The 144,179-nt window shown below is 42.7% G+C and overlaps 6 protein-coding genes across 6 annotated transcripts; 2 read left to right on the top strand and 4 right to left on the bottom strand.

Moving 5' to 3' along the window:
- Window positions 1-32,852: 32,852 nt before the first annotated feature.
- On the bottom strand, window positions 32,853-33,998 carry LOC308110341 (N-acetyllactosaminide beta-1,3-N-acetylglucosaminyltransferase 2-like; the record flags this gene model as incomplete). Its single annotated transcript, XM_080464581.1, has 1 exon — window positions 32,853-33,998. One exon carries the CDS (start codon window positions 33,996-33,998, stop codon window positions 32,853-32,855), a length of 1,146 nt encoding a protein of 381 aa, XP_080320707.1.
- An 18,248-nt stretch (window positions 33,999-52,246) lies between these two features.
- Window positions 52,247-57,004, bottom strand: commd1 (copper metabolism (Murr1) domain containing 1). Its single transcript, XM_080464640.1, has 3 exons — window positions 56,803-57,004; window positions 54,842-55,132; window positions 52,247-53,379 (listed from the first exon to the last, which is right to left on the bottom strand). Exons 1-3 carry the CDS (start codon window positions 56,974-56,976, stop codon window positions 53,272-53,274), a joined length of 573 nt encoding a protein of 190 aa, XP_080320766.1. The 5' UTR covers window positions 56,977-57,004; the 3' UTR covers window positions 52,247-53,271.
- A 1,372-nt stretch (window positions 57,005-58,376) lies between these two features.
- Window positions 58,377-72,870, top strand: LOC308110436 (G protein-coupled receptor 137Ba-like). Its single transcript, XM_080464711.1, has 7 exons — window positions 58,377-58,901; window positions 65,007-65,056; window positions 65,158-65,380; window positions 65,502-65,651; window positions 65,847-65,975; window positions 68,851-68,972; window positions 72,072-72,870. The coding sequence occupies exons 1-7, from the start codon at window positions 58,515-58,517 to the stop codon at window positions 72,184-72,186; spliced, it is 1,176 nt and encodes a 391-aa protein (XP_080320837.1). The 5' UTR covers window positions 58,377-58,514; the 3' UTR covers window positions 72,187-72,870.
- Window positions 72,871-80,751: 7,881 nt separating this feature from the next.
- On the bottom strand, window positions 80,752-90,779 carry LOC308110482 (uncharacterized protein). Its single transcript, XM_080464790.1, has 2 exons — window positions 90,696-90,779; window positions 80,752-82,463 (listed from the first exon to the last, which is right to left on the bottom strand). Exons 1-2 carry the CDS (start codon window positions 90,709-90,711, stop codon window positions 81,577-81,579), a joined length of 903 nt encoding a protein of 300 aa, XP_080320916.1. The 5' UTR covers window positions 90,712-90,779; the 3' UTR covers window positions 80,752-81,576.
- A 35,687-nt stretch (window positions 90,780-126,466) lies between these two features.
- On the top strand, window positions 126,467-129,231 carry LOC308109252 (ladderlectin-like). Its single transcript, XM_080462704.1, has 9 exons — window positions 126,467-126,600; window positions 126,682-126,788; window positions 127,256-127,303; window positions 127,381-127,410; window positions 127,500-127,550; window positions 127,651-127,742; window positions 128,512-128,637; window positions 128,766-128,862; window positions 129,003-129,231. The coding sequence occupies exons 2-9, from the start codon at window positions 126,725-126,727 to the stop codon at window positions 129,071-129,073; spliced, it is 579 nt and encodes a 192-aa protein (XP_080318830.1). The 5' UTR covers window positions 126,467-126,600; window positions 126,682-126,724; the 3' UTR covers window positions 129,074-129,231.
- A 6,607-nt stretch (window positions 129,232-135,838) lies between these two features.
- LOC308110387 (ladderlectin-like) lies at window positions 135,839-138,582 on the bottom strand. Its single transcript, XM_080464641.1, has 8 exons — window positions 138,339-138,582; window positions 138,206-138,232; window positions 138,070-138,114; window positions 137,284-137,316; window positions 137,007-137,098; window positions 136,317-136,442; window positions 136,138-136,231; window positions 135,839-136,051 (listed from the first exon to the last, which is right to left on the bottom strand). Exons 1-8 carry the CDS (start codon window positions 138,385-138,387, stop codon window positions 135,981-135,983), a joined length of 537 nt encoding a protein of 178 aa, XP_080320767.1. The 5' UTR covers window positions 138,388-138,582; the 3' UTR covers window positions 135,839-135,980.
- Window positions 138,583-144,179: the final 5,597 nt, after the last annotated feature.

Raw genomic sequence — 144,179 nt, 5'->3', positions numbered from 1 at the left:
CAATTTAAAATCACTGTCCATTCTAAAACTTAGGTTCAAAACCACTGGCTTCACATGTGGAGCCAGGGGACCCAGGTCAAAAAGAGGGGGTTTACAGGAGCCACTGGGCCCGAACACCATCACCTCAGTTTTGTTGTCATTAAAACTTAAAAAGCTAAAAGCCATCCAGGCTTTAATGTCCTCAAGGCATGACAGGAGAGGAGACAGTGAGGAAGCATCTTTCTTATTAAGTGGAACATAAATCTGGCTGTCGTCCACATAACAGTGAAAAGAGATGTCGTGTCTCCTGAGCACAGAGCCCAGTGGGAGAAGGTACAGGGAAAAAAGCAGGGGCCCTAAAATTGAGCCTTGTGGAACCCCATATGTGAGAGGAGCAGAGGAGGATTCAGAGCCAGCAAGGCTAACACACATGGTTCTGTCTGCCAGATAGGACTTAAACCAGGCCAGAGCACTACCACGGATGCCCACCAGGTGCTGCAGCCGGGACACCAAGATGTTGTGGTCCACGGTGTCAAATGCAGCAGTCAAGTCTAGCAGAACCAGAACCACATGATCACCACGATCATTTGCCTGGAGGATGTCATTAAAAACCCTGAGCAATGCTGACTCTGTGCTGTGAAGGGGTTTAAAACCAGACTGAAAAACTTCTAAAATGTTGTGCTCCTCTAAGTAGTCCTTGAGCTGTGCGTGGACAACCTTCTCTAAAATCTTTGAGATAAAAGGCAGCTTGGAGATGGGCCTACAATGAGCCAAGACAGCCTGGTCAAGGCCTGGTTTCTTAAGAAGGGGCTGCACCACTGCATGTTTAAAAAGCACAGGAACACCAGATGAAAGGCTGCAGTTAACAATAGTGAGGATGAGCTGCCCTATGCTGTGGAAGGTTTCTTTAAAAAGATGAGGAGGGATAGCATCCCGGGGGGAACTAAAAGGTGGCGACTGTCAGTGACGACGTGACGCTTCGGCCCTGAATCATAGAATTCAGATCAAAATTATGATTCGTGGTCAGGAATTGAGATTCTTGCCAAACTTGTCGTCGTTCTGTGTAAACGCACCTTTAACCGCTCCACAACTGTTTTCTTTCTTTTCTCATCGTGACTTAAAACTTCGTCAACCGTATCAATTGTGCTTTTTTTTTTTTTAAATTAACTCAGCATCAGCAAATCTTTTCTTAGCTTTAGCAAGGTTCCATGAAACAAGTGACACGCTGTTGCGCTCACTTATGCCAATGCTAACATATCGCAGACATAGAGGGCTTGTATCACGTTATGTTTTAAATTTCTGTTTTGCGGCTGTGGGATTTTGGGGGTCGTTGGTATTAAAGCTGCTGCATGCAGAACGCTGAAGGCCTGATCCACTTTGCTGACAGCTCCGGTCTGCGTGCAGCTCAAGCAGGGGCCGGTAATATCAAACTAAACTGTTCAGTCCAGTCAGAGTTCAACTGAAGCTTTTCCTGCTCGACTTTTTCACGCTGCAGCTCATGTTGTTTATTTTTTTAAATTTTGACTCACTGTTGGATGACGGGTGGTTTCGCAGGTCGTGAATTTGAAATCCGTGGACGTCCGAGCGGAGCAGCAATGACGTAATTATGTCAGATGGGCTAAAGCCCTGTTTCCACAGTGCCCCTTGGCACCGGTGCCGGTCAGGTGGGGGTTGACTATCCGTAACCAGACCCGTATCAGTGCCGCGTTTCCATTACATGGGGAACAGTTTGAAATGTAGGCGGGGTTATGAACGGTTGCGTAATCATGCAGGATGTGACGCCATAACGGGAGGACATTTTCAAAAAAGTTTCCTGATTGCTGCAGAAGAACTGATTGGAAATGGCTGCTTGCTGGGAGAACAGCGGTTGTCACGGACCAATGAGCAGACGACAGTGTTGAAGCTCCTCCCTCTCATATCCGGCACATTGTGCCTGATACCCCAAGTAGAGAGGTAGCGAGAAATGGTTACCAATGGTACCGGTTGGTAACGGTTCTGAGTCAGTGGAAACGCTCAACAACCGGTTCCGACCTGACCCGTACCGGCACCAAGGGGCACTGTGGAAACGGGGCTTTAGACTCTGGCTTCGACTACGGTGTGGGATGAGGATTAAAAAGGTAGAGCAGCGCATTTTTTACCCACAAATCGCACTTTATTTCACGTTGATGTGCAGCTAATGGGCCGCCGCGGGCCAGGCTCCCGCGGGCCGCCTATTGAGGACCCCTGTCATAGGATCTTTTTTTAAGAGATGTTTGATTTTCACAGACCCCTTGCAATTACACCACGGACCACTAGGGGTCCGCGGACCCCTAATTGAGAATCACTGCTATCGGATGTAAGACGGTTGGAGGTGTGTTGTTTTGACGCAGAGGCTGTGTGAAGGTGGTTTGCAGCAACGTATAGCCTACGCGTATTGTTTGCGGACAGAGTATGAGATAGGCTTAATGGCATTTAATAAGTACTCATATCAGTACTCTGTATCGGGAAGTATCCATTCAGTCAGACTGACAAGTTTAAAAAGATTTTAACCAGAGCTTTTATAAATTTCCCATGATCCTTTGTTTTCTTTATTCAGATGATGAAGAGGCTGAACCAAACAGCTGTGAAGAAAAGGCAGAGAGGTGATGAAGGTTAGAGAGACAAAGTATTTGTGTTTCTTTTTTAATAAAAAATATTTCATTGGGTGATTCCTGAAGTGAATTCAGACATGCAAAAGTTAAATATAAGTAATATGTGTTTTTTTATTTGTCAGAAGAGGTGAACGTTTAAGTGCAGAGGTAAGAAGACAGTAGAAAGAAAAAAGGAAGAGGACAGACTCAATGAGAGAAACGACAGAAGGAGTGGTTTGTAAAAACCAAGAAGACACAGAAAAGTAGCCTGACAGAAAGATAATGGAAGAGAAAATACAACAAAACTCTAGGAGAGCTGGAGGAGAGGGGACCGAAGGAATGCTTTAACAATGAAACATTAACAGATGGAAATAAGTTCTCTCTTCTTAAGCTTAATTTGAGCAGTTCTGACCATAATTACCCCAAATAAAAGTTTGGTGAAAAGCATTTATATTATTACATGAAGTGGAAGGAGAAATATTCCGGCTTAGATCTTCAGCTTCAGAAGATTCTACCTCCGGTTCTATCTGGAGCTCATTTAGCACAAAAACTACAAATGCAGTTTTCATCAATGGAGTTCAAGACTGGAAAAATGCAGTTGGAAACAACTAGGAGTCATTTCAAGTCACAGGAGGATCTCCCTGGTATCTGGAAATAATGGGAATTTTTTTTTTTTTTTAAATTTTGTATGTTTTTCAATGTGTGAACAATCAACATTCATGGAAACTAATTCATGTCGTTTCAGTGAGTCTTCATGGTTGAGCTGTTGTTGTTGCAGATGATGATGTCACTCCATGGATTCTCACACACGTATACATGTCATATACACTTAGAAGTCACCCGTGTTTTAAATAAATGAATCAATTTTAAATTAATTTTGGTCTTTATGTTGTTCTCTACTTTGTAACTAATGTGCATGAGGATGATGCGCAGTGGACCTCAGGATTTCTAAAACTCTGGCTCCGGCCCCCCTGACCACACATCCCAGTTTTTAGTGAGATAATCTGTAATTCCTCGGATCCTTTCATCACTTTGATTTCAGACATCCAGAAACACACTGTGTTCCTTGTTTGCTCTTTTATTTGCTTTCATTGATACGTGTGTGTGTGTGTGTGTGTGTGTGTGTGTGTGTGTGTGTGTGTGTGTGTGTGTGTGTGTGTGTGTGTGTGTGTTCTCATCACTCTGCTTTGATTGTTTTGTGTTTTAATCACAGCTTATTCCTTCGCCTTGTGTTCCTCCTCCTCCTCGTCTCTGAGGGCTTGTTTTCTCTTCGTGCCATGGCTGTTTTCACGTGTCCCTTGCCAGCAGAAATTGCTGCTTAGATACACAAGAGGATAGAGGAAAACAAACAGACAAACAGCAGCGGTGAACAGATGCAGAGTGCCTGGTAAATTCTGTGTGCGACCCTGGAGGAAACAGAGAAAGTGATGGTGCAACACAGTGAAACATCTTCCACAACAAAAGAGACAAAGGGCCTCATGCATCCTGTACATGAGCTTTACGTGCACACGCTGGATTTAAATCCAGCAGGATCATTCCCCTACAGCCCACTACACAGCACAGAAAAAACACTCATTGGCAGTAAGGGTGGCATGTTGCCTTTTGTAAATACTTGTCTCAGACTCCTTGGTATTTGACTCGGACTTGTCTCGTCTTGACCGAGTCCAACTCTGTTTTTAAACCTGGTTAAAGCTTGAATCTTTTTTAAATTATTTTTTAATTGATGCAAATCCACCACCACTGCAAGTCTCCACCTTAACAACAGTCCCAGACTGGGTCCAGTACTCGCCAGCTCGTCCTCCCGTAGGAAGGGGGGCTCAGTGGAACAGACTGAAAGGCAGTATCTTTGCTGCTAAAGCCAGTATAAGTAGCAGCAGCTCCGTTTCACTGGACAGTGTCAGGCAGCCAAACATCATTTGGACGGTCAATCTTCGAAAAAAGACGGCCGAAAAAACAGCGTACACCTTGCTGAAGGCCGTCTAACTTATGGGTACAGCAGAACCTCTTACTAGGAACCCGGTAAGAACAGATAAATAGTCAAGCACAGAGCAGTTCTAACTGTTAACGTACCTTAATGAGCGTCAGCCTCCCACAGCACGGAGCTGCTGTGAAGTTTACTTCAGTCAAACATGAGGCCCGTGGATCAAAACCAGCCGCAAAAAGCTCCAAACCAGAACCCGGGAAACCACCAAGCAAGTCGTTATATAGGATTTCTAGGATTTTTTTTTTTTTTTTACATTTCAGTGTGTTTTGTGCAGAATGTTTGATCAGTGCTTAGATCTTGATAAAAAAAAATTTAAAACTAAGTCCTGACAGAGCAGATATGATTTTTGTTTTTAGAAAATATGTCCACGTGAATAGTTTAATAAATGTTTGTTTTTGAAAATGTTTTTGTTGTTTATCTGCACACACAAGGTTGTTACATTTTCAACACTTTATTCACATTGAGGATCGATGCTATCTAAGGGGGCTTTTCCACTGGAAAGAACCAGGTACTGGTTCTGCTCCAGGCCCAGATTTAGCACCAGTTCTTTGTCTTTCCTCTCATCATATATGACTTTAGAGCAGCGTTCTATCATTCTACGCCTCCATTCCTCCATGTTGAAGCATTTTATTCAGAAACTTCCAGAATAAAGTGAAAGGAGCAGAAATTCAGTATGTAACGCCCAAATGTTGAAAAATAAGCCCCAAGCTCATTCACCCGTTCTTTTTCATATATTTTTTCTCTATGGCCACTGCGGGGCGCCGGACTAAAACAAGACGGACGTGACCTACGTGCGCGTTCAAATGAAAGGGGCGGAGTTTGCAGACCAATCACACACACGGAGAAACTCTGCAGCGCAGTTTCCAGATTACTGAAGGAGCAGTTATTCTCTGAGATTACGAAGAATTCAAACACATCCAGCAGGTTAAAAGCAACACTGCTGCTGCAGCCAAAGCCAGAACATTCCTGGCTTGTTAATGCTGACTTCATGAGATTATACAATATTAAGTCATTATCGATATAAACAGACGGCACAGTGATCACTCAGTTTTACTTTATTACAGCAGAAAGGTGTCGGGCTGAACTTTCTCACTGCTCTTCTTTTAGTTCATATTTTCTTTAGTTGTTTTGAGGCTGAGTTTTTCTTGTGTTTTGTGTTGGAATATTAATTCATCACCACGACGGCACAAGTAGTTCTGCGTTCCATAAATTCGTGTTTCTGCAGTTCTGTCAGGTATGATCATTAAGCTCATTATTCCAGATCAAACCTCGTGGAGAAAAACAGACTTGGAACAAGTCAAGAACAAGAACATCCTTTAAACTTTAAAGATCGCTCTAAACAAATTTCTCATCTCCTCTCTGCTGCAGCTCAGCACTGAACCTGCCCACCAATCACCGTCATTTAAGAATGGGCAGGTCATTTTCCAAGAGATCTGATTGGTCAGGAGGCGGAGCTCTGACCTCTTATTGAGAACATAACCTACTAGCAGGTTAAACAGTCAGTGTAAGTTACCAGGGTGATTTATCCCTGTGAGAAGTGAGCGAGCGTCATAGTACGGAAAACCCAGGGTTAATCTTTTAAGTTATCTCGATAAGAGAAAATCCAGCATCGCAGTACAGTCCTCTGAAGGGCTGTGTACTGAGTTTTCACCATCTACACCCACGCGGGCTCTTTCACAGTCACTTCCTAGCTATACCTCCATCATCAGACTTCTTCAGACACATTCCTCGGTGGCTCTCCAGGGCTTTTTGAATACCTTTAGTAAGCTGGACATACTGAGACAGACACATGCAGTTTACATGACTATATTTGATGGTCAAGGCTGGAAGACCTCAGGAGCCGACTACAGCAAGCACACGGAGAAGAGCTTCAAAATGCATCCGAAATGAAAGAGCTCCAACACCAACATGAACAGCATCAGCAATCTGAACATAAAGTATTTGCACTCCTCTACTCCCAGATGAAGGAAGGTCAACAAGCAGGACAAAGAAACTCTACGAGGACAAGCTCAGGTCAACCTGAAGAAAACACTGGATGATTTGACACCCATTGCACTGGGCAGGCACCTCGGAGGGAAATCGAGCAAAAAGCTGAAAATAAAGCATCATTACCAAAAACAAAGACCTAAAAGGTTCTTTAACGAACACCTTGAGCTCTTCTGACGGATAAAAAACGTCATGGACCTTCTCTGACTCCTCTGTTGTGATTTATTTAGGTTTGTAAAAGAAAACACATTTATTGAATAAAAAATATTTGCATCACACTAAAACTTGGTGAAATTGATTGTTTTAAACTGAAGATATATCGATGTGGTCTAAAATCAGATATATTTCACCATGCTGCATGTACAAGCCACTCTCACTTCAGATTGTGTCATACTTTCGTTTCTCAACATTTGGGAAATGTAGTAATAGCACAGAATTGCACAGGACTGCTCTGAAAATGTAATGGGTACTATTACTCTGCTTCTTCTGGTCTATGTGCAGACTTCAGGGGCCTGTACTACAATGCTGGATTTTCTCTTATCGAGATAACTTCAAGGACTAACCCTGGGTTTTCCATACGAAGACGCTCGTTCACTTCTCACCCTAATAAATCACCCCAGTCCCTTGCTCTGAATGTTCTCGATAAGATCACGGTGAGTGTAATGCTGACCAATCACATCCCTTGGAAAATGACCTGCCCAATTTGGAATGATTGTGATTGGTGCGCAGGTTTGCTTTAGAGAAGCGGAGATGAGAAAGTATTTAGAGCGATCTTTTTGACGTGATATAATAAGTCCTTGTCACTAAGGCTTTGAAGGAAGTTTTCGTTGTTGTTCTTGACTTGTTCCAAGTCTGTTTAGCTCCACAAGGGTTGTTCTGTAATAATGAAGTTAATAATAATGGTCACGTCTGATAGAACTGCAGCAATGTTGCTTTGAGGCCAGTGGAAGTGTTTGAATTCTTCATATTGTCAGAGAATAACTGTTCCTCTACGGTAAAGTCAGCTGCTCTGCAGGGTTTCTCCCTGTCCACCTCTGGGTGGAACCAGCAAGTTCAAAAATCATATGGAATCACAGTTTGTGGTCTAATCAAACCTGTTTTAAAAGATGATATTAATTTGTCAGGTTTATCTTAAAAAGTAACATTACATAGACCACGTATTGCATGAACATTATTGTGTAAATTGTAATACTAATATTGTTACATTCTGTAGTTTGCACCGTGGCAAAATTGCTTTGATCTGTTTCATTCATTTTTAGAAGATTTAGTTTTGTTTTGAAAATCAAATGGAAGTCATTATCTAATGCATAGAAGTGTATTTAGGATCAAAAGTACGCCTGTAGTTTTAGAGCCGTGAAGCAACATCCACTTCCTTCCAGTAAGTTGGTAATAGCGTCCATAGCAATACCATAGCAACCACATAAACACAGCTGAATGAACATACCTCGAAAGACAAACTGTACAGATGGCATACATGAACTGAATGGAAAAATAAAGCACACAATTGTCAAAATGAATCTAAAGCCACAAGCTATCTGTCATGAAACGGAACTGTGGCTCAAGCGCAGACAGCAAAACAGGAGACACAAAATTCCGTTCACCGATTTATTTGAACAAGGAGCGGAGTCAACAAAAACTACCAGAGCCCCTAACGGGATGGGGGGCCAACTAAAGGAGAATAAGCCACTGAGGCATAAACTCTAAGAATAACACTAAGAATTAAACAGAAAACGATCAGGAAACTCCTGACGGAAAAGCGACTTGAAAAGGTAAATACAACGAAGCAGACTCGGGGGGGGGGGGGGGCTAAACTAACTGCGTAAAACATAAGGTACCAACGATCGCAGCAAAAGAGGACGGGCGGAGGAGTCTGGCACAGGAGTGGAGAGAATCGGCTGAAGAGTGGAAAGAGTAGAGGGGATCGTTGTTTCAGGCAGGCAGGAGGCAGACAGTGAAGTAGTTTACGGTTTGGCGTCAGTTCGTGGTCAGCCGGTGTTTATATAGGAGGTGCAGGTGGGGAGGCCACTCCCCGCCGCAGCTGGAAGCAGTTGAGTTGATTGGAGGTGAGAGGTCATGCCCATGAGGCAGGGAGGCCACCAGATGGTGCTAACGGACCAAATTAGGGTTGAGAAGTGGAGGGCATGACACTATCTTGAAATATCGCAATTTAATAGAATAGCATTACACATTTGGAGTGAGACTGGGTTGGCATGTGGGATCCACACAGTGTCCACAACCACTTTTTTGCTTTAATTAAACCGTTTTTCCTTTATGAAATCACCTTCACTCTGTCATTTCAATTCAATCTTATCAGAACTTTTGCAGAATCGACTCCAGAGCCCAGTCCAGTAGAAGGTAGAAGCTCACTGCTCAATGCTATCAGCAGTTTACTGTGAGTGAGAACAACCAAAGGCACCTTGCACGAGGAAGAACCAATATGGCAGTGAAGAAGAGGAAAAATGAGGAAGATTTTAAAATGCAGGACAAAAGAAGAGGAAGAGGCTCATTGGAAGGTCAGGTGTTTATCAGGCCTCCAGGCCCATTATATGGCAGCAGTCTGAGCCAGGTTCAAACAGGAGGTAATTTTCAGGATTCAGGCAGGTGATAACAAGGATAAAAAGCAGCATCTCCGTATCCTGTCACTGCAGAAACACTTGACATTTCTGATGACATTTGAGCCTGTTTGAATCCGCTTGAAACTGCAGCGTTTCATCCCAACGTAATGCTCCACTTTAGAAAAACTATCATTCTTATCTCCAAGATAATGCCACTGCATTATAGGTAGGTGTTATGCAGTGCTCATAATGCATGTAGATGCTTGACAACCGATACTGAAAATGCCTCACGTCACACACAAGCAGGATTTGGCCTTTTACTAAGAGAATACTTCAGTGTATGCAAATGCCCACAAAAGAATTAGGGCTTAACAGATTTAGCTCAGTCAAACAATGGCGTGCCGCTCTTTTCTTAGGATGCAACTGTCCGTCAGCCTGCGGGATTAGTCCTCCAAGTTGTGACAATGTGTTGAATGGAAAAAAGGACAAAGAGACACCTCCTTTATCATAGGGATATGACTATAAGTGCTTCTCCTTTTATTCTGGGTTGATGATTAAATCCTGACGGGAGAGACGGAAGAGGCTAAACACTGCCCCCTGTAGGATAATCCTTATCAGCTCAGGATTGTCTTTTTTTTTATTTGTCTCTGAGTGGTCCTGCTGCTGTAGGTGATGAAGCAAACCACAAAACCACTATCAAAACGGGTTTTATGGATAACTGCATTACAACCAGAAGGGTCTTTCGCCTCTTTCTATTGTTTCTGTGATTTCAGTCACAATTTGAGTTATTTGTGTGATGAATGATTGAGGCTCTGAGACTGTGTGGTGAAAAAGGTCCACAGTTCCTCCTGGGGAGGTGATCAGCAGCAAGACCGCCTGACATCCTTACTACCACTGGCCAGATAACATTGTTAATACAAAGCCGCTGCACGAGAAGAAGCTCAGAGACATTTATTACTAACTCATAGTTTAGACATGCGGATATGGCAGAACAAGGATTAGCAAAAATCGTTCTCAGCAAACCGATGGGTGTCAATAACACTTCAATCAATGCCTCTTCTTGTGACATTGTGGTAAACCCATCACTTCCTGTTTCACCTGATAATCAAATCACTTCCTGTTTCACCTGATAATCACATCACTTCCTGTTTCACCTGATAAACACATCACTTCCTGTTTCACCTGATAATCACAACACTTCCTGTTTCACCTGATAATCACCACACTTCCTGTTTCACCTGATAATCACATCACTTCCTGTTTCACCTGATAATCACATCACTTCCTGTTTCACCTGATAATCAAATCACTTCCTGTTTCACCTGATAATCACATCACTTCCTGTTTCACCTGATAAACACATCACTTCCTGTTTCACCTGATAATCACAACACTTCCTGTTTCACCTGATAATCACCACACTTCCTGTTTCACCTGATAATCACATCACTTCCTGTTTCACCTGATAATCAAATCACTTAATGTTTCACCTGATAATAACATCACTTCCTGTTTCACCTGATAAACACATCACTTCCTGTTTCACCTGATAATCAAATCACTTCCTGTTTCACCTGATAAACACATCACTTCCTGTTTCACCTGATAAACACATCACTTCCTGTTTCACCTGATAATCACATCACTTCCTGTTTCACCTGATAAACACATCACTTCCTGTTTCACCTGATAATCACATCACTTCCTGTTTCACCTGGTAGCAGCTGTGCAGCTGCTCTTTTCACTACTACCACTTCATGTACTGGAAGCTTTGCAGCTAATATTGAACTGTAATTCATAGATTGTTTATGGTAGTTTGTTCGGTACGAGATCCAGCTTCACCTCTGACTCTTTTCACTGTTTGAAAATTAATGTTATATCAGTGTGTGAGTTTGCAAAACCTTTGTTGGGCTCCATCATTTTCTTCAACCCCTTACCCTTACCCCCTACCCATGTTTAGCCGAATGTCCTCATTCAGCTGCTGGTTGTGGAGATGGTGTCTTAAAAACTACATGAGCTGAACAACTGGAGCAGTTTTTGGTTAAAACCTGGCCTGATGAGAAGAGACGGCATCCATCCCACTTTGGATGGTGCATGTGTCACATCGGAGTATGGCGCAGTGGAGCAGTGGTGAGTGGTCTTGCCTCAGTGAGAAGGTGTAGGTTCGAATACCAGTCGGGCCTTGACATTTCTTACTTTTTATTTATTAAATTCGATACTGAATAAATAAAAACATGGTTTTAAACGTATGAATATACAGTAGCTAGAATTCATAAATGTCAACTGGCCATATTCTGACTGCGTGAACTGGACGTAGGTCACTTCTTCTGCAGGAAAAGCTGCATGAGAGAAAAATCTGCTTTAAATATCCAAACAGAAACGTTACAACACACTGGGACCAATAAAAACACAGATCTACTGTTCAGGAGGAGACGCCTTCTCAACATCAACTCTTTTCTCTCGGAGAAATGAAAACAAACTTCAACTGAATATCGATAAAAACACTCTTCCACTTTAGAGCCAACAAAAATTACATAAAATTCAGAAATGACATTTTTTTTTAAATTTGAGTATTTTACGTCTCTACTTCATCCTTTTTCCTGTTAGGAGAGGTAATATAACACTAAAACTCTGTAAACTCTTTGTGTCTTTGCGACGTTGAAGTTTGGGATCTACTTCTCAGCCGATCGGTCGAGATGTTTCTTTGGTTCAACTGGAGTTGATCTAATATTGTTTTGTCTGATACACCCTCCATGTCTTCTCTCCAACCTGAGTCCTTCCTCAGGATTCCTTTTTATCTTAAAATTTTATGAGAGAATAAGCAAATGCAAGTTATAACGATGTAAAGAAGAGGTCTGCAACCTTTTATTCTGAAAGAGACATTTTTGTGACTGTGAATTTTTTTTCTCAAACAGAAAATTAGGTTGCATTCATAAAGTTTGATATGTACAATTTAGATCAGTTCATCCATTTTTGTATATTCTTCCACTCTTTTTTCATGGATTTTCTGCTTCAGTTATTTAATGCATCTTGGCTATTTTACCTGCTTTAGGGATTTAACTATTTATAGCCTCTGTTCTTTTTCCATCCTTCTTTCTTTTTCTTCTCCCCGTCTCCTTTTCCCTTTGCCTATTTTCTTTCTTTCTTTGTTCTTTTCCTGAACAAAACTCTGTACCACAAATTTTAATCCTTTAAGTTTAACTTTTTTCATTGTATTTTTTATTATCGTTGTTTTCTGAGTAGTTTTTACATTTTCAGCAATTTCAGCTGTTTTTAACATGGAGATTTGACCATTTTTGAAAACCATTGTGGAATGCAAATTAAAAAAAAAATGTAAGCAAAATGTTACTTCTTGTTTGCAAGTATTTTTCTGAGAATGTTTGTGCAGAGAGGCTGAAGAGTCACATTTGGCTCCAGAGAAGCAGGCTGCAGACCCTTGATGTAAAGAAATGAGTTGGAATTGTGCAGGAAGGGTACTGGAGCTTCTGCTCATGTCAGAGTTCAGCTCCGTCCTGCAGGCTGATGGACTGTCCACTGCTCTTCCTCATATCTTCTTCCCATCAGAGAGGCAGTGAGAATACCTTATCAGGCCGAGCAGCTCGGACAGCAGCTGGAGGCTCACAGTTCTTTCCCACTTCACATGGCTCGACTAATAGAAAAATAAATGACAGCAGAGGCAATTCCAGCACAGTGAGTTGCAGGAAGGGAAAATGATCCCTCTGATATAATGAAGCCCATAAGACTGAGATCAGTTTACAAACAGTGAGGGATTATTGGAGCTCATCCAGACCGGAGAAGCTGCGGTCAGCACTCTGTTTCAGACTTTATTACTGAGCCTTTACTTCACCTCCTGCTGGAAAACAACACCAGAATGTTTCTGCTGCATCTGAACATGCACAACACAAACACATGGTCACATCGTCAGCTTTTACCTCATTTAAAAATGGCTGCAGTGACATGCAGATGCTTTCTGGTGTCTTTTGTTCAGCAGGGTTTATCTTATGGCTCAAGACAGAATCGAGCCAAGAAACATCAGCGATGACCTCCAGTATTTAACTATGAAAGTGTTCAGTTAAAATCCACTAAATAGTTAAGTAGAATGATAAAGTTGGTTTCTTTTTGGTTTTTCTGCCACCATGATGACTGACAACACAAGTTTAATCATTTTTAGTTTTTGAGTTTTGTTATATCCTTTAGCCTTTTTATCTGGACTCTCAGATTTGAGGCAGTTTGCCTTTTATTCTACTCACATAATTTAAATCGTCTGCCCTTCGTTGGGAACTTTTCATCCGAATCAAAGCAGTGAAAAGTCACAATTACCAAAGAATGGTGGTTTGGAGTTTATTGTGAATATAAGCAGAATGCTGATCTAATGAAGACATATTTAGTTCTCAGTAGGACATAAACAACATATGGGAAGTTGAGTCTGAGCTGTTTCACGATGTCCAGCTGTGTGCAGCGATGAACAGGGACGTCTTCCCATCCTGGAGCTGCTGGTGGATCGGAGGTCTGAGGATGAGGTCCGTGTTTGTCTCCTCCAGTCAGGCCTTGCTGCGATGGAGCTCTGGACGCTGCACACATTAATGATCTGAAGATCATTTCCACTGAGGCTAAAAAGCTGAAATGCTGACATCATGCCCGCTTGTATGACTTTTTAAAAAAAATACTTGGTTACATGTAACAGTAGTGGCGGTGGGCATTCCCAGCTTTATACACTGGATATGGGATCGTTACTGTCTCTTCGTAAAGCTTTATGTTGATGAAGAGTTTTCACAGAAACCTCTCTGACCATCTGAGAGGACGTGACTCTTTGAAGAGCTCCGGAGATTTGTCAGATTGAATTTGCTCCTGTTACAACTTATGTCCACCAAGGATATAATAGAATCATCAGTGTATATCTGTTTGTCTGTCTGTTTCTCTGTTCGCAAGGTTTCACCACAAATAGATATTAGGCCATCGAAGGCTTCATCAAATTTTGGAGGTGATCTGGAAACTTTTTATTTTTTCTGAGTTCAGGTCAACCTTTTGTGGAATTGTTTTCGAGTGGCTCCGAGCACCAAAAGCCAAAACACAACGAAACACTGCGACAACCTAAAGGCCTAAAACCTTCAGCAGTTTGACTGGAAAAGGACCATTATTACTGATTCTTTTTTAAGTGTTAAATGTATCATGATTGTGTGCATTCATATGTGTGTGTGCATGCTTGTGTGTACTTTGTGATTTAACTGAACTTACTAGAGGAAGTAGACTAAAACTTCCACTATTATTTGAGCGACTGGAGGCCACTGGTACTTCTAGATATTTGATCATCTGTGATGTGACTGATTCTAAAGCTGCACCTTTGAAACTCCAACAAATACATCATTATGACCTCAAAATCTTACGTTTTCCTCCATTTCATAAGTTATTTCACAAGTTATTTTAAATCCCCTTTGATGACATAAAGTTCAGTTGCAATTAGTCAGTCAGTCAATTAGTTAGTTTTAAACTTCTATATATTAAAGACAGTTGTTCTGGTTAGAACACTGACCTGGTAGCGAGAAGTTCATGAGTTGGAAACCAGACGGGCCTTCCTGTTTGTGTGCTGAGACTTCCATCCATCCATCCATCCATCCATCCATCCATCTTCTCCTGCTTATCTGTTTCAGGGTGTCAGTCTGAGCACCGTCACCCAGATCACATTGCACTGGAAAGAACCTTTCCTGCAGGTGGTGAGCCCACAGGAAGGTGGCGCCCAGCGTGGGCTCTGCCAACTGAGCTCGCCGGGGCACATGCTGAGACTTGATGATCAAAATTAGACATCCACTTAGTTTAGTGATTAATATCAATAAACCCACTTAGTTTAGTGATTAATATCAATAAACCCACTTAGTTGACCTTGATCCCAAGCAGCAGTTTGTTCAGTCATGAGAGTTGAGTTCAAGAAGCTTTGACTCTGAGGAGATGGTGCCTTCCAGGCGGCAGTGAGCGGTGGGAGGTTTCCTGAGGGATTATGGGTGGAGACTGTTTCCTGGCAGGTGAAACACTGCGCGGCCGGCTGGAGGAGCCCCAGCAGAGCGGCGCCCTCCCTGACCCCTGATTACCAGCAGAGGGCCGAGGCTGAGCGGAGGGTGGGTCCACTATCACCACCACAACCTGCCCGTCCTCCTCCTGCCTGAGGAACGTGACGAGCATTTCAACTCAGATCAGCACAGCGCGGCTGCTTCATGACGGGACGGCGCTGGACAGCAGGAACAATGATAACACTCCATTAATTCTTCTGGAGCATTTTGTCCAGCTCAGGCTCACTGGATAGGATCCCTGATTAAAGCGTGTGAATTCAGGTTCACCTGGACGGGTGAGCGGTCCATCACAGGACACGCACCCACACACACACAGGGTTAGTTAGTATAACTATCAGTTATATTACTGCAAATTTACGAGCACGATACTGTGTATACTGTGGTGAAAGGTTCAATAGTGAATCTGCTATACGAGTATTTATTTTCTATTTTTAAGGTTTTTTTTGGCCACATTGTGTCTATTAATTAGAATACAATATATTTAGGTCACCAGATAAAAGCAAATGTTTATTCTCAGTTCTCCCCTCAGAAGCCCATGAATAGAGGAATGAAGAAACTATAGCTAAAAAGAAAAGAAATGATATGTTTTGAGCAGTGAAGGGCTGAAATAGCAGGAAGCCCATGATAAAGCAAAGCAAGGTCAGCGGACTCCCCGTGTGACAACACATCGCCTCGGATGAGCCGTGCAGGCATGTTAAAGTGGTGTGGAGCACAGTGAACACACACACACACACACACACACACACACACACACACACACACACACACACACACACACACACACACACACACACACACACACACACACACACACACACACACACACACACACACACACACACACACACACACACAGACACAGACACAGACACAGACACACACACACACACACACACACACACACACACACACGTCCTTGAGCAACAGAGGGAGTTCATAACCGCCTGAACCCAAACACTTTAATAAATTCATAGTCCTGAGAAATGATGTGGAAACACTGGAGAACTTGTTGGAGAGCCGATCAGCTGGAACGTCTCATCTGCAGTAATGACTAGTTTTTTTACATTTAAACTGAATGGACAGACATCTTCTGTTATGGAGTTAGACTAAAACTGGATTTCATACATTCTATACAAGCCCTTTACATTTTCCCCACAGCAAGGATCAAAATCAATGGCAGGCTACCAAACCCTGTACTTGTACAACATGGCTGTAGACCAGCATGTCCGACAAGCCCTCACTTACTCAATGTTTCTATAGAACCACTGGCCCAGGCAATCAAGAATCAGCCTCAGATGGCATTTATATCAGTTATTAGATATTGAGGTGTCGCTATACCAAAAAGATTTAAAAGGATTCTACGACAATTTCAAACAAAGCTGCAGGCAGTGATAAACGGGCTCTCACACCCACTGGAACATGGCGTGGTGCACGTCAGTGTCAAAATGTGGGCAACCAGTCGTACATCAAAGTGTAAAAAATGTCAAATTCCTGTGAATGGACATGAGCATATGGATGTTATAAAGGAAGGACTTTGATGAAACGTGTCAAGTTTTAGTCAGATTGCAGCATGTAGATAGTTACACATCACTTCCTGTTTCACTGTTAACACGCCAGACTTCCTGTCAGACCGTCTCCACAGCTGCTACCAGGTGCTCACCTGTTCAGGTCAACCAGACTTTACTGATGCCTGCTGGGACTCCAGAGATTCCAGGTCTAATATAAAGCTTCCTTTCAATTTTGATATGATGCCATACAAGCAATGTTGGTACCCGGCCTCTCACGTTAATTAAATTTCAAACCATTAGATCCTGTGTGTTGCATAAATGCAGTACTGCATCTTAACCGACTTGAAGTAAATTGAAGTGGAATCCAAGAAATCCTTATAAAGTTTTTGACTTGGCCTAAGGATACATCAGCTTCTGACTTCAGTCGATTTTATACATGAAAAAGCAAATGAACACGAAAAAGAAGCAAATGCAGTTTTGTGACTTTAATTAAGCAAGTTCCAGTGGAGAACATCAGTCATTAAGACAAAGAAAAAGTTGAAACAATATCGGTAGTACTACGCTATGGAGTCTGGTCACACCTTCCCCCCCCTGTGTGGATCCATGTAGCCGTCTGGTGGCAGCAGCGGGCTGAAGCGCAGCAGCGGGAGGTCGGCAGCCGGGCGCCGGTCGTTCACCGGGGGCCAGCCCTCCCTGTGCCCCCGAGCCGGGGGCGGGGGTGGCAGGTCGGGGGTGGGGGCGGGGGCGGAGGGGCTGGAGAACCCCTCATTAGGACAGTGGTTGTTATTGGGGTCATGGGGGGAGATGCTGCCACTGCTGTGGCAGCGAACCAGAAACGCCCCCCGGTGGTGACGGTGGTAGAACATGCCGGCAGCAGCGAGCAGCATCAGGATGAGGCAGCTGAGCAGGAAGAAGAGCACGTAGACGCCTTTAGTCTCCGAGGTCATGCCGGAGCTGCAACCTGAGACAGACAGCGCGTCAGCAGCTGATCCACAGCCTTCACCTGGAGCCTGAACACCACGCAGTGGGGGCATGTGTACCTGCAGCCTTCACCTCTATGCAGATGGTTCCACCGGATCCCAGGCGGGACTGGTCCTGAAAGCCTGGCCTGCAGCGGCACGAGTACGAGCCAAACTGATTCACACACTCTGCATTAACGTCACACAGAACTAACTGTGTCCCACATTCATTCACATCTGAAACACAGAATCATGAAGAAGTGGCTGCTGGTCATGATCATTTCCACCTCAAAATGGAAATCCCTCAGTGTGTCGCAAAAACTAAGGAAGCAGTTCAGGAACTTTGTATTTGACACTTTTAGTTACTTGTTTGCTCTTTTCTAAAGTGGCTCAACCTTGTAAGGGAAGCTTGCAGTGGGCACTGATACAAACTTAGCAGTAAAATGTGTCAATGTTTTTCTGTCTATTCTTTTTAAGAAGAACTTGATCTGCAGACTGATTCATATTAAAACAGAAGCTCCAGTCTTTCCTTGTAGTCTGGCTTTCAAATGTTTCACTGCTTCAGGTCTATTTATTGGATATGAATAAATTCATCTTTTATTCTTACGTTAGGTCTGTAATTCCTGATATTTCAAGACTTTGTATTTAACATGTTTACACATTTATCTCCATTTTGACAGCTGCATAAAGGTATATTTCCCTTTCATTAACTTAGTTATATTCATGTATGATTTACTACTGTATCCTACTTTCATTAGTTTAATCTATTTTTATTTCCCACTTGTTTATTCAATCGAATGTGAAGCACTTGAACTGCACGTCGTGTTAAAGGTGCCATGTTATTGTTGATTGATGAAACAAGAGAAGCATCCTGAACCCGGCTGTACCTGCAATCGATACAGACATGACGACGGCGTTCCTGTGGTTCTCCCTGAGGCCGGCTCCTGCAGACACCAGGCCCTGCAGAGCCGAGTGGACGGCACCGTGGACCTGAACGTCTCCGGGCCCCTGTCTGATCTGCAGCCACAGGATGTACAACGCTCCTGCATGTAGTCTGAACACACACACACACACAGATCCTGGCATCGACTTCACCAGCAGGACAGTTCCTCTCGGCTCCTAATGTGCAGGCTTGTCTGCAGGAACAGTCACATCGTACGTCATGTTGTAAGACTCGAGTACGAACCTTTTTATTCTCTTGGATGACAGCGATGGCAGCGTGTGCAGAGCTCCCAGCTGGCTGCTGATCTACAGAGACATGGAGTCGTGAGTGCTGCGGCGTTGGACTTCAGCGACTCATATTTAATAAAAGGTCTTAATGCCACGCCTCATACTGTCGGCTCCACGGTGAAACGGACGTACCAAAGCCTTCACCGACTGGAGCAGTGACTTAGACAGACTGTCCCACGATTTGTTCAAATCCATGATGAAATTCACCTCAACAGTGATTTCAAACAGATGATCTGTCAGAGACAAAAACACGACCAACGTCAATGTGAGAAACATGTTTTACCTACACACTTTAATATCAATCGGACAGAGATTTGTCTTGTATTCAGAATACTCTTGTTTTAGAAAATTCGATTTCTGAAATTCTGAGGATTTTTCAGCAGACAAACTGAAAACGTGGCTCCGATCGTAAAAGGGTTGGATGATGTGAATAAAACATGATGCAAAGATCCAAATACAATCGTGTGTGTATATATATATATAGAGAGAGAGAGAGAATCTAATATCTCACTTTTTGAATAAGGGTTACTAATAATGAAAGGATCTCCTATCTGTATCTGCAGCAGACACACGATTCACTTCATACTCACCACCAGGAGTGTGTGGAGTGGCAGAGTGATTTCTCATGTTCACTAAAACAAAGAAGAACACACAGACAAAAAAAAACTTGAATGAGAAAAATCTCAGGCTGAAGTCATTTTGAATGAAACCTTCAGACTGAAAAAGATTTGAAAAACACTTTGGTTTCTGTAGATCTGTGGTGAGATGAGCACCGATTCCCTCTGTGCAAGTTGATAATGACCCATTAGTTGACAGCATCGTTATGGAGGTCAGTGTTGGACTCACATTTAGGACACTTGACACTCCCTGGATGTTATTAGGAGGCTTTCTGGATTAAATCCCACTGAGCTGCATTTATCTATAACATCCATCACTGATTCAGACAGATGAGATCAAACTGAGCAGCAGTTTGTCATTCTTCCTAAAAACACACTGGAAACAAACCAGCCCTCTAATCACACGGGACTTCATCACGTCAAGCAGGAACCTCGACCTGACTGTGCTCCTGTGACCCCTCATTGACCCCCCAGAGACAAAGTACAGACAGGAGATCCCATCACCCCAAGATTAGCTTCTCTTCAATGCTTTTCTGTAAAACTGAAATCAGAACTTGAAATTCTTCTCTCATAACCGCCATAGGTTACGAGATCCAGAGCTCCAGAGGAGCCGTTAGTCCCACATTACCCAACAGAACACTTGGTTCTCATGCTGCCTACTGGAGGTTCCTGTGTTTTCTGACAGGAGAATGGGAGGCAGAGCCTTCAGCTCTCAGGCTCCTCATGTGGAACCTGCCTCAGTTATGGAGGCTCTTTCAGGAAACATCCTGAATCTTGAAGTCTGGTCTCACCCCGAGTCACATCCGGGCTCTTCTTAAGGTTTAATCTGTTGGAAGACTTTGCAGAGGTTTTTCTTCCGTGTGACATTGCTGCTCGTTCATAAATCTGTGCACCTCTTTTGTAATTTGTGGAATTTTCTGCTGGCGTCACTTCAAGACATTTGATCTGTTTCCTTTCTCATTTTGCAGTCGACAAAACTCAAACCGGTTCAGACAGAAAACCTGCAGGAGCCTAATTCTGCGGCAGGTTTGTGACTCCGATGCAGCGTTGGAAAGAGTAGTAAAATAATCTACTCTACTACTTTTAAAATTACCTCAAGTACAAGTGAAAAGTGGCTCATATAAAATGTACTCGGTTACTTTTTTGACTGTGGGAAATTGGTCTCTTCTAATGAGCGCAAGAAAGACAATGGGATATAAATCTAGAACTTGTTCTTAATGAAAGGAACATCTTTTCAAATTAAATTACAGTGGCAGTGAAACTAAATGTAGAACTCAAAATGTTTGATGGTCACAAGCTGTGACTTTCCCTGAAAGACCCAAAGACGACCAACCTCTAGTGCCAGGTCCCACCACCAGACCAAACTGTTGTGCTGCAATGCAACATGGGAGTTTGGGTTGTTGGGACTTTTTGTCGGTTGCATTTGTCTTGTGGTGTGTTTTTGTGGTTTAGTAATTATAATGTTGCAACCGTGACTGAAGTCTTGTGTATTTAATCTCCTCCTGCCTCAGTGTTCCTGTTTGGGTGCATCAAAATAAAAGCCTCTGTCTTTATCAGCTAGTGTATCAGAGAGATTGTTCTCAAACATCATGCTTCCATATTGCTTGGCACAAACATTTCTGGAGCACAGTACTCTTAATTTAATTAGTTATTGTTAAAATTTGTACTTGGTATGGTTGAAACTAACGCATCACGATTTTATAAAAACATACTTGAGTAAAAGTAAAAGTACTGAGCTTTATAATGACTTAAAAGTACAAAAAAACTACTCAATTACATTAAGGTGAGTAAATGTAATTAGTTACTTTGTGTTACGAGATGAATGTTTTATATCCGACATCCAGCGTAACGTCCTGAACCGCTCAGACATGAAGTCACTGAGGGATCCTACTTTCAATCAACCTCCAGGTCTCTGAGGTCCTCAGAATACTGCTGAAATACCCTCGTCATCCTCTCCGGTCTCTTTCAGTCATGAGAAAGATCAGGTCGACTTCTGAACAGAGACTAATTAATGGAGCGATACCCACTGATCCTGGACTGTGGAACCCAGAACCAGAGGAGCAGTTCTCCGTCTGGTTTGAAGACCACAGATAAGCGTGGGGAGTGACGGTACTCACGGCGCCCTCGGCGGTCCGACAGCGGCTCCACCACGTTGGGGCGAGGGTGGGTGGGTTCTGTGCTCTGGGTGGGTGGAGGCAGCTGGTTGGAGGTCTCGTTGACGTCAGTCGTGTTCTCGGCGCCGTAGGCCTGCTCGGAGGCGTTGACGGGCTGCAGGTCTGTCCAGCTCTGAGCTCGGCTGGGGTTCTCTGCGCGAGTCCAGCCCCCCGGTGCTGCTGTTGGGGTGAGAGTGCTGCTTTTCAGCTCATAAAGTTCACTGTCCTGTGGCTGCTGTGGAGACACAGGATGAACGGATGAGTGAGACTGGCTTGAACGATTGCGAGCGACACCTCCTCCCGATCGAATGATCCTGGACGATCGCACACTGGGTGTGAACGGGTGGACAGGGCGGTCGTTCTCCCAGGAGGAATGGAGGTTTTCACCCACCTGAGAGAGGATAGAGGACGGAAGCACTTCAAAACACTTTCTCACATTCTGCTTGAAATGAAGGATAGTAAAGCAAAATTCCAAAGTTTGAGCTTCAACTGTGTTGCTACAACTTCAGCCCAAGAGAAAAGTCGGATTATTTCACTTTTAACCACTTCATTAGAACCAGTTGTCAGATTGTTCAAAGCCAGAGAGCTCTAAAATCCTTCAGTTTCATCAGTCTGGATGTTCTCCAGTTATTTTGTGTGACGGTTTTTAAAGATCTCTTAAAAAAGGTGGAAGTCGTGTTCTCTGTCCCCTCTGCCAGATTAGTCTCTCCACTGCAACAGAACTTTTCTTAATCTTTGTTTCAGCATGATAAAGGACAGATATGACAGTCTACATGAAAAGTTTATTTGACCGGAGCCGAAAATCTGAAATGAGCACGAGACCAAGCAAATCAAACCTGGATACTGATGATTGAATTAATTTCAATAAGCTGAACAAATACTTGTTTGTGAACATTTCAGCATCTTCGTCTCGTGGTGGTCTTACTGATTGTAGAGATATTCTCCTGCATGTTTTGTTTCAATACATTATGTGATGTTTATTTGAATCTGGATCCGTTTGAAAAGTTTTAAAATTCATCTGAGAAAACAAAAAACAGTTCTAACTTTGTTTTCAAGAAGAATTATAGTTTCCTTCTGGAGATATGAGGTTTTTGTCCATTTTAAAAGTGAACATTTACAAAGTCTGGTAACATGGTGTTGGATATTAGAGAATAGGCAAAAGGAATCTAGTATTCAAACTTATTTTTTTGAGACGACCTTCCCATCAGCTGTGAGTAAAATAATCAGCCAGCAGTTTGTTTCTCTCTCTGTGTGACGTTGGGGTTCTGATGAGAACTGAAGGTTGATCTCTCGTCAGGTGTGTGGAGACGCTTGTTGGACTGAACGAGGATGTTGGAGTTGAGAGTTTGATTCCCGGCTGCATGTCGTGTCCACCCACCTGGCCCTCTGCCTCGGAGGCCTCCTCCAGCTGCCAGGGCAGCTCGGCCGTCAGGGCAAAGTTCTGCTCATAATAATCATACATCCCATCGGAGCGTTCAGGCTCCCCGTCGTCGCTACCGACGTGGTCGTATTCACTCAAGGCGCTCAACGGTTCAGGAGTGGGCTCCGGGTCCGGGCTGGACCCTGTGACACCTTCCCCGGGGGTATAGAGCACCAGCGGGCCGAACGCCTGATAGCGGCCAAAGAAGCCCCTGTATGGGGGCGAGGGCCAGCCCCCGATCAGCAGCACCACGTACAGCGTGTTGGAGGAGGACGTGAACTTGGCCTCTCGCCAGCATTTCTGCAGGACCTTGTGACCCACCACGTGGTCCGCCGGCTCGTCCACGTGGATCTGGTCCTGTTTGAGGTGGCAGGTCTCGTCCGGGGTCAGGTCCTCCAGGTGCAGATGGATCCTCTGCCCCGGATCCGCCCGGATGGTCCAGTTGCACCACAGCGGCGGGTTGGAGCACAAGTAATCTGGAGAGAAAAACTCACCACTGTCCCCATGCAGCAGCTGGTGGCAACTCCGCAGAGCGAAGAACGCACTGCTGTCGCCTCCACGTCCATCTGACACGGAAAACACAACAACGCTGCCGTGGTCACAAGATGGACGCTCAACCTCTCAAGTTGGTGAAGAAAGTTCACTCTGAACGACAGTCTTTTACTATCAAGCTGTTTTTGTCTTGATATCTATGATTGCCTTGAGTTTTCCTAATGACCGTTGTACAAACTCAATAAAAGAATGTATTTAAAAAAGACCTTGCCAGGTCTGTTTGTATGTCAACAACAGTCCATCCGAGTGTCTTCAGCGACCCTGCTGATTCTCCAGGCTGTGCTGAAGTGCAGAACTCTAGTTTTATTTAAAGATACACACAGTACTTTGTGTAAGTTTACTAAGATCGTCAGCGTTACACTACATTTCAATCCACACACTTATTTTAATGAAAGGTTTTAACCATGTGCCTGAAGCTTCTGAAGGTGAAGTACATTATAATTCAACAGAATTACTACTGTGTGAAATCCTGAAGCTTCCCAAATGCTGGAGGTTCAGTGACTCACCTGGAGGCTTGGTGGCTTCTTTTTTCACCTGCGAGGAAAAGCAACAGACAAATGAGGAGGAAACTTCAACAAGCTGGTTTCAGAGCAGCAGTGGTTGTACCTGTGCATCACAGCATCTCCAAAGTATCCCAATTATAAGCAGAGATCTGAGTGATACACGTTTAGAGTTTGAGTTTTTTTGCAGCATTTCACAATTTAACTAGTTTTCTTTAATGTGAAACAAGAAGTCAGTGTGGCGCGCTCAGCTTCAGTTAAACTCCTGTTTCCCTTTCCTGTCTGAGCAGGTGAAGGTCATCAGGCAGCTAATTGAGCTGGAGGTCAGCTGACACACACACACACACACACACACACACACACACACACGCACACACACACGAATGAAGCGGCTTTATACGAGTTATGTATGATTTTAGTGTTTTATTTTTTCTACTATATATCTACTATATTTCTTTTACAGAATTTCATGCAAACATTGACAAACAATAAATAAACAAATAAATAAATGAACAATACACAACCAAATATAACAAAGAAACCAAGCCTGTAGGAAGGAGCTAATAGTGACAGTGAAGTATCATGAACAGTATTTTCTTCATTTCAGTGTGGACACAGATTGAGGGACAATGTCCTCACAGTGTCTTTTGATAAAGTGACCACTTCTGCCATCTCTTTATAAATTAATCTTCCCATAATCCCAACACAAGAATCAATCTGTCTATTGTCTGACCAAACCATTGTTCCTGCGTAGGAGGGTCGGGTTAAACCATTTCCTCGTTCTAGTTTTTCTTGCTGCTGTAAGAAGAGTCTTAACCAGATGTTGGTCTTCATTCAATGTGGACGACAAAACATGGCTAAAGTACAAAACATTGCATCAGAACGGAATGTCAGAACCAAGCACAGCAACCAAGACAGAATGTATATCTCTCCAGAATGATTTCAGTTTTCCACAAGTCCAAACAATGCGTGTGTGTTGTGCTTCTTTACAGCCACATTGTCTCCAACGTGAAGAGGATTTACTGCCGATCTTAGGTGTAATGAGATAACGGAATAACTTCCTCCAATTAAAGATTCTGAGCTGCTGAGAACTTGTAGAAGTATGTTGAGATTCACACATTTCATCCCAGTCTTCTGTTGAGACGTTCACATTCAGTTCATTTTCCTATTTCAGTTTCAGATACAGTATAGTGATGAATTACCTCACATTCTCTAATGTTTTCATACAGCATAGAAATGACCTGAAGGCATTTACTGTTTGACCTACATACACGCATCATAATTCTAATCATAGGGTTTATTTCTTGTGAGTCTTTTATCTTCAATTCATTCCTGTAGTAATCTCTAAACTGAATGTACCGAAACAAATCCCTATTATGGAGGGAAAACTTTTCTTTTAGTGTTAGGAAAGACTGGAGTTCATTATTCTCCGTGACTGTACACACACACTGTACCCTAATACCTTTAGCTGCCCATTGCTTGAACGTGAAGTCATTATCTCCTGGTTTAAACTGAATATCAAAGACTACCCATCGAAGTACACTGTGGTCTCTCATTAATTCAAATTGCTTGACAAATTCAAACCAGATGAAGGAATTTCTTTTTCTCCAATAGCTGACTGTATCGGATAGCCGTCCACATCTATCCCTATTTCCTTCCATCTTGCAAAGTGATTGTTGTTACACCAGGGCTACAAGTGACGGAACTGTGTTGTATACAAATAATATTTAAAACTTGGGAGGGCCGGTCCTCCTTTACGTTTGGCCAGTTGTAGTGTTGCGTTTCTTACTCCTGGCCTCTTTCCATTCCAGATCAATCTTGAAAAAAGTTTATCCCACAATAAAAACTGGTTTTGGGGGGACCTCTACTGGCAGGGCTTGGAATAGGTACAGTACAGCAGTCTTGGGAAAAATCAACCCATCCATTTTCTCCCACTTATTAGTTTCTGGGTTGTGGGGGTGGCAGTCTGAGCACTGATAAAGAACCTTCCTGCGGGTGGTGAGCACAAGGGAAGGTGGCGCCCGGCGTGGGACATGGACCCTCTACCTTGAGATTGGGAGAATGGGAGAATGTTCATCTTAATTACACCAATCCTGCTGTCTATGTCCAGTGTGTAGGTGGCCCATCTTTCAATAGCGTGTTTAATATTTTGAATAATTGGATTATAGCTTGCCTCGTATAATTTACAGAGATTTGATTTGACAAGATTTACCCCCAAATATTTTCTTGATTCCAAATTCTATTGTAGATTATACCTGCATTTCATTGCTTCTGTTGGCTTATAATTAAATGACAGAAGTTGTGTTTTTGCAATATTCACCTTGTAACCAGCGTAATAATTAAAGTCTTCAAGGACTTTCATCAGCATAGGGAGGGAGGTGTCAGACTCAGTTAAGTACAGTCAAATTTAATCAGCATATAAACCAATTAAATGAACCTTATTTCTAAGCGTGAGTCCCTGAATTTGACCATGTTGGTGAATTGCCTGGGCCAGTGGTTCAATAGAGAAAGCAAATAATGTAGGACTAAGGCAGCAGCCCTGTCTAGTCCCTCTTTCCAATCCGATTGCTGGAGATAGTGCGCCGTTGATTTTTATCCTCGCTGTTGGGTTCTGGTAGAGTGTTTTAATAATGGTTATCGATTGTTCATTAAAGCCAAATTTATCTAATGTTTGGTAAAGGAATTGCCAATTGACTCTATGTAAGGCCTTCTCATCCAGGCTGAGGAGTAGTGCAGCGGTACAGTTTCTTTCTATTTGGTCTAACGTAACGTAACGTAACGTAACGTAACGTAATGTAATGTAATGTAATGTAACGTAACGTAATGTAACATAACGTAATGTAATGTAATGTAATGTAATGTAATGTCCTCCTAATATTGTCTTGTGTTTGCCGATTTTTCACCAATCCCGTTTGATCTTCATCAATAAATTCTGGGAGAAGATTTTCAAGTCTCTTTGCGATAACTGCAGTGTAAAGTTTGTAATCTGCATCAAGAATTGAATTGCTCTATAATTATATGCAGTGGCGTTTCTGTATGTAAATACTTGGTGTCCACATTATGACAACCATATAGGCACTGATCCATGAAAAGGCTGTGAACTGGAAACAGCCCATACTATAAACCTGGGTCTGCTATTTCAGAGATGTAAATTCCACCACGAGAGTTACACAACCATGAGATACTTAGAAATTCTTTAACACCATGTCACTCAGTTTACCACCAGTCACCTCCAGTTTCTCCACTAAAGTAAGAGTTTCAAACTTCTATTCCAGTAAATAATCGACCTAATTCATTTTGATTCTTAGCTGATTGTTACTGCTCGCTGCTCACAAGCTGGCATTTGTGACGACTTGCTCAGATTCCATAGGCGGCGCCGAGGGGGGGGGTTGGGGGCTTGGGTGTGCTGCATCCCCGAGGATAGCCAAAGTACCCCCTATAGAATCCTAAAAATTTAGATTTTTTTTTTTATGTGTGAAGATTATAATTTGTTGCCTGGTTGATACATAAATACACCAAAAAACGAGTATTTATGCATTTTTTTAATAATATAGTTAAAATATCTTTTACTGTTTTTTTAAAGCTCCAAAAAAATAACAATAGATGAACAAAATACAATAACAAAATAAACAGCAGGGTTGGGCAGTTATATTTCCATGTATGTGATGGCAGAGAACAAGTGGCAATGTGTACAATAAACAGGAGCAGAAAGAAAGATAAGCTGGTTAATAAAAATGCACTTGCCCTCCCCTCCTCCCACACCAACCTTTCAGAGCTCAACTAAACTAACACACCCAGTGGCGTTTCTAGATGTAAATACTTGGTGGGAAAAGATTTTATTTCAGGTCTAGTGACGCTACTGAATGCCAAAGTAAAGTTTGCCCACAATCTTTTAGCCACAACATTATAACAACCATATAGGCGTTGATCCCGTAAAAATGATGTTCCACAGAGGGCAGCTCAACCACTCGACCACCGGTAAAAATTGAAATGAATGAGATTCTTAAAAAGTCTTCCTCACTCTGTCACAGTTTACAACTACTTACTTTAATTTTCTCTGCTAAACTAAGCGTTTCAAACTCGTACTTGTAAATAATCGACGTAATTAATTTTTTATTCTTAACTCTTTGTTAGGTTTAGCTGCTAACAAGCTGGTATTTGCTCAGGTCCTGTGAAGCTCCGCCTCTATCAGCACCAGCCAATCAGCTTTGAGCATCTAAATGACGTTGTTAGGGGGGCTTCGGGCTTCAAGTCCCACTAGACAATAGACTTATACACTAGACATAGACATATACACTAGACGCCTCACCGACTGGCAGGAACATACTGTACGTCAGTGCGTCCGCCATCTTGGGAGGGGCATTTGTCAGGACTTCAGCAACGATACTGCATCACTGTTCTGCTTTTGGTTGTACAAACAGACAAAATAAGGACAATGGACAGCGTGGGATTACCTTCCACAGGCAGGAAAAACTTATTTATTGTTGTTGTCGTTGTGTTTAGCTCATATAACATTAACTTGGGATATAGATGAGCTGGAGCCGTGGGAAATGCTCCCTGGCTTAAGCTCGCCCTCAAACAACAACAATATCAACGTCCATTTCAAAACATTCAGAACATTACATTTCAAAAGAAATGAGTTGCTCAGAACCAGTCAGTGTTCTGTTCCCCGCCTGTTCCAGCAGGAGAACCTCAGCCTGATCCCAGTAGGAAGTTCTGTCCTGCTGTTCTCAAACAGCTGAGCAACATGTCACACATCACTCCTTTTAGACATACTGACATGGACACAAACATTATTATTATTATATATATTGATTAGGATAGCAGATCAATTGATTGCACGTTGTACAAGCAGTGAATTAATGTGATAACACAGGACTCTGAACATGTAAATCTGTTTCTCACTAGGACCTCTCCTATGCACTGCCCACATGTCCTGATGCTTTGACAGCCAGACTCAGTGAAGCCATGGCCGAGGTGGAGAGTCTGAGAAGAGAGAAGAGGAATGAAAAGATGGAGAACGGAGGGCAAAGAGCACAGTGGGGGGTCTTCTGGAGGAACTGAGAGGGAAACATCTAATAAATGAAGAGCTGGAAGAGAATATGTCATATAATATGGAATAATAGATAAATGTGTCACAATGAATAAATATGTAATAGGTAAATATCTAACAATTATTTTCTATGTAATATTAAAGGTAAATATGTAAAAATAAATGAAAGTATAATAGGTAAATATGTTATTGTGTGTAAATATGTTAAAAAAAATCAAAATTTGTTCCACAAAAAGTTATAACTTGTGCCCTAATGTACATGTTCATTGTACACAAATGTCACATTGTGTGTAAATAAACGCTTTTGCATTATGTTGTCATGGCTCCATCATGTTGCTCTAAAAGGAGAGGACAGCGTCCCAATGTCCCGTCTGCAAACTTCTTCCATTTCCTCTCTATACTTTCTATAAGTATGCTACATTGAATAAATAAATAAATGAAATAATTTTTTATTTAATAAATTAAAAATGAAAGCAATGATTCTTCACAGTCATGTAAATGTATATTTGCCTTGTTTTCTTCAGAAAACACTTCGCTGTCACACAGACTAGTTTAGGCTGACGGGTCAGACTTGCCCCTCACAAGATGGCGGCCGCTCTGACGTATAGGAGCGGTGGGCGGAGACAAGCTGCGCGGAGTCTAGTGTTTATGTCTATGCCACTAGGCATCAAAATCACGTGATCTGAATGAATGGAGCCACAGCCTGAGCATGTCCACTTAAAGTTAACTGCATCCAATACACACTGCATGGTGAAAGTGTACTGTTGTTTATTTATAGACTGTATGAGTATTTATCCCTCTCAACTTTGTCTGCATGTTACTCTGTTCACTTTCATTCATTTAATTAAATGTGTAAGTGAGAATGTTTTTTATGTCTCCTTAGGGTTTTCCTTGGTATCGATCCTGACCGAGGGTCCAAGGCTGAGATGAAGGAAGCAAAACAGGAACACACACACACACACACACACACACACACACACACACACACACACACACACACACACACACACACACACACACACACACTGGAAACAATTGGGAGTCCATTCTTTGTCATGTGTCATTTTTATAAACTATGTTTCGTACAATACGTCTGTGATCACTTCCAGAGAGGAAGTTGTGAAAAATATTTTAGTTAATTTCCAAATGAGACTAAATTGTACACATTTAACAAGATACCTGCTGGTAAGAAAACACCTTGCTGCTTTGGTTGGGATTGAAAAAGTCAATAAAAAGCTTGATGACAGGTTCCTCCAATCCAACTCATGTTACAGATGTTCGTCAGAAAAAAGCATGTGATTGCTCTATGTTTTAATTCTGCTTTGAAATTTTTGTTGAGTAGATATTGTTCTTTATTCAAGGAACAATGACATGATTTGTAAGTCATTTTAAAAAAGAAGTTAGTTCTTGAAGGAAAAAAATTAACATTTGTGTTTATATTATTAGGTGTGCTCAGAATGATTGGCAGACTTCTCTGTGAATTGTACAGAGGAAATGCTGTGAAATGAGTAATAATCTGTTTTAGGATTGATGGAAGTAACTGTAAATTCTACAGAGAATATCCTGTAAATCTACGGAAATATGCATTATAGGGTTGACGGAAATGCCTGTAGAATAACAGACAATGTACTGACAGAATATTACCAGTACATTGTCCGTTATTCAACAGATTTTTTTCTTACAGTGCAGAACTCCTGAAGTGAAACATAAACTACTTTAGGAAAGGTGGAGAACGCCGGGCAACACAAGTGGAGATAGTTTCGGGATCGTTGCGTTACGTTATGGAATGCGCACGGAAGTGAACCCAGAGCGTAGTATGGATGCAATCATGTAGGACCCGTGGCCCGGCACTGTCTGCAGACATGCAACGTGGAAAGCAGCACGGCACCGTGCTGCAGGGAAGCGGCGACTATTCCGATCTCCAAACTAATGTCCTGACACCACAACGTCTGAATATTCCAATAATCAGGTCCAGCCCAAGTATTTTGGCCGTTTTAGTGTCGCTCAGCTTGAAATTTGCCAGGAAAACCTGTCCGTTGTCCTCGTCAGGCAGGTTCTAAGGCGCTCACTAAGGCTCACTAAGGCTCACTAAGGCGTGTTAACAGGTAAATATGTGTCCGTGCTCTTAAGATATTAATTCTTAAAATAACTGCTCCGCTTAAAAACTGTGTGAAAGATACTAACTTCCTATGAGGAAATTTGCTAGCGCATGACTAACAATCCGCTGAGGTCTGCTCTAACGATAAACAACTTTAAATACAGTGATCATGGTTGTGCAATGCTGCCTATAAAATCTGCTTATCTCAGTGTTTGTAGGAAACATAGCGTATGACACAGGAACTTGAGTGGGGAGATCGAAACCGTGACTGCAATCTGATGTAACCCGTTACAACTGGTTCCTCTTGCTGACCTCGCTCAAGTAACCCCGTGACCCCAGGCTGGCTTAGTGACATCCTGTGACCACAGCCAACCCTGCGGTGACCCCGTGACCACGAGACTCACCATCTGGACCGCCCTGCCTGCGAGCAGATGGACGCATAAATACACATTTTACATAGGTAGACACGTCTTTCTTCCCGTGAACTGTGCTCGGTTTAGAGGGGGAACCAGGACCCAGAATTCTGTAAATTGGGATTATTGCTTGCTCACTGCGCTTCAATATAGTCTGAAGATTCATTTTTAAGAAACCTGACTCACGTGTCTTCCTTTAGTTAGACTGGCAACAAAAGGACTTGTGGTGCGAAAAGACGCACGCGAAAGTGCATAGTGACGTGTCCTCCCAGTACAGGGTGTCCGCTCTTACCGGGTCCGCTCCTCATTGGTTCTACTGTACGGCTGAACTCTCTCAAGACATGTTAAATGGATAAAACACACACACACACACACACACACAAACGCACGCACGCACGCACGCACACACGCACGCACACACACACACACACACACAAACGCACGCACGCACGCACACACACACGCACGCACACACACACACACACACGCTGAGAGCAATTTGCATTTGTGTCTTGCTCATGTACGCTTCGACATGGACAGGGGAAGATTTGAATTGGACTTGCAACCTTCCAGGTGACCACAATGGTCCCACAAAGTTTCTGAGTGAAAAGCAAAGAAGAGAAAATTTTACCAAACTGAAAAGACACGACTTTGTTGGTTGGTGAAAACACAGTGTGAATGTAAGTCAGGATCCAAAAACAAACAAACAAACAAACAAACAACCACAAAAGTTTCAGAATTCCTGTGAAAAGAGAAACTCTGGTATAAAGTTTATAAGTCTTTATTAAGTATAAATGTGAACTTTCTCTGACTTGGTTTCAACTCAGCTTCCAGCTTTGAAAATGAAAAAAACTAATAAACACGGCATTGATCCCTGAGGAGACTCACAAACATGCACCTTTTACATGGGTTCTAATAGCACAATTAGGATTCAGCGTTTAGTATTTACTGAAGTGTGGGAGCAGCTTCATCCCATGTAAACAGTTTTTATAACATTTATTAATCAGAAATCTTATATTTTATTAGCAAACAAGCAGCCAATTAAAACCAATGAGTGCGGCTAACGGGAGACACTGATAAATAGTTTATATAACCTGACTGTAAATAAAATAACTTTAATCTGCTAATAATGACACACTACACACGATACACCAACTACTTCCGAGACAGGAGTTTACTGACAGTCCAGCTGTGGTTTGGTGACGTACGGCCAAATCTTCATCATCTCCTGGGGCGTCCGGCTGTGAACCAGCATCAGGTTCCTGTGAACGCAGGGGTTCCACCTGTACTTCTCCTCGATGCCAAAAGTCCTGAAGCCGCTGTGCTTCTCCGGTACCAGTCCCAGTTTCCTCAGACACATTCCCGTATAGACGTCATCGATCGGATACAAGGCCACGAGCTCAGACACGTTGTAAAGCCGTAATGCTAACTGCCCCGAGTACAGGAATCCGCCTCCGCCAGCGTAGGGTGGGTACTGCCCTACAAATACACTCTCAGGGATAAAGTACTTGAGTTTGCGGTCTCTGTGTGGACCTGCGTCACTGATAACATCACCTATGAATAAATCCTGAGTCTCCACCTCCGACAAACCTTTCAGATATTCAATAACCCGCCGGGTGTTGACGAAGACGTCATCATCGCCCTTGAGAACGTACCGAGCTTGAGGACAGTACTTGGTAAACCATTTATGGAACAGGACTTCTTTGAGGGTGAGGTTGAAGAAGGTGTCCCTGTAGTCCCACTGGAGTAGATCTTTGTGAGTCTTGGCCTCATGACCCAGGACTCCCCGCAAGTCTGGGAAGTGATCTGATGACTCGGCGGTTCCCAGGAGAAACACCGTCGCCACGGTTCGGTTACAGACGACGCCTGCTCGGCCCCAGGTCTCACGGATGGCCTGCCGCCGCTCGAAATGTGGGAGGAGTGACTTGACTGCCAGCAGCAGGAAGGGTTTCCCGGCACACGCACGGGGCTGATTCACGAGCAGGGGGTAAGTCCTGCAGCGCATGTGCAACAGAAAGTCTCGAAACTGCTGTGGTAAGGAATTGTAGTCTGCGACCTGTGAGGGGACCCTGTGGTCTGGTTGGCAGAGGTTGGACGGCCCCAGGTCTTCCAGCCAGTGCGACAGCGCTTTGAGGGAGCTGCTGATGAGAGGGTTATTATTGAAGTCGAGACGCTGCTGCTCCTTGTTCCAGAACGAATCACTGAATCTCTGCTTCTGCCAAAACCTCTTGGATGGTAGTCGAATCCTCTGCCGACCCCGGTTGTCACGTCCAAGATTCCAGGAGAAGCTGATCAACAGGCAGATGAAGAGGCTGAGCATCAGTATGTAAAAAACCCTGGTTTTCCTGCGGGTCGTCGGCAGGTCGGCTCCATTCTGCACCGGCACAAAAGACAGAGGAGATTTTAAAATCACACAGAAGGAATCAACTGAAGGTATTTGTTTAGTGGTTTACTCACGACAAAGCCGGGATATAAAGGAACATTTGGGAACATGAAGACGGTGATTTGTGACGGCAGCCTGAAGTTAAGAGGGACTTTCCTTTTGTCCCGGTTGGTTTTCCAGCTCAGATTATCGTCCTGCACAGGACCAACATGTTGTCCTCAAGCACGGCTTCTCTCCACAATGTTCATCATGAAGAATCCTTTTACTCTCCCTTCAGCAGTAACTGACAGGAATCACATGCTTCTTATTCTGGAGAGCACATGACATCAGTTTGCAGCAGAGACGAGTTTCACAACATGACGTCCAACAAAGGAAAGACTTTTCACTCAGAACATTCAGACCTGGATGTCCCACTTGATGTCAACACAATGTCCTCCAAGCGTCAATGAATGTGTTCAATTTTAAATCAAAATTATTGTTTTCAACAACCTTTTGTTTGAATTTTGTTTGATCCAGATAACACATGTGGAGGATAAGAAAGTCAAAAGTGACAATAATCGATTAGATCCAGCAGACAAATGATCCATCATCAGATTCAGATCGGAGGTATGCCGGTTAATCTCTCTTCTCATCTGGGTTGCTACAGATTGTGGTGCTGCTGTATTATTATTAGTGCAGTCAAAAATAACGCGTTAATTTAATTAATTGATTTGAAAGGTTTAACTCGTTAAAACTCATTAAATGTAACGTAATTAACGCAGTTTGGTTTGGTTTACTTCCGTTTTTGTTTTTGTACTCCCTTACCAGAGCCACAGCACTGTGACTACACTGAGCCTTCCCTCTGTCTCTGGCTCGCCTGTGTACTTTGTGTTTGTGTGCGTGTGCCGGTGTGCTGCAGTGTGCTGCAGTGTGCTCTGGGCAGTGGGCTGCAGTGTGCTCTGGGCAGTGGGCCGTCTCTCTCTCTGGGTGTTACTTTCTCTCTCTGTGTCTCTCGTGTGTGGATAACACAGTATATTGCTGCCACTTTCTTCATGTAATGAGTTTACAACTTTGTTTCTCAAAATATTATAATTATCAAGGTGGTGGACCTGCACGCTGACAAAACCCAGACTTATAATAGATGTTAATTTATTCATGCTTTTATTATTTTGCTGATCTTGGAGAGAAACAGTTTCACGCAAAGCTAAAAGGACGTTATAGAGGTAGATATCAGGTAGATATCAGGTAGATGGCAGGTGAGGCAGTGCCTCACCTGCCATCATGGAAAGAAAAAAAATGTAAAAAGAAAAAAAAAAAATTAAATTGTTATATGTATCCAGTGATTATACTATAAAGTTATTTTCCATTTAACTTCACCAGTTTTAGATTATTTTTATTCAAAATCGCTGAATTTTCACATTTACCGTTCAAATACTGAGAAGAGACTTGCGGTGAGGCAGCAGCCAGCTGAGCCTCACCATGGATTGCGCAATGACTCGGCTAACTGCTGGCCTGCTGTGCAGTGAGACCGTATTGCTATTTCTCTGTATGTCGCTATTAAAATGTTCAAACACTTTTGCTATATGAATTATATTATAAATTTCCATAGTTTAGTTAACTGAGGTATATAATGTACAGTGTATTTTGTCAACAACTGTATGTGTGTAACGTGTTTCTTGTGCTGAGCAATCATAAAACGGCTGCGAAGACGCACTGGGTGAGGCACGCAGTTCTCCTGCCTCATGGTAGAGGGCGCTAGTGATCCCAGGGATCCTTCTTGCGACTCCTCGGCTGCAGAATAAGTGACAACAAGCTACAGTTAGCAAGTCAAGTGCAGCGGCAGCGATCGTTTATTTTTTCCTCTCGACTTCATTTATAAGTAAAGGTAAGACCATAATAACGTTTTTTTTTATTAATTGTGCTTTTTTGTGTGCTACAGTTTGTATGTGTAAAGAATGCTGGTATGAGCTTTTAAACAGAACCCGTTAACTGCTGCCAATCAAATGGTGAATAAGATACTCTTTAGGGTTCATATGTTTGTAAATCTGACTGTGATGAAGTCAGTGCCTCACCAGCCATGAACCTCACCGCACGTCACTGGTGCCAACATACGTCCTCGGGATAACACACTCAAACAGGAGCATGACGATAACCACCAAAGACACTGGCACGAACAGAGACTCAGCCTCCATCCCTCCCCTCTCCTGTGTTCCTGTGCCCCAGAGATCCAAGAACAGAGACACAGAGTTTTTTCAAATCTCCACTGTGGTCGGAGTTTTCAGAAATCCTGGTTTGTGGTTACTCAGAGCTTCATTTATGTGTAAATACAATGCCCAAATGCAGAGAAATAGCACCACTTTGTAAATACCAGTGTATGCGTAAACGTGGCTTGGACACCAGCAGTTTGCATGTGAACTTATTGGATTAATAATGAGTGTATATCAGTACTTTTTGAATATTTATTGTGAGGCTTGTATTTATTCAATTTTTTACAGAATTTAACTTATTTATCTGAATTGTGTATATCAGTATTTTTTAGATATTTATTGTGTCCAGGTTCAGCCTGCAGGGTTTAGGGTTCATCGTCAGTGTAATCATGTGGACGGTGTGGACAGTAGAATCATGTGGACGGTGTGGACAGTAGAATCATGTGGACGGTGTGGACAGTAGAATCATGTGGACGGTGTGGACAGTAGAATCATGTGTCCCAGCAGAGGTTGTCCGATCCAGCCTCTCTGCATGTTTCCTCAGTTCTTCCTCATGTGTTCATACGTGGCTGTTAGGTCTTTATTGATGTCAAACATTAAAGGAGACATATCATGCTTTTAAATCCTTCCTTTTTACATATAAATCATACAGTTGTGGTCTATATAAAGCGAAACTGCAATGCTTGGGTCTGAATTCCTCATTAGAGCTCCACAGGTCCCTTTTCAACCCCTTTTCTGATGCGCTTCTGAGAGCAACTCGTTTTGGGGCGGTCTCTTCAAATGCAAATGAGACACTTCATACCCCGCCTCCTCTCCAGGTTGCAGAGGTGACACTCGGTTCAACGCCACCCTGTTCGGCCATCTTTGTAGTTTGATAGAACAGATACAATTATCTAGCGGCGCAGAAACTTTATATTCACACATTATTTACAAAATGTCAACAAGGGAAGATTTGTCCATCCAGCCATACATGTTGGAGCCAGAGTCGGACCCGGCGGAGCGAGATGAAAATGACCATGATGCACCTTCAGAACAACGTCTTCATATGGATGTAACGCAATGGTGTGTTACTATATTTACACTAACTTCTCCATCCATGCCCACTACTACAATACTGCCTGTATTACAACGACTATTTAACACAGAAGTTACATTATAATCTAAAACGAGCACACAGCGCTAACATATGAAGACGGTGCAACTGCTAATGCTAACAAAACAATGACAGGGACGTCTTATCATCACACTTTCTAGCGTTATATACAGCTTACCGAAGTGCTCTGTTCGTCGTCTCCATAGATAGAAGGAACTGACCGCTCAATCAGACCAAGTCTTTCGGCAAATCCTTCTTTATACTGGCGGAGGTTGCTGAAGCAGTCGTCCTTAAAGTGATTCGCGCACACAAAAATGACCTTACCCACAGATGTGGGTACATTTCTGTGAAAAATAAAACTCAACCAGGCACTTCGAAAAGGTTCTGATGCTGGGAGACGGTGTAACGAAGCTTGTGGGTTACTACATCCAACAACCGAACATTTCCACTTATCCTCTCGTAACTTCGGCACCCTTAGGTTGGACTACAAAATCGCAGCGAGAAACAAAAATGGCGGATTGCTCGAAGTGTCGATGTCCTAATTTGGCAGTTCCGCTGCGAATACTGTGACGTCATTGTTCAAAAAACGTAATAGAGAATAGAAAAATCGAAACCGATCGCAAAATATGACCAAAACAGAATATAAAGATATCAACGGAGCACCTGAAGAGACTACTTTGAACTTTTCTGTACTTCTAAACACTCTAAATGTACAACAACATGCATTTAAGGGCTAAAAAAGTGGATTTAGCATGATATGTCCCCTTTAAGAGGTGTGTTGTTAAAGAATTTGGAACCACTAACTTGTAATAGCAGCTGATGTTCAGGACCAGCATGTTATGTATGTAGGGAAGACTTTAACAACTGAACTGTAAATACTTACAGTACTTTGTGACTGGCCTGCAATGCATAAAGTTATCATGTTCGCCTGCTGTTAGTGGGTAATGTTACTGAGTGTGGAGAAGGGGGCGGGTCAGGTGAACGTGCAGACCATAGTGCAGACTGCGTGCGTGAGGAGCGGCTGGTTCAGTTTAATAAAGAAGCGGCTTTACAGACATGAAACTCGTCCTGCAGGACACCACAATAGTAACGCACAGTGACTTGGAGAAGTAACTTTAACCTGGCGACTGGTTTAGAAATAGCAACGCGTTCGATTACTCGTAACTGAAAAAGTAGTCACATGGAAATGACTAATTTACTGAAGAGTTTTAGGGCCACTGCAAAAAAATTCGGAGGCTAAAAAAAACAAAAAACCCTTCATGCGCTTCAGAAAAAGTCAAAAATCAAAATCGAGATTTATTTTTTTCACGGTGGAAAAAAAAGTCTGTCCATCCACATTCCAGCGCGTGTGACTGCTTCCTCAAGAAGGACATCAGGCGGTTTAATGAAGTGATGAAAAGATGCTTCAGGACAGAATTTAGCTCATAAACAACATAAACATAAACTCCACGTGAAAAACAAAAATCTCGACTTTGATTTTTTACTTTTTCTGAAGAACATGAAGCTTCTTTTTTTTTTTCAGCCTCCAAATTTTGTTTTTCTTCAGTGGCCCTAAAACTCTTCCGTACTAATTAAAAGTGTTTGGCATCGCTGTATTATTATGTTTATATTATATTGTTATTGTTAGTATTGTTATATATTACATATTATTATATAACAATGAAATTTTGCAAAGCACAGGTTTGGATCAGGATGTGAGAAGTGCAGAAATGAACATTAAAGCACCAGAAGTGAAAGTTCAGATAAAAGTAAACGAATCACTGAGATATTCCATTTTAATCACAGACCAGGGTTTTCTCATATCAACGTGTTTCAGTTTATTTAAAGTAAACATGTTCAAATTAAAAATATTTTTACACTTTACAAAGATTTGGGATGGCCAGGAACCTCGTTGGGCCAACCACCTGGAAGGCAGCTATGCTTACCACTATACCACCATCACCTGACGGTGAATGCTGCCGCCAATGTGGGTCCAAGACACATGATCAGAGGGAATAGAGACGGGTGTTACATTGATATCGTGAAATAAGTTTATTTTTACCTACTTCAGACCCTCCTTTACGAATCTTCTCTTTATCTTAACAGGGTTTAAAGTCTCAAATCACCACCGTGTTAAACACATTGAAGTTCCATCTCTGTCCAGCAGAGCGAGCTCTCACTGTGTCACGGTGCCAGGACTGAGCATGCGCAGTAGCATCCTCAGGCTGCGAGAGCGCTCAGGCAATTAAACCACGTTTTACAGGAAGAAAACGTTTCACGGCTTAATCTCGAAGATGTAGAATATAGTACCATGCCTATTAGTATTAGATACTCTTGTAAATATTGTATTTGGGAGTCAATTTCTGAAACAAAAACTTCAGGATATGAATTAAAACTGCATCTTATATATAATATATAATATATAATATATAATATATAATATATAATATATAATATATGATATATAATATATAATATAAATATAATAATATAATTATAATAATATAATATAAATATAATAATAAATATAATATAAACATAAAACTGCATCTTATCTAACGTGGGGAAAAGCCTTCTAACGGGGTTGTAAATACATTGTGTTAAATTAACTTCCCAAACATCCACTAGTGTCTACTGCTCGATCTGAGATCTGTAACCTTTATCACCAAAGAAAGCCATTTTTCACTAAATTAAGTTGTGAAAAAACATAGTATAACATTAATGTCATGAGACGGAACTGAGGCTCAAGCGCAGACAGCAAATCAGGAGACACAAAATTCAGTTCACTGATTTATTTGAACAAACAAACTGGAGTCAACAAAAACTACCAGAGCCCCTAGCGGGATGGTGGGCCAACTAACAGTGAAAAGAAGCTACCAAGGCAAAAACTAATACTAAGAAGTAAACAGAAAACGATCAGGAAACTCCTGACGGAAAAGCTACTAGAAAAGGTAAATACAACGAAGTGGACTCAGGGGGGCTAAACTAACTGCGTAAAACATCAGGTACAAACGATCGCAGCCAAAGAGGACGGGCGGAGGAGTCTGGCACAGGAGTGGGGAGAATCGGCTGAAGAGTGGGAAGAGTAGAGGGGATCGTAGTTCTAGGCAGGCAGGAGGCAGACAGGAATCCAGTGACGCAGAGGGTCCGTGTACCTTCCGGCCATTCGATTTTCGTTTTGATGTCGGAGAACGAAAAACCGGAAACCATCCGATTTTCGTTTTTCGATTTGATATCGGGAAACGAAAAACGGGAGACAGCTCGTCTCCCGTTTTTCGTTTTACAATTGAAAATCGAAAAATGGAAATCGGACGGTTTCCCGTTTCCCAATATGCGTTTCTTTAACAAAAATCGGGAAATAAAATACGACCGTAATTCTTTATTTCTAGTTTGATTTGCCGGAAAACCTGGAAGTCGACCCTCTTCTTCGCTTGATGAGAGTAAACAACGGCGCATCGTGTTGCTGCCCTCTTCAGGCTGTCTGTGTGAGCTTCGAACTCGCCCACCAGTTGATTTAGAAGTTTATCTGGCTGCTGCAGTTTAAATTAAAAAATTAATAAAAAATACACACGGTGCAAATAGATTGACTTTAGATGGGCTAGGATTTATTAAGCGTACCCCTACTCCTTTTCACGCACGTTAGCTTTTCTACTACAATCTATGTTTTTTCCCTTTTGTGTTTGAAATTAAACAAAAAATGACTAAATAAAACCTTACTTTTGTTATGTTATTTGAAATAGCATGGAATAAATTTAGCATTATTTCATATCCCAGGTGTTGTTTAAATGTTTTTTTTTAATTTCATTTAATTCATGAACAAACCTTGTCTTAATATTTAATATAAAAAAAAGATTTAAATACAAAATGGAAATCCCACCTTTTCTCAACTAACTTTATTGAAAGAGCAAATTCCCTCATTAAGAATGAATATTTTGTTAAAATCACATGTTGCACTTTTTTCCTTTGCTTTTTCATTCACTGCTGAGCCGGATGAGGAGCTGCAGAGCCTCCAGACGTAGGGTCGGACGTAGGGTCGGCACTCGGTGGCAGTAAGGACTCAAACTGGCTGATGCCAAAGCTGGTGACCTGGCAGGCAAGGCTTGAGACAAAGAACCTGGCAACCCCATCTTGTAGACTGAGGAACTCTTGATCCAGCAAATGAGTCAGGCAGCCCTTTATTTTATAGTTGATATTCATCTACAAAGTTGTCAGGAGAATTTCCTAGTAAAAACCTCAGGGAGACAGAATACACAAAGTTTTAGACCATTTTATTCCATTATTCTTGAAAGAAGAGAATGTCACAGTACAACCTTTCCAATAAACAAATAGGACATGCAAACATGAGAATTACATTTTGTTGGAGCTCAGTTGAATATAATTCCAATTTTAGTTCAACGGACTTAATGGCTCACAGTAAGAAAAACATACAATCCTCCCCCCAACTCCTTTCAATGTGATGGTTCTGAAAGTAAAGAAAAGGGATTTGCATATCACAAATAACCTCTGAGTGCATGTAAACAACAACAAAAGATTTAAATGCATGATAAAGTAAAACATAATTTTATTTAACAAAACCATTCCTGCAAAGCAACATCGGGATTTAATCATCAGAATATTAATTATCAGAGCACGTCAATTTCACAAAGTACCGCTCAGAAAAAGTAGAGCAACAAAGAAAACCTACCGATTTTGATGCCGTCTGCAGAAAATGTGTTTTGTGGTGTTGAATCTCTTGTAAAGCTGCTCCTGTCCTTTCACTGGCACGTCTTCATCCTGTCATCATCTCAACCATCAATTAAAGCAACACATAAATCAGTAAGATGATGAAAATGACACATAACTGCATACAGAGCTGCATCAGGTAGTTAATAGTAATAGTATCAAGAAGAACAACACTAATAATACATTTTTATATTTTATTATTATATTTTAACCAAAATACAAAACGGTATCATTTGTTTTTTAGAATGTGTAAATATTATAGTGTAATTACAAATTAACCCTGCTGAATCTCACATTTATAATCATTATTTAGTTTTTAATTTGGATTTTTCTCTCCTGAGAAATATTTCATTTAATGTGATGACTGAGCTCTGAGGACAATCTGCAAGTGTGCTGCTTCTGACAGTAGGGGGCGCTGTGAGACTGCAGTCAAATCAATGAAAAGACGCGATTTTAATGATGTAATGTATATCATAAATTAATCTCGTACAACGCTGCTCACCTCAGCAGCAGCTGAAGCAGTTTCAGCTTGGAGGTGATGCTCCATCATGTAGGTGGAGAAGCCTGGCTCTGGTGGAGCTCCATGTAGGTGGAGAAGCCTGGCTCTGGAGGAGCTCCATGTAGGTGGAGAAGCCTGGCTCTGGTGGAGATCCATCTTCAAACATTCCTCCCTGAAACTCTCCTTTCACCCGTAGTCATGCCGTTGGGGTCCGTGTCCACTATTACATTGGCGCAACCGTCCAAAGACATTTTTTAAAGTTTTTAATCATTAAATTTATACAAGAATATCACCGAGGGGAAAGCCAGACGAGTCTGGATGGTGAAGCAGCGGCAGCAACAGACGAAGAAGAGGGTCGACTTCCGGGTTTTCCGGCAAATCAAAATAGAAATAAAGAATTACGGTCGTATTTTATTTCCCGATTTTTTTTTAAGAAACGCATATTGGGAAACGGGAAACCATCCGATTTTCGTTTTTCGATTTTCAATTGTAAAACGAAAAATGGGAGTTTTTCGTTTCCCAATATCAAATCGAAAAACGAAAATCGGATGGTTTCCGGTTTTTCGTTCTCCGACATCAAAACGATAATCGAATGGCCGGAAAGTACACGGACCATGGGGGTCAGCACCTGAAGACACCGCTGGACCCCAAAACAGCCTCCATGGTTGTGAGCGTGTGTCAGAGTGTCGGCGAGGGAAGGAGACATTTTGGTGGAGACACAGCAGACCGATGAAGTTCAGTTTTATCAGTTTATTGAATGTATGAATTAAATATTTGAACTTGGACTTGTAAAAAGGCTCAGAAGACTTTGTGTTCTATCCTCAGTCACCAGAGTTGGAGGCGGAGGGTGACGAGGAGGTCGTCTGTGTCCAGCACCGGTGTGCTCCTCACGTCCAGAGTGCCTGGTGTGCCAGTGCATCCACAGTGCAGCTTTACACACGGCTGTCACCGCGCTATTTATGTACTTACTCTGAAAATAGGCTGATTGTTACGCACCTTGTGACAGTTGCAATCAATCAGTTCTATCGACTGCTCTGTAAGATGAAAGTTTGACATATTAACATCGTGATGCAGATTCAGTAGTAATAGCTCACACTGCAGTTTGACTGTTTATGATTACGTGGATCTATAAGTCTAATAACTGAAGACATTAAATGTATGAGATGAATCTGGCTTTAAATCTCCACCTCACCATCAGCGCTACCAGGTTCCCTGTCTCAAAAAGGTGCGTGCGCAAGGTTCAAAGAAAGAAAAAAAAAAGGAAAAAAGAATGAATCGAGGACGACACCGGCCCTCCCCGACAACTAGTGATCTTTCTCTGTTCCGGATGGGGGAGTGGCTTAAATCAGGTATGATGTCACGGGGCATGGCTTAGATCTAATGGCATTGATCCCAAGATGGAAGGTTGAAGTCGTAACAGACCTTTGTGCCTTTGATGTGAAAAGAGAGTGTGTGTGTGTGAGACACAAAGTCTCTCACACACACACAGAGGGAAATAGTGAGCTTATACTACAGCTTCATATCAGCTGAACACGTCGGATCAGCTTTATTCTTTTTGTGTTGAATTTAAAGACAAATATCTCAACTGTTAAACTGCTAGGACGTCGCACCTGCTGAAACAGTAGTAGTAGTTAGTTAATTAGTTAGTAGTTAGTAGCGATCACGTTTATCGTTTTTCTAAAAACAACGTGGAGAAATGGCTCAAAGGTACCTACCCAGAGGAGGATTTTGCCAGGGCACTCACTGTGCTACTCAGCCTAGTGGTCCTCAAGAGGTTATGGCGATGCGCCGTAATATCGATGATCTCATCAAAACCCTTCAGTACCGGGACCAGCATATTTTCTACCTGAACAATGTTTTGAACCACCAGAGACAGGAATTTCTGCAAGTTGAAAGGGACCTGGAGATAAAGATTTTCAAACTGGTGGTGGACCAGAGTAAAGAGGAGGTGGTGCAAAAATTCAAAGAAAGATGCCATAAGGAGGATCTCCAGAGGATGGCTGGACTGTTGGAGGCAGAAAGACAGAAGAAGACCTGGGCCTTCTCAGATGGCCAGGTACCTCAAAGAACAACAAGGGACTGCAAACGAGAAGTGGCTGAGCTGATGGAGCAGCTCAATGTCATAGAACACACATATTCTGAACTCCAGAGGACAAATGAGGGTCTTCTTGCAAGGTTAAATCACACCTCCCAAAACCGGGGTGATTTAAAAAGCTCAGACCTCCAAAAAGAAGAGGACAGGATGGCAGGGCTCAGCGCTCTGGAGGAGAGGCTCCAGCAGGAGGTGGAGGAGAGAAAGAGGCTGATGGCTGAGAAGGACACCCTGCTGGTTCAGAATGAGATCCTCCAGTCTGAGAAGGAGTCCCTCCAGTCTGAGAAGGAGACTCTTTATGCAGAGAAGGAGTCCCTCCAGTCTGAGAAGGACAACCTGCTCGTTCAGAATGAGACCCTCCAGTCGGAGAAGGAGTCCCTTCAGCTAGAGAAGGAGTCCCTCCAGTCTGAGAAGGAGTCCCTCCAATCTGAGAAGGAGACCGTCCAGTCTGAGAATGTGGCCCTCCAGTCTGAGAAGGGGAACCTCCAGTCTGAGAAGGAGTCCCTTCAGCTAGAGAAGGAGACCCTCCAGTCTGAGAAGGAGTCCCTTCAGCTAGAGAAGGGGAACCTCCAGTCCGAGAAGGAGTCCCTTCAGCTAGAGAAGGAGACCCTCCAGTCTGAGAAGGAGTCTCTTCAGCTAGAGAAGGAGACCCTCCAGTCTGAGAAGGAGTCCCTTCAGCTAGAGAAGGGGACCCTTCAGTCTGAGAAGGAGACCCTCCAGTCTGAGAATGACACCGTCCAGTCTGAGAATGTGGCCCTCCAGTCTGAGAAGGGGAACCTCCAGTCTGAGAAGGAGTCCCTTCAGCTAGAGAAGGAGACCCTCCAGTCTGAGAAGGAGTCCCTTCAGCTCGAGAAGGAGACCCTCCAGTCTGAGAAGGAGACCCTCCAGTCTGAGAATGAGACCGTCCAGTCTGAGAATGTGGCCCTCCAGTCTGAGAAGGGGAACCTCCAGTCTGAGAAGGAGTCCCTTCAGCTAGAGAAGGAGACCCTCCAGTCTGAGAAGGAGTCCCTTCAGCTAGAGAAGGGGAACCTCCAGTCTGAGAAGGAGTCCCTTCAGCTAGAGAAGGGGAACCTCCAGTCTGAGAAGGAGTCCCTTCAGCTAGAGAAGGAGACCCTCCAGTCTGAGAAGGAGTCCCTTCAGGCTGAGAAGGAGTCCCTCCAGTCTGAGAAGGAGGCCCTACAGTCTGAGAAGGAGTCCCTCCAATCTGAGAAGGAGACCCTCCAATCTGAGAAGGAGGCCCTACAGTCTGAGAAGGAGACCCTCTATGCTGAAAATAAGTCCCTGTTGGCTGAGGATGAAGCCTACTACACTGAGAACAAGACCCTAATGGCTGAGAAGAAGAAAATTTTCTCCGAGAGGAATGCCCTGCTGGCTGACAACAAGGCCCTGTGGGTTCTGAACAAGACCCTCCAGAATGAGAAGAAGATCATCCTGTCTGAGAAAAACACCCTCCGGTCTGAGAAGGCAACCCTACAGTCTGAGAAGGAGACCCTCCAGTCTGAGAAGAAGACCCTCTATGCTGAAAATAAGACCCTGTTGGCTGAGGAAGAAACCTTCTGCACTGAGAACAAGATCCTAATCACTGAGAAGGAGTCCCTCCAGTGTGAGAAGGAGACCCTCCAGTCTGAGAAGGAGTCCCTCCAGTCTGAGAAGGAGTCCCTCCAATCTGAGAAGATCCTCCAGTCTCAGGAGGAGTCCCTTGAGTCTGAGAAGGAGTCCCTCCAGTCTGAGAAGGAGTCCCTCCAGTCTGAGAAGGAGACCCTCCAGTCTGAGAAGGAGTCCCTCCAGTCTGAGAAGGAGTCCCTCCAATCTGAGGAGATCCTCCAGTCTGAGGAGGAGTCCCTCGAGTCTGAGGAGGAGTCCCGCTACCAGTCTTGGGAGGATCTCCAGGCCAAGGATCCGTCTGTTCGCACCACAAGTCTTTTTTTTGCCATTCTAACTAAACGGAAACACATGCGTCAGGTTTCCAGAAACAAAAGAAACGGAAAGAAGAAGAAGACTAAGTAGACAGCAGAGGAGACCCAGAAAGTTCCAGAGGATGAAGAATTTTTAAGTGTTTTTTGAGTCACATAGTAGCTGCCATCTTGGAATTCAATTGACTCTATTGAGTTCTTCCAGTCAGTATACATTTATATTGATGTTTGGATTGTTAAAACATTTCTGGTCATTAAAGTTCTACTTCAAAAACCTTTTTTTGCGTTTAACGAGGCAGCCATCTTGAAAACTGGTGGCCATCTTGTATTTAACAGCTGGAGAACATACTTTTGTCAAATAGCATATCCTGGACATCATTTGTGCCAAATTTGGCACTTGTATCACCAAGTGAAAGATTCTGATAGAATATTGGCTTAACTTGCACCACTAATCAATCAAATCAATTTCAATGACTCATATAGGTTGATGCAAATGTCTTTTTAAAAGAACTCAACTCATTCGTTGTAGATTCAAACTCGGTCCAGGTTGTAATTGTTGTGAAAGACTTTTTTGAAAACTTTAACTCAATCAGAACTACTGACATAATGTACCATGGTTTTATATGTTTAAATAAACGATAATGTCCAGTAAAACTGACAGAATGTCATTTCGGTATCGTTTACTAAGTAAACCTGAACGTTAAAGAGACTAAAAGCTATTCTCTCAAGAATGTCCAGGATCATTCTTCTTTAACGAGTCCTCTTAAAATGTGTGAAGATACCAAACTGCACATTTCTAATTATCTTCTTATTCTAAAAGAAGGGCTCTATTAGGATGGGACAAAGTGTAGAAATATACAGCAAGACTTAATCCATTTTAGGACATCTTATGGATAATAGTTGAATTTGAATGTCACTGCGGTTGAAAATGAGAGTTTTGAGGTAAATCATCAATTTGATCAAAAAAGAACAACACACAAATCCAAGAAAGAAAGTAACATTATATTTAGGGACCAAGCCCAAAAGTCCCAGAGGCAAGGACCCTATTGTTTTTGTAATGTTTCTTCTTTGTAATTATGAATCCGCCATGTCATTAGACCCAAATTTGATCCACTCAACATGCTCAAAAACTCACCAAATTTTGTATGCACATCCCAGCCACATGAACATCATCATCCATGCAGGCTTCTTCAACATACTGCAGAGCAAGACTGGTTCTGAGGTCCTGGAAAATTACTTTTCAGTACTAATGGATACTCTGAAGGAGTTCGAGCCCCAACATGTTTTCATTTCAGGCCCCATTCCAACCCTGGGAAGAGGAATTGAATCTTTCTCTGGCCTCTTTGCCTTGAATACGTGACTGACTTCAACATGCTTCTCCAATGGGATAAAGTTCATTGACAACTTCAACCTGTTCTGGAACCGTAAGGACCGCTTCAAACCGGACGATGTTCTTCTGAATATCATTGGATCCAGACTGCTCGGCGCCAACCAGTGACTTTCAGTCAGGGGACACTTTTGCTATATGAATTATATTATAAATTTCCATAGTTTAGTTAACTGAGGTATATGATGTACAGTGTGTTTTGTCAACAACTGTATGTGTGTAAGGTGTTTCTTGTGCTGAGCAATCATAAAACGGCTGCGAAGACGCACTGGGTGAGGCACGCAGTTCTCCTGCCTCATGGTAGAGGGCACTAGTGATCCCAGGGATCCTTCTTGCGACTCCTCGGCTGCAGAATAAGTGACAACAAGCTACAGTTAGCAAGTCAAGTGCAGCGGCAGCGATCGTTTATTTTTTCCTCTCGACTTCATTTATAAGTAAAGGTAAGACCATAATAACGTTTTTTTTTATTAAATGTGCTTTTTTGTGTGCTACAGTTTGTATGTGTAAAGAATGCTGGTATGAGCTTTTAAAGAGAACCCGTTAACTTCTGCCAATCAAATGGTGAATAAGATACTCTTTAGGGTTCATATGTTTGTAAATCTGACTGTGATGAAGTCAGTGCCTCACCAGCCATGAACCTCACCGCACGTCACTGGTTTATATGTTAGTCAAACTGATTCACTGGGTTTCATTTTTAATTTTTTTTATTTGCCACAAAATCCTGGTGAAGTTGTTTAAGTTAACATAAATAAGAGAAACAAAACTGCAGAGTGTAACTGGGTTTTTGTTGTTATGACTGAATAAAGTTTAAATAAGTTCTTAAGTCATTCTGAGAAGAATTTTGATTCAATAAGTGAGTTTTACAATAATTTCTAGCTAAACAAAGCTTCTGCCAATAGTGCTTTTAGCTTCAGAAATCTTAGTTGCTCCTAAAATACACTATTGAGTATATTTGCAATAACAATGTAAGTATCGGATCGGGAAAGTATCGGTATCGGCCGATACTCAATTCTGAAAAATCGGATCGGTATCGAGGGCCAAAAAGTGTGATCGGGACATCCCTGAGAAACAGTCTTTGAATTTAAATTCAGTCTCTGTGTGTTGAGTCGACATTAATTCAGTGGTTTCCCCTGAATAAATATCCATTACAAGCTTCGGTCTTCAGTAGAAAAACAATGTGATTAATCACAATTAATTACTGAAAATTGTGCAATTAATTTGTTAATTTTTTTTTATCGATTGACAGCACTAATTATAATTGTTCTCTTATGTTACTGTGTACAATCAGGATGTGAAACTAGCAATCTGACCAAACTGAAGTAAAGAGAAAAGTCTCTGCTGGTCGACTGAGCAATCAGCAAATCATTTGCTCAAAATGGTGAATGGACGGTGAATGGATTTCCCCCTTTATGGCACTTTTCCACTGCTTGAGCAGTTCCCAAAGCACTGTACACTTTTAATCTCATTCACTCATTCACACACACTCACACTCACACACCAGTGAAGGCGGCTGCCATGCAAAGGGCTCATCCAATGGGAGCAGTTTGTGATTCAGCGTCTTGCTCAAAGACATTTGGACTTATGGACAGGTGGTGATGAGGAATTGAACCTCTCGACTGAGAGACGGCGCTTTGGCACTTTAACTTGCAAGACAGAGGATGAACAGAGCGCAAGGCTTCTGTGGGTCTAGTGAAGACCCTCGTGAACCAGAGTACTTATAGCTGCAGATTCACTGCACCGCTGTGTGCGATGATGGCTCTGGAGATTTTGTCTAAAAACATGTAAAACAGAATCTGTTCAGTCATTTTCAGTTCAGTCATCTGGTGGTTTGGAGACATGGCAGGGCACTGAGGACTAAGGTGAGGAAAGGGCCACATTTGGGGGCCGTCCATACTGAGAATGGCACAGCCTCTAACTGCCCCACAGATACCCCCAGCCCGGTCAGACTGGCAAATCCCACAGCATACGTAGGGGACCAACCAGGTGCCCGGGGCAGGGAAACCCAAAAGACCGCCCAGCCAGCAGGGGGACCAGGCCACCACCAGTGTAGCCCTGAGACCCCTGAGAGGAACCACTGGAGATAAAAGATTCAGCTAAGAACTTAATAAATGTAAATAAATAAATAGTAAATAGATAAGAATACACAGATCTGTGTGTTTATATATATATATATATATATATATATCCACACACACACACACACACACACACACACACACACACACACACACACACACACACACACACACACACACACACACACACACACACACACACACACACACACACACACACACACACATATAACAATCAGTTAAAAGCCTGATTAAAAAGGTGAGTTTTAAACCTTTTTTTAAACACCTCAACGGTCTCTGCAGCCCTGAGGCTCCCCGGCAGGCTGTTCCACAAACGGGGGCCATAGGAGTTGAATGCAGCCCCCCCCATAGTTCTTGGTCCTGGCATAATTAAAAGGCTGGTGCTGGAGGACCTCAGGGCCCGTGAGGGCTGATATGGTAAAAGCATATCAGATAAGTAAGAGGGTGCAAAACCGTTAAGACACTTAAAAAAACGAATAAAAGAACCTTAAAATCGATCCTGAAGCGAACGGGGAGCCAATGCGGCGATTTTAAAACAGGCGTGAAGTGGGCCCGCCCTCTGGTCGTCCTCAGCACTCATGCAGCAGAGTTTTGTATTAGTTTGAGAGTTGACAAGGTTTTTTTGGGAGACCAGAGAGCAGGGCGTTACAATAGTCTAGCTGACAGGAGATAAAAGCATTATGTATGCGGACTCTTCAGTTGATGAAAAGTCTTTGTGACATTTTTGATGTGTGAGATCAAATTAAGCTCAGAGTCAAAACTCAGGTTTTTTACAGATGGAAAGGGGTTAAAATCCAGCAGTTTGGGTAAAAGATTTTCTCTCTGGCATTCAGGACCCATAACTAAAACCTGTGTTTTGTCCTGGTTGAGCTGAAGGAAGTTTGCTGCCATCCATGACTCAATATCCAAAATGCAGTTAAAAATGGCGTTAATTGGCCTTGTGTCCTCAGGACACAATAGGACCGTTTTAACCATTGATGTATTTATAAAGCATCCTGGAGGTTCTTCCTCTTCAGACAGCAGCGCCAGCTCTTCTTCCTCTTCTCTCAGCATCTGTATGAGCACCTGGACAGGAGGACAGACCCGGAGGACAAGGACATGGTGAAGGCTGATGATACCAACAATGCTTCTGTAACGCCACTCAGTTCATCCTGGGTCTTCAGCCAGATCCGGATCTCGTCTCACCGAACAGAGCCCTGCACTGGTTCCTGAGGTGTCTGGTGCTGTTCTGGTACGAACACACTGTTTCTCCTTCTGACCCATTCAGTTCTGCCATGATGTAACTGACACCACAGCTATTATTAATAAACTCCTGCAAACATTCCTCTTCTTCTTTTGAGGGATGAAATCTACTCAGTTCATGTCAATCAGAGAACGCCCTTCGCCATCACAGTTGGCCGAGAAGGTTTCGTTTTCGTCTGCTTGTATTGATTTGGTTGTATGTATGTATTTGACCAACTTTTGGCAAAATCTACTCAGCAGAATTGCATGAAATTTCCAGGGATAATTTCTCATCACCCATGGACCAATTGATTAGATGTTGGGACGCTGACGGCTAACCGTTTCAGAATAAATCCCAACAAACTGCGAAACAATGTCCCACACAAAGAGGATGGGAGAGGCACCTCGTGGAGGAGATCAGCGTCTGTTGCCATGGAGACGCTCCCTGCTCAGTGTTTCACAGTGATGCATCTACCTGACCTAGCTAGTTAGCATCAATATGAGCTAACGGCTATCATGCTAGCCATGCTAACTCGGTTGCGCAAACAAATGTGGTGTTGGCGAAGATCAGCGCTCTACCGAGTGCCTGAATTAGTTTTTGTTCTTGTTTTAAAGGAACAGATGTATATTTCTGGTAAACACCTCATTATGTAGCCTGAACTGATGCTAAGTTGTAACAAACATTACGTCTGGTTCTTTTCAGGATTAACATGAATGTTGATGTGTTTGTCTGAAGTCTTTATTTTTCCTTCACTGAATCTGATCCCCACCAGTCCCAGCAGACGTGTCACTGCTACAGGATTAAACCATGGCTACGTCCGAATCGTCCCTCCCATCTGCTTTCCTATCCACTTTTCCTGAACCCCGGGAGTGTTTAAGTGGCGGCCATGATAAGCAATGTTCGAATGCTCAATAGGCGAAGGAAGGGAGGCTGAAGGCTTCCTTTAGAACCTCCTCTAGCCTCGGAAACACTAATCCACCCTTTGCCAAAGGAGATGAGATCATGCTGCCCCACAATTCCTTGCAGCGACAACATTTATTGGGACCCGAGCGTTCTGCTGGTCCAGGTCAAAGGTCAAACTGAGTGGTCATTTCCTGGTTTAGTCACAGCCAGTTTGACTCGGTGTGGATCTACAACACAAACATCGTGGTCTGGGTCTTGGGCGACAGAAAGAAATGTGTCTACAGCGTATTGAATATTCCAGTAACACAGGAAGTCAGTGCTTTTCTCACCTACTCTCAATGTGAAATGAGGTTTTGAGCCTTTCTCAATGTCTGACGATGTACGGTTCCTTCCTTCTTGTTTTTCTTTGTGTGCATTTGGCTGATTGCTCGAGTTCACAATTACATTGTGCCTCTTCAGACAATGTGCTTCATGGGATTTTCAGAGATATCCAAGAACACAGAAGAGAGACTGTGGACGAGAATAAATGAGGCAGATGAAGTGAGGCAGCCGTTTAGTCAGGGTGACTTTAACCTCCGCGCAGTGGAGATGAATTGCGAGTGTTTGTTGGAGAGGAAACAAAAGCCCTTCCAGAACTTACTGCTGATGATGGAGTTTTTTTGTTGCTTGGCTGCTCAAGATACTTTTGAGAAGTTATCAAACTCCTATATCAAAATAAAAGTGCATATGATGTGTGACCACCAGAGGTCTCTGTATGACCACAGAAAACCCCCCAACACTGCTGGGCAAGAGAAAAACGTCTCCAAATAGAAAAATCTACAACAAAGATTTTTAAAGAAATGAAGCTTAGAGAAGATCAGATACAGAGAAACTAAAATAACAATAATTAGAAAAAGGAGGAACAGGAATTTCAGTCATGACATTGTCCACTAGGTCAACATAAACAGTCTTTTAGTTCCATGTGTTGAACAGCGACACTTCGTTTTTCCTGGAGAGCAGGCCGACCCCAGGGCGGGGGGGGGGGGGGGGGGGGGGGGGGGGGGGGTCGGGGGGGGCAGTCACAGGACAGCTGCCATCCGTCTCTTAGTGAGAACCTGTTCTGGTTCTTCTGCAGGAGTTCAGCTGAGTTGAACTATCCTGTCGATGCTCTCCTGGATGTCGGCCATCTTGGTCAGCACCTGGTTGACTTTGGCTTCGTCGAACTCCAGACACAGAAACTCGGAGTCCTGCAGGTGAACGACACACTGATCTCAACACAAACTCACACTCCTGGATTCACTGCAGAGCTCCGAGCTCCAAGGTCAGAAAGATCTGAAGATCTGCTGAACGTTCGTCTGAAGGTGGCGCCTTCTCAACAAACACCGAAGAGATCGTTGGCCTTCATCCCAGACCTCCAGTCCTCGCCTTCCTCTCCTCATGTTCAACATCACTGAGCCTGCAGGAGAGTCCACCGATCTCTGGTGGACGTCAGGAAGCTCCTCTCCTCACCTCACCACTTTCCTCTCACCGCTCTCCTCACCTCACAGCTCTTCTCAACGCTCTCCTCTCCTCACCGCTCTCACCTCACCACTCTCCTCACCGCTCTCCTCTCCACTCTCCTCACCGCTCTCACCTCACCACTTTCCTCACCTCACAGCTCTTCTCAACGCTCTCCTCTCCACTCTCCTCTCCTCACCGCTCTCACCTCACCACTCTCCTCACCGCTCTCCTCACCGCTCTCACCTCACCGCTCTCCCCTCACCGCTCTCCCCTCACCGCTCTCCCCTCACCGCTCTCCCCTCACCTCCTCACCGCACCACTCTCCTCACCTCACCGCTCTCCCCACCTTACAGCTCTTCTCACCGCTCTCCTCACCTCACTGCTCTACTCTCCGCTCTCCTCACCGCTTTCCTCTCACCGCTCTCCTCACCTTACAGTTCTTCTCACCGCTCTCTTCTCCACTCTCCTCTCCTCACCGCTCTCCTCACCTCACCACTCTCCTCACCTCACCACTCTCCTCTCATCGCTCTCCTCTCCTCACCTCACCACTCTCCTCACCTCACCACTCTCCTCTCATCGCTCTCCTCTCCTCACCTCACCTCTCCTCTCCTCACCCCTCTCCTCACCGCTCTCTCCTCTCACCCCTCTCCTCTCCTCACCGCTCTCCTCTCACAGGAATAGAACGTATTACTATTTCCAAACCAGTAATCAGATTAAAGTTCCTCACCTCAGTCCCTGAGTTACTATTGCAGCGTCCGGCGGGATGAGTTTCTTGTTTCATTATATTACTGAACAGAACAGACAGATTAACTGGGCTGCTCCTCCAGTCCTTCTCCTCCAACCCGTGCGTGCACCTGACACGCCCCCCTTCTCCACTCTCAGCCAATCACAGGCCACCTCAGTCTGACGGTGCATTCAAGTACCATAAAATCATAGGAACCAACAGAACATCATCATAACAAAACACAACTGCAGAGATGTTACACTGTTTTTGTAATTCGTAAAGATATACGGGCAGGATATCTTTACGAATTAAAGACTAACTACCCCCCCCAACCCCACCACCCCCACCTCTCCCACCTGCTGCTAGTGGATGTTACGAAGAAACAAAACCCAGTGGAGACATTTATTTAATTTACTGTAACTGATGAACTGATTCCTTGAAGAAGAGAACCATCTGGAATCTGTGTGGTTGGACGCTGGTCTCACCTGTCCGGCTCCACCCAGCTCCAGCTCCATCAAGGTGACGGGGCCGCCGTGAGGGGCTGCTCCGCTGCGGGCCGCGGTCTGGACGTCCACCCTCCAGGAGAGGCCCCTGAGGCCCGGCTCGCAGCAGCTCTGAGCCAGCAGGCTCTCCCTCACTCTCAACCGCTGGCTCTTCCAGAACCGAGACAGGGCCGCGGCCTGGTCAGCGCTCAGCCCGCCACCACCCTGCTTCCTGGTCTGCGCCGTGAGGAAGGCCTCCAGCTGGGCATGGTCCATGTCGGCCGAGGCCATAGACTGTCACACACAAGAGTCAGGGAAAAGGTCAGGGTCAGCATAATTCTAAGTATACGGTGGTGATCTGCTGGCCACTCTCAGCGCCACAATAACCCACAATGTGCCAACAATTATGACTGAAGTCTTTTTAAAAAGAAGAGAATCATGATGCATTGTTGATGTTAAATTCAGCCATACCTGATGTTTTAAAGAACTAAGCTATTGATTCATAAATGTGAAGGATAAAATAAGTTTATCCTACGTCCTACTCCTTTTTGTCATGTTAGCGTTTAATCATGGATCAAAGATATATTATATCATGTTTTCCACATTTGTATTATTTATTTGTTTTATTTGAAATAAATAACGATCGACTCATGATGTAATAACTACCATCAATATCGTAATCCATAAATAGACTGCACATCTTGGGGGAAAAAAGCCTCATCGTCATCACTGACGGGCAGTCACGTGTTACTGTAAACTTTTTTCAAGTAACGAGTAAGTAAGGGATTACTTTTGCATAAACAGTAACTAAATTACCGTTACTTTACTGCAAGCAGGCCGTGTTGCAGCGCAACAATAACGTATCAGCGGCGCCACGTCGGTGTAAAAACGCGTGGTGAACAACAGGACCTTCAGCAGTTCATCACTTTTAGTTTAGTTTAGTTTGACTCAGCAAAAAGTCACAAAAACACTGGCGATCGCTGTGCATTCTGCACGGGGAGAAAACTTTTAACTACGGGGGAAGAATTCCACCTTAAATGTGAACAAGCAGCACAGGAAAGTGAAACTCAGTGAAACCTATGTCAGGAGAGATTTTCATTTCAATTAGTTTACTGCTGAATTTATTTCCTTCATTTGTCTATTGGAATGCAGGAGTTCACACACAAAACGTTTTTTTTATTTTACATGCTGGAATATGGAAGAAAAAAACACAAGTTAAGTTTTAATTAAAATATGGTGCAAAAAAAAGGTTTAAATGTTCAATGATTTCCTTCAAGTCAAAAACTGTTGCATTTAATGTAACTTCTGCTTTAGGCAAAGTGCATAAAGTTAAAAGATTAAAATGAACAAAACAGGTTTATAAAAAAAGACTGGATTGTTCTGGAATCTGCAGAACAAATAGAATGAGGCTGAAAGGTCTATTGCTTTATATTAAAAGTAACTCAAGTAAAGTAACTAATTACTTTCGAAAATAAATCAGTTATGCAACTAGATTAGTTTTTCTGGGAAGTAATCAGTAACTAATTACCACTTCCACGTAACTTGACCAACACTAATCATCATATTCATTCATTGCAACACTCGTCAATCAAGTTCCACTATTATATCACCAGAATTGAGTTATGGAATTTATTACATTAAAAAGGAGTGAAATAAATACGCTATGAGATGTCACATTCCTTGTTTTAAAAACAAATCACATTTTGGTCACAATAAGAGACAATAGTTGAGTTTTCTCTGTTGAAATGGACCTGAGTCCAAGTGGTTGGTTCAGGCTGTCTGAAGCTCAGTGCTGCCCCCTGCTGACCACACACCGGGAAACACCACACTTTATTCATCCCACAGGAGTTAAATTCAGTTTTCACAGCATCTGATTGAGAGTGACTGAACAAGATGAAACTTGTGATGTAGATTTCAGCTCAGGGAGAATTTCTAACACGGATGAACTTGCAAATAGTCCCTACCTTCAGGATGCCCTTCATTTTCCCGTACAGAGCCGTGAACTCGTCCTGCGACATGTCGGGATAAAGTTCCTCCTTCAGCAGCTGCTCCGTCACCTGCTGCTTGTTGGAGAAACTCCTCTGGGAAATCCCGAAGAGCAAAGCACCCAGAGACTTACTGCTGTCCAGCTCCGCCATGGCTGCCGCTGTCACGTGCCTCCCCACGTCACGTGGCGTGGTTTCCCCCTGTCATGTGATGAGGAAGCGCCGTGTGCAACCCTGCGCTGCGGTGCATTGTGGGAGTTGCAGTCTTACGTGGCATAAAAGAAAAAACACTTTTACATTTGATTCCTCACTTGGAGTTTGACTCCGTGTCACGTGTCGAACATTTCAGTCACTGCGCTTATGAATGTGACTGAATTAATGTGACTTTATGAAGACAAACAACAAACAATAGAGAGAGAGAGAGAGAAAGAGAGAGAGAGAGAGAGAGAGAGAGAGAGCTTGTGACTAGCTACATCTTTTACATGGACTCTGAATCATTTGTACACATAAACAGTTTGGGCACATGGTAATTCTTTCGCCTTCCTTGGACGTTGAGTTTAAAAAAAGAAGACAACATTTTTCAAAAATATAATTAAAAGAAGACATACTAAATGATGTGAAAAATAAATACATAAGAAAAAGAAGACTGAATGCTGCAGCTGAGGTGTGAACATCCTTCATTTGTCTATAAATATATTCATATATAGATAGATAGATAGATAGATAGATAGATAGATAGATAGATAGATAGATAGACAGATAGATAGATAGATAGATAGATAGATAGATAGATAGATAGATAGATAGATAGATAGATAGATAGATAGATAGATAGATAGATAGATAGATAGATAGATAGATAGATAGATAGATAGATAGATTGTTCATTATTAACAGTGTTGAAAAGACTTTAAGAATTAAAATAATGTAACAGCTGAGTGTGTCAGTCCATTCACAGTCCATTGGCAGTGTGCGCTTCAGTGGAGTCTAAAGTTAAGTCACTGTAAGTCATTTCATTGTTTTGTGTTGAACCCTATTGGCCAAAAGGTGCTGCTATTGTATTTGAGATTATATTTAACTTTATAATTTTGAACCTTCTGACACTGCGAGGCTCCAAACCCTTTGTAGCAGCAGAGCCAACTTATATTACTGCTCAGCTCAGTCAAATGTTCATTCAGACATTTGCTTATTCTTTCATTTTACTTTCAATAATGTTTTAATGATCATTCATTTCATACATATGTCCAGTGTGTATATAGAAAAAAATGACACACAGCATCTGTGTGTGTGTGTGTGTGTGTGTGTGTGTGTGTGTGTGTGTGTGTGTGTATGTAGTCTGGATCCAGTTCCATATCTTCACCTTCATCTTTATTCTGCAGCAGCCTTCATCCTGTGCAGCCAATCACTGCAGAGAAGCAGCATCATGTGACCAGAAGGCACCAATCACAGTCAACCAGGCACCGGCGAAAAGAGGGGAGTTGTCTCTCCTCCTCTCCTCCTCCTCCTCCTCCTCTTCCTCTTCCTCTCCTCCTCCCACTGTGAGTCACACTGTGTCTGGGGGATGTGATGGATACGACCGTCCAGCAAGCGGAGACGCGCTGCCTGTCCTTCTCCAGCTGAGGATCTCCTGCTGCTTCGTCCTCTCCGCCTCTCATCCCTCGACTGGGGAACGAGTGGGGAGTGGGGAGGGGATGGAGGGGCACCCGGCACAGGAGCAGCAGCATGCTGCCAACGGCTCCAGCATGCCTCCGCCTCCCACCATCATGCCGGCCATTCCCCCCTACGTGAAGCTGGGTCTGACCATCGCCTACACCATCTTCTACTCGCTGCTCTTCACCTTCGTCTACGTCCAGCTGTGGCTGGTTCTGCGCTACCGGCACAAGCGCTTCAGCTACCAGACAGCCTTCCTGTTCCTGTGTCTGCTGTGGGCCGCCCTGAGGGCCCTGCTCTTCTCCTTCTACTTCAGGGACTGTGTGGTGGCCAATGCTCTGGGACCGTTCTCCTTCTGGCTGCTCTACTGCTTCCCCGTCTGCCTGCAGTTCTTCACTCTCAGCCTCATGAACCTCTACTGTGCACAGGTGAGCCGGACCGTCCAGGTACCTGGGGGGAGCTGAGAGGAGCAGGTCAGCATCGGTCTGCACTGAGCCTCCAGCACGACATGACCCTGTGTCACTGGACACGTCAATCATCCAATCACACCTTTCTCAATTTCTTATCAGCTACATGCTGTTAATGACATGTTAACTTCAGTTTGCTCAGGTCAAAGCTCTCCATGAGAGAGAAAATCCATCTGGAGCCACAAAACACGTTGAAGCCTTAAAATGAAGATAACATTGATCATAGCATTTTGTCTCTCCTTTATCTTTGCAAGGATGTTCAGCCACGTTATCTATTTCTTTTATTAATTAGTTTCATCAGCTTTCAAGCTGTTTGAGTCATTTTGGCAGTTTTGTTCAATTTCATGGGTTTTATTTCATTTCAGTCATTTAACTTGTTTGTGCTGTTTCAACAGTTGAGTCCTTCAGAACGAATGAATTATATAGGGTTATACTATTTAAAGCTTTTGGTTTTAGCAATGAACTTATACAAATCAAACTGTTTATTTCCATCAAACTTTCAGGGAGCTGCTGCTCGGAGCTGAGGAGCCTCAGTGAAAGTTAAAGCTCTGGTTAAGGGGCTTTTCACATTCAGATAGTCCACAATTTTCACACCTTCATTTGGTTCGGTGGCGTTCACATTCGGTTTTGAGAACGGACCAAACCATCTGTCAAATGCCACACAATTACACCAGCTGCCAGTTTGGGGGCGCTGTCACCTAAAACAAACACTGACCAGAGAGGAAGTAAAGAAGAAATATGGCTCATTGATTGGTCCGCACCGAAATCGGAAGTACCGCCACTTTAGCCCGTGGTGGCTAGGCTAGTTAGCCCGTGGCAAATGGGTGGCGATATAAACCCTTCAGACCAGATATCAATAAGCACCTTTTTCAAATACTTCTTCTTCCTCACTACTTCACATCTGCCCACGACATATTTTCCATCTTTTTCTTTCTGCGTCTGTTTCTTCTGATTTAACGAGGTTAGCTGTTTGTTTACTACCCAGAATGCATTGCACACGTCACGTCCTCCTGGTCCTCTCACCCCACCCGCTAGAAAGATCGCTTGCAAAGGAACCACTTCCTTACTACTCCACGTCTGTGCACAAACTATTTTCCAGGAGAAAACAAATGCGACAGGACTCCGGCTTTCTTTTCCACATCTTTTTCAGATTCGCACACCCAAAATGAATTGCGCTCCGTCCCCTCAACCCTCACCCCACCCACTCAAAAGTCCGTTTCGAAGAGGACCGAGCTGGCATGTTGAAGGGGACCAGATTCCGCTTGAAAAATCCGGAACCGAGTCTGGGGTGCGTTCATATTTCCCCAAACGTAACGGACTTTCCAAAAAAGTCCCTTAAGAGAACTCTGGTCTACATCAAACAGGGGAATGTGAGCGCACCCTTAGGTTGAGGGTAGCCCTGTGAGAACAGCTTTGTGTCTGTACCTGAAGATCTACCTGCTGCTGACCGCCAGTTTAAAGGCCCATATTATGTAGAATTCACTTTCTCCTTGCTTTCTAACAGTAATCTGTGTTCCCGTAGCCTGTGTATGAGGCACCAGAAGTAAAGAAAGTCTGACATCTTCGTCACTTGCTTGCTCTACTTTTTATTGAGAGTGTGCTCATACAGGAGAATCAGAGATTTTCCCTTCATAACATCACGTTGGGGAAATAACCACTCCCTCTGGTAGTAGATACTCACTTTAGAGCTACATTAGTTCTGGTTTCTAAAATAGAAGCAGGCACCATTATTTTTCGCTTTGCAAATGCTACTGGAAAACAGACATGGAGTGGTTGTGGACAGACACAGCTCATTGTACAAACACAGAACAGCCTGTTTTCAGTAGAGCCACTTGAGGGACTTTTAGACTGGATGAGATTCAGGACCCAGGCTGTATTTTTGGGAAATACACTTTGAACACAATGTTGTTGGACCTCTGACTTCTCTGAGAAATTCTTGAAGAACTGTATAATCTGGGACCTTTAACTTCGGAGGGTTTTCAGCAGTTTATAGCAGAACATGCTCACAACAGCAGTTGATTGAAAGCATTTCAGTAAATTCAGTGTGTACCAATAGCTATAAATGCAGTCCATGTTTAGAGGCATGATGTCCATGATTACTTCCAATCCATCATCACTCTGTAGTATTCAACCTCGTTACTATAACCTCTAAACTGCTCCTGACTGATTCATGGATCCTCAACGTCTCGGACCGATTAGGGCCATTAAAAAAAGAGGTAAGGAGATTTTCTAATCCCAGCACCTCTATGTTTTTATTCTAACAACTGTATTAATCCACTTGGGGCGATTTTGATATGATGACTCATCAGAAGCAGCCACACAGAGCAGCGCTCAGCGGGGAGCTGGTGCGGACCGAGGGTCTCTCTCAGGGACCCAGTGTGCATGTTTTTGGGAATTATATATGCATAGAATAACCAATAAATACCCAATAAGCCCTTTTCTTCAGTTTTAGGTAAAAAATAATGCTTCACATTAAACACTTACCAATCTGTTCCGAATGACATCAAACCTCCAGAAGAAAAGAAAGTATAGCACCTGAAATCCTTTCCCCAGAGTTTCTCCCCGGGGGAATTTTTCATGTAATGTCTTAAAACTCTGAGTTTCTAACTCTTCCCATGTTTCCCTGAGCTGTGCTGCCAATGCTTTTTGGTTGGTTATTACCTAAGTAAGGTGTTCATCCGCTCCGACAAGCTTCTGCTTCCTCTGTCCTCGGGCTGGACTGAACCCGGCTGTGGTCCAGTTATGGCCGCAGGGCCCATGTTTCAAGCCCTGCTCCAGATTCCCACTGAGCAAGCAACATCCACAGACGTCCGAGACACGTCTGTCCGTCCAGGCCGTAATCTTGACGCCTATTTGACAGCCAGAACTAGTTGACAAATGACACATAAAAATAAAAATGATGGATATCTAAGACACAGAGAATCAGTTGAAAGGTCACAAGCTGTCTGTCAAGTCCAACTGCCTGTATAATGAATGATTTGTCATTAAAATCTTGAGGAAGTAGATCATGACAGGCAAGAGGAGACAGCATGTGAAGTTTAATGCACAATGTCTGCGTTATGACCATCTTTTGGTTTGGTCGCAAGGCATTGAACTTTTGAAGCCTTCAAGGAGAAACTATTTCATCTTGTGAGTACAAATATGTACATGAGTAAATGTTTGGTCAGCACTGTCAATTGTCATCATCACTTGTCTCATTGGTGCACTGGTTAGCGCTCTCCCTTAACAGATAGAAGGTTGGGTGTTCGAATCCAGCTTGAGGTCTTTTTGGTATTTACTTGTGTTACCTCCATCATTCCAAACAAATACATGTAATTGGTAACGCTAAACTCACTGTCTGTGTAAGACCTGTCCCTTTTCTTTTGAAATGTATTTTCATTGACGTCCATATGACGTGACAAGATGTGAATACAACGTCCAAGAAAGACGTCTAAAAAACGTTCCTTTCTTGCCCCTCTGAGGGCGTCTTCTGGATGTACCGAGATGACATCTTTTAGAGGTGTTTGGGACACTTTTTGCTCAGTGGGTTGTCGGAGCATCTTTAAAATGAAACAAAGGTGATGCACGAGAGGATCATACACCCAAATTGATAATATGACAGCGATGAGCATTTTCTTTCTTTTTAATTGGCCTTTAATGTTATTCCCGTCTTCCACACGGTTAGAGTTTGTTGAGGCTTCCTTTCTTCCCCAGAGATGGCCTCGGTAAATCTTTGTTTCTCCAGTGTCAGATTTCCTGAGGAAGCTCCATTCAGGATGAAATCGATTGCTAGCTAACAGTCCACACTCACACAAAGCGTCCGTGCTCTTGAAGAGAGCTCCGGCACACTGACGTTCACCTGAATCCTTTTACCAACACTTTCCCCTGAAGCAAAGAGGAAACACTCAGGACGAAGAGCCATCCAACCACACACATGACACCAGTGTTGGGAAAGTTCAGTTTCTACATGAACTAGTTCAAAGTTCAGTTCACAAATTTTAAAATGAACTACATCATAGTTCTTTTTTTTATTTTCAATATGTTGCTGCGAGCTATTACCCTCAGAATACTGGCATTTCCCCATTGTTGCCACCTATTCAGTCCACACTAGGAGCAGCTGCAGCTCCCCACCCCGACAGTTTATTCTCAAAAACATGAGGGAAAACTTGCTGCTTGAATGGTCTTTATGAATGAGGAATTATTAGAACAAAAAAAAAAACGTACAGTAGTCCTTAAGGTGCAAAGGGAAAAATACCAGGCAGGTTCTACAAACAAATTCAAACTTAAGATAGTAAATCTCTCAAGGAGACCATTCTGAACTGCAGTATACTGTATACAACAGAGTCCAGAAGATGTGTCAACATAAGTCTTGTACTAACACAAACACAATCTGAGGAAGTCACAATGAACACAGCTCAAAATTATGTAGTACATATGCCAGGCCTTTAGCTGGCGCTGTAACTCTGCCACAAAAATACACCAAAAAAACATAGAAGAGAATACTCCTGCTCATTCTATTTGAGGAAAACCAACATCAGGCCTTGTTGAACCAAATATCATCAGTAGCTTCAGCAGCTCGATCTGGAGCAGGCCGTCTGCCGTTATGACCCGGCCGGGCCTCCACTCTTCCTGGTCTGAGACGTGGCGGCTGGGGTCTGCTCTGCTCTGTGGAGTGGGGGGGCGGTCGGGCCTGACTCTTGGGGCTCTGTGCTCCGTCTGGTCTCGGCCAGGAGAGTTCTCTGTGCTCTGTGTGGTTCTCGCTGGGGCCTTCTCAGGTCTGGGCGGTGGTGTGTGGGCCTGCCACATCCAGTGGGCAAACCACACACACACACACACACACACACACACACACACACACACACACACACACACACACACACACACACACACACACACACACACACACACACACACACACACACACACACACACACACACACACACACACACACTTTACCCATCATAAAGGAGATGTGCTTCTCCTTATGTCAAGATCATTAATGTATTTTTATTTATTTAGGTATGTGTTCTTTTGCTTTTTCGGTATTTGTTTGTCATATAATCAGTTTATGCTTATAACTGAAAAGTACTGCTCTGGCTTGTTTGGTTCCACATCGGCTTCTTGTTGGAAGGTGTTTTGGTCGGTATGGTAATTGTAAAAGTTACATCCTTATGTCATGACATAACACAAGGGTGGTGTCTGGATCCGTCACAGTTTGTTTCTGGTTTGAACTTGTACTCCTGATGGTTTTCATGGTGTTGAAAAAAATTCTTCTCAATAGGCTGGACTTTAGTAAATAAATCCATCCGAAAGCTGCAGACAGTCCAGATTACACCAGCGCTTCAGCCACTTCCTCTGATTACAGACTACAGACTTTAACAGGTTTACACTCGTCTATAAAACATTAACTGGTTTACAGCTGAACTACTAAATACATATTAACTTGTTCATCGTGAAGCGCCAAACTCCTCAGGTTATCTGAGCCTTCACCAAAGCAGATTATTGAAATTAAACAATCTACTTCGCGGGATTAACTGCACAGCAGAGACATCTGAAGGAAACCTATCAGCTCCAGAATTTAATAGCCAGACAGAAAACTAAGAAAATAAACCCACTTCATAGTTTTTGCTTTTTGTTTCTAGAATCCCCGATGCAAACATATCATATATAAATCTGCATGAACAATAATTTCACTTTCACTGAAAAAGACATAAAACAATTTACACAGAATGTATTTCAATAACCTTTCTGGATTATAGAAAGAATACAGTTTAAACCTGCTATAAAACTAACAGATATATGAATATACAAATTAAATATACAAATAAACCATCATTATATTTAGTACTGTACACAGTTTAAACACACTAAAACCACTCAATGTATACAAAGAGTAGAAGAAGAAATAAGGATAGATCATTTAAAATACAACAGTCACCGCAAGAAAATAGTACTTTTCTCTCAGTGTGCAGACGTACAATAGATTAGTTCAGTAGAGTAAAGATGGTAGTAACTATTCAGAAATCAGTAATCTGAGTAAAGTAAACACCGTTCTGTCTGCTCATCTGTGGTTTTTCTTTCTGCAGGTTTATTATAAAGCAAAATGTAAGTACACGCCTTCCCTGCTGAAGTACAGGTGAGTCCCATTTAGTTGAAGTAGCAGTACTAAGACAAGTGTAAGTTATTGTGTCGGTTTGTTTTGAAGATTGTGTCTTCTTCCTGTCCCGTCTCGCCCAGACTCCCGCTGTATCTGGTCTTCTTCTGCGTCAGCCTCGTCTTCCTGGTGGTTAATCTGGTCTGCGCCCTGCTGGTGAAGATGAGCGCTGCTGACGTGAAGACCGTCGTCCTGGTGAGGGTGACCATCAACGACAGCCTCTTCGTCCTGTGTGCCGTCTCTCTGTCCATCTGCCTCTATAAAGTTGCTAAGATGTCTCTGGCCAACATCTATCTGGAGTCCAAGGTACAGAGTGATGTCTGAAGGATGACACTAAGCTTTTAGGCATCTTAGGGCTGTGATGCTATTTGACAGAAGGAGTGAAAATAAAAGTGCAGGATAATAATGAGTGAATCTGGATGTGCAGGGGACGTCAGTGTGTCAGGTGACTCTGATCGGCTTCACCGTGGTCTTATTGTACGCATCTCGAGCCTGTTACAACCTGGTGGTTCTGGCACTGACCGACATCGAGACCATCAACTCCTTCGACTACGACTGGTACAATGTTTCTGACCAGGTGAGGAACGGCACGACTCCAGTCTGTCAGTAGAGGACTCACTCTGAACCTCTGTGTGTGTGTGTGTGTGTGTGTGTGTGTGTGTGTGTGTGTGTGTGTGTGTGTGTGTGTGTGTGTGTGTGTGTGTGTGTGTGTGTGTGTGTGTGTGTGTGTGTGTGTGTGTGTGTGTGTGTGTGTGTGTGTGTGTGTGTCCAGGCAGACCTGAGGTCTTCGCTGGGTGACGCCGGCTACATCGTGTTCGGAGTGATTCTGTTTGTGTGGGAGTTGCTGCCGACCTCTCTGGTTGTGTTCTTCTTCAGGGTCAGACGGCCGCCTCAGGACCGGGTTAGTCCTCCCTGTTCTTCTTCTGTGGTTGTAAATTCTGCCCTAACTTGATGGCTAGCAACATTTGTGATGACACGGAAAGATTGAAACACTCAAGCTCACACATTTTGAGAACATGACAGAAACATTTAATCATTATTTTAATTAACAGTTAATGACAACAAACTTTTGAAGAAAATATTGCAAACTCAAGAAGACCACGGCTTACTAAATCCTAAAATCGTCCCAAATGAATCCAGAGGAACATTAGTGGATAACAATAAAATGTTGATAAGTTAATTGGCATCTTTGAATACAATCGTTCCGTTCAGTCCATCACTGCTGCTGTTCACATAATTAAAAATTGTAAAAAAAAAAAAATCGAACAAGAAAATGTGGAAAGCTTCTCACAGTCTGTATTTTCACAGCTCTCAGAAGACACAAAGAAACAGCTCCATGTTTCTATTTGACTTTCCACTTCCATGAATGTGACCAGCGAGCCTCATTGACCTTCACTGACTCTGCTCCAGTGGTGAAGTCTGCTTCACACTCAGAGCAAAGCTGTAGATTAAGGACCTTCCAATGGAAAACCAACTTCAGAACTAAACTGAATAAGTCTGATAAATGAAGAATGACAGAATTGAATCACCTGGATTGTCAGCTTTCATCGCTCCTTGATAAAAATATGTATATATTTGGAATGGTAATTGTAAAGAAGATTATTCTAAAACTCTGGAAGTCAGTTACTGAAACTTAATTTTAGAACTGGTTGAGTGAGCTCGTTGGTATATTGATTACGGAAAACATCCAATATGCCATGATGGACAATCTTTGTAAATTTGGGGATATTTGGGAGTCATTTCTGGCTCACCTTGAAAACTACACAAAACTTCACCAACAAAGGATCTCAAAACTGCCATTTACCATCACTGTGTAATACTTTATTTTGGTTTTGCAGCAGTGATGCAGCCGTATGCAACAATTATTGCTTTTGAAATGTGCCCTGCTTTTTGTTTTGTTTTTCTGTTCTGTTTGTTCGCTTTCTTTTAATGTTCTGTTTGCATTTTCAAATTTATTTTCTGTGTTTGTTTATTGTATAACTTGCACAACATTCTAATAAAGATATATCTAAAAAAATATATACGTATATATTTATAGTTTCAATTAATCAATCAATCAATCAACCAATCAATCAATCAATCAATCAATCAATCAATCAATCAATCAATCAATCAATCAATCAATCAATCAATCAACTTAATTGTCATTGCAACAAGTACAACGACATTTCTTTGAACCTTGGGGAAAAGAGAGACGACGAGAGGTGAGGAGAGGAGAAATAAAAAGCTGATTCCAAACTGCTCTATAAAGGAGCACAGTGTGTAATTAGGAATAAAAACACCTCAGAACATTTAAAGCATCAACACAGATTACAACATATGTCCAAGACAAAGCACATGTGGGCATAGTAGGGGGGGTTAGGTTGCAGCCAGCCACTGGGGGGGGGGTTGGTGGAGCTCACAGCATCTCGTAGGCGTGCAGCTCACCTCCTCCAGCTGCCTCTGTGTGGGAGAAGGGGAGAGGAGGAGGGGAGGAGGGGAGGGGAGGGGAGGGGCCAACCGAGGCGGTGAAACAGAGCTGTTGCTTCTCTCTGCAGTGTCAGTCCGGCGTCTGGTGTCGTGAGACGGCCTTGGATAGTCCTGGTCAGAGACAAGTTCCCAGTGGGACGGGTGTCTGTTAGAACATCCACATCCAGGAGAAATAGAAAAACTATCCAGGCTTCGGCGTCTGGACGTCTGAGGGAATCTGAATGTGGATAAGATTTGTTTTCTATCAGGACGACTTCGACTTTCTCTCGTCCTCGAGTGTCTCTGGTCTCCATGCTGCTCCAAAACGGTGGACATTTTTTTCAGCGTTCCAGCAGAGCTCTGCAATTCTCCATGTTGGTTTCCATTCCGCGTAAACGTTCAAAGGTCGTGTCTTGCTTACTCTTGAGTTCATTTATCACATGAGTCTGAGCGTTCTACGCCCTGCACAGTCCTTCAATAATGATTGGCAGCCTTCCCAATACAGCTGCCAGCGTCTTCTCCACTTTGCGATAGATCAGAAAGCCACCAGCTCCAATCAGCAGACCTGTTATCATAAATCCAATTATGTAGAGGTCTTCCACGTCCTCAATGGATAGAATTGACAGACACACGATCCTCCAGCTGTCCCAGGAGTCCAACGTGTATCCGGCAGCAAACGTTCCGTCAGGGCATGAGGGCTCTCCCTTGCCCGATCGTCTTGTCGTAAAAATTTGGTCGATTGCATCAAGAGACCAGCTGATCAATTCCATGGTTTCGGTTCTGATTTGGATGTAAAGAGAGGCTCTTGTTAGATTCTGACACGAGACCGTACAAGACAAGGAGCAGCAAGCCGAGAAGATAAGGGAGGAGAGGAGAGAAGAGAAAAGCGACTGCCTTCGTTGAGAGCAGGAAGAAGATGGAGTAATAGCAAAGTCATTTATGAAATGAAGAATTTTATTTATTTATTTGTTTTTGTAAATAACCTCTCGTGGCCCACCTACAATACCTGCATCAACCACACTTTGTGTCTCACTGCTCTGCTGTAATAAATCCTCAGACATTTAAATTATGACTTCAATAGTTTCAGAATACTGAACACACCACCGTTTATTCCACATCAGTCAGAAGCACACACACACACACACACACACACACACACACACACACACACACACACACACACACACACACACACACACACACACACACACACACACACACACACACACACACACACACACACACACATCTGTCTGTCGGAGCTGTGCTCAGGTCATCATCTCACCTGACAACATCAATCAGTGACTGTGCTGACTTTCTCTCTGCAGAGCACCGCAGGAATACCCAACCATGTCCTCTCCTCCAGAGGATACTTCTTTGACAACCCTCGTCGATATGACAGTGATGATGACCTGGCATGGAGCCTTCCTCCCCAGAACACATTCGCAAGGTCTGAACGTCGTCATTGAGGGACCTTTCTGTCTGCATCATCATTGTTGAGTTCGTCCTGGAGCCATAAATCAACAGGAGGCCACAGTTCCAGTTGAACTTTGGGTGATTTGGGATTGGAACATGTTAGTTACAGATTTTAGATGCCATTGTTCTAAAGGAGACATGTTATTCATTTAAAAGATGCATTTAGATCCTTTACATGATCAACATGAAGTGCAAGAAAGAAATAACATTTACAAATGTGCTCAAAGTGAAGTACGTCTTTAATAAACAGTAAAGAAATATTAAGTTCCAGTGATTAAAGTCACATGGCAAACTACTCAGTTAATCAAGATGGACGCTGGGAGTCAGAGGGAGGAAGTCATTTCCACACCTCTACTTGTAGAGGAGGAAATGGTTGGAGCCGCCACATTCGGTCACATCCCACTGCCTGAGGTGGAAAATGTGTAGTCTTTCAGAGCTGCACTAGATTTGTCCAACAAATTCTTTCATGAAGTTTCTTCTTTTTATCTAGGAAGCTAAGTTCCTTTTGACACAAGGCGCAGAACACACATGTATTCCCTGCTTTTGCCCTGCTTTGCCCTTGGTAGAACGAATACCCCCATCCTTCCTAGGTCTCAGTTATCCTTCTAATAAGCCATGATGGTCAAAGATGCCGGGGGGGGCAACCATTACTACAACTTGACCGGAATCCAAGTTCTCCTTGTCACTGTTCCATTTCAGCCTGGTTTGAAAGTTAGAAGGTAAAAGTGAATGAAGGATGCAAAAAATTCATCCATAACTGTGATGCCATTTTCTCCGACCAAAGACTTCATTCACAGTAGATTGCCTGAGGAAATAAGGAATCAGGCCCCCCAAAGCAACAGGTTGGTGTAACGGGTCTGGATCGACATGATCAGAGGAGCTGTATCCCGGAGGTTTTGAATTCAGGATTATAAAGACTGGATCGGCCTTCCATTGTTATTGATGCCACCTGATGGCTTGGTAACGACTCACAATCCAGAATCTGCGTCTCACTTTAGCCAGAACACGCTCTGGGCCTGGGTGGAGAAATATCTAATGCTCGACATGAAGTTTGGTTCTGGGATGTTTTGGATCCAGAACCATAGGATGAATGTTTATGTATTTAAGGGCCTCTGCTGTACTCAGTCAACCTAAATTCATCAGACAAGCACTCCGATTAGGCTCCAATGTTGAAGATGCTTCTCTGCTTTGCACTCAGTGAGCCTGAAAGCGTATGTGATGTCCATTTAATCAGATCATTGTAGTTCCTCAACAGGTCCTTGTTTGGCATTTATTCATGAGATGGTGGGCCAGGAACTGGTGTCCTTTGTGAGGAAAGAAGAGCTTTGATTTCATCTGTTTTGCAGAGAGTGGGCAAAATAGCTTTCTTTGGAGCTTTAAGGGGAGGGATATCCGGAGCTGTGATCAGTGATCAGTGGAACAAAGATCAATCTTTTCATTGGGAAATGTGTCAATCTGAGTCTTTTTCTAAGAAATCCCTTTACCTTAGAAGCAGGTGCAACTGTAGTTGAGAGCAGCTTTACTCAAGCTGGTTGAGCCCATTCCAACTTGGTATTCTATGCCATTGGGCCACCAGCATGGTTTGAGGCAGTCAGTCGTGACTGCTGGACGGTCAATTTTCGGGAAAGACGGCCACAAAAATACCAGACGTGTTGCTCAAAGCCTCTAAAATATGTGTATAATGTCCATCACTACTTGTCACTGTCTCATTTTGCTTAAATACATCTTTTTTTCGCCAAAATATAGCGAATTATCGGCTCGAGTAAATAACTCGCAACTAACTTCCATTTTGTATTATGCCCAGTAACGATAAACGTGATTGGTCAATTGATACCATGTGGTCTATAACTTTTGAAAGGGGGCCTCTGATTGATTCGTGATTCTCTGAGTCATCCTGATGTGTTCAATTGCTGAAGCAGAGGAGGAATTATATCTGCAGAATCCAGGTGGGACTAATTCTATGGACCTATGATCGGTCTAATTTTTCATTTCCAAAATGTTGACACAAGTTTGGATAACTGCACATCATTCATCCTTTTCATTGAAGAATAAAAAAATGATTTGCTGTGAAAATGTTGATTTTGATATAAGTATTGACAATCATGCTTGTCCCATCACCAATTTATGTGTGACTTTGACATACTAAGGTCTTGGGACGGAGCTTGGAGTGAGGTGAGTGAGGTAGAGGTAGAGGTAGAGGTAGAGGTAGAGGTACAGGTGAAAACCATCACCAATGAAAAGAAGCTATTACCTTAAAAGATAAAAGACAACTTTTTAACCGAGCAACAAAGTATATTAAATGCGTGAGCCTATTTAGTAGTCTAGAATGCATAAGAATGCAATCGATCTTTTTCTTTTTTTAATAGCGACAACCCCCCACGCCCTGGTCGCCGATCCCCAAACTTTTGGACACCCAGCTTTTTGGGATGGACACCCTAAACACAGATTTCTGCCTAAAACCATGGCCACCAGGATGCTCCATAAGAAAAGGCTCAGTGGCCATGATAAGATGACTATAGTCTGAACCAATCAGGACAAGTGGTCGATCATGTCCGTTTGGCTTCAGTGGAATGCCATTCAGAAAGTGACGTTGCTCTTGTAGCTGATGGACAGGACACAGAAGGTCCACTGGGTGTCGCCACAGCCCATCATTCTGTTGGCAGTGAGATGGTTTCAGTCTGAGGTTCTACATTGTTCAAACATTGAAAAGTTTGGGGTCCTCCAGGGTCTATCCATCCATCCATTTGGTCATTCCAAGTCATTTGAGGTCATTCAGGGTCCTTCGAGGTGATTAGGGGTCCTTCAGGGTCATTCGCGGTCATTCAGGGTCATTTGAGGTCATTCGAGGTATTCAGGGTCCTGGGTCTGATCCCAGCCAACAGTGTGGTTGCAGGTTAACCTGGACAGGTGAGCAGTCCGTCAGAAAAGACACAGAGACAGGTTTTTATCCTGTTAGAGGAAACATTCACAGGGAGAAGATGTAAACTCCATCACTGTGCAGCCGTGGCTCGGTACGTTGTTTCAGTGCATGCTGGGAAATCACAGTGACAGTGACAGTTTCTCTGCTCTCCAGTCTCTCCTCAGAATGCTATGACTGGGGAAGTCGCCACAGCAGCTTCACTGTCCACACCGACAGCGTCGAGCAACGCCTTACCAGCGCCGCCGGAGAGCTGCACCATTACCCCTGAACACCCCCACCCCATATCGCTCACTGTAAATCAAATCTATTCACACTTCTCATGACTTTCTGTTCTTCACTTTAAACCACATATTACATGTAGTGAAATTTATACCTGTTTTCCCTGAACATCCGCCTTTCTTATAAAAGTCTGAGAAAGAGATCAGGGACCAAAAAAAGATGTAAAATGTTTTCGTTGTGGTTTTTTCTCTCAATTTGGACTTTTTCTTTGAATTATGACGTTAAAGTCTGAATTCGGGGCTATTCAGAGTTATTCATGATACAGGAATCTGAGATTGTAACAAGAATCTGGGTGAAAAAGTCTGAATTCTGATTTTATGTGAGTCACGTATGTTAAGCGTCTTTTGTGCATCTTTCCAGGAAAAGATGAGTGTAAAGGACCAATGATGTTTGACTGACCGTTTGTTTCTTTGGGTACAAAGAAAAGTGAAGCTTAATAAATCATTTTCTATTTGTGAAACATCAACAAGACTTAAAATGACTTCAAGTGAAACTTTACTCTTAAGAGATCTCCTTCATCGGGTTTTGCTTTACTTTGTAATTCAGTGGTGAGTTGAAGTTTTAGCAAAAAAGTTATTTCCACTCAATCATGTACAGTATTTATCTCCATGATGACTTGTAACAACATCTGCACACATTTCAACAGAAAATAAAAAGTGAAAAACTGACGGTTATGTGTTGCTTTTATTTTGATGTGCATTCTTTCAGTTTTCCCAACAAACCTAGGTTATTTCTGGTTGCTCTGGTGTTGCTCTGGCGTTGCTATGGCAATGTTGCAGACGTTACTAATGACGAACTGGAAGAAAGTTGATGTCGCGTCACAGCTCTTAAAACTATAGTAGTATATTTGACCACAAACACGGTCCTCCGCATTAAATGACTCCTGTTTGATTTTCAAAACATAACTAAATCACTTTTAAAATTAATGAAATAGATCAAACCATTAGATAAAATAAATAATACAAAAAATGTAACAATATTTATCATTATTAGCTCATTATTAATGATACAATTCATCTCCTTACAATCTTTGAAAGGATGTTTGACATTGTTGTTGGTCTGCACTAACCAGTCAATACTACTACTGGTACTACACAGCGGCGATTCTATTTCTGTGGATCTACACTGAACAGTGGATCTATTGCAGGGAATCTATTACTGGCGATCTATTGCTGTGGACTTATTTGTGAGTCTATTATTGTAGATCTACACTGTAATGTGGATCTATTGCTATGAATCCTTCAAAGCGGATCTATTACTGTGCATCTATTGCATTGAACCTACACTGTGTTTGGATCTTTTACTGTGGATCTATTGCTGTGGACTTCTTATTGTGGATCTATTATTGTTGATCCAGCACTGTACAGTTAATCTCTTGCTATGAATCTATTACTATGGCTCTATAACTATAGATCTACATGTGCTCTGGATCCATTACTGGGCAGCTATTGCTGCTACCACATTTCTTTGAGAACACAGAAACATGTGGTCACCACTGGAAACATTCGTCATTGGTCACGTGACCCCCACTAGGGGGCCCCGGCGCAGCCCTCCTTGGAAGCTGCATATCTGCAGCTCACCACCAGGGGGATCCACCAACTCCGTCACACTCATGGTCTAGAAACCTGAGACCAGCCCAAGGAGGTTGACTGAGAGGCAGCCACAGCGGGAGTCGGACGATGACTTCGTACGGAAAAACAAGGAGCCGACCGGGCTGGAACCTTTCCAACTCACAGGACAAGCTGGAAAAGCCGTGGGAACGTATTTTTTGGTCTGTTTCTCTTTTGTCTGTTTTTCTTCCACGGGGAGCCACACAGCTGCAAGCCAACTTCGTTCCCCTCCAGCCGTGCAGCTCCCCGTGCCTGCCAACCTGAAGCTGGCTTCTGCACCCACGCAAGAAGCGCTAAGGCACTCACAGTCCGTTTTGCGGACCCCCCCCCCCCCGTGTTCCACGCCGCAAAACGCAACTCAGGTCTTCCTTTCCCCGGGACACAAAAGACCTGCCCGCGGCCGCAAATCATTAGGATTTCCCCCGACCATTTTAAAGCTGTAACGAGTTTGCTGCTTCGATGCGGCTTTTTCTTTAGTTGTTGTTGTAAACTGGGGGTACACCCACACAACGAAAAAACAATCTTTTTTCCTCCCTGGCTTTCTCCCAAAAAACATCGGTCCACACCTCACTATGAACACAGCTCAACACGAGGCTTCAGGGCATGTAGTACACATGCCAGGCCTTTAGGGGCGCTGTGACTCACCAAACACAACAAAAATGCAGAAGAAAACATTTAGAAGTAGATTTCTGCACATAAACACATAAACCACTATATTTAACTCTAGTTTTATAGGTCTATGGCCTATGACCTGCTTCTAGCTTCTGCAGCTCCACCGGAGCTTCTAGTCCCTGATTGTTGTGGTTATTAGGGGACGTTGTGGACCGAGTTGTGTTTTTTTTTTTTTTTGTTCGGCGGGGTGATCGGCTGGATTTGCCGATCCCCGATCACTCACAAATCACTAATATCGGCCCCGATCCGATATCTACCGATCTGATCGGGCCATCCCTAGTATTTATTTTGTATACCTCTTTGTATATATTATATTCATGTATATATCTTTATATCGGTTCAGTTATATGCTTTTAAATAAGTATGTTTCTTCAGTAACATATCATTCGTTTTATTCGTTCAATATAAACTAGTCCTACAGTCACGTCACAATGTAGTAATTAGTAGTACACAATGCATTAATGCATTAGAATGCACCATTTAACTGCTGAGTCTCCTCCTCTTCTGTTCCTGAGAGGAGTGCCTTGTTGAAAGACGTGTTGTGTCGTGCGCCAACGTTTCATTAAACCCAGTTGGCAAAACAAACAGTGTGCAAAGCGTTGTATGTAAACAACAACGGAGGGTTTACGGTCGATGAAATATTGAAATATAATGTGCAAGTCAAGATTGGCGATCTTCACTACCAATCAGCAGACGGCTGCGTTGTTCCTCCTCACAGACGTTCCTCGGTGCTCGGTACCTCAACCAAGAGGTGGCGGAAAATCGTAGCCGGTGGTCGCGGGTTCTTTCCCTATCATCCACAACTTTTTCAGTCAGAACACCCAAAAACCCGTCCCGCCCCACTACGTTCCAGCACAGAAAGTGCGGTGGAACCGCGGCTCAAGAGAACAGCAGAGAGGTTCCAGTTCCTCCCCAACATCCAGGCTGTGGTTCCTTTGTCCTCAGCATCCAGCTCATAGTGTGTTTGTTGAGGGAATTCCTTCTTCCATGAAGAAGAAGCGGACTGATGTGAGGAACAAACGTTCTGCTGAATTAATTAGAAGTGAGCTCGTTGTCAGTCTAAATGATGAAATGTCTTGATCAGTTTTACTCTGTAACACTAAAAGACAAACAACTCCTGACTGCAGTAAGAGCTCAACAGAAATACTAACAAATATTCTGTCTTTACATGATGGAGCGTTGAGCTTTTGAGTTCATGAGTTCAATCTTTGTTTGTTTTTACTTCAACTGCAGCCTGCTGTCGTTCACTTGGGGGTACAAATATTTGATGTTTAGAACTTTTCCACAGACTTTCTGATTGCACTTTTCTTATTGTACTAAATGTGCATTATTACAGGAATGTTGTGCTTTCTATTGTTTTCTATTAATTTATACAATTTTAAGTTAATTTGTATTTATTCTGTTGTCAATTAAGCCAGACAAAGTTCTGTCAAGAAACATGTATTTTTATTCTATGAAGGATTCTATTTAAGAAAAATACAGATTTTATTCAGTTAATGTTAGTATTTCACAATAAAAAGAAATTGTTGAATAATTTGCTTTCAGTGTTTTCATATCACAAATAATATGCGTCTACTAAAATTCAGGTTCAAGTCAGACAGTAAAAAAAGTGTTTAATACACAGAAAAAAAAAGAACAAAAAAATGTCGTCATGCCAGGAACGGTGAACACAAACGAGCCGGCCGGCCCTGCCAGTGAAGTGTCACGGTTTGTTTTTCCAGGGAGTTCGTAACCCCTTTGGAGGAACCAGGGTTCAGAACCAAACCTCGCCAGAAAACCTTCTCTCCTTCTCTGTCTCCCGTCTGCCTCCACCTGGTGGACATTCAGGGTCATTACACCCATTCCACTCATCACTCCAGACAACACACACACACACACACACACACACACACACACACACACACACACACACACACACACACACACACACACACACACACACACACACACACACACACTCTTTGTACATAGTGTTGCTGTTTAATAGATTAGATCTCCGTGTTAGATGTCGTTTGCTACTTGAATGTGTTGATTTATGAGATGATTTATGAATTATTTATGAATTAATACATTTTATTAATAAACGCCTGTTAGCTGAATTTAACGATTCTTGGTGATTATTGTGTATTTATTGTTGACAATTCACTGTTTTTTAAAAGTCTGTGCTTGGATCTCACACCTTCTATTTTTTTTAAGATTGTTATATTTTTACACAGAGATATTTATCAGGGTTGTGCAGGGTGGACCCAAACGCAGACTCAGCCAGTTCCTTAAAAAACAGGTTTATTGCAACAAAAGGGAAGGCTCTTTTCTGTCTTCCTTTCCCTAACAACCAATCACAGCTTTAATCAGACTGCATCGTACATGGCAACGGGGTCAACCTCTCCTCCTCACTAAGATTAAAGTTGCTGTCAACTCCTTGCTAAGAGTTACTCTTAGAAACTTCCTGAATCACTTTTAAGCTAAGATTCCTTGCTGGGAACTTTTAGGCTAAGATAGGAGCTCCCTGAGAGGACTCTGAGACGCTTGGTGAATACGGGCAGTAATGAATGGAAAGTAAAATTAACCGATGAAATATCTTGTGCTGTATTAAAAATGTGTAATCATGAAAATAATTTGATGTCTATTTTATGAAACTCAAAAAGCTTAATTTGTACACAGCTCAGAAATGATTGAACTGACCTGATTCACATGCTGATTATGATATTGATTTGATTATTGTTCTCTTTTCTGTCCACGGTGGTTCTTTTTTCCACTTAATGTATTTGATCTTAATGGTGTATTACTGCGATTGGTGGAGCTCTTATAAAAAGAGATGAGACTTGGCAGAATGATGAAAACAACAAACGGAACAAACCGGAGTGGAAACCAAAAACAAAATTAGAAAGCCCAACTGGACGGAAGAGCAGTGCTGCTGTGAGCCCAGCTCATGGAGGGAAATAAACCATATTAAGAGGCAAACTGGGTCCCGGGGTCACTGCCCAAGGGAAGAGGCAGACCTGGGAGCACTTTGCCCAGCAACTCAATGCGTCGTTCTCTCTCCTTGTAGCACAAGTGACAAGTGTGAGAAGCGCTGGTGCTGCTGCAGTGGAAAGCCAGATTGGAGTTTGCAGCATTCAAAGGAAGTTCTTCTCAAACAGGTGAGTGTTGTAGTATATACCATTGAAGCCCTGACTGCTGACATCACTTCCTTTGATATTAATTTGTATGAATGTTTGTGAATTTTCTATGCCCATTTCCTGAACTATATATATATATATATATACATGTCCCAGCTGGCAGACACTGTGTTTAGTGTGTTGGGAAGGTGTGACACCAGCATCAGTGGCCTGGAGGAGAGCTTTGGTCGCTCATTGATTCAGCTGGCAGAACTGATCAAAGGAAGGACAAATTGATTTTCACCAGAGACGATAAAGAGAAAAACATTTATTACAGTCAGATGCATTGTCTATTTTCAGGTGGATTTGTTGGGTTTTCTCTGAAGAATTCAATATATTGTGATGAGCGCTGTGACATGACTTATTGTTGTAATTGGTGTAATATAAATAAAATGGGAATCAATTATATTTTGAAGGTATTGTGTAGCCATGTGGAATGCAGGAAAAGGAATAAAAAACAGTAATAATGACAACCAAGGCTGAATATCGTCTCTTCTCTGCAACTCTGAACCGTCAGAGGAACCCGGGCCTTCCTCATCACAGGACCACGTTCAGCCTGAGATGCCGCCTCCTCCTCTTCCTCCTCTTCCTCCTGCTTCCTCGCCAGCATCCCTGCAGGAGAAGTTGGAAGCAGAGCTGGATCTTCTTAAACAGCACAAAAAGGTCCTTCTTCTACAGGAGGAGTATTACAGGCTCAACATTGAGCATTCGAAAAATAAATTGGCTGACAAATAAATGATGCATCTCGTTATTTACTTGAACACGATTCACTGTCTGTTGGTTCAATGGAATCACTGATTGGAAATGACCTAAAGTGCCACTGTGTAAATTGAGCTCTGTACGGATTCCCTGTCAGAGCGAAACATTTTCATCACCATCCTCTTCATCACTGCTGTCCTGCTCTTCCTCGGGAGGTTCGGGGAGGTGCCTGGCCTTGCAGATATTGTGAAGTACTGCACAGGGGATTAGTATTTGACAGACCTTTCCTGGCGACAGCCTCACTTCCCCGTGCAACACATGGAATCTCCGTTTCAACTGTCCAATACCCCGCTCAACCAACGCTGGGGTTTCCTTATGGGCCCTATGCACAAACAAAACAAAAAATAAAGCCGTTGCAAACAAGAGCTGGAAATTGTAAATAATGGTAGATGACTGTAAATTGTTTTAGGGAGACATTTAAAGTTATAAGATAATCCAACTGCTCCTTAATGTCAATGCATTAAAGGCTATAATTGAACATTATTTACCTGTTGTAATTCAGTTGTGGTCCTGCGTCTGGACGAAGGTTTGGAGTGAGAAGCCAAGGTGTGCAGGGTAACCACTGTCCCCCAGCAGGTGGTGTCCAGCTGGCAGGTAGCGTCCTTCAAACAGCCGTCTCAGACGCTCTCAGACAGCATCCGGGAGTCGTGCGCTGAGCCTGGCCATTTTGCCCCGACGGCCACAATCATACAGTTTGCATCAAAAACAATCTGTGTGTTGATGCTATGGCAGCGTTTTCTGTTGACCTAAACAGCCTGGTCTTGTGACGGTGCCGTTATGCGGATGTGACACCATCAACGACACCAACAACACCAGGGAAACCCGTTATGTCCATGAATGCCTGTTTGTTTGCCTGCAACGAGTGAGCATCCAACAGAAAGTGAATAAACTGTGCAGCAGTGGGGGGCTGTGAAAGCGCTGCAGTGGTCTGACTGACACTCTGCTGACGGAGGCTTGACCCAGTCATCACCGCTGCACCTTCCCTGTAGCGAGGTATCGCAATGTTATCACCTTCATCTCAGGCGTTATTGCGTTGCTTCGTTGTGTCGGTGAAGTGAGCTCATCCCTGACGAGGTCGACAACAAGCATTATTCCTGCGCGATCGAGCCGGTGGCGTGTCATTAAATCGTTAAACAAACGGAGAACGTCTTTCCTTCTTTCCGCCATCTTGTCTGTTTAGGAAACTCTTATGAAGGTTCTTAAACGTCCTCATCACTACTTTTAGCGGTGTTTCACCTTCGGAGCACTCTTAGGGCTTAAGATGCTTCCTTATCTTAGTAAGCAGAAAAATTCTAAGAACAATCTTAAATTTCGAGGAATTCTAAAAGTGACGTCACTCAGAGCGACCTTTAGCCCCGGGATGCTTTGTGAATACAAAACAAAAGGCCATGGAACACGAGGAGACACAGGGGACACAAGGGCCATGACAGGCGGCGCGACGCGATGACGAGGAGACGATGCATGTTGACGAGACAATCCGACCAGGACCACAGCGGGAGAGGAGTTTAAATACCCAAGGAAGGGGTGGACACCAGTGGAAACACGAGGTGAGACACACAGAGACAGACACAGAGACCTGACAGTATTAACTTATTTAAATAAACCTTTTTTCCAAACAAGACCGACATTCTGGTAATTAGCTATTTCCAGTGTATCTGGTGGTGCCCATTATTAACAGACAGATGAGAAATTTATTCAAATTATTAATTTTTCATTAATAAATTATTTTGATAATTTCTTAACTTTTAAGTAATTACTCAATTACTTTAGGAGTTGTTAATGAGTAAATGACCGTTTACTTCCATTAATAATTAAAATTTTTCATAAATTACTTCCAGTGATTTATCACTTTCAGTAATCTCTTACTTTATTACTTTAGAAATTTAAAGCTAATAACCAACCATAAATCCTTACACTGTAAAGAAAATAAGATAAAAGGAAAGGCAGAAAATAAAAAACAAAGTTTGAGCAATTCCTTCATGACAAACTGTGAGAAATATTCAATATATCAGTGGTTTTAAGTGAAGAATGAGCCCGTTGGCTGCAAACCAGCAGAGCTGAACAGACGATCCAGGATACTGGAGGGATTTCTACGACTCTTCTGGGTCATTTTTCCCGTATTTAATTTTTCACTCAGCAACGGGATCAAATGTAAATTACTTGAGTCCAAATGTACTTGAGAAAAAGTTAGATTATTTATTTCAAAAACAACTTCAAATATTACGTATTACTGAAAAAGTAAAAACCTACTCAATTCCAGTAACGCGAGCAAATGTAATTTGTTACTTTCCACCTCTATTACTGTGGATCTAAACTGTACTGTGGTTGGTTTATTACATGACACAAGACAGATATACTTTCATTGGTTTATTGGTACAATCAATCAATCAATCAATCACACATTTCATCCTACAGATATTAGAAAACATGGTCAGTTGTTTGGACATTAAGAAGTGCTGGGTTGGGCCGTCTTGGTTGATTAGTCCTCATGAAGGGCTTCGCTGTGTGTGTGTGTGTGTGTGTGTGTGTGTGTGTGTGTGTGTGTGTGTGTGTGTGTGTGTGTGTGTGTGTGTGTGTGTGTGTTTGTGTGTGTGTGTGTGTGTTTGTGTGTGTGTGTGTGTGTGTGTGTGTGTGTGTGTGTGTGTGTGTTTGTTGTTTTTGCTTTTTTCGACAGAAAATTACATTAAAATTCACGTTTGTTTTGGAATGAAAGTTCACAAAAATTGTTAAGTTAATTCCTCACATGTGCTGGCTGTGTGTTCCCCTGAGGTACCCCACCAGAGGGATCAGTAACGTTTTATTTAACTATATAAACAGCTGTTAAAGTTATATACAACACACAGGTTGAAACATCAGATGTGGAATTTACGTAGCAATGTGATCAAATCCTTCACTGTTGTGTCCTTCAGAGGGGATTTAATAAAGTTGGTCAACTTTATGCCAGTTTAGTTACCTTTAAAATAACTAATGTTGATTTTCACATAAAAATGATGAGTCTCTCCAGTAATTCATAAGTCTCATAAACCAACATTTTTTCTAACAAAATTAATGTTTCGAGCCGTAATGAAAACCTTTGATATTTGGTGAAACAAAATGTTCGATCATTTCTCTATTCTAATCATTCTTCTGATGCGCTGCCAGTGTTACCGTCCTGGCCTCGTGGTCGGCACCCTGGCTTCACTAGAGGGCAGTAACACTGAATAAATCAGGGTTTTCCTGGCCTTCCTTTGAGGAGTCACCATGTGGCTCCTCCTCTGAGCCTCCCTTTGAGTCTCTACTGGTCTCTCCTCCTGCAGCACTTTGACCTCCACTGGTATTCTGCTTGTTCTGGTTCTGGTTCTGGTTTCTCTCTTCGCTCTGTGGGCTCAGCGCCGTCTCCCTGGGGTCGTCCTCTATGATGGAGTTGTCCTCCGATGATGTTTCGCTGTCTTCCTCCTGCTGTTCCTCCTTCTCTTTGCCATTCGTCAGTGGACCTTCGTCAGAGCTGCCTTCCTCCTTGTCACTTCTGGCCTCCTCCACGTCCTCCTCCTCATCCTCCCCCGCAGACTTCTCCTCGGGCCACAGTTGGACGCCCAGGCGGTCCTCCAAGTTGCCGATCCCGGACCTCAGCCTCTCCCTCATATCCAGCAGGAGCCTGGGGGTGGAGCCATCTCCGTTGGCCCGCCGCTGCTTCAGACAGTGCACGCAGCCCACAAACACCGCCAGAGCAACAATGACCAGCAGAATTACCACTAGCAAGGTTTTTTGTGAATGAGCCGTGGGGTTTGGGGTTGTAGCCAATGCGAGGGTGGTAAGTGGAGTGGTTTTGGATACGTGTGTTGTCACATTGACTGATGGGGACGTTGGAGATGATGAGGTGGTGCTTGTGACCTTCGGCTTGCTTGACATTTCCATTGCTGGCTTGGTGCCAGATGGAGTTTCAGAGCTGTTAGTGGATGTTTCCATGTTGATTGGGGGAGAGGAGTTTGTGGGAGTTGAAGTTATTGGATTCGCATAAGAAGTCGTCAGGAGAATCAGCATTGATAAGGACAGAAGTGGGATTGCTTTAGTCTTCATGGTGAGGGTCACTGAAAAGATAAAACATAACCGTGAACAAACAAGAAAAAAGACCCGAGACACAGTGATGGCAAAAACTACACATCTGGCTGAGGATCTTATGTGATTAACGGTGTAAAGTGCTTTGGGACCATTCAAGCAGTGGAAAAGCCCTATATGATAACTTTATTTATATAGCACTTTTAAGAACAGTTGTTGCACAAACTGCTTTACAGTAAAAACACAAACAAACAAAAAAAACATTAAAAAAAAAGGCAAGACAAGCAATCATTAAACAGACGGAAATGATTGGCGACAAAACACCACAGGCCTAAGCGGCTAAAAAGTGTCAGGGAATTGCAGGTGGTACAAAAATGGAGTTTATTTAAGAAATAAAAGTCCAGGGAAACAGACAGGTTGATGGAACGAACTGACCCAGAGAACGGGAGACTTAAATACACCGTGAAAGGGTGGACACAGGTGGAACTCAACGATGGGTTGACTCAGCGGGAGAAGGTCATTGGTTAATTAGAAACGTGAGGCGAGACACACAGGGGCAGACACAGAGACCTGACAAAAAGAAAGAGCATATAAAAGATAATAAAAGGGGCATCATTTTGAGTAAAAATAGATCATTGGAATAAAAACAAGTAAATGCAAGCTTTAATCAAAAATCCAGTCAATAGAAATGGGTTTTTAGAAGAGATTTAAAAGAAGTCACTGCAATATAATGGGGCATTTCCACGAGCAGCTTCTCGGCTCGCTCTGACTCAACTTGCCCTGGTTGACAGGCTTTTCCGTTACGACCTGGTATCAGGCTTTCTAGTACCCACTGGACCGCGCTTTCAAGCGAGCAGAACTGAACCGAAGATGTGACGTCGGCAGATGGCGGGCCGCTGATTGCCCGAGGTGTGACGTCACTAGATGAGTGACAACTCGTTGATAAGAGTTAACCCCGCCAAGTCACAACATGACAGACAGAACAGAGATGGAAGCAGAGAATTCAACCTCATTGACCTTTCTGAAGGCCTCTTCATACTCCATAAGAACAAGACAAAAGTTCGGCACTGCAGGTCCTGCCGAACAAAATGACGTCATTTCCTTCGGCCAGCTCCTTCTGGTCGAAGAAATTTGTTTCGACTGTGCCAACCGCCCTGGCCGAACTATGTGGCTGCCGCACTGCCGAAACTTCTGCTCTGCGCATGCGTGTTCCAGTTCGCTCATGACTATCAGTCATATTTTAATCATATTTAGCTTGTAACCTCGCTACTGTACGAGCGCCGCAGCTCGTTAAAATGTCAAGGCTTTTACATGACGCACCTGAACGCATCACGAACAGCTGTCAGCTCCTGTAGTTAATACCGGACCAACATGGCGCTCGGACAAAAACTCTCTTTTATTACTGAAAAAGTTCAGAGAAATGTATTTCTGAAAACACTGGAGGCCAGAAATAAACTGCAGTTGAAAAGTTTAAACGCCGCATCACAGACGTGTGGTTGCTGCGAGGGGGTGTAGCTGCTGCGAGGGGGCGTGGCCTGCGAGTTCGGCAGCTTCTTATCGGAGTATGAACAGTCCTGCCGAAAAAGCTTTTTTTTCAGCAGCTGGCTGACGTCACTGCCGAATTTTCTTCTTGTTCTTACGGGTTAAAAAAGGGAGAATGCAGGGGCCTTCAGTCTGGTGTTTGACGCGAGCTAACCACCTTGATCTGTCCACCCACACTCTGCTGGCACCACACTGTAATGGAAAACAACCTAAACTGAGTCTCGGTGAGTCGAGATGTGCTGGAACTGTGGAGCTGAAGAGCTGCAGAAGTTAATTCCATTTTCCATTTACGTTTCCCGACAGGCCCCTCAGGCGGCTTCTAAGGCCCAGTTGACAAGGCAGCGATGTACTGAAACCAGTCTGTCGACTTTTCGCATTTTTGTTCGGGAAATATTCTGTTTTCAAAACTTGCTGTCCACACAAAAATACAGAGAAAGCTGCCGTTTGCATTTCAGACCACAAGAACCACCGACACTCTGGATTCCTCTCGTCTTATTTTATATCTATTTGCACATGTGCAGAAGTATTTAATACAATCGCTGGTTGTCAGAGAAATCTTCTTTTGTCTCATAAAGAATGATGAGTAATTTTGCAGTCTGTGTCCAAGGATGGCCTGTGTCAGCACTGTCGCACGAGGATCTTCCTCGAAACAATTCAGCCTTTAAGAAGGACAAACTCCTGGACAATCATGCAAAGGTTGCACTGTGACAATTTCTCTTCTTGCAAGAATAATGTAATAAAATTGTCCTAAACCTTTTCAGATTGCTCTCAGTCTGATTCCTGTGCATTCTGTCTCCGAGGATTTCGAGCTGGAGTACGGATCATCTGCCACACCATTAGTGAACCACTCTTGAAAACACACACAAACAGGCACACACGTTAATGTGTGAACGGTCAGAAATAAAGCACCAAATCCTCGTCCACACGAGCCAAAACGATCTTTTTACTCCCTGTCACTATGAACACGATGCCTGGAGGCATGTAGTACATACGCCAGGCCTTTAGGGGCGCTGTAACTCAGTAGCTTCTGATGGTTGACCTGGAGCATGTAGTCCGCCATTGTTGTTCTTTTTTTCCCCACTGTGAAATAAATAAATAAATAAATTAACAGAAGAGAAATACATAAGCAGAACCTGACCATCCGAACTATGTTTAACAAACACAGGAAGAAGACAAAAAAAACTAAAAAACAACAAATTTTCATATATTTTGGGATTGTCCCTATATTATAACATATTGCCATGACTTAAAGGGAAATATGGAGAAGATTTTGAAAGCCAAACTCTCATTTTCATTTTAGGATATTTACCTTGGAAAAGTGAGCCAGGAAATAACAAGTATGGGTGAGAAGTATTTATGTAGAATAATACTGGTGGGAGGAAAGAAAGCCATCACGAAGAAGTGGCTAAAAAACGAGGCACCTACAAAGGAGGATTGTTTAGAGGTTTATGCAAACCATCAATAGTATGGAGATGCTGACTGTCTCACGTCGACTTGAATCAGAAAAATGTAAAGAAAAGTGGAAAAACTGATTGACCACATATCAGCATGAGAGAAATCTTTACCCACTAAGGACAAGGACATATAAGGAAACCCTCCCCCCTCCCCCTCCCCGCGATATATGCTGCAAGTACATTTTTGGTTTACATATGTACATGTGTAGGTATGTATAGATAAAGGTTTTTGTGTGTACATGTGTATGTATGTGTGTATACTGTGTGTGTGTGTGTGTGTGTGTGTGTGTGTGTGTGTGTGTGCGTGTGTGTGTGTGTGTGTGTGTGTGTGTGTGTGTGTGCGTGTACATAGCTTCTGTCCTTTTGTGTATATTTTTATTGTTGGGGTCTTTAGGTGACATAGCGGACCGTGGTGGGGAGGAGAGGCGGGGCAATTTCGTCATCTTTTTTCCACAGATCGTCTTTTCCGTCCACACCTCAAAGCTGAGTCGTTGTTTTGGAATTTCCCCCCTCTGGGACCCGTGTTAAAAATAAAACTGTCTCATGTGGGTGATCGGCCAAAACCGGCGCGTTCACATGAAGCTGCGTTCTCGTGTGGACGGCCCCTTAGATGTGCAAAACTAACTTTGGAAAGCACAGAGCAGACAAATCCCCCAGCCGGCCTGATGCCCCAGATGGAGTCCTGGACCTCGGACCGGGAATCTGAGGGTATCAGTGCCCACAGTCTCAAAACAACCGTTTGAACCACTACACACAGAAACGAGTCACGTTTCCTGTCTTTAACCCAGTCTGTCCTCATTCCAGTCTGTCTAAAATCCAGTCGGTCCTCAATCCAGTCGGTCCTCAATCCAGTCTGTCTTTAACCCAGTCTGTCCTCAATCCAGTCTGTCTAAAATCCAGTCGGTCCTCAATCCAGTCGGTCCTGAATCCAGTCTGTCTTTAACCCAGTCTGTCCTCAATCCAGTCTGTCTAAAATCCAGTCTGTCTAAAATCCAGTCTGTCTTTAATGCAGTCTATACTTAATCCAGTCTGTAGTTAATCCAGCCTGTCTTTAATCCAGTCTATCTATAATCCAGACTGTACTTATCAAGTCTGCACTTAATCCAGTCTGTCTTTAATCCAGTCTGCACTTAATCCAGTCTGTCTTTAATCCAGTCTGCACTTAATCCCGTCTGTCTTTAATCCAGTTTGTTTTTAATCCAGTATGTCCTGAATCCAGTCTGTTTTTATTCCAGTCTGTCCTTAATTCAGTCTGTCTTTACTCCAGTCTGTCTATCCAGACTGTACTTAATCCAGTCGGTCTTTAATCCAGTCGGAACTTAATCTAGTCTGTCTATAATCCAGTCTGTCCTTAGTCGAGTCTGTCTTTACTCCAGTCTATCGTTAATCCAGTCTGTCCTCAATCCAGTCTGTATTTATTCCAGTCTGTACTTAATCCAGTCTGTCTTTAATCCAGTCTGTATCTAATCCAGTCCACACTTAATCCAATCTGTACTTAATCCAGTCAGAACCACAAGACCTTGAGATTATAGTAGTTTTCATTGACATTGTCATTCACATTTTAACAAAACCTTTTGAAACTAGTGAACCATTTCTTAAATTAAATGTCACTTGTCACCTTGAGTGATGTAAATGTTTCTGAGTGAAAGCTTGGCAGAGCCACACCAGAGAGCAGCTGCAGAGCTACACCTTCCTGACACAGACACGTCGTACGTCATTTCAGAAGTGAAGAATCAGGAGCTCATTAAGGTTGTTCACCTTCAGATCAGAGATGTGAGACACATTAGGACACATTTTGAGGTCAGGCGTAGGTGTAAGATGAGAACATTTTAAAAGTGAAGCGAGAAAGTGAGTCATGCTGTGTGGGTGGCAACAATACCAGCCTGATGCACCAAACACCAATAATGTTTGAACAACTATTAACAAAGTTCAGCCAAAGAAAGGTAATGTTCCCTCCTTTTTAAAGATAAAGGTTGACGTCGGAACACAATCAGGCTTTTTTATTCGGGTGGAAGAGACTTTGCTCTCACGGCATTGGGAGGTCAGGATGTGGTCATTCTTGTGTGCTTTGCACCTGCAACTCTCTCAGGAAATAACAGGAAGTCAACTTTTGCAGCGACTTCAAGCAACTGCCAGCTTCACCTCTAACTGGCATATCTGGCCCGCTCTGGTTCTTGACATGGAAACCACAAGGTGAAAACCCTCTGGTAACACGCATCACTCCCTCTGCCCCAACGGTTAAATTATCGTCAGTCAATGCAGGAACAACACTTAATCACACGCTTTGACCTTTTCAGTATCAAGTGAGTGAGACGTCACAGCAACACCACTGATCAGTCACACATATTAGTGTGTATTGATAGAACCAGTTCATCATTGATTATCAGGAGTCTCTTCTGGTCATCTGAAAGTTGACGAGTCCACATAGCAAGAACATAGACACCAATGCACCATGATAATATCATGTTATTATTTTTGATCAGAAGAAGCTGAGTGTTTATTCTCCCGTTAAGCCTGAAAGTTCTTATTTACAAGTATTTTGATTTTGGACCAGGGGACACTTTAATGCTCCAATTCATTCCACAGTGAAGAAGCTTGTGAAGCGAGCAGGGATTTATATGTGCACCCATTCATTTCTGCATGTTATTAGAAGGTCCAGGCTAAACTGTGTTGACAGACAATGGTTTGTTCAAGTGCTCCTGAAGCTTCTTCATTATAAAACTATCTTTTCACTAAAGTACAGCTTGTATTCCAACAGATCAATATTTTGGCAAGAGAACTGCAATTCTTCCTTCTAATAATAGTATTTCTTTGTAATTCTATTAATTTGGTTTTTGCATAATTTTCACCTATGGAAGACTTCTTTTTTTTTTTAGAAACGATAACCGATTACAAAACGGCTAAACATGATCTTTTTTTAAATCCCTGCTTTTTAACGTACTGATTATTTACTGATCATATGAAATGTTTAGATGCGTTTTTAAAAAACACATTTTTCGAATATTTTAATAAGAAATATACCATTTAATAAATTTTACTTACATTTTAGACCACATCTGAGATACATAGCTGTATTATATCTGTACTATTTGTGTGTGATCTTTGGCCAGGATTTTGGATTAGAGTGGTTAAAAAAAACATGCTTGTCTAATTATCTGGTTTCATCTTCCCAAGAAAATGTTCACATTCATCAGAGAAACTGAAGTCCAGACAATGAAATCTCAGCTCACTACTTCACCAACAGTGCTCTACACTCAATCTGTCTAAACCTTAAGAAAACCTCCCAAAACTGAGGCTTGGACCTTTTTTTTTTTCTTAAATCTATTTTTAATGGCACAGTACGGAAGAGTTTTAGGGCCACTGAAGAAAAAAAAATAAATTCGGAGGTTAAAAAAAAAAAAAACCTTTGTGGCTTCAGAAAAAGTCGAAAATCAAAGTCGAGATTTCTTTTTTTTTCACAGAGAGACGTCTGTCCATCCCTCATCATTTGCCCGTAGATGTGAATTCACATTAAATCACTTAATTCTGACTATATCGGGTTGCTTACTGCTTATGGACGTGTGATTTTACACAGGATTTCCTTGAACAATAACAACACATTTAAATAAGCAGCCGGGATCCGTGTCTTTGTCCTTCGTACTCGACAAACTTCCTCTACAGAACCAGGCAGCAGGCTGCTCTGTGTCTTCTGGTCCTGATACTGATGATAACTGTGTTCCTCTACAGAACCAGGCAGCAGGCTGCTCTGTCTCTTCTGGTCCTGATACTGATGATAACTGTTCCTCTACAGAACCAGGCAGCAGGCTGCTCTGTCTCTTCTGGTCCTGATTCTGATGATAACTGTTCCTCTACAGAACCAGGCAGCAGGCTGCTCTGTGTCTTCTGGTCCTGATACTGATGATAACTGTGTTCCTCTACAGAACCAGGCAGCAGGCTGTTCTGTCTCTTCTGGTCCTGATATTGATGGTAACTGACCGTGTTTATGAGCTCCATTCTGTCCTGAAGCATCTTTTCATCACTTCATTAAACCGCCTGATATGCATTATGAGGAAACAGTCACACCGCTGGCATGTGGAGGGACCGACTGTTTTTTCCACCGTGAAAAAAAAAAAATCTCGAATTTGATTTTCGACTTTTTCTGGAGCCACGAAGGTTGTTTTTTTAGCCTCCGAATTTTTTTTTTCTTCAGTGGCCCTAAAACTCTTCCGTAGCACAGTGATACACTGACTGGTATTTTCATTGATCATGAGAAGAAGGTTAAAGAGCCTTGATCTTTTAAACAATTTAAAAAATTATTTTAAAGTCAAGATGGAGATATCACTGTCAGTTCAGTAGTGTCAGAATATGTGCCTACATGCTGTGTTTTTCTACATGCGGGTATATGTGTATTCACATGTCGATGCATGTACATTGTATATATGTATATTTAAAGTAATATGGTCAAACATCACAAGTTGATAGACCAAATATAGAATTACTTTCTCTATTGTGATAGAAGGAATTTCTGTATTTATTTGTCATGTTTTGAATAATATCCTTCCTTAATCATGATCATACTTTACTACATATTACATTTCATTATATTATTGAAAAATATATGTGAGTTATTTCTATATTTTCAGGATATATATATATATATATATATATATATATATATATATATATATATATATATATATATGTATCTCCCCACTCCTTTTGATGATGCTACCTGGTTCTTGTTTTCTGCTGTTGCTCATTTACTGTTTGATTGGTGAAATATTTTTTAATGATTTGTTGGTTTTGGTTTCGTTGATTTTGACATTTGAGTTTGAGCATGTTCCAAATAAAGAGGAGGCTCCTGTACTATAGGTGAATAATATATGTGAAAGCAGAAGCGTTCCTTCTTACTGTTCTGACTCCATCCAACAATAATGTGACCTTCTAGTGTTGCAAACCTTGTGGTCTTTTTATGAACACAAACTCAAGAGCCTGGCCTGGAGGAGACGTTGATTATGAGTCTATGGAGCTTAGAAACACATGTTACAAAACATTTGTTCAAATGAAAGAGTGAATAATGAAATAATTACACATATTCAAACTAAGAAATTGACAGTCAGATGACTGAACGGACGTGAGGATTATATCTCAATGTTCACGAGATGTAAACCAGACTGGCAAACAAAGCAGCTGGGTTATGTCTTCAGGTTTCTCTCAGTTTGCTTGTAAGTGTGTAAGAATCAACAACTCTAAATATAAAAGTATAAAATAATAAAAGTGCTGACTTACTTGCTGCAAGAATCATCCAGTGAGGTGAAGAGTAGAAGATGGAGGAAGGTAAGAAGGAAGGACTGTGGGCCAGGATGTGAGCAAAATAGTAAATGAAGTATGTGAGAGGAAACGGGGGGGGGGGGGGGGGGGGGGGGTTCACAGTCAACTGCTTCAGAAAACCAGGTTACCACAGTCTGACTGTGCAAACAGGCCTCAGAAGTGAAAAAAGGATCTGTAGATCTGCTCACATTGAACATTTCTTTGTATTGTTGCTTAGGCCTTATACTCACTCATTCACCCCCAAGTTCCTTACTCACTTATTCACAAGCTTTTTATTTGTGTCCTGTTCCTCATTTTCCCCTAACCCATCATTTCATCAACCATTGGTAACATTTGGTAACTTTCCTGTTTTTTCCGGGTGTACTTGAGTCCACTTCATCTAATTAATTACATTTAAGGTACTTCTTTGCTACTCAAAGGTGTTTGAAAGGTGGCAACATTTCATTTATCCAGGAGAAACATATTTAATTCATAGACATCTTGGTGCCTTGATCACAGATATTAGAATAACTCTACCAGAAAGAATCTTTAAAACATACTTCCCATAAAAGGGATCACTTCTACACAGAGAATAAACCAACACACAAAAACAAGACTATCATCAGTCATTTCCACTTATTGACAACCCGCAGTTGCCTATCAGACCAACGCTCATCATAGGCGAGATAAGTACACTCTGCCACTCTCTCTCTCCCTCTTCTATTCCTCTCTCTCCCTGTCCTATCCCATGTACTTCTCCCACCAACCGGTCAAGGCAGATGGCCGCCCTTCCAGAGTCTAGGGTCCGCCCCACGCTTTCTTCCTGAAGAGGGAGTTCTTATGAACTTTTCTTCCCACGAGGGAGTTTTACCTGGCCAATGTTGCTTGTTACATCTGCTGCTTTGGAAGGGTTTAGTTGGGTTCTGTTGTACTCTATCATTGTAAGAGCGCTTTGAGATGTTTGTTGATGTGATTTAGCGCTTTACAAATACAATTGAATTGAATTAAATCGATCACACCAAAGTTGATATGTTTACAAACAAGCTGCAATGTCAACATTTGACCGATTCAGCCTGAAAACAAGCCAGACTTTCTCAAAGAAAGCGTCTTCAAGCCACGAGAATAGTCTTAAATGTTGTGAAACTGACCGCACGATGGTTTTTTTTCCAGTAGCAAATGAAGATCTCATGAGATCGAGTGTACAAACTGGATCTTATGACACAATGCTTTGGGATAGTTCCGGAGTTTCGATGGGCACCATGATGTCAACACACCCGGGGATGTTCCACAAAATTTAAATGATGGAAGTAAGTGTTTGTATGAGTGTAATGACGAATTTCTTTCAGAAAGGTATTGACAATGTATTAGAGATGCATCAACTAAAACTGGCTCCTAAATTTTCAAATTTTTCATGTGTGGATTCTGGTATAGTAACTTTAAAGGTAAAACAGTACTAATCGTCCCCATACCTGGAATGACGTCCCAGAAGTGAAGACAGTCTGTCCTCTCTCTCCCTGGCTTATTTAGTTTAGTTTAGTTTAGTTTAGTATTTAAAAAGTGTGTTGCTCCAACCAGCCAATCAGAAATCAAACCATCATCGGGGGTTTAGCCAATCTCAGTCAATGTAGGCCCTCCCTTTGACCCTCCCACAATTTGGCACAATTTTGTGCTCTGGCACATGGCACAACCAGAGGAAGAATTTCCTCTTCTTCCCAAGAAGGGCATGTGTGGGCGGAGCCAGTCCAGCTCACACAGACACAGCAGATTCTGAACGCAGCTCCTATGATCCAATATTCAAATGGAGGAAAATCAGGGTAAAGCTGGATTTGGGGCAATAAACTTTGAATACAATGATTTGGACCAACGAAACCCGTGTGAAAGTGTTGAAAAGCTGGATAACATGACTCCTTTAAATGTTCCATAGTGTGATTTTGCTCAATTTATGAGATTGTTCCAGCTCAAGAACCCAAAAAAAGATTTGAAGGTGGATTCAACAGTTTATGACTGAAACCCCAGGATTGCAGGTCCATGCCATTGTAATGATTATTTTAATCCATTTAATAGAATATTTAGATAGGACATGATTAAATGATATAATACTTTTTTTTCACCATCCTGACTCACCTTTGTCAAGTCACTGGAGAGGATTGACAGGTGACCAGTGTGATCACCTGTTAATCCTCACCTTATCTCTCAAAATTCATATAATAGTCCGTCAAAGCTTGATCCTTTCTCTTAGGGAAGACCAACAAGTCCAAACAGTCTGTTTTAAATCAAGGTTTTCTACTGTTTTTTATTGTGTCACGTTCATTCAAACACCTTTGAGTCAAATGTGTCGCTGCTGTTGCGAACACTGGTGTCGCAACGGGATACCATAATGTTGGGAATTAACTATATGGGCAGTTTGATCATTATTAAACATTATCGATAGCCAAAGGTAGTTATTAGATATGCGTCGGGTAACTTTGGGGGACCACCTTTTGAATCTTTACAATCTTCATTTGTGCCTGAGCATCTCACAGCAGGGGGTTATTATTATTTTAACTATAAATTCAAATTCTTAATTGTTTAGTATATCTTATGAGACTGAATTGGCTATCATTTCCTGTTAAACAGGTGGTGCTCCCAAGGTATCTGATACAGATAAGATTGAAATGTCAATAACATAATTAATAACTAATAATATTATAAGATAATTATTAATCATTCTCGATAGCCAAACTGCCAAAACCCAACATAAATGGTATGACGGGATCCTTATGAGATAAGAAATCCCTACATAATTTTCCACAAGGAGTAACTCCTCTCCCTGTCACTTTCCTGTGGCAGATCCGGAACTAGATGCTTGCTTAATTAAAATACTCATCAATGTGTTGATGGAAGTGATCTGGATCAAATATTGTCATGTCTTCTGCTAAAAATGTCAACTCTTTAAAATGAAGGCAGTCTAGTTTCCTCTCTGAGACTCCGTTTAAATGACAACGAATGCGAGTGTATCCACAAAACTTTCTTCACTTTTGGGGGGCCCGTTGACACCGGTGTGGGGATCCACTGTATCCACAATGTTTTTAATCCAGCTCTCAAGGTGAAAAGATTCTTTCACGGCCGTGATTTCCTCCTGCAGAGACTGCTGGAGGCTGTGGAGCCTCTTTGTTTTCCGCAAATGTCTTTGCTTGTCCGCGCTTCAAAGTCGAGCCGGCATTTTAAAAATGTCCCACTCTGGAACCCGAGCTTGAAAAAGATATATTATCAAGCTCCTACAATGTTGTGCTGTGTTGATGATTGGCCAAAAATGAAGCCTTTACCTGAAACTGCGTTATAGCATGAACAGGCTCTGAAGCCTCCACAAACAGCGCGATTTTCAGCCGTCTGAAACAAATAATCTAATCGAAGATAGAATCGTTCTTAAAATCTGCAGTCGTGGCTCAGCTTGGGCTTTGTGTGTACTCTTGTACAACGGCTGAGGTATCAGTCAGAAGGCTGCCACCACCACTGGTCTGTCTGATATTTGAGGAGTCATAGAGGCCGCTGTTGCTGCAACCTGCAGCCTGTTTGTTTGGTTTAACAGTAGATGCTAACGTACAATGCTAGTAGATGCTAACAGACACTAACAAGATTCCTTTCAAGCTCCTGTTGCAACATTACCCTCCAGGTTGTCCTCTCCCTCTCTGAGCCACCACCACGTCCATATTCTCCTCCTTCTCTGTTTTTGGGATTTCTTTCCAAACACATAAATACCACAAGACAGAGTTCGTGTGTGTTTTGGTACACACGTGATTGCGCAACCCCCAGAGTGTGAAAGGTCAGACTCAGTATCTCAACAACGACCCATGGATAGGAGCAGGATGTTTTTACCTTGCTGACCCGTTTTCGGTTGCATCGACAAAATGAACGTAATATAACAATGAACCATGGGATGCAGTTTGTGCATTACCCTCGCAACTGATTGGAGGATTTATCTCTTCATTGCATTCAGCTGGACTCAATCTGCTAATTGGTTAGTTCAGTAAAACCAAGTTTCAGGCTTTGTGCAATGGAAATTATAAGCTGGTCAAAATTAGTGAGTACCTTTGCCAATCAACATTGTGGTGAATGTCATGGACACATGTGCCCAGTCCACATGGGCTTATATGACACTATATACATTAATAGGAAGAACACAGTCCTGGTACATCTTCAATGTAACACAAATATTTAAACGGAGTCAACAGTCTGGAGACAAAGTTTTCAGTCTCATTACCCAGGCTTTTTACACATATACATACACACACTCAGCATATCACCTTCTGCCAACCAAGAGACCAGGATTATTGCATTCAATTTTTCCCCAAAACATAATTCTTAAATCACTAAACAGTGGACAATAGAACATGAAATTAAATTCATCCTCCACCAAACATAAGTCACAAATATTGTATAGCCTGTTCTCTTCAGAGACCCCTTTGTAATGACCCACCTCCACCTCTAGGGGCAGCATTCCTGCTCTGAGCTGAGCACACACAGACCTCAGTCCTCTCTCTAAATTACAATTAACACAAAGTTCTGTGGAAAAAATATTTTTAAACTGAACGTAACTTCTCAATTTAGGTTTATTTAACAGGTCAAGCTTCCAGTGCTCTTTGTAATTATGAAATATTTGTCTGTGGTTTGTTATTTGACACCGTAAACTATTTAAAAACAATGATTATGAATACATTTTTGTAAATATTTGAAGGACCTCATGAGACCAAGGGTATTTATGGGCTTTATCCCAGTTAAAGACTTTCCTGGTGAGTCTACCCTCTGGTAAGTGCATCATTTCAGCCCACTGCTCCACCACACAGGATTCCCAGCCCATGTCTCCCTCTATGGCTGCCTTAGAGGTGAACTTACAAAACCCCAAACCCCTGCATCATAGAACAACACAGAAGCTACCATTGAGTCGTACTGCTGAGTGAATGTAGTGAAACTCAAATCAGGACATAACTTCATGTTAAGCCCCGTTTCCACCACACAAAAAGTGTAGGGATGGAACGGAGCGGTAGGGCAAAGTGTAAACAGAGCCAAATCTGGTTTGCGTTTCCTCTGTAGAAAGTACAGTTAAAATATAGGCAGGGTTGAAAGCTCTGGAGATATGTGGCATTGCAACAGTAATCTCAGCCAGGGCGGCAGATCTGGACCTTATGAATCCTCTATTGTTGTTGCTTACAAACTCCGCTTTGCACTAGTTGTTTTGTTAACTTTTTTTGCAGCCACAGACCCGCAGCTGCAACTTCCGTGTTGGTTCCGAGAGAGCGAATGTCGGCCTGGCAAAGGCGCTCGGCGCCAGTGTCGCGCAGCTGGATGTGACAGCTGCAACGTCCGCGTTGAGGCAGGGATCGTGGACGTAATGCGACTCGGTAGCGCATCGGTTACGACTGTAGCATCTGCTCCCGAGTCCCGGTCTCCATCCCTGTCTCGCGTCTGCTCTTTTGGGACCAACATGAAACTTGCGCAGCAAAGAAAAAGAAACAAAATAAACTCAACCAGTGCAATGCTGAATATGTTAACAACAGAGGAATAATTCAGCCGACACATTAAAATATTGAGGGTGTGTAGTAAATCTCTGACCAATCAGCAAACGGCTCTTCAAAATCGGACCTGTTCTATCGTCCTGAGTACCCCAACGGAAGGGTGATCAAAAAGCGTGAACCTTTGGAACAGTTATTTCCGTAAAATCCGCAATTCTTGCGGTGGAAACCCAAACTGTACTGGATCATCCCATTCCATCCCTGGAATGTACTCAGTCATACGGCCTTTGGCCTGCTGTGATAAATTCAAGTTAGACTAATGACAATAGAATCCACACACTCTGAATTGAACTAAATATGTGACTGTTACAAGTTTCAACAGGGGAGGTAAACTTGAAATGCCAGCAGGAGCAACAGTGTGACACTATGGGGGCTTAAAATTTAATCACCACTGTTACCTTGAAAAAGTAATCCAATGACTGACTACGAGTTACTCATTTAGAAATCAACTTAGCTACTTTACTGATTGCTTGCTTTAAAAAATAACTATGTTTGATTACAGTTACTTGTTTAGTTACTTTCAGCAGCTGCCAACAACCACCCAAACCCCCTTCACTATCTCAACATCAACTCTACCACACTTACTGGTTTTGCACCAAAGTCCAGCTTTTGTTTGGGTGGTGGTGGTGGACTTTTTACTAAGGTAAGGAAAATTACAAAAATAGTATTACATCTCTTGTATTAATTGTTGCAATGTTGAGGTTCATCTGTTTGTTGATATTCTTTTTGTGTTACATGAACGCACCATGAGAGTGAGTTGGCCTGAGATTGGCTGAGAGTGGAGAAGGGGGCGGGGTCAGATGCGCATGAGGTGTGTGTGTGTGTGTGTGTGTGTGTGTGTGTGTGTGTGTGTGTGTGTGTGTGTGTGTGTGTGTGTGTGTGTGTGTGTGTGTGTGTGTGTGTGCGTGTGTGTGTGTGTGTGTGTGTGTGCCTTGTTGGAGGAGAAGGAATAAAGGAGCAGCCGGTTAATCTTCGCGTGTTCTGTTCAGTAATAAAGCGGCTTTGCAGACAAGAAACTCGTCCTGTGGGATACACAGTGACTTGGATAAGTAATTTTAATATGATTACTGGCTTAAAAACTGTAATGCGTTAGAGTACTAGTTACTGAACGAAGTGGTCATATGAGAGTAACGAGTTCCTAAGAAACATGTTACTGGCATCACTGTTAATCACACACTGTCTGCCAATTGGCCTTAGATTTGTAAATAAAATAATTCTCATCACAATGTACTTTTGTAAGTACAACTGAATGTTGTACCAGAAAGACACTGGTGGATGTGAAGACTTCAGGCAGTCTCACCTCGCAATCAAAGAATTTTTGGTTTGTCAAAAAAAATGTATGCTGATATTAATATTTCACAAATATAAATCAAGGTCAACTCTGTCTACCTCACACGGGGCACCATCATATGAACATTGGTATGCATTAGGATATGTAGGAATAATTCTATGGACAGTTTGATCATCGATAATGATGAATAATTATCAAAGATAGTTATTAAATATTAACAAAAACAATGGAATCTTGTATGCATCAAAAAACCTCTGAGGCACCACCTGTTTAACAGGAAATGATAGACAATTTGTTTCTATCAGTCTCAAAAAATATGGATTCCCAAATTTGGAATTTGAAATAATAATTAAATTAATAACAATTGCCTCAATAAATAGTAAAGCCAGGCTAAAGTGGTGAATTAATTTCAGAGTTCTTTATACAGAAGAAGTCGACATTTCGTTCACCTTTGCACACATTAATAAGGCAGAAAGTATGATTTCAAAAATTATATTTATTCACAATGAAACCAACTCAACATAGATTCTAACTAACTATATACAGCTTGGTCTGTGTATATGTGTTTGTGTTGGCGTGTGTGTGTGTGTGTGTGTGTGTGTGTGTGTGTGAGTGTGTGTGTGTGTGTGTGGGAGATCGAACAAAAGCCATGTCTTTCTGAGTTGGGAATTCCTACTTATAAAACACAAGATGGCTAAAGTGTGAAATTGGCTAAAACTGAAGCTCATTTGTAAATTTTACCTTTATGCATCTGCCTCCCAACAATTTTCCAGGTAGGTATACCCTTGTTGATCTTTATTTGAACTCAAAAATACTTAAAAAATATGGATGTATCCTGATTTATTGGCCCAAAGTATGTCCCCAATGGGAAATTGGAAAAAAAAAAATTCAAACACAGGTTTCTTCAACAATGTGAGGAAACTAAAATGCATTAAAAAAAATTTATAAAAATGAACAAAACAATAAAACAAAACAAAGTTTTAACATTAGAAACAGTTTTCTTTTTCAGCCTTGAGGTGGAGCTGCTTGTTAGAAATGACTGACTAGAAGAGTGTGTGCAGATGATCAGCTGCACACATCATACTAGTAACACTTTCACACAGACAGCATGGGGCATCGGAGCAAGAGAAGATATTACTCAATACTATTCACTGCAGGTAAGATAATTTCTATTATAAAACTTTAAAAGTAGCCCACAATGTCTTAGAACATTCAGAGAAATAAATAAAAGAGAAATTACATAGCAAGGAAGTCATGAACTTAATTTCTCAACCAGATCAAATAAGAACTCAATTTCAACCACAGGTAATCAGTCTGTATGAAAGTCATAAAACTGAAAACAAAAAGGATTAAAAGGCTTTAAAATAACAAACTCCAGAACTACTGGCTTAATTTACAAAGCTCTTTTGTGAGGTTGTTAAGGCGCATGCTCCTGCAAATTAACTGCACTTTCTTTTAGAATTTTCCCTCTTGTATCCAGAATGTATTTTGAAAGTGGATTGATCCACAAGAATCTGGCTTCCCTGTAAGGTTTTGACAAATCAGAAATCGGAGAAGGGGTTCAATGCTTTCTCAGAGAAACTAACGAACTTCAAGGAAAAGGGAGTGGAGCCACTGTTTCGGTGTCAACTGGGAACAATTAATTATATAATTTGAAGCCGATTTCACAAATACAAATTGGTTCTTAGTGAGCTAAAGTAAATTAAATTTCCAAATCCTTGTTTAAAATGTAACAAAAAAAAAAAGTGGAAATATGGTGGCCAGAAAGAGAAAAGTAGATGAAAAAGAGAATCGGGCCCAATAGCATACCTTGGGGTGCCCCACAGAGCACATATACAACACCTGATCTAGAATCATTCCTTCATGAACATACATGTATCAAGAAAGAAACAATTATTTTAGCAAATATATGATCTGGAAGGTCTTGTTTGTTTATTGCCCATGGTGATTAATGGGGGGATTGCCAGTGTGTACCTGTACTGCACAAAGACTTAAACAGAATTCTATCTGCAGTTGCCAGACACCAAACTTCCTGTGCTGAGATGACCTGTTGTGGTTCACAGGGTTTTTCACATGCAGCAGAGGTGTGTTTATTTGTCTGTATGTTTGAATTGCGATTGTGGCAGGAAACCATCGAGTGCCCAACCAAGGTGTAAATGAATGTAAAAGGCAGTGGCTGAATTTACACGGATTTATAACTGATGAACTGAAATTTGTTCTGTGGTCACATGTCTGGAGTCATTTAGAGGAACAGAAACAGCTTCACTTTGGGATTCTGTTGGATTTCTACGCTAAATGACTTTACATCCACAGCCTCTTCTCTTCATGTGGGTGAACGTTTCACAAAGCCTGACCTGATGCAACATGTGTTGAAGACGCTTTGTGCTCATAACTCACTTGTAACCCAGGTCTGAATTAGTACTATATTAAATATAATATATTTTTATATATGTATAAATAATATATATTAATATCTAAAATTGTCTGTATATAATATATTGGTTTTCTTTACGTCTGAGCGTCACCCTGTCATGTGACAATTTTATATATATATATATATATATATACTATATACATCACGTGTATTCTGCAGCCAATCACGTTGCTCGTTGAGTCTCTGCCGCTAGTTAGAAGCCTTCCAGCGTGCCTTCTCTTGAGTAGCGTGTTGGGGAAGCACACTGGAGAGCTGCCACAGTCCTCATCCACCGCGGCAGTAGAAGTCGGTTGGTTGCTTGGTATGTCGGGATTGTCAAGGGAATGGCCAGGTCCCCATGGTTCTAGTTGGGGACAAAAAAAAACGGATGGCAAGCTAAATTAACCCGGAGCTGAAGAACCCTGGTTGCACCTTCCACTGGTACTGGTAGGAGGTTGTAGCAGCCTTAGTCCACCTCAACGTCCACACACATACTCAAGCGTACACCTGAAGCTATTGGACATTGATGACCCGTTGGATACTCATAAACTCTTGAGACCGTGTCCGGCCTAACGATCTGAATGAACCATATCGGTGCGCTAACCGAGAACGGGGTGTGTGGAGGTTAGGACCAACCTGGTACCTATTCAGCGGGAATTCCCATGACTGTTTCTTTCTTTTGATTTTCTTTTTCTGTAAATATTTAACTCTAGTTCACTGAAATTCTGCAGATTGTACATATTTTGGGTACTTCTCATGTTATGTTTTGTTTTCCAACTTGCACTGTAAAATACAAAGTACCAACCAAACTCCCACCTTCTTTCTTTTATTATGGCACTATCACCTCCGAGAGCTGAACCAGGTCTTCTGATCCAGCTCAAATTATTGTTATACCAGCTACATTACAGTAAGCATTTTCCTGTGTACATGTGTACATTGTGTGTAGACACAGGCTGCTCAAGGCTTCATCACCTACTGCTGATATAAAAGTTCTGCAGTAGGACTGTTCAATTACAGAGAAGACTGACCAGCACGTATTACATTTGAGCGTTACTGTAAAAAAACACACAGAAATATTGCAGAAATACCTGGAAGGTACCTGGAACAGCAGGATGTGTTATTGCTTGGCCAGTTCAACCAATCAGCCATCCCACTGGCTCTGATGGCTCATGTTTAAAAAAACGTCTTAATTCTTTTTCTTTTTGTATATTGGGCATGTTGTAAAGTAACAGTAGTGTTTTTGTATTTTTTAATATTAAATACAATTTCTTTTGAATAGGAAGATTGCTGAGCCTAAGTCTCAACATCTGTCTTGATGATTTGGAATTAGATTGAATCAAAGGGGTTTGTGACGATCATCGGTACAGAGTCTGAACCAGCAGCTGGGAATCAGACGTCCAACTATCAGGCTGGTAGATAACTCACTTTAACATACTTTAGCTCACTTTAATTCACTATATGCCCAGTTTCAATAGGTTTGCTGAGAGCGGCCACATTAATATGTATTTTCTACTCTTTTTGCTGAATTAGGACTAAATGTTTTGACAGCAGAATGCGGCAATGGCAGTACATGCAAACACATTTTGATAATCCACTTCCTGCCTATTCTGGACAGTTATTGATGCAGAGTCACAGCATTTTTGCTCTTAGTTTTGTCTTTAGGAGACAACCTCTATTGTCTGAAAGCGGAGCGCAGAGCGAAGACTTTCAACTCATTTTAGTTTTATGTGTCACACAAGATTCAAACTCATGTGGGTTGGAGAAAACGCACATACAAAAATGGCACAACACTTTTTTTCTCCTTTTGTTTTAGTGCAAACCTGAACAACCTTAATTTTATTAGACATATAAGAGCGATTTCAAGATGTTATGTTGAAAATATGTTTTTTAAAACACCTCTGGTGCAAGAAACTGCAAAATGTGAAAACATCATATCCCACATGCAACCAGGGTACACTGCATCTGGTTGGACACATTCAATGAGGAAATATGGGACGTCAGACATTGTCCAGCTAAACTGAATGTGATTTGTAAAGGTACCGTGAGCAGTCGTTATCGTTCTGTAGCTGCGCTGTACGAGGGAAAGTAACATCATGATAACAAGCAGCAACTTTAGCGACATACTGAATATAATGTTGCAGCCAGCCAGCGGTGGAGTGGAGGGATTATGTCACCTAATATTCTGTCTATGAACTATATCGGCCGCCCAGCTATCAGACAAAAAAGCCACTGAAATAATTATTTCCAGTTATCTTCTAGCAGCTTCCGTTTAACTTCCTACACCTGATAACAGCTTCTGGATATTACGGAAGAGTTTTAGGGCCACTGAAAAAAAAAATAATAATTTGGAGGCTAAAAAAAAAAAAAAAACCTTCGTGGCTTCAGAAAAAGTCAAAAAATCAAAGTCGAGATTTTTTTTCTTTCACAGAGAGACGTCTGTCCATCCCTCATTATTTGCCCGTAGATGTGAATTCACATTAAATCCCTTAATTCTGACTATATCAGGTTGCTTACTGCTTATGGACGTGTGATTTTACACAGGATTTCCTTGATTAATAAGAACATTTAAATAAGCAGCCGGGATCCGTGTCTTTGTCCTTCGTACTCGACAAACTTCCTCTACAGAACCAGGCAGCAGCTGCTCTGTCTCTTCTGGTCCTGATACTGATAACTGTGTTCCTCTACAGAACCAGGCAGCAGGCTGTTCTGTCTCTTCTGGTCCTGATACTGATGATAACTGTGTTCCTCTACAGAACCAGGCAGCAGGCTGCTCTGTCTCTTCTGGTCCTGATACTGATGATAACTGTGTTCCTCTACAGAACCAGGCAGCAGGCTGCTCTGTCTCTTCTGGTCCTGGTTCTGATGATAACTGTGTTCCTCTACAGAACCAGGCAGCAGGCTGTTCTGTCTCTTCTGGTCCTGATATTGATGGTAACTGTGTTCCTCTACAGAACCAGGCAGCAGGCTGCTCTGTCTCTTCTGGTCCTGATACTGATGATAACTGTGTTCCTCTACAGAACCAGGCAGCAGGCTGCTCTGTCTCTTCTGGTCCTGGTTCTGATGATAACTGTGTTCCTCTACAGAACCAGGCAGCAGGCTGCTCTGTCTCTTCTGGTCCTGATACTGATGGTAACTGACCGTGTTTATGAGCTCCATTCTGTCCTGAAGCATCTTTTCATCACTTCATTAAACCGCCTGATATACATTTTGAGGAAACAGTCACACCGCTGGCATGTGGAGGGACCGACTGTTTTTTCCACCATGAAAAAAAAAAAAATCTCGACTATGATTTTCGACTTTTTTTTCCACAAAGGTTTTTTTTTTTTTTAGCCTCCGAATTATTTTTTTTCTTCAGTGGCCCTAAAACTCTTCCGTAGGATATTGACTCTTACTACTCCGATGATTTTATTAACGATCTACCAAACTCATTCCTGAGATCTCCAGAGCACCGCCATCTACGAGCTCCTCCAGGAATGGCTCGCAGGCGGCGTCTTCTCTTTCTCAGCATCTCTTTTATTGCTGCATATACAGTATGTCCTCTTCTCTCGACCTCCTCTCCACCAAAAGCTGGGTGTAGTCAGGGTGTAGCTCAGTCACATCTGTAGACTCATCAATGCCTGAAGATCTGCATGGTGCACTCTGAACAGCTGCATCAAGCTGTGCCAGTACACCCTCAGCTAATATTTCTGATTCTCTGCTTGTGGTTGAAGCTGACATCGGGATTTGATAGATTTTTCCACACATCTCGTCTTTTTCGTTTCCTTCAAAAAATGTCTCAGCGACAGTGTTTAAACAGTCCGTTACAACTGTCCCATCATTAAAAGTTGACCCAAATCCACGATACTTTTAATGAACATCCGTTTGCAGGTTGCTGTGCTGTAGATGTGTGCGTGATGAGTCGGGTAGATCTCTCATACTGGCCTCGCAGTTCGGTTATTCTCAGCTCGGACTTCGGAGGATAAGTTTGCTGAAAAGAGCCGTGCTTTGTTTCATAGTGTCGCTGCACTTTGCCACTTTTAATTAAAGCCCGTTTCCAGTGCATATGAGATGCTCTGGTTTGGAACTGCCTGCTGGAAGAATGTGTTGCGTTGTTGAGTCATGTGAGTCCGGCCGTACGTTCAACATGGTCATTTCTTTTATTAGCCCCCGGGCATAGCCACAACACCATTCTAACCTGCGTCCACCTGGTGGTGTCATCACGTCATCGCTCTCAGTACAAATATTCTATTACGAGATTACACCCCTCCTCCCCTTTCTAGAATCAATGGGGTAGACCACTGATCGACTTAGACCTCAGAGGATTATTCTGCCTCTTTTGCTGGAAGGTCTGCTCCCTGTTTGAACTTTTTTTTTTTTTATAAATTGCACTCTGAAAATATAAAAGTAAATATTACACAAAGTATCGTGGCTCACATAACTACTAAATATTCAACTGCTGTATGTAAACATTTGACCTTCACAGTCTCAAATATCAGTAACAAAACTACCAAACAATCGTTTGAATATTTTTCTTTTTCAAACATTGTCCCCCCACAATCTAATATGTCCAACCTTGTGGGTGTCACCAATTGCACCATTGGCTTTTCAATTGTTGCTTTTTTCCCCCTCAAAGACCAGAAATGTTCGGAGGACTCCTGCAAACAAAAGAAAAGGAAACTATTGGATTTATGTTTTTCAAGAGTTACTGAAATTCACAACCCGTGCTGGGACATAAATAAATACATGTATTTGTATAAGTTACATGTTAAAAATCCCAAATATAACTATTTAGTTACAATTACATATGTACTTAAATGGGTGAGATTCAGAATACACTTACATTGATTAATTGAAATGATCACTTTTTTAATACATTATAACATGAATTTGTGGGCTTTGGAAATAAAATTCTAAATATTCATGTCAGTAGGATGTACATGGACAAAACCTTTTTCTTGTAGATTTTTTGGCACAATGGAAATATTTTATTATCACTCTTCTCTACGAAGCAGGGTCAAGGGTTTTATGAACAGAGCAGCTTGCTTCCAACTTTCTCCAGAGTTGTAGGTTGATGATGTTGCTTTTGCTGGGGAGGAACAAAAAGAGGTAACTGTACAGGAAGCAGGGGGTTGGTCTTACCGAGGCAGCCAGCGGAACAAGGGCTCAACCTAAAACATCACGTGACACACCAAACCCAGGACACCAAACGTGAGTGGCACTGCAAAGAAAAGCGAAACACCGCCACTAGGGGGTCTGGCTGCCACACCGAGGGCCTGCAGCTCGTGTCAGGCACATAACAATAACTGTAAATACACCCAGCAATAGGAAAATAAAAAAAGACTCAAATAAAATATAAACTTATACCGAGAAAACAGGGACAAAAATCAAGAAACTAATGATCCAATTAACTAGACAAAATTAACACTAAACTATAAGCAACCACATACAGTGAAGGCACACAGACAATGACAAAGTAAAACTTAGCCTGCTGCACACTGGATGGAACAGCGCCGCCTGGTGACGAGGTGATGTGGGCTGATCACTGGACAGACTGACAGTGAAGGCAACAGGGCATAAAACAAGACAAACACAAAACAAAACATAACATTAATAAAACGGAGCCAAAGTGGATTAAAACCGCCGTAAAACAGAAGTGGATTAAATAGATTAAAAAGAGGAGAAAAGAAAACCGTAGAGGTAGAGTTTTAGAACCGCAGCAGCACAGAACACGGCAAAACAAAGCAGCAGGTCTGAGTGTGAGTGGCAGTCGGCCTTAAAGGGCTGCACACCGTGGCTTTGAGCTGACGGTGAGCTGGAGTGGGAGGAGCCAGGAGCCGCCATGAAAGTGGCTCAGAGAGACAATGACAACCTCGTACGAAGCCGGACAGGAGCAGAGAGCCCGCAGCACCATCTGTCCAAGCAAACTAAAGATGTGAATTTAGAGCATGTTTTTAAAACACAAAAAATATTTAAAAGGTTACTGTCAAGTTTTATCTACCACATTTTTTTCTCTATACATGTCTTCTTATGGTTTTAGGTTGAACAAAGCAATCTCATGGTCACACCTTTGTCTTTCAGCTCTGCTGTGGTCTGTTTGTGCAAATGAAGAAATAGAAAATGTGAAAGCAAGCGAAGGTTCAACTGTCACCTTACAAGGAGGAAAAATCCCAAACAACACCCAGATCTTATGGTTTTATGGAGTGCATGATGCAGACATGCAAATTGCAACAGTGAAGACGGCTGGAGTGAGAAGTGACTATCAGAAGCGTTTCAGAGGTAGACTGAAGCTGGACGGCCTGACAGGAGCTCTGACCATCACACACCTCAGAGTCAACGACTCCGGTCTTTACTTGTGGCAGTCCATCAATCATCGGATGTCAGAAAGGTTCTTCAAGCTGAGGGTCTATAGTAAGTACAAATCAAACAGAAATAAAACACAACGTGTAATCCAATCCAAATAGTGCTGCCATTAACCCAGCATTTAAATATCAAATGTCCAAACTATATTTCCTCCTGCCATAGTCTTTTCATAACACTTATTTGTGTTAGTGCTATTATATCAATAGTATTGGGATTTATGGTTGGTTATTAGCATTAGATTACTGTAAGTAATAGATTACTGAAAGAAAGAAATCCCTGGAAGTAATTTTATGAAAATGTTATAATTATTAAAGAAGGTAAACTGTCATTTACTCATTAAGAACTCCTAAAATAATTAATTACTTACGTAAAGGTAATAAATTATCTAAAATTATTTATTACTGAAAAATTATTATTTTGAATACATTTGTTATTTATTCATTAATAATAAAAAGGGGGCACAACCAGAGAATCTGGAATGAGCTTATACCAAAATATCAGTCTCGTTTGGAAAAAAGGTTTATGTAAGATAGTTAATCTGTGTAAAATATAACAATCTTAAATAAAAGGGAAGGTGTGAGATCTGAGCTGTTACAAACCAGTGAATGTCAACAATAAATACACAATAATCACTAGGAATCGTTCAATTCAGAAAACAGGCTTTTTTTTTTTAACAAAAATTTATTAATTCAGAAATAATTCAGAAATCATTTTATAAATCAACACATCAAGGTATCAAACGTCATCTAACGTGGAGATTTTATTTACTGAACAGCAAACACTATGTACAGTGTGTGTGTGTGTGTGTGTATATGTTTGGGGTGTACCATGAGGCAGAGTGTGTTAACAAGAGTACTGTATTTAGTTGTTTTTTCTTTTTTTGGGGGGGGTACAAGTGCTCGGGAAACCTTCACCAAGTTTAAGATATCCTAGTAAAACATTTACTTGTGTGCAAAATTCTACAAAACTGGGTTCTGACTGAGTTTCACTCATCAGGATGTACAGAAAGGAATAGAGACTCTGACTTTTTTGAGAAAATGCTTCAATCCATCACCTGTATGGTCAACAATCACCTTTAGTAGATTATAGTGATGAGTGACATGACATTACACCAGTCACATGTCACTTTTTCCTCCACTAGGTTCTTTCTCCTCTCCATCCATTACAGTCAACCCATCATTCAGCAATACAACCTTCAGCTCCGTCAGAGTGGAGTGCTCAGTGATCAACAGCCAAGAACTAACCCTGTCCTGGTACAAAGGGGAAGGATTATTGAACAAGACCAGTAGTCCTGTTGTGCCTTCCCGACTGTCTCTCACCCTGGAGATAGAATCCCACCATCAAGAAAACTACAGTTGTGTTGCTGAAAACCCTGTTCAAAAAGAAATGATCCAACTGAAGAAAGAGGACAAACATGTGAAGAATGAAGGTATGACTGAAACCTGAACAGTCACACTCACCAGAAATTCCAAAATGTCCCTTTTTGCAGAATAACGCAATCAGAGTGTCTCAAACAATCTCAGTTATAAATCTTTCTTTTCTTTTCAGAGACTAGCGGCTGGTGTCAGACTGAAACTCTAGTGCGACTGGTTATCTCTGCAGCAATCAGCTTGGTCTTGACTGTTCTTGTTATTGACCACATCAGACTCAAAAGATGAATCCTGTGCTGGTTGTTTTCCTTGTTTCCAGCTGGTTCAGATCCTGAGCTTCTTTTGTTGATGTTGTCATAACTAGAACGGAAACCTGCAAGAAGAAGGCTGAAAGCCTAAAACAAGTAATCAAGAGCTATACAGATTTTCATGCATGTACAAACACGTAATACAGAATATAATAAAGTATATAAATTCTACATGGATCTAGTGTGACAGAGTAATGGACCGCTGTTAATTCTGTTGCACAACATTCAAACAAATTTCCATAAAATCTTTTGGAAATTCAACATTCCATCCATCCAACCATTAGTTGCTGGCTTCGTTCATCCCCCCACCACCCCCCCAACCCGGCAGGGCAGGGAAGGCCCCATCCGCCGCGCCCCGGACCAGATCTTGATAAGCACAAACCACACACACACACACACACACACACACACACACACACACACACACACACACACTTGGGGGGAGTGTAAAGCCTCCTGCGCCCCCACCAGGCCACTGTGGCCATTGGCGGTGCCAATAATCCAACCGCGAATGGGGAGGGAGGACCGCACCCCCCCCCCCCCCCCCCCCGCGAGTGCAATGCCTGAGTGAGCACGCCCCTCGAATTCCAGCCATACTCGCCCCGGACCGGGGTGGGACCACAACGAGAGGTGGTGAGGGGAACCCCATCTCCCGCCCTCGCCCATGCGCGCTCGACGGACGTCTTGTTTATCTGGCCGCTAAGCAACTGTCGCGTTCCCCGAAAGAGCGAGTCAAACGCCTCTAGTGGTCGTGTGGGTCATGGCAATCCCTCTTGACGTCCACCCGGTGGACGCATCAAGCCATTGCGCTCTCCCTCTGCACGCTGCCGCACGCCCGAAGTGGTCATCAAGGTCACCACACTGACCCGCCAATGTATGCCTCCACCTGGTGGACGTTCGAGGTCATTACACCCACTCACACTCATCACTCCTTGATAGGCACAAACCACACGCACGCACGCACACAAACACACACACCGACGCACACACACACACTCTTTGTACATAGTGTTTGCTGTTTAATAGATTAGATCTCCGTGTTAGATGACGTTTGATACTTAAGTGTGTTGATTTATAAGATGATTTCAGAATTATTTATGAATTAATACATTTTATTAATAAACGCCTGTTAGCTGAATTGTACGCTTCTTGGTGATTATTGTGTTTAACTAACTTAAATAAACGTTTTACAAACGAGACTGATATTTTGGTATTAGCTATTTCCAGTTTATCTGGCGGTGCCCCAATTTGTTATTAATACATAAATAACAAATGTATGCAATTTTTTTATTAATAAATTATTTTTTGATAATTTATTAATTTTTAAGTAATTACTCAATTACCTTAGGAGTTGTTAATGAGTAAATGACCGTTTACTCCCATTATTAATTTTAATTTTTCATAAATTACTTCCAGTGATTTATTACTTTCAGTAATCTATTACTTACAGTAATTTAATGCTAATAACCAACCATAAATCCCAACAGGTCCCCCCGTCGTTAGTACCTTGGCCCAGCTGGACCCCCCCACGCTGCCCAGTACGAGCCCGGCTGGAAGCCAGCGGTTACACCCACACACACACACACACACACACACACACACACACACACACACACACACACACACACACACACACACACACCCCGGGAGCGAGGCAGACCCGGAGCGCAGCAGCAGGCGCCAGCCTCCCTATGAGCTGCAGTCGACCACAAATACAGGTCAGACATTTCTAAATTTGTCAATTGTTTCAGGGGTTTCACTACCAATAAAGCCACATTAAAAGATTTTGTTTACTGTTCTAGGAAACAAAATTGGACTGCTCCTTTATAAAAGATTACACCTGAACTGTTTTTTGTAGTGTTCAGTAAGGTGACCAGCAGTTGGGCAGAAACTGTTTTTGAATCTGTTTGTTGTTGCTTTTATTGCCCTGTAGCGTTTGCCTGATGACAGCAGTTCAAACAAAGTGTCCAGGGTCTGAATTGTCCGTCACAATGTTGTTGTTTTTTTTTTTTTGAGTGAATGAATTGAATGAATTAGATATCTGTTGTGCAACAACCATGATTTATTTAAAAGAATATATTGAAAACATGCATGTTTTTGATATGGCTTAGCTTTACAGCTCATGATTTTGATTTAAACATGCCCTTTATTTCTTTTTGAACTGTTTTACTGATTTACTTAGATATGGATTTTTCTGCTGTGATTTATAGCATTTATTTATGGCTGTTTATTTACTTCACAATGACCAATTGTTTGATGGTGCTAAGGTTATTTTTAGGGATGTCCCGATCAGATGGGTAAATATCGGAAACAGATAAGATATCGGAAAAAAAATAAAGATTTTCACATCAGCTGCCGTAAAGCGAGCCCCGTTTGCGACCTGCCGTAAACTGACATTAGCAGCCTAAAGCCATTGAGTGGATAAAATGTCAGCAGTCTGGAGGTATTTTAAGGTTGATAACCAAACCAGTCCAGCGGCCAGTTGTACTATTTGCTTCGCCAGAGTCCCGAGAGGCAGAGCACCAGAGCTTCATTTAACACAACTAATTTGATAAGACATCTAAAAAGTAAACATGCGTCGGAGTACGCCCAGGGGCCGTCCACACCAGGAAACCGGTTAACGTAAACGAGATGTTTTTGGCCTATCATCCACATGAGGCGGTGTTTAGGAGCCCGAAGACGGGTTTTTTGAACACGGGTCCCAGAGTGGGTAAATTCTAAAACCCCGGCTCATGCCGTCCAACTTCCCGGGGTGTGGACGGCAAAGTCGGCAAAGATGATCATCAGTGGAAAAAAGATGACGTAATCGCCCCCCTCCTCCCCCCACCGTGGTCCGCTACGTCACCTAATAACCACAACAATCAGGGACTACAAGCTCCGGTCGAGCTGCAGAAGCTAGAAGCAGGCGGAGCGGGGCCATAGACCTATAAAACTAGAGTTATATATAGTGATTTCAATCAGCACTCGTTTCCGTATGCCTGCATTTGGGTTAGTCAATAATCCCATAATAATATATCCCCTGGAATTTAAATAACAATGGTATCAGTTACCATACCATCATTGAAAAAAATTTGAATCTGGGAAGGTTTTTTTTTTTTAGGGCCTAATATATGATTTAAATTAAATACAATTTCTTTCATGCCTACAAAATGTGTTTGCCCAGCACTTATGTATGTGTGGTTGAGTTCACAATTTAATTCTATTAAAACTATTAGCAGGCTAAACGTGTGTCTTTTAACTGTGGTCTCAGGAGATGACAGTTGTTAGAGTCTTTGAATGTGACATGGTCATGTGACAGCTCAGACGTGAAACTGAAGAGGAGACGTCGAAGCCACTCACAGAGCCCGTTAGTCTCAAAAAAGACATTGGATGCCCAGAATGAGCTGCCTGGATGGAAATTCCAAATTTATATAATAAAGTTAGAAACAGCTACTCCGTCATGTCTGATATGTGGTCGACACTTAACAATACACCATTTAAGTTGGTGACAGATCACATCATTACAGCAGAGTGGAAACTTGAATCTAAACTTATTTTCCTGAAAACTGTAGAGCAGACAATCTTGCTGCTGTACTTAAGGCCCCGGCATACTCCCATAGCAACCCATTGGAACAAGAGGAAAGTTTGGCTGTAATGTCGATGTTGGTTCGGTTTTAACTGCAGGAGCTGACAGCTTTGAGTGATGTGTTCAGGTGCATCACTTCACCCCGACCGCTCTACCTGCTACATGATAAGGTTCTTCGGGATTCACAGTAGCGAGGTGACATGCTAGACATGATTAAAATATGACTGATACAGACATTAGCGAGCTGGAGCGTGCGTGTGCAGCACACAACAGTGGCAAAGTGGGAAAGGGAAACTGAAAAAAATTGAATGAAGCTCTTTTTTTTTTTCTTCTTTTTTTTCTAAATCTAACACAGGCTTCTTCAACAATGTGAGAAATTAATATAGGCCACAGTAAAAAAAACGTTTTCAGCCTCAAGGTGGAGCCGCTTGTTAGAAAAGACAGACCAGAAGTGTGTGTGCAGATGAGCAGCTCCACACATCCCATCACACTTTCACACAAACAGCATGGAGCATCAGCTCAAGAGAAGATATTTGTCATTATTATTCACTGCAGGTAAGCTCATTTTTATAATAGTACTTTAAAAGTAGCACACAAGTTGTTATGCCATTCAGAGCAATTAATAAAAGAGAAATTACATAGAAAGGAAGTCACTTTTAAAGCGTTTCTCAGCATTATCAAATAGAAATCCTTGTTCGCTTTGGTTTTTCACAATTTCCTTTACACCAGAAGTGATTAGTCTATCAGTAAGTCATGAAATGACCCAAAAAGTTATTGATAATATTACATTAGAAACCAACAATGAGGTATTCTGACATTAACGGACATTTGTCCCTGATTTAGTTCTATTTGTCATATTTTATAAAGGTTATCATTTGGAAGAAAAAAATTCCTCTAATCAACAAAACTTAAAAAACATTTTTAATACCGGCCACAATACTTTTCAAGATTAATTCATTAAATATTGAAGTTAGACAAAGTATGAAGCTTGAGTGGTTTGCACATATATTTTAATTCCTTACACTTTGGACAACCACTTTACAGCCATAACTACAGGTTCAGAAATATTGTGTTTTATTCAAATATAGGACAAACTTACTGCTACTGTAGTAGAAAATGTGATAGTCAGGTTTTATTATTCTGTGTGACAATCCACTGGGCCGTTCATATGCATGTGATCTGTGGACGCTGGGCTGAGCCAATCAAATGTTCAGTGGGAACAATAAATGGTGATTTGTTCACACCAGGGAATAACAAACCAGCTGGTGCTGCAAGTTGCTGTTGAGAGGCTTTAAGATAACAAACTACAGGCTTAATTTGCAAAGATCTTGTATGAGGTTGTGAACTTGCATGCTCCTGCATTCTGTTTGAATGTTCCCTCTTGTATCTAGCATGTATTCTGAAAGTGGGCTTATCCAGAAGAATCTGGCTTCAGAAAGAGAAACGTAGATGAAAAAGAGAATCGGGCCCAATAGCATACCTTGGGGTGCCCCACAGAGCACATATACAACACGTGATCTAGAATCATTCCTTCATGAACATACATGTATCAAGAAAGAAACAATTATTTTAGCAAATATATGATCTGGAAGGTCTTGTTTGTTTATTGCCCATGGTGATTAATGGGGGGATTGCCAGTGTGTACCTGTACTGCACAAAGACTTAAACAGAATTCTATCTGCAGTTGCCAGACACCAAACTTCCTGTGCTGAGATGACCTGTTGTGGTTCACAGGGTTTTTCACATGCAGCAGAGGTGTGTTTATTTGTCTGTATGTTTGAATTGCGATTGTGGCAGGAAACCATCGAGTGCCCAACCAAGGTGTAAATGAATGTAAAAGGCAGTGGCTGAATTTACACTGATTTATAACTGATGAACTGAAATTTGTTCTGTGGTCACTTGTCTGGAGTCATTTAGAGGAACAGAAACAGCTTCACTTTGGGATTTTGTTTGATTTTTACGCTAAATGACTTTACATCCACAGCCTCTTCTCTTCATGTGGGTGAACGTTTCACAAAGCCTGACCTGATGCAACATGTGTTGAAGATGCTTTGTGCTCGTAACTCACAGGCTGCTCAAGGCTTCATCACCTACTGCTTATATAAAAGTTCTGCAGTAGGACTGTTCAACAGACAAGACTGACCAGCACGTATTACATTTAAGCAATTCCTGGATGTTTTCATGCAATGAAAACTGTTATTGATTTATGAACTGAAGATGTGAATTTAGAGCATGTTTTTAAAACACAAAAAATATTTAAAAGGTTACTGTCAAGTTTTATCTACCACATTTTTTTCTCTATACATGTCTTCTTATGGTTTTAGGTTGAACAAAGCAATCTCATGGTCACACCTTTGTCTTTCAGCTCTGCTGTGTTCTGTTTGTGCAAATGAAGAAATAGAAATTGTGAAAGCAAGCGAAGGTTCAACTGTCACCTTACAAGGAGGAAAAATCCCAAACAACACCCAGATCTTATGGTTTTATGGAGTGCATTGGCCAAGAATGCAAATTGCAACAGTGAAGACGGCTGGAGTGAGAAGTGACTATCAGAAGCGTTTCAGAGGTAGACTGAAGCTGGACGGCCTGACAGGAGCTCTGACCATCACACACCTCAGAGTCAACGACTCCGGTATTTACTTGTGGCAGTCCATCAATCATCAGACGTCAGAAAGGTTCTTCAAGCTGAGGGTCTACAGTAAGTACAAACAAAACCACGGGGGGGGGGGGGTCTAATGCATTGTGGACTACTAAATACTACATTGTGACCAGTTGATATTGAATGAACCAAATACGTTATGGAAAAAAAACATACTTATTTAAAAGCACATAACTGGGCCATTATAAAGATGTATACAATATAGATACATATGTACTAGGCATGTGAATCTCCATCACTGACAACGATTCAATACGCATCTCGATCCACTACCAGCGATACGATGCATTAGTGATTAATTGAATCCCTTGGCGATACGATGCGATACGATGCGATACGATACACCCTTGTTCCCAATTTGATACCATTTCATGGTGAGTCAATTCTACACAATGCAATACAATGGGATTTGGCGCAATAACATACGATTCAACGTGATACAAAGAAATACCAAAAATTTTAATAAAAAATAAGAAGCTGCAATTCCGTATGGTACTAGAGGCAGAGGATTTATTCTTTATTCCAATCCTCATAAGCAGCAAATTTAACAAAAAGTTCACATTTTACTTATAATCTCCTAGAACTATGCATCACTTCATGCATCTTCTTTTTGGCCTCTTAAAAAGCACAACACAAAAAACAGGCCTTTTCACAGCGTTGGGATTTGGAACCAGATTCAACATAAGGAACAGGAATCGGTTCCTCACATTTGGAACTAGTTTTATCACACTGTTACAACTTAAACAGTAAACAGTAAGACAACAATAACAATCACTATCAATGTGTAACTTAAAGTGACACTTTCAATAGTGCAATGTCCGTATTCGGGTCAGTGTGGTGACCGTGACAACCACGAGGGGCGTGCGGCGGTGCGCAGAGGGAGAGCGCAATGACTTGATGCGTCCACCAGGTGGACGTCAAGAGGGATTGCGATGACCCACGCGACCACTAGAGGCGTTTGACTCGCTCTTTCTGGGGACGCGGCAGTTGCTTAGCGGCCAGATAAACAAGACATCCGTTGCGTGAGCGCATGCACGAGGGCGGTCTCAGAGCAAAACGGTCTCACTTACTGTAAATTAACGGGAGGTTTCGTTGGCCCGGTTCTGAGCGCTGGAGTTCTAAGTGGATGTCGGGACATGCAGTTAGAACTCTGGTTATCGAGGCAGAGGTGGTTTTAGCAGCACCAGATAACAGTTGGTTGCTAACTGTGGCTGTGTGTGTAAGCTTATCTTGATCAGATAACACGAGTGCAGGGGAAGCGCCGGCTCGGGTTAGTGAAAGAGGGGGAGATGAGAGAGGGGGGAGACAAGAGAAAGACAGAGAATTCTGGCGAAGTTCGGTTCTGAACCCTGGTTCCTCCACACAGAGTTCCCAGTGGGCCTGGAGCTCACTTGATTCTCTGGTTCTGAGGTGGAAAACCTGAGTCCCGGATTTGGTTGGTGTGCGTGAGCGCGCGTACACAAACATATGGGTCGCTGTGGCTTTATCAGCGGCACATTGAAACACATTGCATGTTAGCTTCACGCTAATCTAACAACTTCTGCCCAGACAAAAGCTCTTACTGTCCGGTGGTGCTGTGCAGTTCTGTGAGGCTGCAGTAACTGGTTGTTACCGGGTCTGAAAAAAATAAAAAAAAACTCCTATGAATCCTATTCAAACACTTTGCTTGGTGGTTTTTGAGGCCGGATTGGAACCGTTAGCGTCCAGTTTTGGCCGACGGGCCTTATGTTTGATTAAAGTGAAGTTCACAGTGCAGCACCGTGCTGCACGAGAGGCTGTCCGCTCATTAAGGTGCGTTAACAGTTAAAACCTCTCCATGCATGGCGATTTTTCCACCCTTACCGGGTCCCCTGTACAGGTTTGACCATACACATATTTTAGAGGCTTTGAGCAAGCTGGGTGCTATGTTTTCGGCCGTCTATTTCCAAAATTGACCATCCAAATGACGACTGGACGGCTCTCCATACATATGCCATACTTTCCGTATTGTGTGTCCGCAGACTATGCGTGGAATGCGGGTGCTCCACAATTGCATCCATACTACACTCTGAGCTCACTTCCGTGTGCATTCCATAACTTAGTGTGGCGAGATAGATATATTGTTGTACTTGCACTTCCGACAACGCCACCTGGGGAATTGCACCCCAGGAAATACTAACTACAGTTTATAATATTAGGGTCACACAGGTTCAATGATACTGTGGGGGCGAGACGGTCCCAATTAAAACAAATGAAACCAAAAACCAATGAATCAACCAAAGTAATTAAATCGTCCGTGATATCCAGCAGCTCAGAAGAACCAAAACAGCAGCAGGGCTCCAGGAGCAACGGCAGTGGAAGGATTAACGCCACCTGACCCACTACAGAACACAAACATCACGTTAAGAAAAAAACTAAACTCAATGACTGTACAAAACTAAATACATACCGTACGCAGTGATCCCTCAGCCACTGGAGGATGTTATCCTCAGTGTGCAGCTCAACCACACACCCAGAAGCAACGCTCACGTTTACCAGCTGGAACTGGGCTACAGTGGGGAGACAGCGTGCAGAAACTGCACAAGAGCAAGCAGCAGTAACGCACCTCGGGACTTTACGAGATCGCGCCTCTTCCCCGGCCCAGCAAACGGCTGTGCCGAAAGGGTAGAGAACGCATCACCAAACGTGCTCGTTACCACGCTGAAACGGAAAAAAGACAGCAGAACATCGCAAGGCTCATCTGCAGACTGTGCGCAGGTCGCGGCTGCGCACATGATTGTGTTCATGCTCCACTTCTGGGTTTACTTCCTTAACGTTCCATAACGGAACGTAACGATCACAAAAATATCTCCACTTCTGCTGTCCGGCGTTCTCCACCTTTCCTCAAGTAGTTTATGTTTCACTTCAGGAGTTCTGAGCCTCTGGCTCTTTATTTGCGTTCAGACGGGGAGACGGAGAATCTCCTCACACAAGCTTCCAGTAGGATAGGACGCATGCGCAGTCGGCAGCACACAGGCCGTGCGGTCACAAAATATGGGCTGTGCGTATTCGACTGCAGAGGGGCTGCAGTGGACCCTGCGCAAAGGGGCGGATGACGATTTTGACGTCACTGCGCACTGCAGAGAGCATGTGAAGGCCTTTACCCTATGGAGGGGAGAGTGTGCGCCTTGACGACAATCCAATACCAGGCAGAAGCTGCTCGTTGTGCACGGCGGCTATCAGCGCATGAGAGCTGTGGCAGAGACGTGTGTGCCACTGGTGCATATCATATTTTAAAGGGCACTGGGCACCGCCCAACAACCCCGGCACCCACCCTGCTGGAGCAGCACCCATAGTGGCCTGGAGGAATGTATCCTCTGGCTACATCAGCATAACGATCCCGAAAATAACTCCACTTCTCGCCATGGCAAGATGTACATCAACAACTAAAACTGGTTCCGAAATGTTTAGATATTTTCTGTGTAGATTCTGGTAGAGTAACTTTTTTTTTTTTTCCCTTGTCCTGTTCGGCAGCTTGGGCAAACAATATGATGTGATTGAGAGCCTTCGCAGTCAGAACAGTTTTTGCTCTTGGAACAGGGAGAGACCTGGAGTCTCCTCCTGTTGCTGCCTTTATTAGAAGTTGGCATGGCTGCTGTACACGACCAGGGGGGGAACGCTCAGAGAGAGAGAGAAGAGATTGAGGGGGAGGGGAGGGGATAACATACAATACCCTTGTTTGTGCTACATATATTATTTGCAGGTATCACACTGATCAAAATACTTTCCAACTGTTATTAGATTAAACCAGCCTGAGCAGCTCTATCTAGACAGGAACATGATTTTCTAGATTAACCAGCCCGAGCAGCTCTATCTAGACAGTAACATGAAGCAGGAACATGAATTAACAAAGAGGCAACAACAAAAGAGGAACATGATTTTGAGAGTTTGAACAAATGATGACAGAAAACAAGCAACTTCAGCAACACATCTCATGAGGAGTGTAAATGTGTGTGTGTGTGTGTGTGTGTGTGTGTGTGTGTGTGTGTGTGTGTGTGTGTGTGTGTGTGTGTGTGTGTGTGTGTGTGTGTGTGTGTGTGTGTGTGTGTGTGTGTGTGTGTGTGTGTGTGTGTGTAGAAGTCACTTGACCTAAAGTCTGAAAAGAATAAGCAGATTAAATGTACCAGTGTTACATTTTCAGAGCTGTTTTGTGCAATTTTGTGAAATGACCAAGTATTGAGTTGTGGATGAATGAAGATATTACACAATTTGGAGTGACACTGGGTTGTCCTGCCTCATTACTCTTTACAATGTTACTTCGACACTGAACATGCTGTATACTTTTTGTATACAGCATGTTTACCATTGATGCTGTTCCTGAACATCAATGGGATCTTTTCACATGCTGCTTTTATCTGCCAAGAGCCATTTGCTCTGGAAACCACTTCACCAAGTTTAAGATATCCTAGTAAAACATTTACTTGTGTGCAAAATTCTACAAAACTGGGTTCTGACTGAGTTTCACTCATCAGGATGTACAGAAAGCAATGGAGACACTGACTTTTTTGAGAAAATGCTTCAATCCATCACCTGTATGGTCAACAATCACCTTTAGTAGATTATAGTGATGAGTGACATGACATTACATCAGTCACATGTCACTTTTTCCTCCACTAGGTTCTTTCTCCTCTCCATCCATTACAGTCAACCCATCATTCAGCAATACAACCTTCAGCTCCGTCAGAGTGGAGTGCTCAGTGATCAACAGCCAAGAACTAACCCTGTCCTGGTACAAAGGGGAAGGATTATTGAACAAGACCAGTAGTCCTGTTGTGCCTTCCCGACTGTCTCTCACCCTGGAGATAGAATCCCACCATCAAGAAAACTACAGTTGTGTTGCTGAAAACCCTGTTCAAAAAGAAATGATCCAACTGAAGAAAGAGGACAAACATGTGAAGAATGAAGGTATGACTGAAACCTGAACAATCACACTCACCAGAAATTCCAAAATGTCCCTTTTTGCAGAATAACGCAATCAGAGTGTCTCAAACAATCTCAGTTATAAATCTTTCTTTTCTTTTCAGAGACTAGCGGCTGGTGTCAGACTGAAACTCTAGTGCGACTGGTTATCTCTGCAGCAATCAGCTTGGTCTTGACTGTTCTTGTTATTGACCACATCAGACTCACAAGATGAATCCTGTGCTGGTTGTTTTCCTTGTTTCCAGCTGGTTCAGATCCTGAGCTTCTTTTGTTGATGTTGTCATAACTAGAACGGAAACCTGCAAGAAGAAGGCTGAAAGCCTAAAACAAGTAATCAAGAGCTATACAGATTTTCATGCATGTACAAACACGTAATACAGAATATAATAAAGTATATAAATTCTACATGGATCTAGTGTGACAGAGTAATGGACCGCTGTTAATTCTGTTGCACAACATTCAAACAAATTTCCATAAAATCTTTTTGGAAATTCAACATTCCATCCATCCAACCATTAGTTGCTGGCTTCGTTCATCCTCGGGTTGCAGTCCACAGGAACAGATCGCTGCTTATAGAGATTAAAGTTAATCTCACAGGCTACTTTGGGGACTTTCACGTTGGGATAGTCTGGGACTCGGTTCACTTTGGGAGGGAGAGGCCGAGAATTTTCACACCTTCATTTGGTTCAGGTGGCGTTCACATTCACTTTTGAGACCGGACCAAACCACCTGGAATATGTCATACAATTACAACGGCTGCTGATATAGTCTTCAGACCAGATATCAATAAGCGCCCTTTTCACTAATTCTTTCTCACTATTCCGCGTCTGGCCGCCAGATATTTTCCAACTTTTTCTTTCTGCGTCTGCGTCTTCTGATTTATGCGGTTAGTTTTGTTTAATCTCTTGTTAGCTCCGGTTCAGAGTGTGTGGGCGTGTTCTCGTGGCCCAAACCAAACATTTTTTGCCTGAAGAGAACTGCAGTCCGAACAGGGGAATGTGAACTCAAACACTAAATGGAACTATTAGAGGATAATATTTCAGGCAGTCATGTTGAAAATGAAGAAGAGGACGACAGTGAACGAAGCACAAGTGCTGGCGGCTCCAGAGGCGCCAGTAATTGTCCACCACACCCACTAACACCAAACGACAAATGACAGTTATCTTTAAAGGGGTCATATTATCCAGTTTTTCAACACCTTGACATGGTTTTGTTGGTCCAAAAACATTGTATTCCAAATTTCTTATTCGGTAGGTTTCTTACACCTTCAGTGAAAATGAAACTTGTCTCTTCTTAATATCTTTTACAGGTATTGCTTCATAGGCAAATTTTTAAAAGAAATTATCTTTGTAATTGGACTTTCCTCATGGAGGGTATTTTGAGCATTCTCAATGTTCTTTACATGACATGTTACATTAACCCACACAGAAAAGAAACACATGATGCTTGAAGAAATATTGGGAGCCACTGGTGGTGTGTCTTGCCTAAGGACATGATGACCGGGCATAATCGGGTATCGAACCTTTAACTCTGGAACTGGAAGACAATCCACTCTACTAACTAAGTGATATCCACCCGATCTGCTTTTCTTTCTTCCTGATGTGATCTTGCTTTTCAAACATCTTGTCCTTTACTGGAACAGATTCAGTTGTTCCACTTTTCTGTGGTGAGCTGGGTTTCCCCTCGCGTGACTTTGTGACAGATGTTGGTCGCAGAGCTGTGGCTGTGATGCGTTTATAGGACATAGGAGATTTTAGCGCCACAAAATATAACCATTCATTTTCTAGATAAAGTTGCATGCTGAACAAGCAGCGACTTCATTCCAGACACAGATTTCAGAATCACTTTTTAATTATATGAAAAAAAAGAAAAATCATTTTTGACAGGGCGAGCCTGCTGCCCCTGACTACACACCACTGCACTCAGGTTATAACTTATAACCTAAAATGACAGTAAACTTTTTAAAAAAAAGCATTGTGTTCGCACTACAACTAAAATATGTGTATTTAGGTTTGTGGGGTAGAATTGTGGAACAGGTTAGATGAGGAGTTGAAGGGAAGCAGGACTGCAGAGCACCTTTAAAAGAAGTATAGGAAGATCATTTTAAGAAGATATGCGGATGAGGAGGGGCTAAATTGAGGGCTCACGTTGTTCATTTATTTTTGATGAGCTCATAATTATGGATTTTTTATATAGGCACTGGGTGGAGATAAGGATTAGGTAAAAGGGTGAAGTTTTTTCGTCAATATACAGTATATGTGTATTGTAACAAGGACGTAGGGGTTTGTAAATATTTACTTCTTCCTACTTCTTTTAAAGCATTGTTTTTTGTTTTGTTTAACATAGATTTTAGTCATTGTTTGTTTTATTATGGATCAACAACTAACTAAACATGACCAAACAAAAGAATTATTATACATCTTAAAACAAATGGAAATCAAATGATTATAAAAACAATTATCAGCAAAAATGCAATTACTTGGATATAAATATATGCTTTATATCGATCCGATCTGATCGGTAGATATCGGATCGGTGATTTGTAAGTGATCGGGAATCGGCAAATCCATCCGATTACCTCGCCAACCTAAAAAAAACAAAAAAACAAAACAAAAACTTTTTCACGTCAGCTGCCGTAAAGCGAGCCCCGTTTGCGACCTGCCGTAAACTGAGGTTAGCAGCCTAAAGCCATTGAGAGGATAAAATGTCAGCAGTCTGGAGGGATTTTAAGGTTGATAACCAAACCAGTCCAGCGGCCAGTTGTACTATTTGCTTCGCCACAGTCCCGAGAGGCGGAGCACCAGAGCTTCACCACAGTCCCGAGAGGTGGAACTAATTTGATAAGACATCTAAAAAGTAAACATGCGGCGGGGTACGCTCAGCAAAGACCATCATCCGTGGAAAAAAGATGACGTAATCTCCCCCCTCCTCCCCCCACCGCTGTCCGCTACGTCATCTAATAACTACAACAATCAGGGACTACAAGCTCCGGTCGAGCTGCAGAAGCTAGAAGCAGGCGGAGCGGGGCCATAGATCTATAAAACTAGAGTTATACATAGTGGTTTATGTGCAGAAGTCTACTTCTAAATTTCTATGTAGTCTGTCTTCTGCGTTTTTGTTGTGTTTGCTGAGTCACAGCGCCCCTACAGGCAATTGGGAATTGGGTTCTTCTGATTGCTTTTACTGAATACTGTTTATGTTGTAGTGTTTTATAGTTTATATGTTAGTCAAACTGATTCACTGGGTTTCATTTTTAAATTTTTTTTATTTGCTACAAAATCCAGGTGAAGTTGTCATGACCTCCCCTCTGGCTCTGCCTCGTGCCAGCGTTTTCCCCTCCCCCTCCCTCCTTTCCTTTTTCTTAGGTGGGCGTGTGCTGCATGCTGGTTAGGTGTGGAGTGCAGCTGATTACCTGATCACCCTGAGGCAGGGTGTGGCTACAACAATCAATTCACCTCTTTCCCCATAAAGCTGGCTTCAGATCAAGGCTCGGTGCCGGACTGTAAACTATTGACTGTTAGTTGTGCCCTGCTCTGCTCTGCTCTGCTCTGCCCTGCTCTGCTCTGCTCTGCTCTGCTCTGCTCTCATCCTGTCTTCCCCCCGCTGCAGCTTTGGACCAACCAGGCCGCACCAGGCCCCTGCTTATGGCTCCATTCAGTGACACAGCTCAACGGAAGGCTCCCTGTTCACCCTCCATCGGACTGCAGCACCTGCCCTCCGTCCTGCTTCCTCATCGCTGACCAAGCCCTCCTACAACTCCCCGCTTCGTACCAGGCAGTGTGCTCCCCGCAGTCTCTAGCTGGGCCTGAATACTACTTTTGAGCATTACCTTTAGTAGTGGTATAATTCCTGTGTTGTACTTTGGTTCAGATTTTTTCCCTCTTGGAGTATTTTGTTTAGTTTGGCAGTTTCTTAGTTTGTGAGTGCCGAGTAGTTCAGTCACCCCTTCCCCTCCTTTTGTTCTCCGTCTTCTTTCTTGTCCTTTTGTAACAGCTCACCTATCTTGTTTATTTGGGTTGAGTCCCTTGCCACGTTTATTATTTAAAATACTCTTGAGAGAACTCGTGGTTCCGTTTCTCTGTCCACGCCTGACTCTCTGAGTGTGAATCGTGACAGAAGTTGTTTAGGTTAACATAAATAAGAGAAACAAGACTGCAGAGTGTAATTGTCTTTTCTTTGTTATGACTGAATAAAGTTTAAATAAGTTCTTAAGTCATTCTGAGAAGAATTGATTCAATAAGTGAGTTTTACAATAATTTCTAGCTAAACAAAGCTTCTGCCAATAGTGCTTTTAGCTTCAGACGTCTTAGTTGCTCCAAAAATAGAGTATTGAGTATCTCTGCTATAGAAATGTGATACTCATTTCTGAAAAATCGGATCGATGTCAGTCGCCAAAAAGTGTGATCGGGACTTCTCTACTTTTTACTGCTCAATAAAAATGCGACACAATAACTTTAGTGATGAATGTATGCAGTAAATGAAGTTATATTGCTGTAGATTGTAAAGGTTTCTTGTAAGTTGTGAAGATAAGAAGCGGGAGGAATGTGTGATGTTTCATTTATGACGTCTGGGATTCAAGACTTATCAGGTTTTATCATGGCGTTTCACAATAATCATTCAGGTCTGAAGGGTTGGGTTTTCGCTATTAAAGTGCCCTGTGCTTGGATATAAAATAAAGAACAATGACATGATTTATGAAGGTTATATTCTTTTAAAGTTGTCAGAGGTATTTGTTGAAGGTTCGTCATGTACATTTACTCCTTTCCTGCTGAAGAAACTAGTTATTCTCCAGTCTTGTCGTTTGTTTTGCTTAATGCAGCCACACATTGCCACTGGATGAATGAAGGAGGCAGATCAGTTTAGTAGCTGACCTCTGACCCCGATGCTTCACTGGGGGCTTTTCCACCAGAAAGAACCAGGTGCTCGTTCGGAGCCAGGGCCAGCCTTACCACCAGTTCTTTGTCTTTCCACTGCCAAAGCCCCGGCCCCACTTCGTTGCTGAGCCAGAGAGGAGCCAGACTGGGGCCCGACGCGTCATCAGCTGGGGGCGGAGGTATCGCTACCTAAAAGGCGGAAGCGAGGTTGTACCGGCTTTCTGAAATCTACAGCGAACACGGAGCCCCAGAGTGGTTATAGAGAAAAAAATAAAAATAACGCGTCGGAACAATATCATAAGTCGCTCCCTGAAGTTAACAATACGAGGGAACGGGATTATTTAATCCGCGTTCGTGGAGCCGCGGCTCTCGAGATGCTGCAGAGCTCCTCCTGTCATTCAGCTACGTCAGATATAATATAGAAGCAGTTTTCCATTGTCGTTTTCTTTCACACTTTTCATGGTAACATTATTCTAACTAACATCACATCCAGGTCTTGTGTCGCGTTCTGACCGCCGGCTGAGGAGCTGCAGTGTGCGGCTGCATTGCGCTCTGCTCTGAGACGCTCCAATATTATTTTCTAACCCACAGAACTTCTTAATAATGAATACTTTTTGTCCATCAGCAACTAAAAAACAAACTACATACTACTGTAAATGAAAGCTTGGATTTTATGAGCACAAAATTAGCCTTTTAACGGCGCTTCATGTGAAATGACATGGCCCACCAACAATTTGGGATATAAAATGACACTGGTGCAGTGATGTGGAATGTAAATGTAATGCAGAATTTAGAATAGAAGAGGGTGGAGTTAGATGTGACACTTCTTATTTTGTCCTGAAGGTAAGGAAACATGACAAATGGAATAATTCCTTTCCAGTCGTACATTATTGCCTCAAATAGCCACATTTTAATTTATTTGCAGAAATGTTTGTAGTGATTCCATCTGAGCCTGGAGATCAGTCAGAGGCTGTTTTTATGATGATACTTCAATTTTCAAATCCTCCTCACAAACATTTCTAAAGGTTTCATCATTTACAGTAATAAATGATTTAAAGTAATTCAGCATTTTGTTTAGAATAAGAAGAATCATACAGTATCTAAAGAAATTCAAGATCTCCTTCACTATACTTTTTGGTTCTAAGTATTCTTCCCCATTCATCATGAGAGTGAATCTTTTTTTTCTAGGATGTTTTTATAAATTGAATGGGGAATATGATGGGGGGGGGTTCTCCTTCCTCAATCCACTTGGCTCTGGACCTTATAAATACTCTCTGAGCTTTATTCAGCTAAAATCTTCTTGGATGTACCTTCCAGTGTACTTGTGCTTCCTAGAACTGAACATGACCCATGAAGCCACGACGTAACTTTAGCCACTGACGTCATTCTGCCTTTTAAATATGGCGGTGACCACAAACAAGTATGGCGGCGCCCATACGTCGCCATTATTTGATACCGCACTGGCAGGGTTTAAATTTTGAGAATAGTACGGCGCTGACCGTGAGCAATTATGGCGGCGACCACGCACAAGTATGTCAGCGCCGGCAAACAAGTATGTCAGCGCCCGTAAGCCACCATCTTGATACCGCACTGGCGGGGTTTCAATTCTGGAGAAGCAAGGTCGCACTGCGGATCAAGTACTCCTGCCTCCCACCGACAGTGGCGCTGTGATTGTGCTTCGGAACAAAATGGCGGCGACCTGCAGGAAGCGGCCATATTTCATGTACTACCGCCTCCCACCGAGAGTGGCGCTGTGGTGGTGATTCGGAACAAAATGGCAGAACAATGTGGCGGCGATCACAGGGAAGCAGCCATGTTGTCGGCCATCTTGGATTCCCCACTGGCAGCCCCTTGGGAGGAGAGATATGGGGAATGATTAGAAAGATGGGGGGAGATAGGAGGGAGTGGAACTATCCGGTGCTGAGTGATGGAGAAGAAGTTGCAGTAACTGAAAAGGAAAAAGCTGAGGTAATGGTCAAAACATTTGTCTCAATACATAGTTCAGATAAATTGTCTGAGGAGGTGAGAAGAGGTAGGGAGGAGACCAAGGCAGAATCCTGAGGCCCCGTTTACACGACAACGGATACGAGTGTATCCGCAAAACTTTCAGAGCCGACATCAAAGGATCGAAAAAGCGACATTGCTGTGGAGACACTTTATATTAAATATTTGGATTAAATGAGCTTAAATAATTTGTAATAATTTGTGTGATGCTGAAATCTGCATCCAGCTTGTTCAGCAGAGTAGGATTTAAAATGTTTCTCTCGGTCAAATAAAACCCATAAAACGCAATAATTTTATTGAGTTGGTGGAAAACTTTCTCCTCCTCGTGTCACGTGACAGTGAGAAATGTCATCTGAACTCTTCCTCAGGAGAGAAACCTGATTCCAAGACAGGTTTATCAGCAGTATCAGTGCTATCAGCTTTATTCTGGTCAACATGTCCTCATTGTGAGTGAGATCAGACACATGTTCAGTCCAAAGTACTTTCACTGCTGTGGCACTTCCTGCTGCTCTGTATGTATATAAAGAATAGAGCAGCCTCCTCTTCATCACTGCTTCGCCTCGCCTTCACCTCACAGGTAAGACACACTCTGTCTCCTTCATTGACATTTGACTTTGCGCTTGGTCTGACCGTGTCCACTCGCTCTCACTGCCCGCAGCTGTTGTGTCACTTTGTTCCTCTTCGTCCTCGTCATCATCATCATGAAGACTCTCCTCATCCTCTCAGTGTTGCTCAGTGGTGTTCTTGCTGCCACGGCAGCCGCAGGTCAGAACATTTCTCTCTGACATGTTGTTGGCTTTCTGTGTGACAACACGAGGATTTCAGGAGGAAACACAATTTGTGATTTTTACAGAAATTCACTTTTATCCACTTTTAGTCATTTTTATTAAACTTTGGTTTCTTATTCAGTCATTTGAATGCTGTTTTCTTTGTTTCACAAATCTTTTTAAATCGTTTTAAATCTTCCATGCTTGTAAATAAAACCTGTCAGGGTCCAAGAAAAGTCAGGCTGCCCTCTAGTGGTGAGTAGTGATTATGACAGGAACAATGCAGAATCTCCAGAGGATAGAAGAGTAAAAGGTCTGCACTGCAGAGCTGCTTAGTTTAAAGAAATAAAGAAATAGTGCAATAATGTTACACACATAATACTAATAGTTGTTTCTGGTAGATGAGCTCAAGATATAACAATACATAATAAATATACCTACTAATCACACTGATGCTGTTTCCAGTTGGAGCTGCTGAAGCTGCACCAAAGGAGCAGCCTAAGAACATCCAGGGTGAGCTGCTTCCACACAGACACTTCAGACTTTAACTGTTTGGACAGACTGGAACTAAACTCCTATTTTCTTTTTAGTCCCAGTGGTGAAAGAAGAAGTCCTTGCAGGTAGAAAGCTGGAAGGTTCATTCATCTTCTGTCCTCGTGAACAGACTGAGATCATGATGGGACTTTCTTCTTCTTGTACTTCTTCTCAGGTGAAGGGCCTGAGGTGATCTCTCCTGAAGAGGAGGTCTCATCACCTGAAGGTTTGCTGTCTTCTATGAAACACTGACTGTGTCACTTCAGTCTGATCACTACAATGTGTCTCTGTCCCAGCAATGATCTGATCTCCTGTCTGCTCCACAGGTCGATTCTTCTTCTGTCCCTCTGGTTGGCACAAATTCAAGGACAGCTGCTTCCTCTATGTTCGCTCTGGCTATACATGGAACAGTGCTGCGGTAAGCTGAAATCTTTGCTAAGAGTTTTCACATTGTACAATCTGCTGGGATGGAAGTCTCACTCTCTGGGTTTGTTTTGGTCGATTGATGTAATATCGTCAAGAAGAAACTACAGGGCTGTTGGGAAGTAGTGATTAATAACTTGTGAATTCAATTTCTAGAATATGAGTCAGTTTTACAGGTTGTCAGCTGGTTTACTTTTACAAATGTAAATAACCACCAGAGCTTGTTCCCAACAGTTCAGACACAATAAAGTAGGAGTCTATGCTGTCGGAGGGAGGCATCGCTGCCACTAACTTCTACAGAAAAACAAGTTCTGAGTTATAATCAGTTCCAAGCTGTAACTCACAGCCTCAAGTCATACACGTTATTTTCATCACCACAAAGTTTCAGCCTGCAGCCTCAGTTTTGATTGAGCAATAACTCTTTGTGTTTACTTACTTTTTTCCATCATTCAGTCAAACCCATCCAGCCTTTAACTGACATTTTACTTTAAATCACCATGAACTGGTCTTTCTTTACACCAACACCACGGGAAGCATTTATCCTAGTGGCTATTCTCAGGTTTCTATGCATTTATATCACGGCTCTGGACCAGATCAGAAGCTTTATGTGACCCTGAACTAAAATGAGTTTGACACTCCTGAAATAGAGAAAAGCAGCTGAGTGCTTCCTCACAGTGATGCTTCCAGTCAAGATAGTGTCACGTAGAGTCACTGTGATCAGACTGGGATTCCTATTTCATGACGGTTTGTATGTCTTCCTCCAGGCTCACTGTCTCAATAACGGAGGCTCCTTGGCTTCTGCTCATGATGTATTCGATTACACTTTCCTACAAGAATTAACCAAGAGAGAAGGAGGCTCCACCGCCTGGATAGGAGGATTCTACTTCCAGGTTATTAGAGCACCACACACACTCTCCACCACCTCCACACACCCATCAGTCAGACTGTTTGTATGAAACCATCCAGCAGCATCAGTGACAGTCTGCTGTGTGTTCTGCTTGATGTCTCCTGTCTGCAGACCTGGAGGTGGGTGGACCAGAGCCCCTTCAGCTACTCCAACTGGCTTTCAGTCCAGTCTAGCACTGCCAACCCATGTGTCTACCTGAACGCCAGAGGTGAACCTTAACATTTACTGTATATCTGCAAGCTGACACTGTCTGTTGCACCATAAATATATGTACTGAAAGAAAAAATATAACAGTCAATGCTATGTTGTTTCTCCACGAAACTGACGGATGAACCTTGTTTCTTACAGCTGGTTGGTCCAATGCTTCCTGTGGAGGTGGACGGCCGTTTATCTGTACCAGGAAAATTAGTCCCTGCTGAACCTGATGCCATAATGTGCTTTCATTGTGAAAAACTGTTTATTTTAATGTTGCGTCAAATCACAATTGCAAAGAGGCCAAAGTCCCAGTGGTGATTTAATGTTTTACTGTGGAATACATGGAACAAATAAAACTGTTGTATGGACTGTGGTGATTTTGAATTGTGGTGTTTTTTTTGTTTGTTTTTTGGATTACATTGTTTGAAGCTTTAATGTATAAAAGCAAAGCAAGTTTATTTATACAGCACATTTCAACAAGGTGATTCAAAGTGCTTCACAAATACATTAAATCTGCAGATAAAAACACATTTTTAAAATCATAAAAGAAGTCATTAAAATTTAAGAATAAACAAGATTAAAAGGATTAAAAACAGACAAGTTACAGTGCAGAGTTTGAGTTAAAATAAGACTTAAAGTAATTCATAAAATAATTTAGTCAAAGGCAGCTGAGAACAAGTGAGTCTTCAACCTTGATTTAAATGTTCTGAGAGTTCCAGCTGATCTAGAGTTTTCTGGGAGTTTGTTCCAGATATGTGGAGCATAGAAGCTGAATGCACCTTCTCCATGTTTGATTCTGACTTTGGAAACTGATCGAAGACCTGATCCAGATGACCTGAGTGGTCTAGTTGCTTCATACCGAGTTAGGAGGTCACTGATGTATTTTGGTCCAAAACCATTCAAAGCTTTGAAGACCAACAGCAGGATTTTAAAATCTATCATCTGACAAATAGCCAGTGCAAAGACCGCAGAACTGGAGTGATGTGATCTATTTTCTTATTCTTAGTGAGGACTCCAGCAGCAGAGTTCTGAATCATCTGCAATTGTCTGATTGTTTTTTTTGGTAGACCTGTGAAGATGCTGTTACAGTAATCGAGCCTAGTGAAGATAAATGCATGGACAAGCTTTTCCAGGTCCTGCTGAGATATCAGTCCTATACTCCTGGAGATATTTTTCTAGTGATAGTAGGCTGACTTTGTAATTGCTTTGATGTGTTTTACAAAATTGAGGTCTGAGTCCATCACTACACCTAGATCTCTGGCCTGGTCTGTGGTTTTTAGCTGTAACGACAGAAGCTCTGAGCTCACTTTTAGTCGCCCCTCCTTGGCTCCAAAAACCATTCCTTCAGTTTTGTCTTTATTTAACTGAATTAAGTTCTGGCACATCCACTCATTTATCTGCTCAGTGCATTTACCCAGTGCCTGTATTGGGCCAGGGTCTCCTGGGGACATTGTAATGTAGATCTGTGTGTCATCTGCATAGCTATGATAACTTACGTTGTTGTTTTCAATAATTTGAGCTAGTGGGAGCATGTAGATGTTAAAAAGAAGAGGCCCCAGGATGGAGCTTTGGGGAACACCACATGTAATTTTCTGCTCAGATGTAAAGTCACCTATAGACACAAAGTAATTTCTGTTCTCTAAGTAAGATCTGAACCAGTTGAGTACTGTGCTGGAAAGTCCCACCCAGTTCTCCAGTCGGTAGACTAATATGTGGTGGTCGGCTGTATCAAACGCAGCACTGAGATCTAGCAGCATGAGGACTGAGATCCTGCCACTGTCTGTATTTAAGCGAGTTCATTAAACACTTTAATGAGAGCCGTCTCAGTGCTGTGGTGCTGTCGAAAATCTGACTGGAAGGCACTGAAGTGGTTACTTTTTATTAGGTAATGACTTAATTGTTGAAAAACAGCCTTTTCAACGATCTTACTTAAAAATGGGAGATTAGAGATCGGCCTGTAGCTGTTCATTTGAGACTTGTCTAGGTTGCACTTGTGTAGAAGGAGGTTAATCACAGCAGTTTTTAACACCTGTGGAAAGACACCTGACGTAAGAGACAAGTTCACAAACTGCAAAAGATCTGTCATCAGTACATGGGAGACTTTTTTGAGAAATCCTATTGGCAAAATATCCAGGCAGCAGGAAGAGGAGTTTAGTTGAAGTATAATGTCCTCCAGGTTTTTGTGGTTATTGGGACAGAATTGTGCCATGGTGTTTAAATTGGTTTTAAGTTGACACAGCTCATGTCCTGAACCTGCTGTGGGGGTGCTGACTGCTTGTCTAATGGTCTGGCTTTTTTCTGTAAATAATGATGTAAGTCATTGCAGGCCCTGGTAGAATGAAACTCAGGGGCTACTGACACAGGAGCGTTTGTCAGCCTGTCCATGGTAGCAAATAAGGTGCGTGCATTGTGACTGTTTTTGGTGATTATATAAGCGAAATAGGACTGTCTTGCATTCTTCAACAGTAAATTGTAAGTGTACAGTTTGTTTTTATAAATGTCACAATGAATCTGGAGTTTTGATTTTCGCCACCTGCGTTCAGTTTTCCGACACTCTCTTTTGTTATTTCTGACCAGAGTGGCATTTCTCCATGGAGATGTTTTCTTACCAGATATAACCTTCACCTCAGTGGGAGCAATGGCATCTATAACATTTACAATTTTAGCATTAAAGCTACCTATCAGCTCATCGAGTGAACCCCAGGACAGAGCAGGTGTTGAAGAGAAAACCTGGTTAAATATTTCAATGGTATTTTCAGTAAAACACTGTTTAGTGATAACCTTTGTAGAAATATTTGTGTGCACTGACACAGTGCTCTCAAAGAAGACACAGGAATGATCAGACAGGCCAACATCAGACACTGTAACCTTGGAAATACTCAGACCCTTAGAGATAAGTAAGTCCAGAGTGTGGCCCTTGTTGTGTGTGGGCTCTGTCACATGCTGAGTCAGCCCAAAGTTGTTGAGAGTGTTACACAGGTCTTTTGTCCCTTTGTCCTGAGGATTGTCAGCATGGATGTTAAAGTCACCAGCAATAATTACACAGTCAAAATCAATACTCTGCAGGCGGACTGAAGCCAAGGATTGAAGGCCGAGGATTCTGCTAAATCGCCCTGCGCTATGGCGCAGCGCTGAGAATGGACCACTGCCAAAAACAGACTTCTCACAAGATTTAAGAATGTTTAAAAGGCTTTTAAAGTCCTCTTTGGTCACTTTGGACTGTTGGCGACCAGTATCGTTCGATCCAACGTGGATCAAGACCCGGGTGACAGTGGCTGGGAGGGAGTGCAGCAGTCCGGGGAGTTTTTCCAGGTTCACCGGGACAGTGGCACCAGAAAAACAGGGAGTAGTGGCAATTGCAAAGTGGATTCCACGAGTGTAAGAGTCTCCTATGATTAAGTAGGTGGAGGGAAAGCGTGGACGTGGACAACCGGAGCAGGTGGAAGCAGGGGCCAGCGCTCGCTGACGGTGCAGCATTTCCCGGTGTGGCAGCGTGGAGCTCCGTGGGCTACGGGTCAGTCCGGCCGCTAAGGCTGGTGGCGGGACCGTGATCCTGGGTCCGACCAGGGCAACAGAGACTCCCAGAATGCCTCCCTGAGCAGCCGCCGACGGGCAGCAGATGTCGACGTCGTGGATGAAGCCTGCTAAAATTATTTCTTCATCATTGACAACATGATCATCAATCTTTGATTAAGTGCTGTTGAGAACATTGGTAACTCTTTCTATAACATACAACACCATATGTTGTTTTCTGCTCAGTTGAAGCTTTAATTCCACAACAACATACGTATTACATATTCTCTCACAGTGTTTCATGGCATATCAATCAGACAAAGTTGCAGGCCTGCATATTAGAACTTGTGTAATTGAATATCAACATGTGCAATCGTAAAAACAATCCCCTCTGAAAATATGCAAAATGGCAGCAAGTTCAATACACAATCCAACACAAGTACACAATATCAACAATATAAATGCCTACATTTTCATCAAAGTTTTATTGACACAGCAAATACAACAGTATTTCTTCATCTATCAAAGACATTAATAAAAAAGTGAGACTTGCATTTCAAACTCATATCAGAAGCTTGAACGGGCACTCGGTAGAGCGCATATCTTTGTCAATGCCACATTTGTCACCATGGAAACCAATGGATTACAAGGTTATTTGATGCACCACACCTTCCATGATTGGTCATGGTCATTTAAAATGCTTCATGTTATCACTGTTTGGCACAGATGCACACACATTTTACAATTTCTATGTGAGCTGACACGACAGCGCGCTGGTGGCTCACGGACATTGAGAAAAACCAGCGTTCTTTGCGAAACTGAGTTAGCATTGCTACCATGTTAGGCGTGAGCTCATGTCGATGCTAACTAGCCTGTCCGATTGCAACATCACTGTGTGAGACACTGAGCCGTGGCACACAGACTCACCACTACCCAAGTCAATGTGCTCACACTGTGCTTCTGGATAGTTACTATACAAATATACTATATTCGCCTCGAGCTCCGGAGCAGAGTTAAGCAGTGTGCTAGCAGGCAGCTAATGGCAGCTTTCTTGCTGCAGCCCTGATAAACACTCCCTGTTCAGAGGGAAAATATACCACTTCTCCAGGAGCCGCTGTGTCTGATAATGTATTGCCCCAATAAATTAATATTTGAAGTTTCCTGCAGTTGATGGGAGGGTTCCAGTTCGTGACACTTTGACCTTTGACGTGATAGATTCCCAAATCTCACCGAGCCATGCTGTTCATACAATTTGAATCCTTTGAGCTGGTCCATCTATTCTGGTAATGATTTGACCTCCTTCCATGGATGCGCACTGGATGATAAAAGACATTACGTAAGATTTGACTCCAGGTACTCTGCCTGAGACCTGTTACACATACATACATACATACATACATACATACATACATACATACATACATGCCAATAAATACACACGGACAAATATTCACATCACGTTAATGAAAAATATTTTCTGTCAGATGTAATCATGGAATTTGAAATATATAGAACACATCAGACTCACTGTGTCTCATCTTTTGTCTATGTAACCCACTTCCTCTGCAAGTCCGTCACCAGACTCCTTCAACTCTCTGACTTCTTTGGGATGGGTGGAGTGTTGCATGGAGGGAGAAGCAGGCACCATACTGCTTCAACCGAACAGAATCCTAGCAGAGCAAGACAAAACAATATGAAGAAATAGCGGCTCTGAGCACAAAGTATCAAAACTACTACCGTGTCCTAAGAAGGACAAACTTAACAGACTGCAATGTGTTCTTTTGAAACAAATGGTGCAAGAGTGATACCTTCTGGCATAACTACCTTACATCTACTTTTGTCTACTTGTTTATAAAAACTAACATGTCAACATTTTGCTTTTTGAACTGTGGGAGGAAACCAGAGTACCCAGAGGAAACCCACGCTCACGCAGGGAAAACATGCAAACTCCCTGCAGAATGGCCGGAGCTGGTTTTTTAACCAGGGTCTCCTCGCTGTGAGGCAGAAGCACTAACTGCCGTCTTTTGTTCCAGAGCTTACGAGTGGCTGCTTTCCTCAAGTGGCCTCTCAGTAAAACTTTTGTCAATAGATTCCATATACTTTGAGCTGGGATTCCTCGACAGCCGACTTCCGCCGTCATTAAGCATGTTATCCACCCGTTACTCTGACTCTTGGACAAGTTGCTGGTATTTGGCTGTTTTCCTCTCTGCAGCTTCCTCAAAGCCTTCCTCCCACATTACCACCAACTCCACCAGGATGATCGTCTTCCCCTCTGGAGACCACATGATGATATCGGGTCTTAGAGTGGTGGACAGAACCATATCTGGGAAGTGGGCTGGCTGGGCTGTGGATGCCAGGTCTTTGACCCTTTTTCACAAAGGCAATGGTGTCCAGCAGTGGTCTTGCTTTGACTGGTTGCTTCATCCTCCTCTCTTGTTTTAGGATGTCTGTGAGCACTACCAACACCTTGTCATGGCGCCACCTGTATCTCCTCTGTGTCAAAGCAGTCTTGCACACTGACATAATGTGTGCCGTTGTTCCTTTATCCTTGCACAACTTGCATAGCAGGTCCTCCTCATCTCCTACCTGTGCAAATTAACTAGGGTTGGTCAGGCATCAAACATTGCTCGGAGCAGAAAGGATATCCAGAAGGGCTCCAGCTGCCACAGTTTGCTCCATGTCATAGATCTCTTGGGGAGGTTCCTCCTCGCCCAGCCTCCTTGAGTTGCGAGCTCGCTGGATTTTGATCTTCTCCTTTCTTCTTCAAGGTTTCAGACTTCATCTTGGATCAAGGTTCTCTTCTGCTTAGGTATGGACTTTCTCCACTGCTGATTCTAGACCCTGTCTTCCACTGCAAGGGTTTCCCATGATAGCCTTGTTCCTGAGAGAACATTCTGCCTGGATGGTTGCAATGTTGGCACCCCACTTGTGACCAGATCTGGTCCCGCCTCCCTGGTGAGCTGGTCTTGATATTCCCTATATGTCAGGGACAGTCTGCACTTGTCGACTTTGAACTCCTTCACCACTGATGGCAGCGGAAGCTGAAGCTGGAGCTCGCCTGATCTTATGTAAAGGATGTAAAGCTCCAGGGTATTCCCAACCATCTAAAAAGGTACTTGTTGAACCTCCTCTCCATTTCTTCAACAGCAGACTGGGGCATCACTTACACAGTGAGAAGCCACATGAGTCACAGGAACGATAACCAATGATCATCCCATTCAGTGTCCTCTTGAAAGTCCCTCTGAGTTCTGAGCATATATACCAATTCTGTGCATCATATTGTTTCACCATAATCAAGAAATTGTTGATGAAATTAGATGTAAGAGATTTTTACATGATATGAATTTGTACTGTTTTCAAACAAAGCCTTTGTCTTTGACACTGTTATCTGCTTCATTTCCTTTTAGCTGAATGATTCTGATAGCAGCTACAGACTTACAAACACTCTTCAATCAGAGTCTTAAAGAAACGTCACACATTGTCCCATTTTCACAAATCTTTATTGTATAAAAGACGACTCATAAGCACACATAACAACAAACAGTCAGTCAGAAACACAACCAGCCCAGATGATGAGCTGAAGCAGAAGGAATACTTCGCAGGAGTTTAGCATGCATGCTAACAGCCAAACGGGTTGATGGAGCAGATGAAGCGCATTTGAACGAAACAGTTGGTGCTCCTCCAATTAGCTAAAATGTGAAACAAACAAAACAGCATTAGCACATTGTTGTGAACGTCATCTTTGTCAACCAGAGCTGATCCAACAATGACTTACTGCTGCTGAGCAAATTCAGGCAGGCGCTGCTGCTGGAGTAAGAGGGTGGACTTGTGAAGGAGAATCCCTGACGGTCGATCCACATCCACTGACCCTGAGGGACAAAGATCACTTCAGTAAGAGAGAGTCTCTCCAGCTTCTGCTGGTGACCTCCGTTGGAGCAGGTTGTGGGTTCAGACCTGCAGGTTGAAGCCTCCCAGCCATGCCTGGCTCTGACCGGCCCCCTGAGTCATCTTCTGCAGGACCTGATACTCTTGAGGGCCGTTGGCCGTGGCCAGGTGACCACCCAGACGGATGCAGGTCTCCTGTTGGACAGAAGAAGCATCATGTCATTGTGTTTCGCTGCAGCTGAATACAAAGCTTCTGTTTTCATGAACTGAATGTGACAGAGCCATGATCATGTACCATCACCATCCAGTGGCATCAGGAAGTCACTCTTTATACAATTAGCTGGAGAAACAGTCAAACACCTCCAACCAGGTCCTCAGAGTAGACTGTCATCACTCCATAGCTCTGTAACTGCTGCTATTATCTAATTGGTGTTTTAGATTAAAGAGCAAATGTTGGAGCATAAATGTGATTTCTAATTGGTTGTTTACAATCTTTTATTTTGAAGTTGGGGAGGAAGTTACACAGAAATGAACCATGGACACTTACAAGCATCTCACAAGTAATTATGTGTTATGAGGTGACTTCAACTGTCTTCACTGATCCTGTAATAATCAATAGAGCCTCTAGAGGGCACCTTCAAACAGCCTCCACCCATCAACACCCAGCATGCTCATGGTCTGCAGTCAAGTAGAGTTTCTTCCCACAGAACAGGATAAGATGTTGGTGAAGAAAAGCTCTGATGTGAACATCAGCAGTACCTCAGCATTGTACCAATTCAAGACCTTGTTGATGAACTTGAAGCAGCGAGAGTTGTAGTTGAACCAGCCACTGGGACAGAAGTTAAAACGAGCTGCAGGAAGACAGAAAGAGTCTGCTGAGTGAAACACTTTCTGATGTCACATTTCACAGCCTCCATTGAAAAACAGTTAGCAGAGATGTACCACACCACACTACACATGACTCAGTATGTATTTGTTGGACTGACGATGTCACTAATGTGTTCACATGGAGAAGTGATGATCAAGTCGCTCTTACATTCAGGATCCGCTCCTTCCTCAGACACAAGACCTGCACAAGCACAGAGAAACTCCATCAGCAGGTTTGTTCATGTACATACAGGAGACAAAGGCGTGGGCACATTGTTCACTTTGTTTAGAACATATCACAACATGTGAATAGCTGCAGATGTGACGCTGTTTCTGGAGACAGGGACGGGGACGTCTGGCACCAACACTTTATCTTTGCTCTTCACCTGCAGCTCCACCTCTGAAACACTAAGAGCTTCATCAGACCTTCGACTTTTTACTGGAGACACTGACAAACAGTCAGAGTGATCAAATTGAAGACATCAGGAAGCAGCTGCCCACAGCACTACAACACCCCGAGTACACCAGGATCATAAACAGGCATTTTATTTATAAGTTACCATGTTGCTTGTTGTAACTGTCACACTGCTGCACACTTTCTCTCTGACAACATGATATTTTTCTCTTCCACACTGTTACAGTTGACTGAGAAAGTCCTCAGCTCCACACACTCACTGCTTCTCCTCATTCATCAAACCAGTGACCTTGTGAGGAGACGACAGTGAGTCATGGTCACTACAAGGAGCCTGGAAGATCTAAAAAACACTCCTCACACTCACTTGGTCTTCAGTCTGATGTTGTTCCAGTTACAGCTGGTAGTCTGCTAGATCGGACTTCTCCAGAGGTCTGCTGCAGTGTTCTTACACTGGTTAAATCTACGATTTATTATATATTGATCTGACAGGTGAGGTCCACCATGGAGCAGAAGAAGCCAAACACAATGAAGGAAACTCACCAGGGCCAGCAGCCAGGTCTTCCTTCAGTTCCATCACTGCTGCTTCTGTGGATAAAAACAAGCAGAGTCCGTGTCAGACAGAAGCAGGTCTGACTGTCTGACTGATTACATTCAAGCGAACAGCTTCAGTACTGACCTGTAGCAGCTTTTTCCTCAGCTGGAGCTGCAGAGAGAAACACAACACAGTGAGTAGGAGCAGCACATGATTTCCTCTTCTGTCTCTCCTGACGTCCTGAATGACTGAGCCATGATCACATTGATAATCTGACCTGCGGATGCAGCACAGAGCAGAAGAGAGAGGAGCAGGACTGTCTTCATAGTGACGATCAGCTGATGATCTGTCTGCAGGAAACTCAAAGTACCAATCAATCTACAGAGAGACGAGACGCAGGAGCTCCACTGAATGAGAAGCAGTGCAGCAGCAGTGGAAGCTGTCAGGTGAAGGCCAGGAGCTGTTCAGGTATCAGCTGAGTGATGGTCTGATGACAGGAGCTCATTCTGCTCTTTATATACACAACCTGGAGCTCAGCAGGGGAGGTTCATGTGCACGTGAAGAGCAACACAGTGTTTTTCCATAACGCAGCTCTGCCAGCAGGAAGAACTAGAAATTAGATCAAGTTTCCCAGCAACGTTGAAGCGTTGGCACTAACTGCACCCTGATAATTTACAATTGATAAGCTTCATAGGCAGTTATAGTATGCATATCATCTGTGTGTTCTGGGAAACAATAACTGTGGTGACTCATTAAGTGAAAAGAAAACACAAAGTATCTGACCTCTTGAGAGATGTACGGTTAAGTGTCTCAGAAAACAAAATATATTAAAAGAAAATTCAGCTATCATATAACCTACCACATAACCCTGGATTTGTCAATGAGCTAATAGTTTGTGCTATTGAATGTCAAATCAAGAATGGTTTGGGGAGCATTGCTACACACAGACTAGAATACTAAACAAGAAACCAGTGACATTTATTCCTGTGAATCTTACAGCTGAATGGGTGAAACATCTCCAGCAGGAGGAACATTGTGAGTCTCCACGGTTCTTTAAGGATGAAAGAATGACATTGCATCGATACTAGCAGGTGGTTTTCTGTGACAAATACTGACATTTTACTTTGTGCATCCATGAACTCTTTATATTCATCACACCTCAGTAGCAGGAAAGTGTGCAAACCACAAAAATTGGTACCTAATACTAATCACATTATATAAATGTGAGTAATTATATTAAGTACTGCAGAGCTCTCAAACTGCACCAAAAGTGACATGTAAAAGTCAAAATGTAGTTACCACAATTAATGGTGAATGGACTTTTCAACTAGTGTCATGGAGGAAAGACTTTTCAACTATTCAACTAGATGTAATGTGGGTCAGTACTCTCATCCCAGTGATATTCAGATGAGCTGTAAACCCATAGCTTTGAAAACAAACTGGAAATCTGCTCGAATGCACTTTGAACACACACATTCCATGTGTTATCAATATGAATCACGTTAAGAGCTCAAGTGCTGATAAGATTTACCGGTAGCCTTATATTTGTTTTCCGGAATACTGCTTATCTGATAAATCTCAATGAAAAGGGAGTTTAGAAACGTGACCAAACAAAACTTCAGACCTGCCAACCTTTTCAAAATATTTTTAGTACCACTTGTTTTGTGTGGCATTTTTTCGCAGACTTTTGCAACTCTATTGCTTTGCACGCAGTAATTTCACCATTCACTGGCTGGAAATTGGTTATAAAAAAACAATAAAACCTATATTTCTGATAACAATACTTTTAATATAGAAAATATTGACATTTTGCACTCATCAACAGAAAACCAAAAAATACTATGTCCTTATCATGACAGCCTTTCAATGAAACACTTTCAAAACATGAAAATGCTGTTAACAAACCAAGGTAACTATATTATTTAAAAAAATAAAGATTTTGTTGTCCATGGCAGTGGTTGCAAAACTTTGCAAAAGCTTTGGTGGTTACATGTTCAAACTGTATAAATAATCACATTCCTCCTTACAGTATATACAGGCCGACTCTATCTGCAATGGATATATATAAAGGCTAAAGCACACACACACACACACACACACACACACACACACACACACACACACACACACACACACACACACACACACACACACACACACACACACACACACACACACACACACACACACACAAATGGGTCGCTGTGGCTTTATCAGCGGCACATTGAAACACATTGCATGTTAGCTTCACGCTAATCTAACAACTTCTGCCCAGACAAAAGCTCTTACTGTCCGGTGGTGCTGTGCAGTTCTGTGAGGCTGCGGTAACTGGTTGTTACCGGGTCTGAAAAAAATTAAAAAACTCCTATGAATCCTATTCAAACACTTTGCTTGGTGGTTTTTGAGGCCGGATTGGAACCGTTAGCGTCCAGTTTTGGCCCACGGGCCTTATGTTTGATTAAAGTGAAGTTCACAGTGCAGCACCGTGCTGCACGTGAGGCTGTCCGCTCATTAAGGTGCGTTAACAGTTAAAACCTCTCCATACATCGCGATTTGTCCACCCTTACCGGGTCCCCTGTACAGGTTTGACCATACACATATTTTAGAGTCTTTGAGCAAGCTGGGTGCTATGTTTTCGGCCTTCTATTTCCAAAATTGATCATCCAAATGACGACTGGACGGCTCTCCATACATATGCCATACTTTCTGTATTTTGTGTCCGCAGACTATGCGTGGAATGCGGTTGCTCCACAATTGCATCCATACTACACTCTGAGCTCACTTCCGTGTGCATTCCATAACTTAGTGTGGCGAGATAGATATATTGTTGTACTTGCACTTCCGACAACGCCACCTGGGGAATTGCACCCCAGGAAATACTAACTACAGTTTATAATATTAGAGTCACACAGGTTCAATGATACTGTGGGGGCGAGACGGTCCCAATTAAAACAAATGTTTATTTCACAATAAATACAAAAAACAAAAGATCTACACACCAGTTAACCACGTGCAAAAACCAGATGGGCGAGGAAAGGGGGATTAGGCCAGGGCTGGGGCTTACCATGCGGCATGGCAACCAAAGGGACAGGGGTCCTCAACTGAAATCACCCGCGACACTTAATAAATCCCAACTCTTGGCTCTGTGGGTCCACAGAGGTAAAAATAGCACTGCAGAGACTATGTCAGATGTATCTGTGAAGGTTTATAACCGTGGTGGTGTTAGTCTTGAGAAATTGCTGAACCTGGATTAGTGGAGCTAAGTAATGTGGTTCTACCTGTACTGAAGCTGCTAACGGAGGAGCTCATCTCCCTACGATCTCCTGTGAGATCTCTGACTACACACAGGGGTTATTTCTCCTAAACAATACTCGACAGAGGCTAAGCCATGCTAAGTAGTGTTAATAGAGCTGGATATGAGTTTACAGTGACTATATTTCCCTGAACGGTTAAACTCAAGCTTTGTAACTGCTCAGGTTGTCTAAGGAGGCAGAGTTAGATTTCTGATGATGGCAGGGTTAGTACATGCACCTGATAGGATCTGAGCATGCTGTCACTAAACCCTACTGATAAAAAATCTCCTCTGCTCCTGGGGTGGAGGTTCTCCCCCCTCGCTAGGGGAGGAGTTAACCTTACTCTGAGGGAGTAAATGGATTGAGTGGCTCTGCTGTGCAGGCCGTGACAACGCTGCCCTCTTCTGGTTGGTCCAGAAGGTGCAGTGAAAGGTCGTCTCTCTACCAGTCATTCTTTTGATGGGAGTGAAACCTGTGGAGTGGTGCACGGTGGACCGAATGGTTACCAGCTCCTGGCTGGAGGTTCACCTCTTCATCTGTACCACTGCTGTTGCCATACCTGAGTATGTGGGTGGTGCTGTGGTTCACTTGGTCAACCTGAGAAGATGACTGGGAGTGGTTTGGTAAATGGAGGTTGGTCTCCATTACCAAGATGTCGTACAGAGCAGCCATGACACTGGGTGTGACATGAGTGCTTCTGTCTGAGTCGACGGAAGGTGGGAGGCTCCAGTAGCTGAATGCTTGGTTCAGACGGAGGACAGCAGCCGTGGTGGCTGTGTCAAGGTGGAGCTGGAAGTCGTCGACATGAATGTGAAGCGGGCCCTGACAGACATTTTCATCATGATCATGATGACTGGATGGAACGGTCTGAGTCGTGGTGAAGGCTTTCTCGCAGTGGGAGATCTGTCTCTCCACGCTGTTAAGCGGTCTGCAGGCGTAAGCCAAAACTTTGTCTGTGTCATGTGACTGCGCTGGGGCAGCACTGAGACTATGAGTGGGAGAGTCTGTCTGGAGGAGGAACTCTGTGTCCTGGTCTCGGTGGGCCAGACAGGATGCTGAGCAGAGTTTCTCTTTTGTGAAGCATAAAGATGTTTCTGCAGGAGTTTCCCACTCCAAGGGCTTGTGTTCGCTAAGGAGTTCTCTGGAGGGTCCAGCACTCACTGCACAGTTCCTGGTGGACTGTGAGGAGTGGCTGCAGACCACATGGAGGCTCCTAAGTCCTGACACGTTAGTCGGGACTCTGAGGTTTTTAATGGCGTGAACTTTCCTTGCTCGGTGTTCAATCCCATCAGCGCCACCTATGAGCCCGATGTGTTCAACTCTGGTGCGGCAACCCTGAACTCTGCTGAGAGCAAGTCTGGTTCCAGCTACCAGGAGTTGATAAAGGACGTGTCGTGTTCTGGCTAAACGTTCCTCAAAGGTGCAGTGACGCATGAGGAAGTCGTCCACATAGATGAGATTGCCGTGAGCGGCAGTGTTGCTCATCGTTGTGTGGAGAAGGATGGGCGACATCGAACCGCACACTGTTGTGGAGGTTGTTAACGAAGAGGGACTTGAAAGTCTGGTCTTCGTCCAACCCCGGTGCATTGCGGCCTTGGAAGTAGGCGGTCCTTAGGCGCCTGTAATACTCTCTGGGAGGCTCCGCCCCCTTCTGTGTGATTGCAAGTGCACTAAAAGTTGCAGAGGCAGGATCATTGTACAGAGAATACTCTTCCCTCAGTGCATGACAGAGGGCTGAGTAATGGTCTCTGATGGCAGGTGGGAGGGATTCCATGAAAACATGGACGCTCCTGGATGTCGTCTTCCAGAGAAGCTTCAGCTTCTCCCGTGACGAAGGATGAGGCAGGTCGAGGAGGCAGCGTTCAACCTCCCGGAGGTAGTCCTCTATACTACCCTCTGGGTTGTTTGGGTTGAACTGCTCTATGTCCTCTGCAAGGGACTCAAGTTGGCGGGTCCGAAGACCGCGTTCCCTTGGGGGAGCGGACTGGTCCGAGTCATCTGAGCTGGACCCCCCTGGTTCTCTCCGGCGGAGAGAGTGAGGGCCGCGATGACCATGAGGGTCTCCAGTGAGTGGAGGACCAAAGCAAATAGCGCTGGGAGGTGCTGGAAAATAACTCTTTACTCTCTCCTGAAAAGGAATGAAAGAGCTGTGAGAGCGCATTGTGGTGCGGCTGAGCACCGATGGATGTGTGTCATAGCACACCGGGACCCTGTGGTCCTCAAGGTGAAAAGCTGGACGGACTGGGTGTCGGTTCAGTGGTAGAGCAGTGCAATGAGGCCTAACACATCCGGAATGGTGAGCTCTACCTGACCAACCGGGTTCCTCACATAGCTTAACAGCTACCTGATCTTTGCTTCACAGGTCTCTGAGCTGTAGCTGTTGAGGTTTCTTCTCTCCTGTGTGGAGAGGCATAGGAGACCAGCGACCACAGTCTGCAGGGCTGGGTCATGTGGCTCCCGAGGAGTCTCTGCTCCGAGCACGCAGTGTCTCTGACTACTCATGGTAGGAGTCACGCGAAAGCTGTGTTTTGAAAAGTGCCAAAATGTTGTTAATGCACAGGTGATGGTTACACCTGTGGCTTACAACTCTATAGGTGGCTGCTGATGCACAGCTGAGCTGAACCTGTGACTTACACACCTATAGTCAATGCTAATTGCTCTAACTGTAACCTCTCAAGTTAACAGGGTGTTTTAGCACCTTGGATGAGCAATAGCTGTGTTAGTGTACTTTTCTCTATGCCAGAAACAAGAAAAGCATGAAAATGCAAGAAAAAGGCTCTAACCACTTCACAAACACAAGTGACTTTGCTTAGCAGTGCTGTAAC

This window comes from Lipophrys pholis, assembly GCF_963383615.2.
Source record: "Lipophrys pholis genome assembly, chromosome: 5".
Lineage (NCBI taxonomy): Eukaryota > Metazoa > Chordata > Actinopteri > Blenniiformes > Blenniidae > Lipophrys > Lipophrys pholis.
This window is presented reverse-complemented; position numbering and strand designations above follow the sequence as displayed.

What these genes read in the sequence shown, in the direction of transcription:
- LOC308110436 (XM_080464711.1), top strand. Translation starts at nt 58,515, where the DNA reads ATGGAGGGGCACCCGGCACAGGAGCAGCAGCATGCTGCCAACGGCTCC. An exon ending in CCTTCCCTGCTGAAGTACAG is followed by an intron (nt 65,057 to 65,157) that starts GTGAGTCCCATT and finishes CGTCTCGCCCAG; the next exon opens with ACTCCCGCTGTATCTGGTCT. An exon ending in GACGGCCGCCTCAGGACCGG is followed by an intron (nt 65,976 to 68,850) that starts GTTAGTCCTCCC and finishes TTCTCTCTGCAG; the next exon opens with AGCACCGCAGGAATACCCAA.
- commd1 (XM_080464640.1), bottom strand. Translation starts at nt 56,976, where the DNA reads ATGGCGGAGCTGGACAGCAGTAAGTCTCTGGGTGCTTTGCTCTTCGGG. An exon ending in AAATGAAGGGCATCCTGAAG is followed by an intron (nt 55,133 to 56,802) that starts GTAGGGACTATT and finishes TGTGTGTGACAG; the next exon opens with TCTATGGCCTCGGCCGACAT. An exon ending in AGCTGGGTGGAGCCGGACAG is followed by an intron (nt 53,380 to 54,841) that starts GTGAGACCAGCG and finishes GTTCACCTGCAG; the next exon opens with GACTCCGAGTTTCTGTGTCT.
- LOC308110387 (XM_080464641.1), bottom strand. Translation starts at nt 138,387, where the DNA reads ATGAAGACAGTCCTGCTCCTCTCTCTTCTGCTCTGTGCTGCATCCGCA. An exon ending in GCTCTGTGCTGCATCCGCAG is followed by an intron (nt 138,233 to 138,338) that starts GTCAGATTATCA and finishes TTCTCTCTGCAG; the next exon opens with CTCCAGCTGAGGAAAAAGCT. An exon ending in CCTGAATTTGCTCAGCAGCA is followed by an intron (nt 136,052 to 136,137) that starts GTAAGTCATTGT and finishes TTCACATTTTAG; the next exon opens with CTAATTGGAGGAGCACCAAC.
- LOC308109252 (XM_080462704.1), top strand. Translation starts at nt 126,725, where the DNA reads ATGAAGACTCTCCTCATCCTCTCAGTGTTGCTCAGTGGTGTTCTTGCT. An exon ending in GGAGGTCTCATCACCTGAAG is followed by an intron (nt 127,551 to 127,650) that starts GTTTGCTGTCTT and finishes TCTGCTCCACAG; the next exon opens with GTCGATTCTTCTTCTGTCCC. An exon ending in TAGGAGGATTCTACTTCCAG is followed by an intron (nt 128,638 to 128,765) that starts GTTATTAGAGCA and finishes TCCTGTCTGCAG; the next exon opens with ACCTGGAGGTGGGTGGACCA.